The sequence below is a fragment of the Phaseolus vulgaris genome, chromosome 8 (assembly GCF_000499845.2).
Source record: "Phaseolus vulgaris cultivar G19833 chromosome 8, P. vulgaris v2.0, whole genome shotgun sequence".
In the NCBI taxonomy this organism is placed as follows: domain Eukaryota; kingdom Viridiplantae; phylum Streptophyta; class Magnoliopsida; order Fabales; family Fabaceae; genus Phaseolus; species Phaseolus vulgaris.
Genome location: NC_023752.2, coordinates 53,672,292 through 53,795,346, shown reverse-complemented (window position 1 = coordinate 53,795,346; position 123,055 = coordinate 53,672,292). Strand labels below are relative to the sequence as shown.

At 31.7% G+C, this 123,055-nt stretch overlaps 11 protein-coding genes and 1 non-coding gene across 12 annotated transcripts; 6 read left to right on the top strand and 6 right to left on the bottom strand.

Annotated features, from left to right (window-relative positions):
* Window positions 1–1,754: 1,754 nt before the first annotated feature.
* LOC137827011 (transcription factor JUNGBRUNNEN 1-like) lies at window positions 1,755–4,664 on the top strand. The gene is made up of 3 exons (XM_068633198.1): window positions 1,755–2,063; window positions 2,407–2,705; window positions 4,161–4,664. The coding sequence occupies exons 1-3, from the start codon at window positions 1,865–1,867 to the stop codon at window positions 4,533–4,535; spliced, it is 873 nt and encodes a 290-aa protein (XP_068489299.1). The 5' UTR covers window positions 1,755–1,864; the 3' UTR covers window positions 4,536–4,664.
* Window positions 4,665–10,807: 6,143 nt separating this feature from the next.
* On the bottom strand, window positions 10,808–15,342 carry LOC137823423 (uncharacterized). The gene is made up of 10 exons (XM_068628550.1): window positions 15,189–15,342; window positions 14,988–15,095; window positions 14,639–14,700; window positions 14,458–14,541; window positions 14,308–14,339; window positions 14,119–14,200; window positions 13,407–13,635; window positions 12,135–12,362; window positions 11,707–11,999; window positions 10,808–11,352 (listed from the first exon to the last, which is right to left on the bottom strand). Exons 1-10 carry the CDS (start codon window positions 15,198–15,200, stop codon window positions 11,010–11,012), a joined length of 1,473 nt encoding a protein of 490 aa, XP_068484651.1. The 5' UTR covers window positions 15,201–15,342; the 3' UTR covers window positions 10,808–11,009.
* A 7,309-nt stretch (window positions 15,343–22,651) lies between these two features.
* Window positions 22,652–36,122, top strand: LOC137823422 (anaphase-promoting complex subunit 5). The gene is made up of 20 exons (XM_068628548.1): window positions 22,652–23,116; window positions 23,767–23,929; window positions 24,098–24,219; window positions 24,642–24,891; window positions 25,104–25,281; window positions 25,393–25,471; window positions 25,563–25,648; window positions 26,601–26,727; window positions 26,899–26,931; window positions 27,107–27,355; window positions 29,111–29,188; window positions 29,278–29,540; window positions 31,765–31,824; window positions 31,952–32,019; window positions 32,343–32,448; window positions 32,543–32,684; window positions 33,014–33,112; window positions 34,030–34,294; window positions 35,117–35,184; window positions 35,666–36,122. Exons 1-20 carry the CDS (start codon window positions 22,940–22,942, stop codon window positions 35,831–35,833), a joined length of 2,781 nt encoding a protein of 926 aa, XP_068484649.1. The 5' UTR covers window positions 22,652–22,939; the 3' UTR covers window positions 35,834–36,122.
* A 3,459-nt stretch (window positions 36,123–39,581) lies between these two features.
* Window positions 39,582–41,242, top strand: LOC137825352 (uncharacterized). The gene is made up of 5 exons (XM_068631023.1): window positions 39,582–39,617; window positions 39,760–40,185; window positions 40,275–40,500; window positions 40,584–41,020; window positions 41,102–41,242. The coding sequence occupies exons 1-5, from the start codon at window positions 39,582–39,584 to the stop codon at window positions 41,240–41,242; spliced, it is 1,266 nt and encodes a 421-aa protein (XP_068487124.1).
* Window positions 41,243–52,737: 11,495 nt separating this feature from the next.
* On the top strand, window positions 52,738–54,836 carry LOC137825796 (4-hydroxyphenylpyruvate dioxygenase). Its single transcript, XM_068631586.1, has 2 exons — window positions 52,738–54,339; window positions 54,539–54,836. Exons 1-2 carry the CDS (start codon window positions 52,913–52,915, stop codon window positions 54,714–54,716), a joined length of 1,605 nt encoding a protein of 534 aa, XP_068487687.1. The 5' UTR covers window positions 52,738–52,912; the 3' UTR covers window positions 54,717–54,836.
* Window positions 54,837–55,797: 961 nt separating this feature from the next.
* TRNAE-UUC (transfer RNA glutamic acid (anticodon UUC)) lies at window positions 55,798–55,869 on the bottom strand. Its single transcript has one exon. It is a non-coding gene; the product is annotated as a tRNA-Glu (tRNA).
* Window positions 55,870–59,361: 3,492 nt separating this feature from the next.
* LOC137825351 (uncharacterized mitochondrial protein AtMg00810-like) lies at window positions 59,362–59,802 on the bottom strand. Its single transcript, XM_068631021.1, has one exon. It carries the CDS (start codon window positions 59,800–59,802, stop codon window positions 59,362–59,364), a length of 441 nt encoding a protein of 146 aa, XP_068487122.1.
* A 242-nt stretch (window positions 59,803–60,044) lies between these two features.
* Window positions 60,045–60,392, bottom strand: LOC137825350 (uncharacterized mitochondrial protein AtMg00820-like). Its single transcript, XM_068631020.1, has one exon. The coding sequence runs from the start codon at window positions 60,390–60,392 to the stop codon at window positions 60,045–60,047; it is 348 nt and encodes a 115-aa protein (XP_068487121.1).
* Window positions 60,393–82,652: 22,260 nt separating this feature from the next.
* On the top strand, window positions 82,653–84,367 carry LOC137826157 (uncharacterized). Its single transcript, XM_068632024.1, has 3 exons — window positions 82,653–83,202; window positions 83,279–83,446; window positions 83,525–84,367. The coding sequence occupies exons 1-3, from the start codon at window positions 83,024–83,026 to the stop codon at window positions 83,631–83,633; spliced, it is 456 nt and encodes a 151-aa protein (XP_068488125.1). The 5' UTR covers window positions 82,653–83,023; the 3' UTR covers window positions 83,634–84,367.
* A 5,303-nt stretch (window positions 84,368–89,670) lies between these two features.
* Window positions 89,671–90,276, bottom strand: LOC137825348 (uncharacterized). Its single transcript, XM_068631019.1, has one exon. The coding sequence runs from the start codon at window positions 90,274–90,276 to the stop codon at window positions 89,671–89,673; it is 606 nt and encodes a 201-aa protein (XP_068487120.1).
* Window positions 90,277–100,507: 10,231 nt separating this feature from the next.
* On the bottom strand, window positions 100,508–110,464 carry LOC137825568 (rRNA (cytosine-C(5))-methyltransferase NOP2C). The gene is made up of 12 exons (XM_068631263.1): window positions 110,129–110,464; window positions 109,635–109,950; window positions 109,405–109,552; window positions 108,951–109,088; window positions 107,805–107,867; window positions 106,939–107,060; window positions 106,449–106,653; window positions 103,967–104,178; window positions 103,168–103,268; window positions 101,635–101,716; window positions 101,303–101,364; window positions 100,508–101,107 (listed from the first exon to the last, which is right to left on the bottom strand). The coding sequence occupies exons 1-12, from the start codon at window positions 110,344–110,346 to the stop codon at window positions 100,993–100,995; spliced, it is 1,782 nt and encodes a 593-aa protein (XP_068487364.1). The 5' UTR covers window positions 110,347–110,464; the 3' UTR covers window positions 100,508–100,992.
* A 5,875-nt stretch (window positions 110,465–116,339) lies between these two features.
* On the top strand, window positions 116,340–117,266 carry LOC137825347 (B3 domain-containing protein At2g24670-like). The gene has a single exon (XM_068631018.1). It carries the CDS (start codon window positions 116,340–116,342, stop codon window positions 117,264–117,266), a length of 927 nt encoding a protein of 308 aa, XP_068487119.1.
* Window positions 117,267–123,055: the final 5,789 nt, after the last annotated feature.

Sequence of the window (123,055 nt, the reverse complement as noted above, 5' to 3'; positions counted from 1 at the left end):
ATATATAATTAATTTAAAAAAAATATTCACAAATCTTTTCAAACCACAAAAAAAGTTTGAAAGAATAAAAAAAACATTGTTTTTTGTGATTTCTAATATTTTTTTCCAACTTTTCCTTCAATGATTTCATTCACATTTTTTATTTGTCTTTCTTCTTCTAGAAACAAACGGGCTTAAGTTAGTGGAAAACGTGTCAAACTTCATTATTTTATCATGTCTAGTACTACACTATATAATTAACTGAATTGAACTTCAACACAATTATTAAAATAGTTCTCGGAAAAATTAATTAAACTAAAATGTTTTTAAATTTGGTGTTTAAAAAGTGAACTATATCTTAATAAACTCTTAAACTAAATTGAAGTTGTTTCAAATTGAAAAAAGAAATCTATGAAATCTCATTTATTCGTTTTACATTTTTTTACCTAGTCTCTTATTTTTGTTTTTCTTACTAATATATGGTTCTTTGTTTTTACTTTTCTTTGTTAGCAATGAAATGATTCTGGTTTCTGCAGCTGAGAAAACCTTGTTTGTTTGTTTGAGAAGCATCCCCAACCATGAAATCTTTGAGATTCCAAAAATGTTTGTTTTTTGTCACTTTCACATGCTTCTTTTCTTCTTTTTGGTAGGTTGTACTTTCAGGGACACAAAAACACAAAGTGGTGCCTTTCACTGAATTGTTTGCAACTTGCAAATCAATTTTTAACCATTTTCGAAATAAATAAACAAATATTCAATAAATAATTTATGGTAAAAAATACTAAGAAAATTTAAACATTTTTCAATCTCATAGAATGGTATATAAATCTTATAAAAGACGATGTTTGAATTGTGGATTCTATACAGCAAAAAAAAGTCTCATCGGTAAATTTTTTATATAGGTGTTTGATTTTTGATAAAGTTAGATAATGTTTGATTGTAGTTTATTAAATTACTTATTAAAATGCTATTAAAGTTATTTATAACATAAATTTAGTAAGAGTTTGTTAAATTTATGATGTTATTAGTATCGGGTCACCTACCAATACTCAACGTGTTTTGGAGATTTATATAATATATAAATCTTGGGTTTGTAAGATTAAGTTTAAAATTTATTTTTTAATATTGATATTATATTTTATATGAGTTTTCTTTTCCTAGTAAACATTATTTTAGGGTGGAATATAATTTAATTAATAATTCTCGGAAAATGAAAATGAGAAAACAAAACAAGAATAGCAGTAGTCCTTTGATTATTACATTTGAAGATATTTAGAAATTAGAAGTGAAGATTGATGTTGATGATCATAATTTCAGGCACCAATAATCTAATTGGTGAAGTTAGCTTTCGAAAATTCTCTACAGAAAAATAATGACTTTGAAATCTCTTTTGACCTTTTCCCTTCTTAATTGCAAGTACCTGTTCCATTCCAATAATCCACATGTGTACATCATAGTCAAACTTGTGCCCACTCTCATAGACTTTACTCTCTTGTTGCCCTCAAAGCTAACACTTCATTAACTTAATAATAATAGCAAACCATATCAAAATAATTAAGACATCATTTTAAATTCAAAGATTTAAGATAATCAATTTTTTAAAGAACCCTATTTTTCAAAACCTTAAACAGATTCATATGTATGTATGAGGTAAGCTTCAACTTTATTTTTAAGACATCCACACACTATTTAATGGAAATATTTGACTTGACTGCAGCTGCTGCTAATATTCAATTTAGAGGGAAGATATTTTGACAGAGTTTAGTTTTCCTTCAATTTACTCAATGAGGTGACAGAAATTAATATAAGTACATGAAAAGGAGGAACATAGCTTACACATTAGAAGAAGGTTCCCAAGTTTCAAGTTTTGCAGAGACCAACAACAATGGATGTGCCCAAGTTACACAACACTGATGATGAGGACAAGAAAGAAGATGAAGTTGTGCTTCCAGGGTTTAGATTCCACCCAACAGATGAAGAGCTTGTGGGGTTTTATCTCAGGCGAAAGGTGGAGAAAAAGCCTCTCAGAATTGAACTCATCAAACAGATTGACATCTACAAATATGATCCATGGGATCTTCCAAGTAAGTACTTTTTGCATCTGATACAGCAGATGAATTGCATCAGTTTGGTTACGATTCTGCATGATTCAAGAACTGAATGAAACAGCTTAATACTGATAATAATTAACATTTACCATGATTTTCATGTGAAGATCTAGAAACTCAAACTTGAATAACGTGTTATTATAAATTGAAAGGAAGACAAAGATTTGGTACATGTAGTTTGAATAGGGTAGTTAGTTAGGTGAGAAAGTAGCCACCACCCAATTTGATTTTTGTAATTTCTATAGGGAGAAAAGTTGATTTGTATTGAGTAATTGTTGATGGTTTGTAATCTGAAGTGGTGTTTTGTGTGGTGGTGAAGAAGCAAGTTCTGTGGGGGAGAAGGAATGGTACTTCTTCTGCATAAGAGGGAGAAAGTACAGGAACAGCATAAGGCCTAATAGAGTAACAGGATCTGGATTTTGGAAAGCCACAGGGATTGATAAACCTATATACTGTGTTAAAGAACCTCATGAATGCATTGGTCTGAAGAAATCATTGGTGTATTACCGTGGAAGTGCTGGAAAAGGCACCAAAACTGATTGGATGATGCATGAGTTTCGTCTCCCACCCAATGGAAAATCTACCAATACTCCACAACCTAATCACATTCAAGAAGCTGTAAGTCAATTATACTAATTAATATTTTACTTTCTTCATCCCACACTAATTCTAAGACTAAATTAGATTCACACTGCATTATATTTTATCAAAATTTTAAAACTCTACCCAATTTATCCCTTGTTTTAAAAACATTCAATTGCCACTTTTTTTTACATTGCATATTTGCTTTCTTAAGTCTTAAAAAGTATTTTTTAGATGTCTTGATGAGAGATCGTTGTAATAGTGAAAAAGTAAATTTGAAAGCAAATTCAGGAGATTATATTGTAATTTATTCTAATATAATTATGATTTTATACAAATTAAAAAAATAAACAAATATACTATTTTTACAAATATTAATTTTATTAAAATTGTCTAGTTGCTGTCCATAAATGCATATTTTGACTATGACAGATAGAACAAATTTTTTTTTTATTGAAATGTAAGAATATTTAGTCAAAATAAAATTTTTTGAGAACGTAAGATAATTATTACAAAATTTAATATTTTATAATTTTTACTTGAATAATATTTCCATTACCATTCCATTTTACACTTGACTAAAGTTTCCATATAAATATATATGTATATATTAGGAAATACAGTAAAAATTATAAATTTTATGAAAAAAATATTGTTTATCTCTTTAATTATTTACTCGTTTATTCCTAATATATGAAGTATTTATTCATTAAGGATAGTTGTAAAAAAGTATTTAAGATACCATTAGTTTTGTAAAACCAGTATTAATTAATTTGAAATAAAGTGGAATAGAGGAAGGGGTATAAAAGTCAATATACTATCTTCTCTGATCTTAGAAGACTGCGTGTGATGTTTCTTTTTTAAGTTGTATTGAAAAGAAGTATAAAAAAATGTTAAACTAATAAATCCATCTAGAACCCTACGTAAAGACAAATGTGAGATAACATAGTCAAAGGACCTCAAGTTTCTCAGATTCGGATTCCAAGCATGTTCATATTCAACAAGAAAAGTAACAGGATTTTTTACAAGTTAATTATTAAAATAGTCAAAATTTTAAAAAAATACTAAATTATGTCAAAAAGGATAATTACTAATAGATTAATACATACAAACAAATTTATTTATTAAATAATCACATCAAATACGTATCCATGCCAAATATTGTATAAATTGGTATTTTATAAACATTTTATACAGTAGTTTAAGTTGGAAATCTCGTAATAATATTGAGTAGAGATTAAAGTATTTCATAATATATAAATAGATGCAAATCTTATTTTATAAATTGATTTTATGAAGTTGAGTTAGGTTTAAAATTTACTTATCAAACTGATATTAGAGTCATTTTCAAGTCTATCATAATAAATATTTGTTAAACTTACCAGATCCCCTGTTATCAAGTCATTATCGAATTCATCCATTGAGTAGCTTAATTGTTATGTATTTGCATGGTATTGAAGAATTTGAGATTTTTTTGGGTGTGTTTTGCAGGAAGTGTGGACGCTGTGTCGAATATTGAAACGAGTCCCATCATACAAGAAGTATACACCAAATTTGAAAGACTCAGCCACAAACTCTTCAAGTTCCAAAACATGCAGTTTAGAATCTGACAACAGCAAGCCATACTTGACTTTCACAGACTCACCATCATCACTGCTCCTTCAACAGAATGAAATTAAGAAACCAGTTTTTGGACATGGTCATCTACCTCACCCTCCAACATCCTTCTCTTACTCAACTTTTTGGAATCATCATCAGAATCTGGAATTTGCTCATGAGAATTGGGATGATCTTACATCTGTGGTTCAGTTTGCTGTTGATCCAACCAGAGTTTCTCATCATTGTAAAGACTCTAATAAATTTTGATACCATTTTCATTTTCATGCTTACACCACTTATAGCATAGTAACATGCATACATATTTCCTAGATCTCTCTCACCATATTCTTTTCTTGTGTGAAAACTTGACGTAATATATTAACTTTTTCTTGTTCATCTTTCTTTCTTTATCCTGTTATCTTTTAATTGATGAAAGATATATATATATATATATATATATATATATATATGAGATGGAATATAATATTCCACCAAAAAAAAATAGGAGTTTCATTCAATTGTTTAGATATGTTTTGATAGAATGGAATTAGATTTTTTTACTTTTCCCTAATTAAATGAAAAGAATGTTTATCAGTTATGTTTTTAATTCTTTAATTTGAAACATATTCAGTTTTTATTTTAAGAAAATCATATTGACATCTCGAATTCAGAAAAAAAAAATGCATTTTTAGTTTTTAAACATTAATTTTTTAAAAATAAAATATTTTTTCTTCAGAACTGTTTTAGTGCATAAACTATAAAGATAATCAAAACTGGGTTTTTCAAATTTAAAAACTAAAATATTTTTTGAAAGTTTAAGGAATTAAAACTTATTTATCCTAAATTTTAAAGACTGGGAGCATAGGTCAATCTAGGAATATAAGAAAAATAATGAAATAGAGTATGATAAATTTTACTAATTTCATTTTTTTTTTTAACAAAATTCAAACAAAACAAACAAAAAAATCTTGTTCCATCATGTTCTACTCCAAAACTTAACTTCCACCCAATTGAACACTCTCAACAAGGCTCAGACATATTCAGATTGAGATGAGAAGTGATGTGAAGTTGTGAACAGTTAGCAGTCCCATCAGTTCAGGTCAATACTTCCTTAACACAAATAAACAACTTTAAATAAAATTTTCTTGACAAAAATATCAGTAGAAATGTTATTTTAATATCAATTTTATGAGTATGAGATTTCTAAAATTTAAGATTGGTTTTAATGAAAAATTGAACTTTATACTTGTGAGGGAACATTCCAAACATGACATTTAAAAAAAAAGGAAATTACAGAATATTTTAATTATTATTGTATAATATGAGCAGTAATGGTATTATTATTAACAATTCGACATGATCCAGCTGTTAAAGAATATTATAAATATATTATCATTATTAATTGATAAATTAATAAAGATATGAGAAAATAATGAATAATAAATATAATGTAAAAGAAAAATTAAGAAAAAAAAAGAATGTCATATTGAATATCCTAAATTAGGATCCCAATATATTCCTAGTATAATATTAAATTAATATTTTGATTAATAAAAAGTTTGGTAAGAAAGTTTTATGAAATTGGTGTGTTGTACTACTACGGCCAAAAACTAATTACTTTGAATTGACTATGTTTTGTTGTATTTAATTTCCAAGTAAGTGCTTAAACATGAGTTGTGTGTATACATCACGTTGTCTACCATTTCTGAGAATGAAAAGGTGGGAACTAGGAGAGGTAATATTTGGGCTAACTAAAAGTCAATTCAAGGTTCACTGGTTTATCTGTTATGTTCATTGGTTTATCTCCACAGTTATTGTAGGGTGGTTGGATATTTGTGGTTCTTTATTTTTCAAATGTTTAATCCCAAGTTCAAGTTTTGGGGTAATTATTAATCATTATTTTAGGTTATGTAATGGCCAGCCATTTGTTGCAGACTAGGATTTATTATTTTTCGGATTCTGAATTTGAAATGGTAGACCCATTTGAGGTCCTTTCATTTAATTTACAACCATATAACATTAATTGTGGTGGCTTTGGTAGTTAATTTTTCTTTAGTGGTGTGGATTTGAGAGACATGACAATGATGAATTTAAATTTAAGAAGAAAGAGAATAGAAAGTAGGTTTTATTTTTAATTCAAAGAAATTAAAGAAAAAATTGTGAATAATAGATTAATTAAAAAAATTAAATGATAAAATTGTAAAGATATAATTTTATTTTTGTTTTAAAAATTAATTTAAGATAAAATATGATTAGTCTATTTTTACCTAAAACTCTCCTGTAATTAAAATATTATTTTCGGATGAACTCGATAAAAAATAAATATGAATTTTCTGACATTGTGTATACATACAAAATTATTAAAAAATATATTTTGATAAAATTAAAAAAAAAATTGAATAGCAATAATTATAAAAGATTTAATTAAAATTGTAAATTGTATAAAACTTAACAAAATCAACTTTTAGTATAGAATAAATAATTATATTTTAGTATCTACATTGAATTAAAGTCTCAAAATAAAAGTTACGAATTAATTAACATTGTCAATATATATATAAAAATATATTAAAAAATTCATAAAATTAAATTAAAATTAAACTATTATTGTTAATATTATTGTTTTATAAGTTATTTTGACTGTTATTATTTTCATTATTTATGATTTTCTAATTATTATTTTATTTTCATTTTTTATTATTACTTCAAAAATTTATTTTGATTATTATTATTAAAAAATAATTTTATATATTATTAACAATTATTAATCTATACTTATATATAAAGGGGATTTTCCTCTTAACTGCTCTTATTTTTTTTTTTCCTATTTTATCCTTATATTAATATTTAATTTTATTATTGTATTATGGTCATTGTGTCATTTCTTATTCCCCTCTGAATTGCTCTTAATTTTTTTCTCATTTTATCCTTATATTATTATTTAATTTTATTATTGTATTATGATTATTGTGTCCTTTCTTATTTTTTCTACAATATTTGGTATACGTAGTGGGACGGTTTTGAATTGAAAAAAGAGGTGAAAAAGCGGTTTTGAATTGAAAGAAATGTGGAGGAACAATTATGAATTGAAAGAGATGTGCGGTTATGAATGGAAAGAGAAGTGGATGAGTGGTTATGAATTGAAAGATAATTTATTTTGAAAATTAATTGCATAATGAGAGAGTGTTTGTTGTATGAGAGAGAATTTAATAAAATATTTAAAATAAATGGAGCAACCGTTTGAATTGAAAGAGATAATTTATTTTGAAAATTAATTGCATAATGAGAAGGAGTGTTTGTTTTTATGAGAGAGAAATAAATATTATGAAATGTGAGTAGTGGTCAAACGTGAACAATTTGATTATTACTTAGCGGTTACCACTTTCTTTAGCAGTTTTCACCATCACCATTTACATCCACTCTCTTACGAAGGAGTAGTTTTCACCAGTTACATCTACTCCCTTATAAGAAGTAGTTGAACGGTTACCACTTTCTTCCACTTTCTTATAAGGAGTAGTTTTCACCAGTTGCATCCAAAGAAAAAAAATGTTCATAAATTTTGACACATTTTGAATCTTCTTCCTTCACGCTCCATATTCTTCTCCTAGTCTCACCCATCTTAGTTCCTCTTCTATCACCATTGTACAACAAAAACCACCATTGTTTCCTCCTTCTTGCACTTCCCAAAGCGTTCGAAGCGGAGACGTGTCTCATTGTTATAGGATTTGTACATTTTTGTTTCTATTGCTTTCTTAATTTTTTTTTATATTTTTGTATGAATCCTAAGTCCAGTTTGCGGGCAAAGTTTTTATGTCTACTGATGCTTTGATCTATTAGATATTACATAAGTTGGAAGTTTGGTAATTTGTATTTACTTTATTATTTTTATTTTTTCAACTTCTTTGCCATGGAAGATGTGGATTCAATTGATATGGTGATAGATTCTACCACTTCCAACATACATCCATTTGCATTATGTTTTGACATTGTTTGCTAGTCCATTTTTTTTAAACCTTAATTTTAATCTTGATAACCTTACAAAGTTCAAGATTACACCCAAGTTAAATCAAAATTTAATATTCAAAAACAATAAAATGAAAATATAAAAAAATTAACATAAAATCTTAATAAAACTATTATCAATGGTGCATTTAGATAATTTACATATCTTCTCATATAATTTAATATTTATTAAAATTATATAAATATATAAATAGTAAAAATGAAAAATGCGGATACACAGTCACGTGAGTGCATGTGTTCCTGCTATGTGTATAACATATAACATAATTAATGTATAATCTAATTCATTATGTTATACTAGCGGGAACACTGACACTCACGTGCCTGTGTATCCGCATTTTTTATTTTTACTATTTATATATTCATATAATTTTAATAAATATTAAATTATATGAGAAGATATGTAAATTATCTAAAGGCACCATTGATAATAGTTTTATTAAGATTTTATGTTAATTTTTTTATATTTTCATTTTATTGTTTTTGAATATTAAATTTTGATTTAACTTGGGTGTAATCTTGAACTTTGTAAGGTTATCAAGATTAAAATTAATGTTTAAAAAATATGGACCAGCAAACAATGTCAAATAATGCAAATGGTTGTATGTTGGAAGTGGTAGAATCTATCACCATATCAATTGAATCTACATCTTCCATGGCAAAGAAGTTGAAAAAAATAAAATAATAAAGTAAATACAAATTACCAAACTTCCAATTTATGTAATATCTAATAGATCAAAGTTTGCTCGCAAAGCTAGACTTAGGATTCATACAAAAATATAAAAAAAATAAATTAAGAAAGTAATAGAAACAAAAATGTACAAATCCTATAACAATGAGACACGTCTCTGCTTCGAACGCTTTGGAAAGTGCAAGAAGGAGAAAACAATGGTGGTTTTTGTTGTACAGTGGTGATAGAAGAGGGACTAAGATGGGTGAGAGTAGGAGAAGAATATGGAGCGTGAAGGAAGAGGATTCAAAATGTGTGTGAACATTTTTTTTCTTTGGATGCAACTGGTGAAAACTACTCCTTATAAAAAAGTGGTAACCGCTCAACTACTTCTTATAAGGGAGTGGAGGTAACTAGTGAAAACTACTCCTTCGTAAGAAAGTGGATGTAAATAAATTTATTTCTCTATCATACAACAGACACTCTCTCATCATTCAGTTAATTTTCAAAATAAATTATGTCTTTCAATTCATAATCACTCCTTCACCTCTCTTTCAATTAATAATTGTTCCTTCACATCTCTTTCAATTCAAAATCGTTTTTCCACCTCTCTTTCAATTCAAAACCGCCCCACTACGTATACCAAATATTGTAAAAAAAAAGTAAGAAATGGCACAATGACCATAATACAATAATAAAATTAAATATTAATATAAGGATAAAATGGAAAAAAAATTAAGAGCAGATAAGAAGGGAATAAAAAATGACATAATGACCATAATACAATAATAAAATTAAATATTAATATAAGGATAAAATAAGAAAAAAAATTAAAAGCAGTTTAGAGAGAATTCCCATATATATATATATGCATGTATAGATGTATAACATATGATATAATCATATTATCCCTTATATAATTAGGACCGTTAGAATTAACTTTTGTCATTTCATATACAATGAAACCACAAATCAAATAATGTGAAAGCTGAACATAAATAATGTAGTTATGGAAGAAAGTACAACGGGACCCACAGAAAAACGAGGCACAGTGCAGATGATTAAATTTGTAAAAAGTGATATGCAACTGGTTTCTGGTCTTTTTGGACTTTCCTCTTATATATACAAGGATGGTTAAAGTGAATCGTCCCATAAATCAGTCTTTCCTATTCAGCCTAAATTAGTGAAAACAAAAGTAAAGAATCTACTTCCCTCCACATGAACAGTACTTATGTGGAAACAAACACTGCACATGAAGGTTTCAATTACAGGAGTAACCTACAAAGGTTGCTCATTTGTTGTGAATATAAGTAAACTTAAAATTGTGTTGTAGACACTCATGAATTTGCTACACATTTTGCTCCCCTTGTTCATGAGACGAAGTCAGAAAAAAATATTTGCCCTTTCAATTATAACTTAAACATATTATAAAATTAATTTATAATAATAAAAGTAATTTAGTCATTTTATAATTTTTTTCTCCGCCACTTTCTATCCTTTTTTTCTTAAATAAGGTAAGATAACCTCACTTTTCATTTTCCTTTATCACTCTCAAATCTACTCTCAAATCCAAACACAGCATGTAAGCACTTACCTAAATGTGAAACAAAGACACGCTAAGTCTCTATCAGATATTATGGGTATACCGGGGATTGCCGAGAAGGAACACGCTGGAATAAGTCTTCAAATGATTGGCAATATATTTATGCCTTTGTACAACAATTAAGCCAATTTTTCAATGAGCGAGAATGTTCAATTGAGTTTAATAGTTTGTTTAGGGTGTTCTATTCATTGTGGATGAAAAAAGGGCTCTATCCGTTGATCAAATGTTACACATCACAGAAGATTCATCGGTCAGCTCGTGTTGTATTACATTACATTTACATCAGAAAAAAGGTATTCACTTTCAGGACAGGGTCACATATCACACGGCTTGATTAGGCAATGATAAAATGAAAACAATAAGGTGTACATGCTCATCCAACAAAATGATATAATTACATTGCCTAAATTGAAATTTGCTCTATGTTGTATACCTGTGAATAACATTAGGGCTGATGGAAAGAGTTAGCTCCTTGTTCATGGTGATGATTAGTACCTGGCTGGCTAACCACAGGAATATCCAAGCTGCTTCCATCAGTTTCAGGTGCTACTTCCCTTACATCAGCTATCCTCGCCTCTGTTGCTTGAATATCACTCCATTCATTGTCTCCAACAGGCTGAATGTTCACCTGATCTGTTGCCACGTGAACGACATTCTCTGCAGGGGCGGGCATAGCTCTAGAAACACTCAGGCACGCTTTATCCACATTCTCTTCTGTGGGGTCAACATGCTTTGTATCTGAGCATGACTCTGTCTTCTCAAAAACTTGAGTTGTATCAATGTGTTGCCTGTTAAAAAGAAAACTATCTGTTAAGCCAACATTGGTTTTATGATGAGCCACATTTCATAACTGATCACATATTCAACCTCATAAAATACAAATAAACCATCAAAAGTTTCCTTCTCTTTCCCAGTTTTGCTAGGTATTTATATCTTTTATGTTTTGGTGGGAAAAGAGAAAAAGAAAAACTAACATACCCCACTCCAGGCTATGTGAAGATACGGGGAAGGGTCTAACAGACTGTTTTTGGATTCAAACCCATCAACCAGTCACCAAAGCAAAAACACTTTACTGTTTGCCAAGTATTCAACAAATCTACTTTAACAAGATAGAATTTAAGGGCAAAAGAAAATAAGATTACCTCTGAAGTTGGGCTTTTAGTACATTCACATATGCAAGAAGCTCTTCCTTTTCTTTTGTTGCTGCAGATTCTCTATGAACAGCCTCCCTTATCCTAGCTTCAGCATTTGCTTCGGCGACCCTAACCTTTTCTTCTGCTCTAACTACAGCTGCTTCCAAGATAACATCATGTTCTCTAGCTTTTGCCAGCTCGGTGCGCCACATATTTGCTTCCTGAATAGCAGCATCTCTCTGCCTGGTTAATTGTTCTTTTTCTTTGCTTAGGCTCCCAATCTTTTCTTCAGACTCTTTTAGCTGCAAAAAAGAATAATAATAAAAGATGAGATGAATATTCAAGACCATTGCAAGTAATACCCATAGTATTAGCCAAGGGTTAATTGTCCCAAGCAGTTTACTGAGAATCAGCCCTAAACCAGCAAAATGGCATACCTTCTGCGTAAACAACTCTTGCTGCATCCCAGAATCTTTATTCAAACGCTCAATTTCTGCACATGCAATTCTCCTATGCTCATCCATAGTATAAGCAGCAGATGCTGCAGCCTCAGCAGCTTCAGCAGTCTCAGATAGTTTATCTGCTATATCTTTAATAGTTGAATCACGTGCCCGAAGGTCTCTAGACAAATTTTGTAGCTCCTCATCCTTCACTCTTAGTGTTTCCTGTAGAGTGGAGTAGCACCTTCAGAACCAAAAGTCCAAAGCAATAAAGAACCATAAAGGCGCAAGAGACAATAAATACCCACATACAAACAGTCCTTGTCTAATTAAAAAACAAATAATTTCTCTATTTATATCCGTTGTCCTCATTTCCTCTTTAAAATCTTGGCCATTACAACCCCTCCCTCCTATAATAGATAATACTATGAGAGAAATAAAGATATTCCCCAAGGTATTTTATCCTTTCATTTGTTTACTTCTTTTTGCTAAGCAAGTGAACATAAATCAAGAGTTTGAAAATGTGGGTTAGCCAAGTAAACAGTAATAAAAAAGGGAGACCTCTCCTAACTCCAAAATTAAAGGAGGAATTTAACCATCTTAAAACAATATTGCGACAAAAGAAAGGCATGTTACTACTGTTTAATACATGACAATGGCATACAAAGAAGCCTTATCATAATCCCATCTCAACCATATTGTGTATCCTCGCACAACCATTGTTTGATGCATTATAAAAGAAGTATGACAAATAATTCAAATCATAAACAATCAAAATTCATACAATTTCTTTATCAAATGTTCTAGCTAGAACTATCTAGTTAAGGGTGCATTTGGGTAAGGTTCGGTAAAAAAGTACTTTTCTATATCACTTATTTTCACCTTCTAAGAGTTGTACGAAAACAGTTATGAAGGTTTAGATAACTTTTTATCATTGTACATGACACTCCTTCCACAAAAACAAAAGTTTCCAAAAAAAAATATTCATTTAATCTTTGCTGTCACGTTGGGAATGTGTTAGGAACCATGAGTGGGCGAGCCAATGGATACTTGGATAGAATGGATGAAGGAATGAAATGAAGAGACTAGTTATTGATATATGAGTCTTTAAAGAAAGGGAGGAATTCTCCTTCCAAGGATTTCAATTTCACCTATATACAGAAGAACCAATGTCGTGTTCACAAATGCTAACAATTCAGAATGATCCCTCTACCCTTGCACATTTGACACAGAGAAAGAAAGACAGAATAAACCAGAACGAGATTATACCTTCATGATTGTTAAATCATCCATAGGACCATCAGTAGTCCTATTATTCATCATTCCCAAAGCATTTCGCAGTGAAATCTGCATTGCTGCTTCTATTTCTTTTGAACATTCCAAGGCTGTTGAATTGGCTGCAGCAACAACCGTTGCAACAGTTCCTAACTTTGTAGAACCATTCCCACTTAAGGAATTCACAGCTTCTTTATGGGCTTTTAAAACCAACTGAGTTGCACTAATGTCAGATGAGTAAACGGTTAAAACTAAGAATTATAATTATAATAAATAATAATAAGAGGAACATAAATATAAAAGCTGAACTATGACATAGAATTAGTATTCGGCAGGTCTCCCTTTCCAAGCAAATGTATATTTCCATGAACATAAAATTACACTGTTCAGAAGATTTAGAAAATCGTGAAGGACTGCAGTTATTACATGAATTTTAAAAATGACAGAAGTAAACAAAGTTTTGCAAGAAACTAACAAATTAATGGTAAAGCTCTACATGGTACATTTAGGTTCAGCCGAGCAGTAACTTGTTTGCAAGCTACACACCTCTTATAAATCTTGCAAACTGATGCTTTGTAATACAAAAAAAAAACATACATACTAATACATTCAACAACATAAAATAAAACAAATAAAAAAACGGCTAAGATTATATTCCATTTATTACAAACAAAGGAAGAAGAAAGTGTGGGATTGCAAAACTTACTGTAAAGTTGACACCCATGCTCTAGCTGCACCAGGAGTCTCGGCACAGAGGAAGTAATCCTTTTTCTGCGGTGTCCCAATATCTAAAGAGGGCAGTTAAGGTAAAAAGCAGAGTGATTTTCATTAATCTGTTAGCAGCTAGCAAATTCGCTGCAAGGACTAAAAGCCATAAAAATGACAAGAAGGATACAAAAGCAGCAACCGTCATACTTTGGAAGCCCCCTGTAACACGCAGAAGTAAATAAACAACCATGTCACGTATAAAAAATCCACCCAACAAAACTCGTATCATATCTGGAAACTAGGTTAACTACGCTTATGTTAGAAACACCGTTCTTACTGGAAATTCACAGGAGATACTGTGATCGTGCTATTAGCATCAAATAAAATCGTCCCTTTCACGGAAGGTTCGTTTCGTCTTATCCTAAAAAAGGGAAAACATCCAAAACAATACAGAACTTCAGTAATCAAAGTGATTTCCAATTCCTCACGCAAAGAAAAACCAGCATGCATAGACATACTTGTATTCCATTCTCCCCGTTGTCGGGTCCAAGATCACCCAACGCTCGTTCCATTTTCTCAGCTGTGAACACAAAAGCGGTTTTTGCATTTAGCTAGTTTTTTTTTTTCCTAAAAGAGACAATTAAGGCTGCAGAGATGGTTTTAAAAACAAAATTGGCTATCCAAACGATTACATAGCAAACAACAAAACAGAACGCATTGTAATTGTAATGTAACATGATCACAACATCGCGTGAGAAAGAAATAACAATTGGAATTAGGAAAAGAGAAGAGTAGAGGCGAAAATAAAGTGAAATTGAAGCGAGAAATGAGAAATTGGTATTGAGATAAAGGGAGTGCGTGAATTACGGTTTCAGATCTCTTGAGAAGTGGTCCCTGCAACAAGTTTCTACCGGAAGCGGATGCGAGTTGGCGCTTGATCTTCTCCAAGCTATTCTCTGTGGTTTCTGCAGCTCGCTGTCATTGCAATTCAGCTCAGAGTTATTAGCGGCGATTGAAAAACATGAACGCAACAAAAAGAGAGAGAGAATGCGTGGATTGATGAGTTACCGGAGAAGCCATGAGCGTAGATCAAGAGTTGAAAGAAGCTCAAACGCAAGGGTTTTGGGTGATATTCCCCAGATTTGCGTTTTGAGTGTTTTTAGAATATTGCAAGAGATTTTAATTTTTGAAAATTAAACTATTTATTAATGGAAAGGACCGGTAGGTTATTTGCACACTGACTTGCAGTTGTGTACTTTCTTAACTTATTTTTTGTAATATTCATTTAGAAGTAATTAATTTTTAACAAAAATTAATAATTAAAACATATGAGAGCAAATATCAATGAAATCTATATATAAATTTTTTCCAATTAAATAGTTAGCCCAAAATAAATTTTTAATTTTCTCAATTTTTTTTCTTTGTTTTATTCTGTTGTTTTTGTTTAATATCTCGAATTGTTTTTTGTCATCAATTATAACAAAAGGAATTATAAAAAATGAAAAACGAAGATAAAGATGACAAGTAGAATAAAGAGGGCCAAAAGTGAAAAAAAAAATATTATAAGAACTAAGCTATCATTTCATCCAAATTTACAAAAATTTAGCATAAATGCACTAATGGAAACACGTTGACAAGAACATCACCCATGATCAAGTAGGAATGTAAAGGTAACCTTTGGATCTTCCACCCACCTTCAATAAATTCATCAATAATCCTTATATTTATAAGTACTCACTTCAAAAATTGCAAAATATGTTCATTGTGCAAAAACTTATGGAAACACGAATATGAATACTACACGGATACGACACAAACACGAACATGGAGATACGGCTAAATTTAAAACTATAGCACACGGGATACATGACTATATATATTAAAATGTAGTAATATATTTTGTTATATGAAAAAATCAAGAGAAACATTTATAAAAAATAGTTTTAAAAAATTATGTACTTATGTAAACTATAGTGTTTGACTTTTACATTTGATCATCTTCATTAAAAAATACAACTTCTAATTTTGGTTCATCAAGAGATAAGCTAACAATATCAATAATTGTTATCCAATGAAAAGTCATCTTCTGCGATATCCTATAATTTAGTTTCCTCTTCTTTGTAATTTGTGGAGTTTATTGAGAGAAGACGAAGATTATTATGGACAAATACTATATCATCTGTCATTTTATTTCTTTCTTTTTAAATAATGTATAAAGGAGTATGTACTCCAATTCCTCCCATAACAAGAAGAAGAACATGATTGTCCAAGATGTAGTTTAAGAGTTATCTTAAGTGTTGGTGCATGAGCTCCATGAACAATCCACCATGATTTTGCATCCATTTTTCCTTTATCCTTAAAGAGTCAACATCAGCAAAATCTTCTCTTTCATCTGAAAAGTTTGCGAACTCTATATTTACCTATCTCCTTACATCTGCATCATCAAAGTACCTCTTTTAAAATATTTATTCCTTTCATGAGTAAATTCCTTATCTTGATGTGAGGCAAGTATTTGTGAATTTTCATTTAACCATTCATGACTATAATATCTACATAAAAAATATATAAACATAAATTAACATAATATTATGTGCTCAATAAAATATAATTATAAAATAATTTAACTATATTGTATTACCTTGGATTTAAATAATGAGTATGACAATAAAGATATGTGTTACTCTTAGTCCAATAATCAATTAATATTAAGTTTACTACCCAAAAACTTATGAATGTTCAACTTTTGTATTTCTTTCAAGTCAGTATATGACCTTTCTCACATTTTCAATCATTGAATCTCACATTTCGTTTACTAAATGAGCTCTTACACAAGTGTAGATCCATTGAATGAAAAATTACACCGACTATAATTGATCATATTATTTCCACCACAGGGAGTTTTTCTTAACTTTGAAACATATCTTCACGAAGATTTTGTTTCATCTTCTTATTCAGTAACTTGAATATTCATCTTAAACTCCTATAACAAAATAAATTAAATATAAAATAGAAATCAAATAAATTCATTTAATAGAAATCAAATCATAAATATAAAAAATAAAATATGTAAGAAATTAAAAATTAATTATAATGTAATATATTATATATTTTTAAAATAACTTTTAATTATTATATTTAAGGTTATTTTATCTTTTTAATTTCAACATGATTATTATTAAAAGTATTATCATCTTTGATATAATAAAATTAAATTTAAAATACAAAATTTACTAAATAAATATAAAAAATAAAACATATAATAAATTAAAGATTAATTATAATATATTTTATATTTATTAAAAAATATTCAATTATTATGTTATTTATTTAAGTTTATTTTTTGTTTTTTGTTTTAATATAATTATTATAAAATAAATTATCTTTAATATTTATTTTTTAAAGTAAAAAGTTTAATTTAACTTTATAAAATATTGTTTTTTAATAAAAATTTAAGTGAATATTTAAAATGTAAAAGAATTATTTTCATGTTAGTAATTTAAAAACAAAACAAAACATTTAAATTATATAAGAATACAAAATATTATATAATTGTATAATAGATTATATTTAAATTATTTAAAAGTATTAAATATTAAATAACAAAAAATTAAATTCAAAGTTCCTGGAAATGTAAACTTTACTTAGAATTACACTAACCATTGAATATTGAATAGAAAACAAAAAAATATTAACATTGGTCCCTGCATAATCAACGCAAAACAAACAAATATTAACACGTACATGTGATATTTAAAAAGAAAAAAAAACTACCTCTCTAGAAACTTTTAGTTTCTCTTACTTCTTCTTCTTATGCTTTCTTTCTTCTTTTTCTTTCGCGAACTTGCTACAACTCAGCAACCCTCACGACAACACCATAGTGCTACTTTACGTCGCGTTCCAACTCAGGTTTTAATAAAGTGTAACTATTTTGATTGTGTATGCATTCAATAGAAAAGAAAAAACATTAAGATCGTGCTCTGAGAACTGACAATGTATTCATTCAATGGAAAACAAAAAATCGTTAACACAGTACATAATCAACACAAAACAAAAAAGCATTAACACGTACATGTGATATTTAAAAAGAAAAAAAAAAACTACCTCTCTAGAGACTTTTAGTTTCTCTTATTTCTTCTTCTTCTTATGTCTTATTTCTTCTTCTTCTTTCGCGAACTTGCTACAACTCAGCAACCCTCACCACAACACCATAGTGCTACTTTACGTCGCGTTCCAACTTAGGTTTTAATAAAGTGTAACTATTTTGACTGTGTATGCATTCAATAGAAAAGAAAAAACATTAAGACCGTGCTCTGAGAACTGACAATGTATTCATTCAATGGAAAACAAAAAATCATTAACACAGTACATACTCAACACAAAACAAAAAAAGCATTAACACGTACATGTGATATTTAAAAAGAAAAAAAAAAACTACCTCTCTAAAGACTTTTAGTTTCTCTTATTTCTTCTTCTTCTTATGTCTTCTTTCTTCTTCTTCTTTTGCGAACTTGCTACAACTCAGCAACCCTCACCACCACACCATAGTGCTACTTTGCGTCGCGTTCCAACTCAGGTTTTAATAAAGTGTAACTATTTTGTTCTTTGTTTTTGTAATTTCTATATGATTTATAGTGTATTTTTTGGACTATAAATCTTTTTAAGGAAAAAATATATTATTTGTTCCTAATTTATGCTTTTCTTCCTCTAAATTAAAATGGATTTCCTTAACATTTTTCTATAATTTTTAGCATTTTTTATTAAAATAATTTGTTTGAGATTTTGTGTGAAGACGTGTCTAAGGAGTGGATCGTGTCGTCTCTGACGTGTCTAGAAACAAGGTCGTGTTTGGCCCATGAAAATGTGTCTAACATTGCGTTGTGTGCGCCTCCGTTGCATGTATGTGTCAGTGGTGTGTTGGAAACACAAAAACGAAACCTTTCCGTCGTGTCCAAGCTTCACAGGTCACCACTTACTTATACAAAGATCACCACTTTTGATGACAATTGTGACAATAAAATGACTGCAACATGGTTCAAACTAAGTCATTTCCTAACATATTTTGTATTATGTGAAAAAAGTAATACATGGATCACCATTTATTATGGGATGAAACTCACTGACCACCACATAACCCATGACCTTGGTGTCTTTCACTAATGTCATTTTACACACACCTCATGCACCAACCGACGCAACAACAACACAACTTAAAATTTATACAATTAGTTAATTGTGCATAAACTTGATATCAAGTCATCACCTATTCCTACATAGGTCACCACATAATGTGATTGTGATTAACTAACTACATTAACAGTGAGATTACATACCTTGACCTTCGTGTCCTTTAGTGGAGTGAATTCTCATGTACTGCACCACCCCACACAACAACACAAAGCTCAATTTTTTCTAAAATTATTTAATTGTGCTAAAAATTAGTTCAAAGTCACCACTTATTCCTACACATGTCATCACTTACGTCAGCTAGCTACATTCACAATGAGATTGAATAATTGAATCTTGGTGTCCTCCACTAAGGTCACTTTACACACACCTCATGACCATCAACCAACCTAATCCATGTAGTCTCATAATGACAATAACCCTCTTAAAATTGTCCTCCCATTTAATTCAACCATCCACATAATGACAATGACCATGTTAAAAATTTCAATATTATGTCTAGCGTCCAGTGCCAAAAAGTTGATGATGTCGTCACCATTTACTGATAAATAAATCATAAGTTATGTTTGGTATATGTACATACACGTTGTTACAATAAATCAACTGTATTTTGGACAATAAACCTATGGTCAAGAACACCCACCCACATAATTCATCCATCATGTAAAAAAAAGGTTTCCAAAATACATAAACCTCCCATTAAAATTTACTGCAACCATCATTTTACAATAATTGAAAACTAAGTACTACATTCCTCAACACGTAGTTGTACAATTAACATAGTAATGTCACAATAAAATTATAATTATAATTAAAATTACAGTTTTTATCAACTACCTCTGCAACATTTGTTACATGTAACTTTACAATTACGATTTTTTTTTAAAAAAAATGAAATATGAACCACTAATCACCAATCTTCACCATTCAAGTTGAAATCCTTTAAAACATTATTTCAATATAACAACGTTGTCAACATAAAAATATAGCTCCTCAAGTTATTCAACCTACACACATAAATACAATCATAATCCTTCACATTCACAACAAATTAAACACAATTATGAATTCATTAATTCTTAAACATAGTCCAACTATATATCATTGCTTTATCCAGGCCACTTTTTTTACTAAGGGAATCCAAAACATACAGTTTTACGCATGTTGATTTTTTTAGGTTTTCAACATATCATTTGGAAAGAATGATTTTTGTTAAAATATCATAAGAAAGTTTAATAAGTTTTTATGTAAAAATTATTGATTCAACTTTGCAATTTGTTTATAATATTAATTAATAATTACAAAATGGTTAGAATTTTGCTCTCCTCTTTTCCGTCACGGTACCAAACACCTAATATAAGTTTTTTTTCAAATTTAGTAATAATTTATATATTAATATAACTCAGTGACATAATGATCATATTGTTATGTTGAGTAGAGAATCTATTTTAACTTTTAAAAAGTAAGCAAAGAAAATAAATTTTTTTTAAGAGAAATATTACTTTGTGAATTTGATACCTAAGGACTAGAAATAAGGACATTTCATAATATATAAATGGATGCAAACCTCATCCCATTGAGCCGGTTTTATGGGGTTGAGTTAGGCTTAAAGTCCACTTTCTTAATATGATTCTCACTAAAATAAAATAAAGATAAGATGTTTGTGTTATAATATAGGTTTAAAAAATAAATTAAGTATTTTTTCTTAAATTGTAATTAGATTTGTATTGTACATCTTGATTTCTCATTTCTTCAAAAACATCTATTTACATATCAAATACAATCATAACATGTCTTTACATACATGAAAAATGAAAAATTAAAGATAAATTAACAACTTAAATAAAGACTTAATGACAGATGAACTGGTATATGGGTATTATCTAAACTTGTAAGAACTTTGTATTAACTGAGTATAATACGTATTTGTTTCTTCAGATTTTCGTCTATATTTTAAATATCTAAATTTTTATTAGTTTATTAAGTAATTTAATAAAGCTTATATCTGATCTTAGTTTGGTAACCTTTTTATAGAATATTTTTTTTTATATTTATTTAATCTTTATTTAATGCTATATTTATATATTTATAATATCCTTTTTCATATATGACCCTTGAAAACATTAAATTTTTATAATAAAATGCTTTTTTTTATAAAAGTTTATTTAATTAATATCTAAAATAACAACGAACGAGTTGTTGAAGATTAGGACATTAATAAAACAAATTTTCCATATCCATTAAATAAAGAATAAAAATAAAATAAACTTTTATTTTGAAAAAATAAAGAAGTAAAACCAAAACCATCTCACATCATTGTCATTCTATTTGCCTTTTAGTATGATATTTATTAAGTGAGTTATGCAGGTTTTACGTCACTTTCTATAACTATTTTCACTATTTTTCATAGTTGAATAAATGGATTCAAAATATATTTTGTCCACTTTGTATTCAATCATATTTCATAGTTAAATAAATGCAACAATAAAATAATTTGTTTTCACTTTGTATTCAATCATATTAATAGCTCAACAAATGGATTAAAATTATCTTTTTTTATTTTATTTTACTTGATTTTTAAAATTATGACCTATTTTAACATAATAATGTAATTAAAGAATATGCCTACACGGCTAAAATAATTTAAAAACAAGATTAAAAAAATAGAAAATGTAAAGTTGTGTAGTCAATTACAACTTCACATTAAATAAAAAAAAACTATAATGAAATTGTGATATCTAACCCAACTTCTATGTAATATGTAAGTAATAAAAAACACCTAAACTAATAATATTCGAAGCACATTTTTTCATAATTGGGTTTATTTTATAATCATTTCTTCTTCTCATCTTCCCCACATGTCTGTAAAACTTAGTATTTCGATAAAGTAGTATTTAAAAAATTAAAGAGATTTCGATATTTTTATTTGAAAATATCAATTCCACTTATAATATTAATCTATATTACTTCAATCCAATAAAATCGACTCATATTTTTTACTTAAATATTAATACTTAATTAAAATATTATTGAAATATTATATATGAAAGATATTTTATATTTAAATATCAAAATATTTTATTTATTTATTTCAAAACAATGAAAGAAAACTAAAATATGGTCAAAGGCATTTTTGGTAATTTATACGAAAATTAAAGTACTTTTGTGCAAAATGATATTTTGTGTGTTAAGCTTAACACTCATTTTTTTTATACAATTTACTTATAGTTTTAAAGTTGTAAAAACAAGAAAAATAAAACAAAGGGTTGAATTAGTAAGTTTTTTAATAAAATAATATAAAAAATCATTAGAGATATAAATTTGACACCTAATTTAATTTCATATTTGTGTTGTCTGTGAAAGTGGTGCATGCCATATATTACTTTTGAATTTAAATACAGTGTAGAGTTTTGAAGTTGGCGCTTTTCAAATTTACTTCCAATTTTACTAAGACAATCCAAACCCTAGACCAAAACATCCACGCACACTCACAGAGTGATCCAATCATGTGCAGCTTCTTCCTCCTTCACTTGATTTGCTGATTATGCATCTAAGTGAACACAACATCATCACTGTGCTCAAGTTGCAGAATCAGCTAAGCATTTTCTCAAACAGAAAGCAGGCGAAGACAATCAATGGGTGGGATATTGAAACAGCCGGGTGCATTTGCAATCACGCCGCACAAAGTCTCGCTCTGCATACTCCTTAAGATCTATGTTCCACCCACTCAATTATCGTTCCCCTACCCATATAATTTTTCTTCCGTTGCTCAGCACAATCGCCTGGGCATGTTCTTGTTAGCCCTCACCAAGGTCTCCGCCACCTTTTTCTTTTCTTCCTGCTGAAACAATTTCTTTTTCAATTAATTCTGTCATTTCCAGTATAGTTTGAATCTGAATTTATCGCAGTCTGGGATGATTAGTTAACTTTGTGCCTTGCCTGTTCTTTTTGAAGGTCTGATTAGTTATATCTTGTGTTAAAGTTTATCTCATGCCAGCTTCTCCAAAATTTGACTTTTAATTTATGCATAAATTAATTTGTTGAAACTCACTAATGTTAGCTTTTTCAGAATTTGATTTTCAACTTATAATTGAGCTGAAAGTTTATGGAGAAACTTTTTTTTTTACTCTCATATGAATGCTTATAAGTAAAGTTGTTTATCTAAACATGTCCTTTCCAAACAGAATTGTGCTTATTTTCTTATTGTGTAGCTTAGAATTAAACGTTCACCTTGTTGTCTTGTTGATGACTTGAATTAAAATGTTTTTTTTTTCAATATAATTGGTTCAACAAGTTATCTTAGGAGGTAATGTCGATGGAATGGGTATATAATTTTGTTTGTTTTTATAATTCCCATATTCTCTTGACTTTTTTTAATCCCGTGTTGGATCACATTTTCTTCATGCTGGTCAAAGATTTTATTTATGCCTGTGTTGTTTTGAAAATGTTGTTGATAATGCAGTCGTGCGATGATATCTTGGAGCCTAAATTGGATGAACTCGTACATCAATTGAGAGTGATGAGCCAAAACTGGGAGACTTCCTGGATTATTGATCAGTTGATGACTAGACTTTCGTCCCTGTCATCACCCGATGATTTGTTCAATTTTTTTAGTGATATAAGAGGTGAGTTTATCAACTTTAATATTGTTAGCCCTTAACCATTTTTTCTATGTTTTGTCTGTTTTGCCTCCCTCTTTTTAGTTTTTTTGACTCGCAAGTCTCAGCAAATTTTATCTTTGCTTATACATTAGATCAATTTTACATATTTGCTGATATTAAAATGTGGTTCAGGAATACTTGGGAGTTCTTATTCAGGTGCTGTTGAAGATGACCAGATTATTTTGGACATGAACAGTAACCTGGGGATATTTCTTCGGCGTTGTGTACTTGCTTTTAACTTGTTATCATTTGAGGTATGCGTTTTCCAGCATTCTTAAGATGATTTAAATTGATCTTTATCCATGTCAATAAAAAGTGGGACGAGGTGAAGTTGTTTTTCTTTGAAGCTCCATAATAATGCTTGGTACTTCTAACATAGTCTTTGTTGTCTAAATGTCGCGTTTGAATGAGTTTACATTGATATTACTAAAATTCATGGAATGGACTCATCACTTGATATCCTTTGTTTTCTTGATGATCAAGTAGCTATTAGGAGTTTAATATACAAGTTTGACTCTCTGATTATTATTTTTTAAAATTTAAACACAATTTAAAGTCTATAATGAAAATATTTATTGCTTAGTTTTCATATGCTTAGTTTATGTGTGTAATTTTCATATTTTTTCTTTAGAATGAAACTTATCCTCCTTATGTAACCTCTAATTTCAATGTCTAGGGTCTATCCCATCTCTTGACTAACCTCGGGATCTATTGTAAAGAAGAACTCTCAAATTGTCCGTCCTATGAAGAACATAGTTTAGATGATTGTAGTAGTAATCTGGAGACATATTCTGAATATGAGAACATGGACCTGGAGAACTTTGTCTATGAAAAGGTTTCAGAGGAAATTGAAGCAAGAAAGGATGCTAGTGGAGCTGTTCCGTTTCATCTTCATGCACCCAAGACTCTTCTGAGTTTAGTTGACGGTATAGTAACTTCATGAGGCTACTATTTTGGTGTTTTCTGTAGTTTGGGAAGCACTTGAAAAATATAGACCAGGAATTTACCAAATTACCAAATCCCACTTTTTTGTTTCTTCTGCACTTCTTTGAGTTTCTCTATTTATGCCTTTGCTTTTGAAAACAATGTTTGATACAATGAGACAACTTACTGATAATGGTGGAACTCACGTGCACAGATATTGATGTGCCTGCTGATTCAGTATCCAAACAGAGTGAGAAAGTTAGAGTAGTTAGTCCTTATGGGGACTCTTCAAGTAATATTCTGCGAGATGTTGATCAGAGTGGTGCAGTATTTTTGCGAACAAACTGGCAGGTACAAGGGTACTTACAGGAGCAAGCTGATACTATTGAAAAGTAAATAACTTGCAAACCTAGAACTTTCCTGATTTTTCTAATTTCAAAAGAACTTGTTGTAGCAGTGCATAGGAATTATATTAACTTTCAAGTCGTATTCATATCATTCAGGAATGGTAATGCTGTATCTTACAATGGACTTGAGATTATTCTACAGCAGCTACAAAAATTGGCACCTGAACTGCATCGGGTCAGTTAAGTTTATTAGAGTTTTTAGTACTATTCCCTGTCGATTTATTTCATTAATATTAGCCATGATTTTGAGTTTCACATCAATCCAGGTTCACTTTTTGAGCTACCTGAATGGTCTTTCTCATGATGATTATCTTTCTGCTTTGGAGAATCTTCATTGTTATTTTGATTACAGGTAATTGAACAGTTGTTTCTTTATTTCATCTCTCTGACAGCATTGATCTATATTTGGGATCATTTGTTGAGTAATTAGATATAAAGTAATCGGGAACATGGTATCATTGATTTTTTCTTGTTCATCATCAATGGATATTCATTGCAACCTCAGTAATTGCAATTGACTCCCACCCAACAAAATCATTGGCATCGTTATCCTATTGCTATTGTTTGTTGTGTACTTCTGTGTTACTAAAGAAGCAATACAAAAAGTCTTTAACAAGTAAATTGTTGGCAAGGTAGTAAATTAACTTGCTTTCAAATGGTAGTCTTCAATGTGGTTGGTAGGATTCCTCCTTTTATTAATACTCCTAATCTGGAATTTACTGCCATTGATATTTGTTGAATTTAGAATCTCAACATATGCAATTGTGTAAACCTTTTCATTTCCGTCATCTATAGCTTTTGTCGTTTGCTGTGAATTATACATTTATAACTATATTTGTCTATTATTGGAGATTCTACATCGACTAGAAATATGATTAAATTATAGTATGTAAGTAAGTGCAAACCTCATTGTTCAAACTAGTTTTTTAAGGTTGAGCTAGGCTTGAAGTTCACTTTTTAAAATATCAGAGCCCATCCTAACAAGGTTTATTGGAGTTATTGTGCCATTTGTTATCAAACCGTTATTGTGCCACCCGGAAATATCTAGTTATATGCTTGAGATGTTTGGTCTTTGGCGTGGAGCGGTGTAATCCCTCATCAGCTAGAAATGTGACTAATTTATAATATACATGAGTAGATGTAAATCTCACCTTACAAGGCAGTTTTGCAAGGTTGAATTAGACTTAAAAAGTCCATTTTCTAAAGCATAACCCCAAGTATTTGAGTGACTTATTAGCCAATAAAAAGGATTGAGGAGCTTTATCTCTTGCAACTGAACTTATCTTTTATTTGTTGGGCAAAAGTGCAGGGACTGAAGGATTTGATTTTGTTCCTTCAGTTGGTGGTAATGCCTTTGGAAGATATGAAATTGGTTTATTATGTTTGGGGATGATGCAGTTTCACTTTGGGCATCCAAAGCTGGCATTAGAGGTAATTTTTTGGGTATTTTGATCTGATACATGCTGCATTCCTACCTTTTTCTAGTCTTTAAGGCTTCTACTATTTTGTATTCTTTTGTACTCAGATAGCTATTAAGCCAATATAGTTGTTCTTCTATGCATTATCTTTTAGTGCCACCCTTATATTGGTTGTTATGTTTAGGTTTTGACAGAGGCAGTTCGTGTTTCTCAGCAGGTAATCATATTCAAATAAGTTTTATTTATTCAATAAAATTGGTAATCTGTATTCACCAATTATATGCAAAACCTAAGCAGTCAGCAAATTTTGCCTATGTATGCTATGCTACAAGGATCTTTCTTCCTGATATACTAGTCATATGTGTGAAGACTGACAATTTTCATTTGTGCAGCAAAGTAATGATACTTGTCTCGCATATACTTTAGCAGCTATTTCAAACTTGTTGTTTGAAAATGGTATCTCAAGTACAGCTGGGACACTGGGATCATCATACTCTCCTTTTACAAGTATAGGTGTTTCACTCTCTGTTCAACAACAATTGTTTGTACTCTTGAGAGGTTCTTTAAAGAGAGCAGAAAGTTTAAAGTTGAAGCGGTTGGTGGCTTCCAATCATCTGGCAATGGCCAAATTTGATCTAACGGTAATGAAATTTTCTGATTACGTCAAGTATTTATACTGCTAGTAGTTTGTTTTATTAAGTTGTACTTACATATAGCATATATTTCGAATGACTCCCAAACGATAATGTAAAATTTTATTGTGCCTTTAGTTTCTTAAAATATTCAAACCTCAAATAGTTTGATCTGTTTAGTATAAGAATATAGGAGAGACACAGAAGAATTGTGCAAATTACAGACAATCAAGTACACGAGTTACACTGTTGAAATAAGAAAGAGTTGTCAAGTGTTGATTGAGATGAGACCTGCATTTTCTGGTGTATGAGTTTATGCCAGGGAGGTCAACCTTAAAAGCTTTATGTCTACTGCAGGGTGTGATGTATCTATGAGAAGGAAACAAAATATTCCTGCATAGTCTTCATTGAGATAGATTAAGTATATGCTAGGATGGCACTAGAAGTCTTAAGGAGGGCTTTAGGGAAGGATTGACTTTGAGTCCATATAAATGTTAAATGGATTGATTGTATAATACAGTTTTGTATGTTATACTGGACTTTCCTTTAGATCAAAATTCACTTAGAATTTGGTTATGATACATATACTTCAAACTATAGCATCAATTTTGCACCCTACCTAGCAAAAAGGATTTGTTGAGATGGGAAAAGGTCTCTCCCTTAAAGAGTTGAGTCCCTAAATCTGTCATTGATCCATATCTTAGGTATGAACTTCCCATTTTATTCTCTCGAGTCTCAGAGACTGTTCTTGTTTCTATTGCTATTGTGTTTTGAATTTTTTTTTGAGAAACTGATAATTGGAACGAAAGAAAGTTTTCTGTCATTAATTTTTATTAAATCTCTAGCAGAAATATTGGAAGCAGTCTTTGTAACTGCCTTTAATAGAAAAGATGACTAGGATACAAACTATAGCTGGCATAACTAACTACTGCTAGAATAAGTAATTACGGCTGGCAAAACCAGTGTTTCAGCTTCTGTTGTTAGTTATGCCAACTGTAGTTAGTTATCCTAGCTGTCTTTTCTATTACAGGAAGATACAGAGACTACTTTACACTCTACTAGAAATAACTCTCTAATCAAGATATTAACAGAAAACTTTCTCCCCTTTCAGTTTCTCCCAATTCTTCATGTATTAAGTTTCTTTGAGCGATTTGGGTTGCAAACAACCACTTTATGAAATTGAACATTCCCAAATGTGCTATTTAAGTGTAGCAGGATACTCTTTTCATTATTACACAATCTTTTTACCTTGGTATTGGATGTTGTTACCAGGCACATTGAATAGTGGTGCCTTAGTTTATCCCTTTAACAGACAATACATGATAGATATGGTGGTTGTTGATTGATGAGTTGAGAGAAAGAATGAATTCTAAACTTGAGATAGAGAGAAGCTTTGGAATGCAAAGGTTTTTGAGTAAGTAGGAGTGAGACACAATATATGGAATACAAGTTTAATTCACTGAAACTCTAGTGAACAATTTCTTGAAGATGGAAATTGGGGATCAGATCATAACTGATGTTGCACAGTTTAGGTGTGTTTTGAAATATGACCTAATTCTAATAAATTTTAAGATCTCAATAATATTAATTATTGTTGAAGTTGAATCCGCAGTCCATGCATTTTAAAGTATACAATTAATATTTGTTTTTTTAAGTTATTTCGAGCTCTATACTAACTTAAAGTAGATCTTAAGTCCTGTTAGTGGGTACTGACACTTGAAAATTTACTGCACCATTTTACATCATGTAGTGTCTTCATTGCAGCATGTTCAGCGGCCCTTGCTATCATTTGGTCCAAAAACTAGCATGAAGCTCAGTACTTGCCCAGTTAATGTTTGCAAGGTTGTAAAAATCTTTGTGATTATTCTTTTGTTGGTGACAGTTGCAGAACATGAGAATCAAATTCTTAGTCTGTCTTGTATGTCTGGCAGGAAATTCGGTTGAGTTCTCAGCTGATTAGTGATTTTAGCTATGAGAGTTCTGCAATGACAATTGACGGTGCCTTTAGTACAGCTTGGCTTAGGAATTTACAAAAGCCAACAGGTTCTCCGGTTTTCTGTCAAGAGATTGGATCTGGCAGCAGCTCTAATGTTTCCCAATTCATCGCACAACCAACCTCAATTCCTGGATCTGTTTTGCAAGTTTTGGGTTCATCTTATATACTCCGTGCAACTGCCTGGGAGTTGTATGGCAGGTAAAGTTGCTCTTTGTTTTCAGATATGTTTATATAAACTAAGGTTGCACTAATTATGGTCTATCTTTTTTGGGGAAACTGTATACTGACAGGATATAATTGATTAAAGTTCCTTTGCTTTAAAGCTAACCTATTAATAAAAAAATTAACAAGCTGGCATTGCTTTTCTTCAATGTATTTTTTTTGTTCTAAAGCGATAGTCAAACTTTTACTGGATTTTAATCCATATATAAATCATCTATTATGGTGAAGCCTTCAATGTAAGGGATATGTGGCACCACAGACCACTCCTTCCATTTGTCAGATAGAAAAAGTTATAGGTGAAGACTTACTGGCTGTACTAGGCATAACAATTGTTGGGAAAGGTTATGTTAAGACTTAAGCACAAGAGAGGAGAGTCCAACTCAAGAGATTTGTTCATTAGGTAGGAGAAACTCAAGGCTTAAGTAGCTCATCCTACTCAATTTGGGACTCTTAACATTGTCATCCCCTTTTAATTTCTTCGTTTGCTTCTGCCGTTGACTTGTAGCAGTGGATGGAAATGAGAGGATTAGAGATGATGATGTTGGTTTACTTGAGCTAATTTGGAGTGATTTGTGAGAGGAAAGTATTGTGGGTCCCATTTCATATTGTTTCTGCGGTTTGGTTGTGGGAAATGTGGAGTAAATCACGTTGACTTGGTTTGTAGGTGAAGATGCAGGATAATCAATTATGTTGTTAAAATAAGTGTTTTTTGTACATGTAATCAATTATGGGGCACTCACAATCGATTACGAAAAACTGTAATCAATTATGGATTTTTTTTAGTTTTTTCTATAATTGTATTAAAAGATAATAAATAAAATTACTAATAACAAATAAAACTATCTTACCTTCCACTCTCTTCTAACTCATCTAAACAACCTTACTTCCCATTCTAATTTTCTTTCTTTGTTTCATTTTCCACTCCCTCGTTCTCTTTCACACCATCCAAATGAAGTGTAAGAGTTGACATCTAAGGCGGCTTCACTTTGTTGACACTAACTTGAGGTGGCCCTTTTCCTTTTGACAACTTCGCTCACCTACTAGTATTCAGTTTGCACCTTATTCCAGTTTATAAGTATCCATTTTTGTAACTCAACTCTCTATAAAGACACCAATTGTTAGAACTTAAGCACAAGAGGAAAACCCAATCCAAAATACTAGTCCATTAGGTGGGAGAACATCAAGGCTTAAGTATCTCATCAATTAGCTTATTTTACTTAATGTGGAGCTCCTAACAGAGTATTCATGGGTCACATTGGTTGAATGAAAAAATTGAAGTATTCATGGGTTTTCATAAAAGGTCCAAAACTCAATAAATTTCTACATTAAAGGAACTAATATAAAAATTGTAAAAATGACACACACACCCTCTGAAAAGAGAAGATAATTGTTTTTATGGGGCATTTATGTATGGGTTAGTACAACTGTACAGGTGTAGTAATGAATGCAAAAAATTAACAGCAATCATGGTCTGAATGGATTTTTGAAAAGATGGATATTGTCCTTGCAGTCTCCCTTCTCTTCAAATATTTTCTTAATCTTTGGTCCATTCTAAGTCCGATACACTGATGATTTTCTTTCTCAGTACCCACAAAAAATTTAATGGTATTATGTTAGCTTTTCATGTCAAGCTTGAGAAGTGACTGTTTTCCTTTGTATGAAGCCAAAGAGCAAAAGTGGAAAATTATTCACTTTAATTGAAGACAAAATACTCGACAGAGAGGGAGACAAAGCACATACAAACACATTATATTATATTCTGAAAAAAAATAGTACTGATTGCTATTCATTTTAAAAGTGAAATAGTTTAGTTGCTATCAAGGTCTTGCTTACCAAACACGCAGAAATAAATTATCACTCAATATTTTTTATTCTAGAATTTAATCCAGGTGAACTATGTTTTCAAACTCAGCTAGATAAATCAAAATGGGTACACTAACCTCCATCTTGACTAAAATTCCTTAAGCCCTTATTATATTGTAGCAGTTATGGTTATAAATAAAATAAAGCAGAAGAATGCATGGTTTGTCTTGGCAGTTTTTATATGTTTTGTTTTAATCCTTTTTCATCAGTTAGGATGATTAAAAAGATATAATTCTAGTTTCACAAGCATATAATGCTAATTTTTGTGCTTTGGTTATATATCGAAAGCTTGTTCTATGTATTTTACAATCTGATTATTTTTTTCAATTGTTCTTAGCGCACCGCTGTCTCGAATAAATGTGCTGGTACATGCAACTTGCTTTGCTGATGCATCAAGGTAGCTTCTGTGCTGAACATATTACAGAGATCACATTCCTAGTTGCTATTTTGTATGACCTTTGTTTATTATGAAAAACAACTGTATTATCTCCATTTTGTTTAATTATCTTTATTGGTTTTCCCAGCTCGTCAGATGCAGCATTAGCATATGTAAAGCTCATTCAACATTTGGCTGTATATAAAGGATACAAAGGTTAGATTGGTTGCATAAAATTGAATGGAATTCCACCATTTTTTTTCAAAATATTGTATGTGATTGTTAACACATTTGCATTTGTTTTTGTTCTTTTGCTAGTAGTTTGTAAGTTGCCAGTCTAACTTTTTATGAAAAATAACGTGATGAATTCAACTCAATGGAAATCATTTACAGTGCATATTGCCTTTTGTGTTAATACAGAGTGGTCTTTTTCTTTCTTCATCAGATGATAGAATGTTCACTATCACCCATTCGAGCTCCTTCTCTTTCCTTTTATCCTTATTGTTCCTGCTGACATCTTCCCTTGTCTCTGTCTGTAGATGCCTTTTCTGCCCTTAAAATAGCAGAAGAGAAGTTTCTGTCCGTCTCAAAATCACAAATCTTACTGCTAAAGTTGCAGCTGCTTCATGAGCATGCTTTACATCGGTAAGTGGCCTAGTTCATTAGTTGTATTAAGAATCTTTAAATATTAGCATCTGAGATTTCTGCACAGTTAATAACTTAATTGGGCATCATGTAGCGGAAAATTAAAGCTAGCCCAGAAACTGTGTGATGAACTTGGTGTTTTGGCATCACGAGTTACTGGTGTAGATATGGAGCTAAAAACAGAAGCAAGCCTTCGCCATGCTCGCACATTGCTTGCAGCAAAACAATTCAGAGAGGTTTTTCTATTATTCGATTTACTAAAATCTACCAAATACAGAAAATCTACCACATGTTATTCACAGTTTGGTTCGTGAATTTATACTGCATGTTACCATTGTTCTTTCTTAGGAAACATGGGATCATACCCTTAATAACTATATTCTGTTTTAAAACTGTCCTTGTACTATATCAAGTTTGCTGTATGCAATTTCATTACTGTGTGTATCAAACTAGAAAAAATGGGTGAACTCAATCAGTTAGCCAGTGTTAATAGGGGAACAATTAATAATTGTACTGTATTAACTCTGTACTGAACTGTTTTTAATTTTCATACAATGATATTTAGGCAGCTGTTGTGGCACACTCCCTCTTCTGCATGTGCTACAAATACAATCTTCAAGTAGAGAATGCTTCGGTCCTTCTTTTACTTGCTGAGATTCACAAGGTATGTTATCATATTGTCTGACAGACGTGTTAGTGCATGTAGTCTGTATACTATCAAGCACATTTTTTATTTAATAATAGTAAAAACTACGGATCAAGCCATCTTTCTTCTTGTTTGCTCTCATTTGGATAACTTGTTATGTGCTGAGTTCGGTTTGTAATTAATTCAGATTTGGAATTAATACTGATATGGTAATGTTGAAAATAAAATTAAGGAAAGAAATCAGAATGAAAAAAGATTTGATATATGCAAATCAATCAGAATTAATGTTTGGTCTGATTATGCTGTTAATGATAGGATTTGATGTAATTATAATCTGTCTATCCTTTTTAGCCACAGCAGTTTTAGCAATAATTTCCTGATTTTAGGTATATTAGTGTATGTACAGAGTTATTCTCGTCCTATTCTCATTGTATCAGTGAAATATATTCACTTTTCTAGATTATAGAATTACAAATTGCTGATGAGTTAGAATTTACTGCCAAGTGACATCTCTCCAATTCATCATCACACAGAAAATGAAAATTTTGATTATTAATCAGTAACATTACAGGCTAGGCCAGACTCTACAATATGATAAGTGAAGAGCAAAAAGTTGAAAATTAAAAAAGTACGATGGTTGTGAAAATTTAGTCAGCACTAAGCAAATACTAGTGTGGATAGTGTTTCTTGTACTTGTTTGTAAGCGCTCATCAGCATCACTCTATTATTCAAGGGAAGTCATGGCTCAATTTTCTTTATTTGTTTCATTCTGATTTAACTGTTTGATTAATTTCTTTTCTTTTCCTTTTAATGCATGGTCTATTGACTCATCCTAAATTACTAACAGTCTACTATAATGTCCCAACCCCAGCTTTCCCATTGTTGCGTTCTCTACTGTTTGTTTACTTTAAAGCCTTCATTATTTGTTTTACCAGAAATCAGGGAATGCAGTTCTCGGTCTTCCATATGCTTTAGCAAGTCTCTCATTCTGCCTCTCATTTAACTTGGATCTTCTGAAAGCCTCGGCTACTCTCACTCTAGCTGAGCTTTGGCTCTCTCTTGGATCAAGTCATGCCACAAGGGCTCTAAACCTTATCCATGGAGCTTTCCCTATGATTCTTGGTCATGGTGGTTTGGAACTCCGCTCACGTGCCTATATTGTTGAAGCCAAATGCTATTTGTGTGATTCAAACTTCAATGGTATGTAACTGTTTATCGTTGATGTTATAGACCATGCTTTTCACGTTTGTTGTCTACTTACAAGTAAACATATGCTGTTTTTGCGAGTATTTCAATACTAGTAATAGCCGAATTTCTGATTCTGTAAAAGATAGTAATCAAATAGGGGAAAATTGTTCAAGAACCTTTTAACATAGTTTGTCCAATGGATTGAGTGTTTTAACTTAGGTAAGACATTTTTGACAAACATCGAAGTTCTTTCTCTGTGGCTAAGTCATGGAAATTGGGTAAGGAAGAGTTTTGGCAATTTGAGGATGATGCTTGTTCTGAAGATATTTTATGTATTTAAGATATCTACAAATTTAAATTTAAAATAAAAGGGAGAAAGGATACAATTATGATATGGTTAGAGAGAATCAATTTGACTCTGTTTTGGCCAGTTAAGTGTGAACCGTAAACTCCAGTGGGACAGTTTTGGGAGAATCTGGTATCAAGAGTAGGGTTTCTATCACATTTGAAGTCGTCTCTGGTTGGTTTGGCAGATTGTTTTGTGTTGAATTCTCTTTACTCCCATTCATTTTTTTCAAACAGAAGATTGAATTTCTCCCCCTCTTTGTGATTTTCAAAATACCTATTTACAATGTTGCATACTCGGCTATAAAATTATGGAGTAATTTGTTTATGAAATTCTGGTTTTTTCTTTTCTTAAAAGGTTTTTTAAGTAGATGTTTGTGTTTGTGAATTTTTGGTTCTCATAGTTCCCACATTTTCGTTGGCTGCCGGAAAGTTTAATGGCTATTTCGAGGGGGGTGATCCCTTTTCTAATTTGAATTTCTTTTTCAGTCTTTGAAGATTATGAGATCGTGATAGATTCATTGAGACAAGCATCCGAAGAACTTCAACTTTTGGAGGTAAGCAAACTTTCTGCGCTTTAATCTTGTGTGTAAATCACCCTGAAGAGAGGGAGAAAAACGAGAGGCCATGTAAATGAATGTGTCTTGACTACAATAGACACCGTTTACACAATTATACAACTCATAATATCCCTAATTTACAATACTTCATTTACACAATATACTGCATATTTACTAGCTTCCTGACAGTTTCATTGGTCTTATTTCATTTGTAAACCTTTTTTTGCTGCATCTCTGCTTCTACATACTAGATAAATGTTTATTTAATTGATTTTATGGTGTCTTGGACACGCAAGATTTATGTTGTTTTGTGATGTTGAAAGCTCGCTAGTCACTTGTAAAATACCCCCTTAGTAAACTTGTCTCATTTAACCCATTATTTTCCTGTACCGTCCCATCTTAAACAACTTGCTTCTCAACATCCAAATGTCTTTAGATTGCATTTTGATTTAGGATATGATTTTCTTGTTCCCTGCAGTTTCATGAACTGGCAGCTGAAGCTTTCTATCTTAAGGCCATGGTATATGACAAACTGGGGAAATTAGAAGAAAGGGAGGAAGCAGCAGCTTCATTCCGCAAACATATTTTGGCTATGGGCAATCCTCAGGATGAGGATGATCCACTTGTGCGTTTTGATTCTTCTTGATACCCAATTTTATACAAAAGCTAATTAAATTATATACGATAGTGACCACTGATCTTCTGTAATTATCATTCAATGTTGTTTATAGCTGTAGTCATTTTGTTTCCAATTAGAGTCTCGGATGCTAAAGGTCAAAACAATCATAACCAATACCTACGGTGTCATCGACCTTAGAGATGTTGTCTTCTCTTCCCTTTACAGAGGTGATTCATGTAATCAACATACCAATGACAATTAGTTGTTACTTTAGTTTATATTAAAGTAAATTAGTAAAAGAGTAATATTTTCTTTATTTTCTTCTGATTTAAAATTTCCCCTAAATCAAACGAGACAATATTAATAGTGAAATAATAAAGTGGTTAATTAAATTTATATTTCTTTATAACTTAGAAATTCTCATTAATGTCAGGATAAATACTCTTTTAGGCATGCCGATGATTTTCTTAAAACTATTTCTGTTTAAAAACAATTTCTATTGGTCTGGAAGTGGTTGGCCATTATTTTAATATTAAGATCATTTTTTCAGAAAAATAAATAAATTATATGAAAATATTAACAATAAGGTTAAATTGAGTGTACTTTTCAATAACTTTCAATTACCGTACACTACCCTACAGACACTGCAACACTTGTAAATTCGGTACTTAAATTGTCCTAGACACTATCCATTTTATGTTTCGTTTTGAAAGGAACAGTCAGTGACATGTGACATGACATGACATGAAATCTCAGAATGTTTAATACACACTTTATTAAGCATCTCCAATGGACAGTTTTATACACACTTTAATACTATTAGCAAATCAAGTTAGGAATTTGTATCAGTCAAGAAAAGCTGTATAACACCCATTTATTTATTGGGCTTTTTCTGCTACCAACTTACTTTCTTAAATGATGATAACGTTTCATGGGCTGTTTCTTCCTGCACATAGCTTTTTTTGACACTCTCATACTTTTTAAAATATAAAAAATATTCTTTATTCTGGACTATAGAATTTTGAAAGTATTTTCAGATGGAAATACTTTTTAAAAAAGACACAATCCATAAGATATTTTTTGAATTTGAGAATACCTTCCTGTAATCTGAAATATATTTTTTCAAAGAAAAAATTTCAAATTATAAATAAAAAATATTTTCAAATTGTATAATTCAGAATGAAAGTGTCAAGAAAAACTATGGATGTAGAAGAATAATATAAAATTACAAAAAAATAATGATTTCCTCAAAAATAAATAAATTAATTTCCGTTTTCTTTTTTTAACATTATATTGAAGTTTTTATCCATTTCAATTTTACATATTTTCAGTATGCATTATTAATGTTGCATTGCAACATTGCTCTGCGAATATAAAATTATAATATTGTTTTAACGTTGTGTTCCGTCAAGATTTTTCTTTATCAGTTTTTTTTTTAATGTTGCTAACGGAATCACAAGCGTTAATGTTGCTCTATGAAATGATGTTATTAAAAATATAAAAAGAAATACAAAAAATTGCTTAATATATAGAGTAAATCCATTGATACACTAAGGCCCCGTTTGGATCCAGGGGTGGTACTGTTGTCGACGACGGAAGTCACAACACCACCCCGTTTGGATCCATGCATTGTTGCGGGTGAGCGTGGAAGGAAGGAGAAAGGTGAGTGAATTCTACTTCTGCTCAAAGATGAAGGGAAAGTTGCATTGTAGAGTGGGAGTGCCAAGTCATCCACAGAAACTTACAATGTTGCCCTTGCTTTTGTGCTGGAATCAAGAAGAAAAGTGGCCCTGCATGCATGCCACATGAAACCATGAGATTCCTGACTTGGCTCAGGAATCGTTTGACTGTGTGTGAAACTGTGAAAGGTGAGTGAATGCAGTGGGTGAGGTAGGTGGGTGTGGAATGAAGTTGGCTATATAACAACATGAAGGTGGTTCCTCCATTCACAGAAAAGCAAAGAAAGCGAGCCATCAGAGAGAGTGTAGTGTAGTGTGGTTGGAGAGATTCGTAAGCCATCATAGTTTGTGTTAGGATAGCTTGTTCATCTCACGTCCTGGGTTCATCTCTGTGATTCATCTGGGTTCATCTGTGGGTTCGTCTGAGGTGAGAGGGTTTCTTCGAATGGTGCATAATCGATTATGGCTGAATTAGAACTGGTAAGATAATCGATTATGGTGAAGATAATCGATTAAGCAAAGTTAGTAATCGATTATTTATAAAAATTTCAAGCCATAATCGATTATCTTAAGTGTGGAAAAAGGGCCATAATCGATTATTCATTGCCATAATCGATTATGCTTGATTTTTGCCTACTAACATAATCGATTATCCATATGTATATAACTGAATGCATAATCGATTATGTTCTAAATTTTTTGAAATTCTGTGTTTCTTATTTTTTTATGTGGTTTTCAGGTACTGGTGTTCTTCATCCTATCAGTCGTCCTATTGTGTTGTTCTTGCTTATCTTCAGGTTTTTAAATTTTTTATGTAAAGTTATTTTTTTTTATTTCTGTTTTATATTTATGTTTGGATGATTATGGTTTTGTAATATAATTTGTTTAGAATTTAGTTTAGTTAATTATGTTAAGGAGTTAGTAAATTAATGTTGGTTGTAATATAATTTTTTTAGAGTTTAGTTTAGTTAATTATGTTAAGGAGTTAGTAAATTAATTCCTTTATTTGATTTATTGTTTTAATTTTTGTAGATAGTTATAATTGTTGAAAAAATATTTATTTGTATGAAATGAATGATTTCCAGAATTGAAACAAAAATTTGTAAAGTTTAGGTTTTTTATTATAGTAAACATAAATTATTAATGTTATAATTAAATAAAATAAAAAAATGTTGTAGTGATTAAAGAAAACTGAAAAAGTTTAGTTAAATATTGTTTATAAGAGAATAGATTTATTTATTTAAAATGATTGGACAAAAATTATTAATATTATCATTAAAACTATTAAAAAAAATGTTTTAGTTATTTTTGTTATAAGATTTAATTTTTTATAAGAAAAAAATTAATGTTTTTAAAATGAATATTTTTACAATTGGAAATAGAAATTTGTAATTCTTAGGTTTTTTAAGAAGTAATTGATATTTTAAAAGTTGTATTTTTAATTGATATTTTAATAATAAATGTAGAAAGTTATTATTTATTTAAAAATGAATTGTTTATAAAAAATTATTTACAAAATTTAATTTAGACAGAATGAAATTCAAAATTTTAAAAATATTTTTATACGGTTTTCATTTTTTGTAGATTTAACATAATTTATTAATGTTATAATTAAAAACATTAAAAAAATGTTGTAGTAATTAAAAAAAACAGTCAAAGTTTTGAGTAAAAATATGATTTTGACTTAATTTTTTTTAATTTGTATTTCACATTAATTATTGGTGTTAGAATTAAATGTTATAAAAAAATGTTATAGTAATTTAAAAAGTCAGAAAAACTTTACATAAGAAATATGAATTTTTAATAATAATTTTAGATAGTTATTAGTGTTTCAAAATTAAATTGTTTATAAGAAATAATATTTTATTTGTAAATAATATTTTTACAGAATACAAATAAAATTTGTTGATGTTTAGTTAATATTTTTTGAGATTGTACATAAATTATTTGGTTTGTTTATATTTATTTGTTGTTTGATTAAATTATGTTATTGAATGATATAGTACTTTTTATGAATTTTTTTATTAAAATTAATTAAAAGTACGTTTTAGGGTAACTGTATTGGTGTACTTTTACATACGGTAACCGCATTCGGTATGAATTCAGAAAGAAATTATGACGAGGCAGAGATGGTACACTTTGAGGAAACAATTGCAATTTATGACGATCTTGTTGCGGCGAACATGAATTTAATTTCACAAATCAAAGAACAAATAAAAAAAAAATAATGAAGGTGCATCAATCATGATTCTTTGTATGATTGCTTTTGGATAGAAATTGTTACGCACAGTGCCTACTACAAGCAACTGTATCAGTGAGTCTCAACCACAAAAAGAGCGTCACAGACAAGAATTGATGGAGTACTTGGTTCACACTGAACAATCTCGTCACATTATTCGCATGGGACCGAAAGCTTTCATTAAATTATGTGAACGAATACGGGGAACTGGACTTGTTAAAGATGCATATCGATCAACCGTGGAAGAACAAGTAGCGAAATTTCTGCACATTATTGGGCATAATGTGAAGAATCGAAGTGTGTCATTCTTTTTCCATCGGTCTGGAGAAACAGTTTCCCGTCACTTTCATAATGTTTTGAGTGCAATTTTAAGGTTGGAGGGGGAATTCTTAATTCAACCAAATGGAACGGTTGTAGAACCACACATCCTTAACAACAGTCGATTTTTCCCCTACTTTAAGGTTTGTTGATAAAAACATTACTTGAAATTATGTGTAATGTCTTCTTTAGTTTGTGGTTAATTAAAGTTATGAATTTTTGTTTACATTAGGATTGTTTAGGGGCCATAGATGGGAGTCATGTACGTGCTAAGGTTGCACGTGCTGATGCGCCTCGTTTTCGAGGGAGAAAAGATTGGCCAACCCAAAACATATTTGCAGCCTGTGACTTTGACATGAAGTTCACATATGTCTTAGCCGGTTGGGAAGGAACTGCCTCCGATTCAAGGATATTAAAAGATGCTTTGGTACGAGACGATCCTTTGGTTATTCCAGAAGGTTAGTTATAGGGGATTGGGTGTGCAGAAGAATTAAAAGGTTGTAGTAATATATACTAACCCAGCTTTCCACAATCTTTGTAGGAAAATACTATCTTGGTGATGCAGGTTTTATGTTAAAACGAAATATAATAACACCTTATCGCGGGGTCAGATACCATTTGAAAGAATATTCGCGAAGAGGGCCACAAAATGCAAAAGAGTTGTTTAATCATCGTCATTCATCACTTAGGAACGTAATTGAGAGAACCTTTGGGGTGCTTAAAAAACGTTTTCCAATTATAGCCAGTGGGACTGAGCCACATTATGATGTGGATACTATGACAAAAATTGTTTTAGCTTGTTGTATTCTGCATAACTTTCTACGCGGGATCGACAATTATGAGTCTCTGCTTGAAGAAGTAGATAATGAATTGTTAGAACAAGATGTCCAACCAAGCACCACCCATGCTCGTGAACATGATTACAGGATACGGTGTGATATTAGGGACGCTATAGCAAACGAAATGTGGCAAGATTATGTAAACAATTAATTTCATGAAATAATATATTTTCTACCATTTTTCAATGTTTGTCATCCTAACTTTATTTAAGTTAATTAGATGGATCGCGGAAAAAATGTGGCTTCAAATTCATCAGGTTCTTATCGAGAGTTCACCAAGAGGACGACGGAGATGGACCTAATTTTGCTCAATGCAATGATTGACGAGGTACGAAAAGGGTGTAGAATTGATGGTAGCTAGACCACTCAAGGATACACTAACATAGTTATGGCTTTAAATGAGGCTGGTTTATCGGGTCTTAAGAAAAATAATGTGAAGAACCGACAGAAAAGCCTGAAGAACAAGTGGAGGGAAATCCATGATTTGTTTGGTGGATTGAGTGGTTTCGCATGGAACCAGAACACCAAACTTTTTGAAGCCGAGGACGAAGTTTGGAGTGAGCTGATTAAGGTACAATGATAAGTACTTTTTTACGTAACAATTACATTTAACTTCACATTTCACATCATATACTAATATGTCAAATGTATGTAGGCCAAACCATCTGCGTCAAAATGGCGTTTCAATCACAAAATCTTCTGAATTGGCAAGGTTTACAACCTTTCCTTGGAATTAATCTTCCGTATTATGAGGATTTGGTAAGAGTATTTTATACAAATGCAAAATTCACACCTGCTGGTCACCTTGCCATTGAGATTTGCGGAAAAATGATACACATTAAAGAAATAGATTGGATGACCATTGCTCATCTACAGTATGACGGTCTTAAGTTAACCCCTGGGACGATACCTGAGGAACTGAATTTTGATCGAGGTCTAGCATTATCGTCCATGATTCGTGAAGATGTTGAAGGTGAAAATCTGAAAAATGTCGGTAGTCTGAAAATGAATGACCGAACTGTTGCATTACACATGGGTGCATATCTTGTGCCCTCGAGGAAGCAACTATGCACAACTACTGAATGAAGATATTTTCATGATGTGGTTAATCAAGAATAATGTACGCATTAATTGGCCTCATTACATCATGCAACACATCATCAAATGCCGAGATAACAAGATGCCTCTCCCATATGCAAATTTGATAACGAGGATCTTGCAGGTGTACGACTTTGACTTGTCGAATGAACAAACAATAATGCTAGGCTGGAATCATTACTTTGGCAAAAAAAGTATGACAAAATTAAATATATTCCAGGTCAATGGCATATGGCAACTTGGTAGGCCCCACCATGCAAACGAAGAAGATGATGAAGAGGATGAATTGCCAGCACAAGATGTTGAAGGTGGTCAACCTGAGGAGGCAAACCCCACTCAAAGGGAATTGTTAAATCAAATTTTGTCCGGCATACAAAACATGAATACCCGAATGGACAGAATGGAGGTTACTCTGGCTGACATTCGACGTCATCAAGGCCATTGAGTGTGTTATTATTATGTTATTGTCATTGTTATTTTTATTTCTAATTTTCATGTTGAACATTAATGAATTGTGTTTGTTATTTTTGACGTTGACATTGTTATTGTTAAGGTTTTATGCTACTTTTCATGCTACTTATTTACATAATCATATTGTTTTTAATGCAACTTTTTTACCATCTTATTACTTCGACAACATTGGTTAAGTGTCATTAATGTCTACGTATCACAACACGTCGTCATCTAGTTGTACTGGTTGTAGTGTGCAAAAACGTGGTACTTTTACCCATGCTACTGGGAGCACAAGTGCCTTCGTTGATCCTATTTGTGATTGTGGACAATTTGCTGTTTTGAGAATAGCGACAACACAAAAAAATGTTGGAAAATTTTTTTGGGGTTGTCCCAACTACAAGGTAAAATTTATTCAATTAGGTTTGAAACAAACTTAAGAATGTTATTTTAAACTTATTCATTGTTCAATTTTATTGTTTTCTTCAAAACAGATTAGAAGTGGCATGGTTCTAGGCTGTAATTTTTTCAAATGGTGCATTGAAGACGTTGCCGATGAAAAAGATGAAATTATTATCATACAACGAGATAAGATATGTCTTCTAGAAAACTGTTTGAAGGTCTCCACAAGAAGGATTCAAATGTTATTACTGGGAATGTCTTTTCTTTTTCTAATTAACATTATTATGTTCTTCATGTAATGACTTTATATTATATATTTTGACACCTACTTAATATTCATGTTATATTCTAAATTTCTATTTTCTTTTTAAAATAAATTTATTTTGCTATTCATAATAATGAAAATTATTATTAAAATTAATTTTATATATATTTGTATATATATAACATAACATAATTTATAACATCATTTATAATATTAAAATTATGTAAATAAATTAACTTAAATAAAAAATAATTCTTAATTAATAAAATGTTAAATAATATAATTATACTTTAATTTTAAATTATAATTAACTAAAATATGAAATAGGATTAATCATTATTTATTCTTTTTTTATATTCAAGGGTAAAATTGTAATCTCACAAACTTTACTATTCAAAATAATTTATAATATTCTTACAACTATCACATCACTCACAATTTTCAATAAACTTTCCTCACACATCTACTCTAACATACTCCAATCCAAACAACCTCAACTTTCTTCACACTTTCTTCACACTTCCACTCCCACTCACCCTTAACTTTCCACTCCCCCACACCCTCTAATCCAAGCATAAGGGTGTGTTTGGATTAGAGGGTGTGGGGGAGTGGAAAGTTGAGGGTGAGTGGGAGTAGAAGTGTGAAGAAAGTGTGAAGAAAGTTGAGGTTGTTTGGATTGGGATAGAGTGGATATGTGAAGAAAGTTTATTGGAAATTGTGAATGATGTGATAGTTGTGAGAGTATTTTAATATATTTTGAATAGTAAAATTTGTAAGATTACAATTTTACCCTTTATATAAAAAAAGAATAAAGAATGATTAATCCTATTTCATATTTTAGTTAATTATAATTTAAAATTAAAGTATAATTATATTATTTAACATTTTATTAATTAAGAATTATTTTTTATTTAAGTTAATTTATTTACATAATTTTAATATTATAAATGATTTTATAAATTATGTTATGTTATATATATACAAATATATATAAAATTAATTTTAATAATAATTTCCATTATTATGAATAGCAAAATGAATATATTTTAAAAAGAAAATAGAAATTTAGAATATAACATGAATATTAAGTAGGTGTCAAAATATATAATATAAAGTCATTACATGAAGAACATAATAATGTTAATTAGAAAAATAAAAGACATTCCCAGTAATAACATTTGAATCCTTCTTGTGGAGACCTTCAAACAGTTTTCTAGAAGACATATCTTATTCCGTTGTATGATAATAATCAAAATTATTATATCATTTTAATTAATTTTAATAAAAAAAATTAATCAAAATTACTATATCATTCAATAACATAATTTAATCTAACAACAAATAAATATAAACAAATAAAATAAAATAAAACATAAAATTTCTATTTCTACTTCTAAAAATATTCATTTTAAATACATATATTTTTATTTGGATTCTGTAAACTTATTTATCTTTGTAATAATTTATTATCAATCTAAAATAAACTTTTTTTGACTTTTTAAATTACTATAACATTTTTTATTAACATTTAATTCTAACACCAATAATGTATGTGAAATACAAATTAAAAAAAAACTCAAAATGATATTTCTACTTTAAAGTTGTACTGTTATTTTTAATTAATACAACATTTTTATAATGTTTTTTATTATAACATTAATAAATTATGTTTAATTTACAAAAATGAAAACCCTATCAAAATATTTTTAAATCTGTTTCATAAACAATTTATTTTGAAATAAATAATTACTTTCTACATTTATAATTAAAATATCAATTAAAAATAGCACTTCTAAAATATCAATTACTTTTTAAAAAACCTACAAATTACAAATTTCTATTTCCACTTGTAAAAATATTCATTTTAAATACATATATTTTTTTCTTATAACAATTAAATCTTATAACAAAAATTACAAAAATATTTTTTTAAATCTTTTCAACTAATAACATTAATAATTTATGTCCAATTTAAAAAAATATTAACCATACAGAATACAAATATTCAATTTAAAAAAAATTCAGAAACATAGAATTCCAAAAAAATATAGAACATAATCGATTATGCTCTCAGTTATGCACAGAGGATAATCGATTATCCAGGGATAATCGATTTTGTGTGTAGGCAAAAATACACCATAATCGATTATGACACACAATAATCGATTATGGCCCATTTTCAACACACCAGATAATCGATTATGCCTGTAAACTTTTACAGATAATCGATTATGTGTGTAGGCAAAAATACACCATAATCGATTATGGAACACAATAATCGATTATGGCCCATTTTCAACACACCAGATAATCGATTATGCCTGTAAACTTTTACAGATAATCGATTATGTTCGTTGAAAAATCGATTATCTGCCCCATAATCGATTATCTGACTTGTTATAATTGAGGCATAATCGATTATGCACCATTCCAGACTTTAGCTCTCACCTCAGACGAACCCAGATCAACCCAGATTAACGCAGATGAATCACAAGAACAACCCCAGGACGTGAGATGAACAAGGTATACTAACAGAAACGAAGATGGCTTATAGGAATCTCTCCAACCACACTACAATGCACTCTCAGATGGCTCGGTTGCTTTCGTTTTCTGTGAATGGAGGAATGAACTTCATGCTGTTATATAGCCACGCCCACCTACCTCACCCACTCACCCACCACTGCATTCACTCTCCATTCACTCTCCTTTCACAGATTCACGCAGAGTCAAACGATTCTTGAGCCAAGTCAGGAATCTCATGGCTTCATGTGGCATGCATGCGCAGGGGCACTGTTTCTTGATTCCAGCAAAAGCAAGGGTAACTTTGTAACTTGCTTCGGATGACTTGGCACTCCCCATCTACAGTGCAACTTTCTCTTCTTCTTTGCGCAGATAAACAATTCGCTCAACTTTCTGCTCCCCTCCACACTCACCCGCAACCATGCATGGATCCAAACGGGGTGCTGTTGTGACCTCCGTCGTCGCCAACAGTGGCACCCCTGGATCCAAACGAAGCCTAAAAGTTGAAATGGAAAATAGAAAAAAGGAGAGAAAGAAATAAAGGAAGAAAAGAGTGTATTATAACGGAAGAAGAGGGACAGATATAAAAAAGAAAAATGAAGTAAAGATCGAAATAAGTATTTTTTTATGTGATTATAAATAATTGTTGTTATTTGAAATGTTTAGGATGAAATATTAAGTTACATAATAATGCCTAAAATAACTTTTATTTAAAAAAAAACAGAATATCATAAAAGAAAACTCTCATCCGTTGAAGATAAAAAAAAAAAGAAGAATAAAGTGTGTGGTTACTTTATAGAAGATAAAAAAATAGAGTTGAAGAACTTTTTCCAATTGTTGAAGAATACAATATTTCTATATTAAAAGATAACATAGAAAAACAATTTTTATATAAAAGGATGTCCAATTATAGATACATTATAAAAATAATAATAATAAAATAGTGTATAAACTATGCATTTGTTAACATTTTTACACAACAATCCTGTAAAAAAAAAAAATCTATTTTATCTACTTCTTTTCTCATTTCATGTTATATTTCCTTTCTTTTTATACACAATTAAATACCACATATGTCATATCTGTTTCGTTTGAATTGCAAAAAAAAAAAAAAAGTAACAAAGACATAAAAAAAGTATAATAAAGAAGTAATCAAAATGGATACCGAATGCGCAGCTTCCCATCTCCACATCACCATCACAATACCTTCCACGTTCAATGCCCCACTATCATACCAACTTTTTTCACCTTCATTATCTATACAGAAAAATATTATTCTCAATTATACAATTTAAAATATAAATTAATGAGTTTAATGTATTTCCAATTCTAAATTTATAACATTACACAATTTATAATATAAATTTTGTATTTCAAATTTTACTATATAAAATATAAAAATTTATATTTTAAATTTTGAAATACAAAATTTACATTTTAAATTGTAAAACAATTTTGAAAATATGGAAGGTTTTTTAAGTAAGTACGGAATTGTTGGAAGAATTTGACAAGTGAACGACGAAGAGAAAAAATACAAGAAATAAAAATAATATGTTACTATGATTCATAATATTAGTTAGTGTGCCTCTGAATTGAGTTGGACAGAGTTAACTTTCTTTTTTATTTAATTTATTTAGGTTGAATTGAGTTTAATTTTTTTTATTTAGCAATCTAATTCAACTCAACCTAATTATAATAGTTATTGGGTCAAGTAATTTAAATATATATATATAATCTCATAAAAGAAGTTTTCTTACCATTTTTTGTAAGTTTGAATCAGTTGTGATTTTTATTTGAATCAATTTAGATTTTAACAGTAATCGATAATATTACTTAACACAAATTTTGTCAATGTTGAGAAAACAAATTACTTTTAAACATAAAAGAAGTTTGGTTATTGCAAAATTTCTAGTTCTAAAAAAATATGAAACGTGGAAAATATATTCTGTACGTTTGGTTTATATTTTAAAAATAAAATTTTAAAGAAACAATATTTGGGGAATAGTTGGTGTCTATTATCCCACTAAAATATTCTGACGGGAGACAGGAGAGTCTATTTTTTAAGATTAAATAATTTTTAATTAAAAAATATCATATTATTTTGATTAAATGAATTAATGTAATAATAAATTAAATAATTTGATAAAAAATAATACATTACTCTTTGATGTGTAGAAAATTATACAAATAACTTTAGCAATATTTTTGAACTATTGAACATAATTAATATCTTCTAAAAAATTATAACTATCAGTTTTATAATTTAAAAAAAAAAATCATACTTTTCGTATAAAAATTCCTGAACACCAAGTTGTCCAAGATAGGGGGGCCTTGGTAATTTTATTAACTCCATCATCTAGATTTAGGACATTAAAAAGATAATTTCAACTTTCTTACCAAGATTAAGGACATTCCGTAAACAATAACTATTATATTTAAATCCAATTAATGATTAATTACCTTGGGGTAAGGAGATAATATTAATTTTCTTGCCTAAATTAAGGACATCAAATTGTCCTTGCTAATTTATCATTTATTTTTTACGAATATTGTGAGACGTAAATATAATTAATATAACATTTTTTTATTTAATTCGAAGGCGGCGTTCTATGAATATTTTGTTTTTTCCAAAGTTTACCAATATCTCACTAATATGTTAAGTCTTAAATTTGTAATACTTTTTGTTAGGAGAATTGAGTAATTTTCTCACTAAAATCAACAACTAGTAAAATGAACCAGTTCAAAACAAATGAACCTAACAAAACACTAACAGAGTTATCCGACAAATATATTGAATACTATACTTTAACAAAAAAAAAAGCAACAAAATACCAATAAATAGAGCGAAAAAATAAAAGAGATAAAGAGGAAAGAACACACCCGAAATTTTTTATTGGAATTCGGTCAATTTAGCCTAATGTCCTAACACAACTGAAACAATCCACTTTTCTTATTGTGAGTGAAGATATTACAAATTATGATATTTTACGGTGAAAATAAATCATGATTAACTTATAGGTAAAAAAATAGTTTATGTATAAATTAATGTTGAATTATAGAGAGATTCATTTTAACTATTTTTAAAATTAATCATGAACAAACTTATTTGGATCTATTTTAAGGATGTGTTTGGTGATAAGAAAGTTTTTAGTTATCTGATAATAGAAGAAAGTTGGGAAAAAAGGTTTCTCACATTTGATTTACTTTTAAAAGAAATAACGTTGCCAAGAAACCATGTTTATTGAATGATTTTTAGTTAACTTGAAAAGGTGAAAATCTCGAGTTAAAATAAATAATTTATTGGAAAAGTGCAATGTTACCCTTATTAAATAATTAAATATGAAAAATATTATTTTCTTTTGTGAGAAAAATTAATACATAATTGGATTTTAAGTATAGTTGATGTAGATGTTGAAATTATATTGTTGAAAGAATTACAATCAGAGAGTATGTCCACTCAAGTCTAGATTTAACGAAAAAAATAATAATAATTTGATTTATGTAATTATCTCGTTTAAATAATAATGATATTTTTTAATTATACAAGTTGATAACTGTTCTTATTGAAATTGAGTTGAAATTGTTTGAGATGGATAAAGGAATTGTTTAGATAAGTTTATCTCTTAATTGAAGGACTGTCGAGTTTTGCATATGAAATAATGGCGGGTAATCTAGGGTTTAGGGTTTAAAAAGAAATAATATTTAAATGAATATGCGAGATTTAGTGAGTAAAAATTAGGTTGAGTTGCATTTCCTAGAAAATAAAATTATACGCTTTTGGACCTTGTCAAATATTTAATAAGGTGGTTACCAAATATTGGTGTGAGTACTCTATTATCAAATATTGAGTTAATTTATGTAGCAACACAAAGGCAAATTCTCCTTGCACCTCCAAACAATCTTCCTACATTTTCATACTTTTTTTAATTCCAACAATCCCTTATGAGTATGTTGAAGAGTGTGATGCCTTCCTTTTCATTTTCAAGTGGTTGCTTATGGTGATTGGTGCTGAACGTTGGTGGTTAAGGTAAGTTTTGTGGTATTTTTACCGGTGGTGGTTATGTTTTCATTTGCTTGTTTTTATTTTTATTTTTTGGAAGTCACAAAACCTAGAAAAAAAAACTAGCAAGGTGCAAAAATGGAGTACAAAACTAAAAAAAATAAATTATCTTTGCACTGGGAAACGTCAAATACAATGAATCTTCTCGCCAACCCCTTCACATATGCTCAAATGATGGAACCACTCTCTCAAACGCAACAAATAGAGAATAATGGAGGTTTTACTACTAGAAGGGAGACATGAAGGTGTATTGAACTGAGATTATTTGGAAATGTGAGGTTGTATTTTATTTAGGGTTATTTAAATTTTTCAAAAAGGTTAAAACTAACCTTTTACAATTAAGATAAAGGTGCTCGGGGAAAGTATGAAGGTGGAGGGAGAATTTGCCTAACATAAATCAGTTTTTAAGCCAATCCAAGTTGATTTGTAGGTGGTTTGGCCCAACTATTTCAAACAGATATTATATTCTCAATATTTTCAGTACTGGGTACAAGAACAATTATATTAATATATAATTTATATGATTAATTAATTATATATCTATATTATGATAATATATAATTTATATGATTAATTAATATTATATATATATATATATATATATATTAAGATATATGATTGATAACTTATATGAAGATGTGATGAGTGTTGAGAATGTGGTACTAGGTACTATATGAGATGTAAGTATATACATGATGCTGGTATTTTCAAGAGATGTGGCCTATGTAGGTGGTCTTTAAGGTGTGATCATATATATATATATATATAATAATAATAATAGTTTTATGATTGTGACTCTTTATAGGTGTATGCTTTCTAATGCCCCAATATGGTATCATATATTAAGTGGGGTGTTAAACATGTCAGCTTTTCATTAAGTTAAAGAAATATGTAATGTGATATGGTCATATAAATTAACATATCGAGGTACTAAGAAGCTAAATTATATTTATGTATCAAATTTAGAGAATTATGACATCTTGTGATACTATTTTAGTTAAGAATGATCATTGAAGACGTTGTGAGAAAAATTTATTAAAATAGTAATATATATATATATATATATATATATATTAAAATTGCGTAAATGTAGAGGATAAGAAAAACGAGAAGAGAAATCATCATAAAATAGAAATTGATTTTTTTCAACCTAAACTGGATTTACTATGCGAGATATTAAGTACACAATTAATTTTTGATCTGTCATAATAAATATTTAAGTTCAATTAGAATCCTCGTAATAAATATTTAAATATTATTTTACATGAAATATTTTTATTATGAATTAATATCATCTTATTTTCTATTACATTCTAGTTTCCATAATCTTTACTAAATGAACAAACTGAAAATAATCTCTTATCATGAAAACATTGAAAATGACTACTCACATTGATAATTTTGGTAAGCAATTATTTTTTAAACATATTTTTTAAGATTTTTTTCTAGGTGGTTCAGTTCAAAAGAATATTTCTCACACACATATATATATATATATATATACTTGGATTATTGTAAGTCATGAATATATTTTTCTTTTATTTTTTTAAAAAATCCATCAATTAATAAAAAAAAAATCTTCGTTTAGGTTTCACCAGTACATTAGGTGGGGTGGGTGGTTTTAAGCATTTTCTTTAAAAGTACATAATTAATTAGTTAGATCATATAGAAGAAAGTTATTTATAAAGGCTCAGTAATGTCAGAATAATATATTCTTTCTATAATGAATGCACATAACATTTTTTAAAGATATTTATTTTTATTTAATTGTCATTTTAATATTTAAGAAAATATTAATTACTTTTTTTTGGCTATTTATACCTTTATTTTTCATTGTAGAAATGAAAAAAAAGTAAAATATAAAATCTTACAAATATTTGTTAAAGTAAAAAAAAATATTGTATTTCTTAATTTATAAAAAGGCTTAAACAAATACCTAAAAAAGGAAGGAATATAATTTTTTCTAAAACAATTTTACTGAAATAATCTCATTCTCCCAATAAACACCAAGAATAATTAATTAGAAAAATTAATGGTTACAAAACATCAATCAAGTTTAAACTTTTTGGGTGGCTAAAAGTTACGGTGTAGAGAAAAGAGTATTTACTTAAGGAATTTACAATCTTCAAACAGATTTATGAAACATATATATTTGGAATTTTTAGATGATAAAATAGTATTTCATTTTATTACATTGTTATTTATTTCTAACCTTTTATAATAAATAATAAATAATAAATAATAAATATGTTGTAATTTTAAACAGTTTCAGATTTTACATTTATAATTATTTTGAAATTATATTACAAGGAAAACAATTCTTTGTTGAATAAAAAAACATAAATAAACTTGTTAATATTAGGACCATATGTAATAGAGGTAGGAAATGAAATTAATATTCACTTTTAACAATTTTACCATTAAAGTGAATCTTTGAATAAAAGTATACTTTTACTTCTGTTGGGAGATATTTAAATACATATGCAACATCGTAAAAACTATAAAATTGAAGTTCACGTGTTTCTATTTTCGCTGCATTTATTTATGTGGTGTTTGATAAAATAAATAAATAAACCAGATAAAAATAAACAAAATTAATTAAAAATAGGCGAAAAAATAATATAATATATTTTTTTTTATTTTAAAATTATCTTTTTCTTTTAATCCCCACCAAACAACTATCGAAATTAAATTCTAACATCAAACCACCAACATGTTTCTGAAAACATCTGCATCAACAATCAGGACTAACTTCATTAAATATGAAAATACTTTAAAATAAATAAAATTTAAGTTTATCTACTAATTTCTTATATATATATTAAATACTATAACTAATACAGATATTATAATTAATATTAAAACTGGATCTTATAATTATAATTAATATAGTAATTATAAATATTAATTAATATTTATCATATTTATACGTTCATGTTTTAATATAAATAAAAAATAGTAAGTAGTATATATTTTATAATTATTTAAAACTTTTTATATAAAAATAAATAAAAAAATGAGTTTAGTCTCAGTGGACAATGACTAGTTGGCTTGAGTATTATAATATTTCATTTGTCCCAAAAAATTGAACGCCCTTGTGAAGGCTTTGAAATAAGACAATGGTGTAATAAAAGAGGATTAGGATCCTCTTCACGAGAATGTTCCTCCAGTCAAATTAGTGTCAGATCTCAGCCCTTTGTTAAGTGTGATTTGTTAGAAATAAAAAGTTTTAGAAAATGTATAATAATATGCTAAATGAAGCGTGTCGTCATCGTAACCATACAGTGCATCAGCACCATCCTTCCACGTTGATTCAACGAACGTATCTATCTTCATTTCATCTTCATCTCATCCTCCTCCTCATGGACCTATCTCTACCATACGCAATCTCTCTCTATATAATGTGGTTACAATCTCCTACTACACCCTTCTCCTCTCTCCACCTCCTCCTCCAATACCATTCCACCACGTGTCACTCTCTTCCAACTTCCTCCCCTACCACAACTGCCATCACACAGGAACCAATTTCGAACACCATGGGTAACCAAACTGAACTTCAATCACCTTTCAAGCTCGTTGGATTCAAAAACTTCGTCAGAACCAACTCTGAATCGGATCGCTTCCAGGTCAATCGTTTCCACCACATCGAGTTCTGGTGCACTGATGCCACCAACGCCGCCTCCCGCTTCTCGTGGGGACTCGGAATGCCAATCGTCGCAAAATCGGACTTGTCCACCGGAAACCTAATCCACGCCTCCTATCTCCTCCGCTCCGGCGACCTCTCTTTTCTATTCTCCGCTCCTTACGCTCCATCCATCTCCGCCGGCGCCGCCTCCACCGCCGCCATTCCATCCTTCGACGCCGCCGCCTGCCTCTCCTTCGCCGCCAAGCACGGTTTCGGCGTGCGCGCCATCGCCTTGGAAGTCGCCGACGCGGAAGCCGCTTTCCGTGCCAGCGTCGCGCATGGCGCCGAGCCCGTGTCTCCGCCGGCGCTCCTCGACGGCCGCACCGGATTCGCCGAGGTGCGCCTCTACGGGGACGTCGTGCTGCGCTACGTCAGCTACAAGGACGCGTCGCACGCGTCCGAGGCTAATCCCTCGCGGTGGTTCCTGCCGGGATTTGAGGCTTCCGCAGAGGCTTTCCGGGAGCTGGACTACGGGATCCGGCGGCTGGACCACGCCGTTGGGAACGTGCCGGAGCTGGCGCCGGCAGTGAACTACTTGAAAAGCTTCACCGGATTCCATGAGTTCGCGGAGTTCACCGCGGAGGACGTTGGAACGAGCGAGAGCGGGTTGAACTCGGTGGTTATGGCGAACAACTCGGAGACGGTGCTGCTGCCACTGAACGAACCGGTTTACGGAACAAAAAGGAGGAGCCAGATTGAAACGTATCTGGAACACAACGAAGGTGCTGGTGTGCAGCACCTTGCTCTTGTTTCTAACGATATTTTCACAACTCTGAGGGAAATGAGAAACCGAAGTTTCATTGGTGGCTTTGAGTTCATGCCTTCTCCTCCTCCAACCTATTATGCCAACCTTCACAAGCGTGCCGGTGACGTCTTGACCGTTGACCAGATTAAGCAGTGTGAGGAGCTTGGGATTCTTGTTGACAGAGACGATCAGGGCACTCTGCTTCAGATTTTCACTAGGCCCGTTGGGGACAGGTTCGTCATTTTCTTCTTTTTTCTTTATTTTTCTTCTTGTTTTTTGTGCCTATTTTATATTAAAGATGTCTAACGATATTCTATCTACCATTACCTTTTCTTGATCTGATGAAATCTAAAAATAATGAAATTTAGGAAATAAAAAATAGAGAAAAAAGTGAGCATTTGTATGATGATTGGTTGTTGTGTTAAATGGCAGACCAACTCTATTTATAGAGATAATTGAGAGGGTTGGATGCATGGTGGAGGATGAGGAAGGGAAGGTGTACCAGAAGGGCGCGTGTGGGGGTTTTGGAAAAGGCAACTTTTCTGAGCTTTTCAAATCCATTGAAGAATATGAGAAGACTTTGTTAGAAGGCAGAACAACATCCTCATAGTATCTATATTTAGCATCTTTATACAAAGAAACTAGTAACACACCCTTTCAAAATTTCTCCTTCTCTTCCATGTATGGATAAATTTCACTCAAAAAATATTTATCTTTTTACTTTTAACAATGGTTACACCATATCAGAACTCTTACACTTGATAAAAGCTAATAAAAGTTTCTTAGATGTAAAAAATTAAACCGTTTTAAGATGTGCTAAATGTCGGGTTCACACGTTTTTCTACAATTAGAGATAGAAGAATGAAAAAAGGTGATAAATTTAGGAAGAATGATTAGCGTATCATCACTCTTGTTTACTTGTCTGCATGTGAAGGCCACTTTTGGGCTCCCACAAGTAACAAATATCGAATCTTCATGTTCGATAGCATACCACTTTTCGCAACATCAAAACCGGGTGAAGGAAGAGAGTCAGAAAAAAAATTACGAGTGTAATGGATAATGTCATAGAAAATGATGAAAAATAAGTGAAAGCAAATAACAATATAACAACATAAAAAAAATTGCGTATATTGCGTAGGAACATGGACAAACTGAAGTTTAATTGCATCAAGCGACATTCCTAGCTTAACTTTCTAGATGTAGTGGGTTTTATGGTATCAAAAGTTTTTCTGGCAATGATAAGTAGTCTGGTTTCTAATATGTTTATGTAATCGAAATTAAACTTCTCATCCGAATAGAAACTAAAGATATAATAATGATCCAATGAAACTAAGATTTCCCATTTGAATTACAATGCCATTTTATTTGTTCCTTCCCACAAACATGAAAATATTCAACATGGTACTCTCCAATGATAAGAAACCACAAAATCACAAAATTCCTTGCGCAAAACTTCACCAAGTCGACTGAGAAAATCCTCACTTGAAGCGGCATTGTCTAGCTCAGTTGCTGCAGAGGCTTATAATACTCAAAAAGCAGTGGCAAGATCTGATACAATATATAAGCTGGATCCAAAGAACTGCAATGTTTACAGGAAAAGAAAACCCTTGTGAATATTTGAACCAAGTGTTTATTTAGTTTTCACATTTTACTTCAAAGTTCATAAAATTTGTTGAAAATTTATAAAAAAGTTCCGTTGCCGGGAATCGAACCCGGGTCTCCTGGGTGAAAGCCAGATATCCTAACCGCTGGACGACAACGGATTTTTGTTTATAAGAGTGAATATAAACTAAATATTAGTGTTTTAAATCAGGAAATCTTCTTTTTATTATTTTCCATCTTCACAGTCATTCATTTTAATTATTTTAAGATTTTAACTGCTTCTTTTAAATAATATTGCAAGCCAAAATAAATTATATTTTATTCACATTTAAGGTCGTAAACTCACTCTTTACGAACACTGATGAATAACGCAGTAACACACAAGTCTATTTATTTTTCTTTTTCAGCTATTCCTTTTAATCTTTTTTCTTTATTGATTTGAATGATGAAAATATTTTCATAAATATAGAATTTTATTATTATTTTTTCAATTGATTTTAAAATATTATATTTAATTGCAATATTGCTCCTACATTATATGATAAAATTTACATATAACTCAAATCTTATGGATTTGTTGTGAATATAATTCATTCATAACTACTTTTAGGATGAACTAAAATATATATTTTTTTTTTAACCTCTACTTAATATTATTATTATATTTATGTTTACTATTATTAGAGTGTGTTCCTACATAAGTACAAGCTCAAGAAACAACACATTTGATGAATTTTTTTATAATAGGATAAATCCATAAAACATTTTGAATATGAGCCATAATTATGTTTTTATTTATAGTTTAAAATAATTTTTTTAAGAATTATAAGGTCTACGATCCTTTATAATCTTTAAAAAGGACTATCAATGAAGGCAGAAAAATATTTGCTAATCCTAATTTTAGTATTAGAAATAACAAAAATCTAACAGATCACCATTTATATGTGAATCTTTCTTTACTCAGTTTTATCTATATCCTTTTAAAAATATAGGTGCATTGGTAAAATATAAAAGTTTAAAAATATTGGACCCTAACTCTCATAACAACAAGGACTAATATGTCATTACTCGTGACATTAACAATTAACACTTATAGAATTAACTCAATTAAACAATAGGTACTTAAATATGATGTTGAATTCAATTAATGAAAAAAAAAATTAAACATGTTTGAAGATTAAACAAGTGCATATTTAAATCGGAAAACCAAACTGTAATAATAAATTGTTTTTGTTATCTACCCAAAAATATATAGAATCAAGTTAACACTCTACCATTTTCTTTTAAGAAAATTAGCACTCATGACTCTACCAAATATAGTATTTTGTATGTCTTATCATTTTTTTCAATAAGACTAAGAGCGTAAAACAAAAAGGAAAAAAAAGAAGAAGCTAATAAAACATCATCTAACAAAGAATTTGTATACTAGTATATAGGAGAAGAATGAAATGAAGGAAGATCTTCGTTAATCACAAAGGTGCTTTTAATTATCATATAAATTTGTAACGTGACTTGTTTGTGAGAATATATATAATCACATGTAATTTGGCCTATTGTCAAGAACAAAATTGACAATGTTATAGCAGGATTCTTATTGCTTGGTTTATTTATAGAAATAAAGTAGAGGAAGAGTGTTTTTTTCTTTTTTTAGTAAAGATAAAATAAAATAAAATAATATATTTAAGGAATGTCCTAATCCTTATTAAAAAAAATATGATTTAACCTGAAATTCACTGTATATGACATGGAAAATTCCTTATGGATCACCTTTTATATTATGGACAAGTTTACAAACATTATGGATCAACTTCTATATTAGGAAAATTCAACTTTTTTTTACATGTCCAAAATTTTGGTAAACCAAATGGATTTGAACCCAAAAGCTCGATGTTTGCTATCTAGTTTCTTTGGACACAATCTAAGTATGATCAGAATGTTATAAAGCCTTGATTTGAAAAAAAAAAAAAATTCAATTTAGCACAATAAATCATAAACAAATCCATATAAAACATTAATACACCATTTTTTTTTTACTTTAAATTCCCTTAAAACAATATATTTATAAATTTGTTTTTATTTATTTATATTCTCTCAACTTACTTATTTCTTCTAATTAATGCTTACTTTAATCTCTTAAAAATATGTTCTTTTGATTTTTCAAAACTTCAAATCATAAATTCTTTATTAACTATCATTTAAATCTTTTTTACCTATCATTTAATTTTTTTAACTATCATTTAAAAATCTTGCAATCACGCCTTATCCATATTTAATTACTACTAGCCTTATTTTTGTGGCTCATTAATTTTATTAGGTATAATTCAATGTTTTCTTCACGCCTTATCCATATTAGATCACTACTAGCTTTGCTTTTTTGGTTCATTAATTTTATTAGGTATAATTCAATGTTTTCTTCATTTTCCATCCTTCATACAAGCTCATGGAGATTATGTACTAGGGCATTATGTGTTGTTTTATCACTACATTATTTTTTTTATCAGTAAAAAAAACAAATTAATAGATACATTTAAGAAATGTTCTAAATCGTTTACAAAAATCGAAAGAGACTTAAAAACCTCAAAAAAACATTTTCAACTTGTAAGACCAACCCCTAAACATTAATATTCCTAAACTCCATGCACTCCATGCAGTCCATGAAATTCTAAGACAAAAAAACTTGTAAGTCTACTAACAAAAAGATAAATCCCTACAATTTGTTACAACAGGATACCTCTGCAGGAATTTGCTTTTAATCAATTCTCCAAACTTGCCTCTGTTATACATATATGCATACTCCACACCGTCTTAAACAGTCTCATCCCTTAAAATTGCTAACATCGACAACCACTTTGCTTACAGTCACCATCCATCATTTAGTAGATCTATTGTATATGACCTTTGGTTTGAGCCTACATGATGTGAGTTGATTTTAGATGGTTCCATTTTAAAGGTGACACTTTACTCATGATTTATATTGTTAGTTTCAGAACAAATAATGTTTGGTTGATCAACTGAAATAATTTATTAAAGCTGGAAAACTATGTATTTATACACAGAATGAACAAAGATTGTTCTAAAAAACAGGAAAGAAATCTAGTAACAAACCAGTAGTTAAAATAGAACTAATTAATTTCCTAATAATGTGGAGACTTATTCAATAACAAAAATGCTAACTTGTAGGATGTTAAACACATGATCCTAACACTCCTTGTTTAAATGCTGCAAACTCCCAGTTTAGCTGTGAAATCTTCGAACTTGCTGACTGGTAGAGGCTTGGTAAAAACGTCTGCAGTTTGATTATCAGATTTGCAATAACAAAGAATTATGTCACCATTTTTCTGGACTTCTCGAACAAAGAAAAGCTTGATGTTGAAATGCTTTGTCTTTCCATGAAAGACTGGATTATTTGAGATTGCGATTGCAGCTTGATTATCAACATGTATTTCAGTGCTTTGCTTTTGTTCCAGATTTAGATCAAAGAGAATCTTTCTTAACCATAAAGCCTGATTAACAACAGTTGTTGTAGCAATAAATTCTGCTTCAACAGTGGATTGAGCAACAATTTCTTGCTTCTTTGAGCTCCAAGAGAACATGCCTGATCCAAGGGAGAAACAGTAACCAGATGTGCTCTTCATGTCATCAATTGATCCACCTCAGTCACTGTCAGAGAAACCAATCATCTTCATTTCTTTTTGCTTCAGAAACTTCACACCAAAATTCCAAGTTCCTTTGATGTATCTGATAACTCTTTTTGCAGCTTTCATATGTGTTTCGTTTGGACAATGCATGAACCTTGAAAGAATACTCACATCATTTAGGATGTTAGGTCTGGTTGTTGTTAAGTACATCAGACAACCTATCAAACTTCTAAACTCAGATTCATTAACCTTGTCAGAACCATCATCTTTGATTAACTTCTCCTTTTGATTCATGGGAGTGTTCACAGCTTTGCAATTTTCCATCAGAAATTTCTTGAGTATCTCCTTTGCATATTTTCTTTGACTTAAGGAAACTTCATCTTGATTCTGTTTGATCTCAATGCCAAGAAAATATGACATCAGACCAAGATCTGTCATTTCGAAGACCTTTTCCATTTCCAGTTTGAACCAATTGATTTCTTCAACATTGCTTCATGTAACTAACATGTCATCCACATAAATAGAAATGACCAAAATATTTGTACCTTGATGTTTGACATACAATGTGAGTTCAGATTGGCTTTTCTGAAAGCCAAGGTGTACCAGATGATCAACCTTGTTGTACCAGGCTCGTGGAGCCTGCTTTAATCCATATAAAACCTTTTTCAGAAAGTAGACTTTATTTTCATTGCCCTCATTCACAAAGCCTTCAGGTATTCAACAAAAATTTCTTCTTGCAAATCTCCATTTAAGAATGCAAATTTAACATCCAAATGGTATACTTTCCAGCTCCTTTGAGCAGCAAGAGCAAACAACAATCTTACAGTGTCAAGCCTGACAACAGGTACAAATGTCTCTGAATAATCAACACCAAAAACTTGTGCATATCCTTTCACAACAAGTCTTGCTTTGAATTTGATGATAGAACCACCAAGACTTAGCTTGGTTCTGAAAACCCATCTCACTCCAATTATTTTTCTGTTTGGAGGTCGATCAACCAATTCCCAGGTTTTATTTTTCTCAATCATAGAAAGCTCCTCCTGCATTGCCTCGTGCTCACAAACAGCTACATTGCACCTTTGATAGATGTTAGACTACAATCTTGTTCCTCTGACAAATGCATCATCAACTGCAGCATCTTGTCCATCATCTTCAAATTCTTCTGTCATGCTCCCAAGGGTTGAACTGTTTGGAGCATTTGGACTTTGATTCACCTTAGTTGAACTTTCCCAATCCCATTGCTCATTTTCAACAAAATGAACATCTTTGCTTACAATCACACGACCAGTTTGTGGCTGAAAAATTTTGTAAGCTTTGGATACAGTGCTATATCCAACAAAGATGCCTGTTTCTGCTTTTTTATCAAGCTTATCATGCTTGACCTGTGGAATATATGTGAAGCAAAGACAACCAAATATTCTGAGAAATTTTAAAGAAGGTTTGTAGGCATACCAAGCTTCATATGGTGTCAGATCTTTCAAGGCTTTTGTAGAAATTCGATTTTATAGGAATACAACAGTGTTTGCTGCCTCCCCCCAAAACCCTTTTGGAAGATTCTTTTCATGGAGCATACACCTTGTCATCTCCATAATGAATTTGTTCTTCCTTTCACTGACTCCATTCTGTTGAGGAGTATATGGTGTTGTTAATTGATGTTGAATTCCAGCTTCTTCACAAAATTTGTTGAAAGCATCAGAGGTGTATTCCTTGCCATTGTTAGACTTTATAATCTGAATTGAGCATCCACTTTCATTTTCAACTCTGGCTTTGAATTTCCAGAATATATTGGGAACCTCTGACTTTTGTTTCAACATGAAAATCCAACACATTCTTGTTAGATCATCAATAAAAATAATGTAGTAGAGGTTACAATTTAATGAAGGTGTTCTCTGAGGACCACAAAGATCAGTGTGCACCTGCTGTAGCTGTAGCTTTTTCGAGGCTCTCCAAGCTTGATTAGGGAAAGGTTGCTTGTGTTGCTTCCCAAAATTGCAGGCATGACAAAGAGGAATATTATCATCAATGTCTGCGAGTCCTTCATCCAACTTCTGTGATTGCATCTGAAACAATCCTTGATGATGAAAGTGCCCAAGTCTTTTGTGCCAAATCTCAGTGGCACTAGCTCTGGACTTGAAGGCCATTTGTTCTTTCTCCATTGGATTTAAAGCAAAGTTTTTTCCTTTCATTTTGACAACGAACAAGTCTTTGCCACTAGCATGTCTAATCAAGCATTGTTTATTCTCAAACAACACTTTATAGCTTTTATCGAGTAGCTGGCCAACACTTAAAAGATTTTGATCAATTTTAGGTACACATAAAACATCTGAAATGAATTTTGTACCTTCATAGCTTGCTATAGCTACTGTGCCTTTTCCCTTGACTTCCAAGAGTTCACCATTTCCAATTCTCACTCTCTTAACTTCAGTGTTTTTCAATTCTTCGAAAAGCTTCTTGTCATATGTCATATGATTTGTGCACCCACTATCAATCAACCAACTCTCACTCGATTCTCTACTTGAGAAACAAGTGACCACGAACAAGTGATCTTCTTCTTGACCAATAACCTGTGCATCTACTTCTTGCACCTGACCTTTGACTTTGCAGATCACAACTTCATGTCCAAGTTGATTGCATTTGGAGCATTTGGCATCGAGTCTTCTCCAACACTTGTATGGTGGATGACCTTTTTTTCTCATAGTGGCAACAAGGTGGGTAGGATTTTTTGGAACCTCCTTCCTTTTTGAAGTTTTTCTTCTTTTTGTACCTGTTGTTGTCTTGATGCTTGACAAGTAAAGCTCCTTCAATCACCCCTTCTTGCCTCACAGACCTTCTTTGCTCTTGTGCTTGTAAAGCATTCAAGAGCTCTGTAAGAGATATTTTTGACAGGTCTTTGGTGTTCTCCAGAGTAGTAATGGTGGCTTCAAACTTCTCGGGAACAGTGAGCAGCAGCTTTTCAACAATCCTAGAGTCATTAAACACAGAACCAAGTAATCTCACCTTATTGGCAATGCTGAGAAGTCTGTCAGAGTACTCCTTCACTGACTCAGATTCCTTCATCTTCTGCAACTCGAAATCCCGAATCAAATTCAGGGCTTTCATTCCACGAATCCTCTCATCTCCTGCAAATTCACCCTTGAGATAATCCCAAATTGCCTTTGTTGTTTTGAGGGACATTATTCGTGTGAAGATCATTTGAGATACAACTGCAAATAGGCAAGCTTTTGCCTTTGATTTTCTAGTTTTTTTCTCCTTCTAGGCTTTGATTTGTGCAACAGTAGGATTTGCTGGAAGTGGAGGGACTTCGTACTCCTCTTCTACTGCTTCCCAAAGATCCAAAGCCTCCAGATAAGTCTCCATACGAACTGCCCACATTTGATAATTGTCTCCATCGAAGACTGGTGGTGCAACAGTTGAAAAACTTGATTCTCCTTCCATTTTGACCTCACAGATCCCTTAAGAAGAGTGCTCTTGATACCAATTTGTTAGTTTCAGAACAAATAATGTTTGATTGATCAACTGAGATAATTTATTAAAGCTGGAAAACTATGTATTTATACATATAATGAACAAAGATTGTTCTAAAAAATAGGAAAGAAATTTGGTAACAAACCATTAGTTAAAACAAAACTAATTAATTTCCTAATAACGTGGAGACTTATTCAATAACAAAAATGCTAACTTGTAGGATGTTAAACACATGATCCTAACAATATTTTAGCAAATAAATAGTGAGACCTAGGGAAGATCCTCATTGGACACAAACTTAACCAAGTGGTTAAGTAAGTGTGAATGTTCAGTTCCAAAGGCAAAGAGGAAAATCACATAATAAGGTGAACATGATGTATGGTGCATAATGTAAAATACATGAAAGGAAACACAAGATATGGAAGGAAACTGAAATGGAAATGAAACAAAACAAGAATACTAACACAAAGATAAAAGTGTAACGAAAAATGGAAGAAAGGATGAAGGGAAGAAAGTTTATGGTGATGGAAATGAGAGTGGACACGCCACTTGGAGCATGGTTTCCTCCAAGATGAGTTTAGAGGGCCGCTACTTGAGAGCTCTCAACTCACTCAAGATAAGACCTAATGCTTAGAGATAACAAGCATCACACAATTTGTGCAGAGTTTTCATTCTTCTATAAAATTCAGCATGAAAATACACGGAGTAAGGCACCCTATTTATAGGAGATGATGCCTTGGTAAACAAGAAGCAATGGTGGGATGGGAAACACTAAAAAAGAGGCAGCCTTAGGGTTTGACTAAGTCAAAACCGCACCCTAGGCTTGTCCTTCTAGAAACTAGGTCAAATTTCCTTCCTAAAGGGCTAGACACAAGCTAAAATGATAATTACACCTCCTATTATGCTATAGGCACCTATTCTAGCCTATCTTGCTATTTTGGACCCCCGAAGTGAGCTCAATTTATTTATATAACTTTTCTCTTGTGGAAAAGACTAGAAGGAAGAACTTCTGATATTCTGGTTTATAGCTTATTCTTCTTCTGCAAATGTTTTCTTGAGGTTTGGTGGCCCAACTTTGTATATTGAGATGACTGAACTTTTTGTGAAGTGCTTGATGTGTCCTTAGTGATCTGCTGTGTGCTTTGGTTTGTATCACTACTAATTAGCACCAACTTTATGATGCTGCTAACATAATGTTTCTTTGTTGCTTTGCTAACTTGTAAGGCTACTGAGAACTTCTCCATCATGCTTGTAAGCAGCTCAACATAGTTAACAGTCAAAGAGATAACAAACAAAATCTTACCCCTTACCCTTGCATAAGAGAATAAACATATCCCAAGAGACTTGGAAAGATGTTAACATGACACAAATATTATTAAAAGGAAACACTCGTCTAGACCAAAACACTGTTAAAAAACTCCCAGGTTTTTTTTTTTGTAGGAAAACTACTCGAAACATGTCTTCTTGATTTGCCTACTTCCCTCTCCTCACCATATACTCTTCCCCTCCTTTATGCCATTCTTTTATGAGACCCTCCACCTAACTACAAACAAAAAACATATATAGTAGCTTCATAATAAAGTCATAAGGTTTTAAGACGATTAAATGGCTTATGCACTAGTCAGAATAAGAAAATTTTGTTTGGTTATGAGTAATCAATCATTGTTTCACTACATCATGGTTGTCTGCTTGTACTCAACACAATTGAAACATATATATCGAATAAAGTTATTCATGCTTGAATTTGATTCAAGACATTAGTATGTGATATTATCTTTTCTCTAGATGAATTGACAAACCTCTGAACATGATAATTAATTTTGTTAGTGGAAATAAAGAAAATAAGTTTTTATAATAGTATGATCCACTACACTATTTTTATTTATTTATTTCTATTAATCTTTTTATCATTTTCTACTTATTATTAAATCAATTATAGAATACAACTTTCAAAATAATTTCTCTTTATTTGTTTCTACTATTTTAAATAACTGTATACATTCAATTTTATTTTTTCTCTTATTTTCCTTCTTGATGTGAGTTGATTTTTAGATGATTTCATTTTATGGTGACACTTTACTTAGAGTTGGGAGTTTAGCAATTTATGGTGAAACCTATGGAAGATTCCCACTGGACACGAACTTAACCAAATGGTTAAGTAAGTGTGAAGGTGCACTTCACAAAGCCAAAGATGAAAAATCAATATAAAGTGATAGATGAGATGCAATGTGGAATGGAAATGGAAAGAAGGTAAACATGAATGGTTGTCATGGCTGAAACAAATGATGAACCATAAGCATATAACAAAAGCAAAACCAAGAGCAACAAGACAAAGACATATATGAAATGGAAATGAATTAACAAGGGATGAGGAAGAGAAGCTTATGGAGTGGTTGTGAGAGTGGTTCATGCCACTTGGGGTGTGGTAGCCACCAAGATGAGTGAAGGGCCGCCACTTGGGGTGTGGTAGCTACCAGGACGAGTTAATGGTCGCCACTTGAGAGTCTCACACTCCTCAAGATAAAACCTAGCCAAGAGGATTCAAACCTCATAAACTTCTCACACAATTTGTGCATAATAACTTTTCTATATGTAATACATGGAGTAAGACACCTTATTTATAGGAATGGGTGTCTTGATGGCCAAGAAGGGCAAGAGTAGGATGAGAAATAAAGGAGGGGCGGCCTACGAGGGTTGACTAAGGTCAAAAACCCTAATTCTAGGTTGTCTTGAAAAAGTGGACTTGGATCAAACCCATTTCAGTACGAGCACTCCTATTTATGCTAAAGGCACCTATTCTATCTTATATTACTATTTGGACCCCTAAGGAGAGCCCAATTTATTTGCAACTTATTTTATTCTTAAGAAGACCAACAAGAAGAACATTAGATGCTCTAGTTTTTGTCCATTTCTCCCTCTGGTGAGGTCTGTTAAATCCTTGGTGAGGTCCTCACTTGAATGTTGAGATGACTTCTTATAGAGTGAATGGTAATGTGCATCCTTAGTCATCTCCTTGTTGACTTGGTTTGTATCACTTCTCAAACTATTTTTTGTCTCCATTTTCATTTTTTTAATTTCATTCTCCATAATCAAATAGGAGCTAATTAAGATAGAATATTTCTACTATTGAATTATAAATAATTGTACTACTTTGTTAATTGCAATCTAATTTTCTTTGTATCCTACTTGGATGCACATAACTACCCGTTATTTTGTACCTTATAAATAGATTTCACATATCTTGTTTTAATTAAAGAATGAATATAAATATCAATTCATATCTTTCCATCTTTGTATCAAATTCAATAATTTTTAATTTTTAATTTTTAATTATTTGAGACGTCACAAATGTAGGGAATGAAATTTGAATAATATAAAATTAATTAAATCAATTATTATTGTTTCTTAATTTGAAAGAATTTTTCTCACTGAGTCCAACTATGATATTAAATTAGTCATATTTGATGAAAATGCATATGATTGAAATCACATGCAAAATTAGAAAATTTATATAAAAATTTGTTACCATTGATATTTTTTTTATCAACAAAAAGATACAATTAATAAAAAACACAAAAGGTAAAAATAGTATGCAATTAAAGTATAACACTTGTCCTTTAAAAAAAAACAAAAAAGTATCCCTAATTACAAGTTCCCCACCTCGATTCTTAAGTTAACAAATTATCAAAAAAACTATAAAACATCAATTTATATATTACATGGACCTAGCTCGTCAAAGACTATATATTTGAGGATCTGTGACATTGTAGGAGTTGTGAAGAAGGATTTTGATGAAGAAATGACATGAATAACTAGTAAAAAAACACCTCGTGATCTTGCACGATACATCATTGCCATACTGAATTTGTTCATCCAATTCTTTTTTCCTATGAACATGAAGAATTTAGTCCTATATCCACAATTCCAACATTTTTCTTGAGAGTCCTAAACCCACTACCATTGATATTTGGAGTGTTATGTCAAAGTACTATATGATGACAATGATTAGATGCAAGTGTTTGCATTGAATTAAAAAACCTCCTATGCAAAATGAGGTGAAAAATCCATGCCAAGATACATGGAGATGTCACAGAGATATTTTGATAATTAGATCATCAAGATAAAGTGATTATTAAGGACCTTGAAAATATTAATACATACTAGAAGTTGATTCAATAATTAATAAATAATATATTGTTAGATTGTATGTTATTTTTTATAGGTTCATGGAGAGATTCTACTCAAGGAATTGATTCCAAATTTACAAGAATGTTACCTAATATGTCATGCAACTCTAGATATAAAGTTTGGAAATGTAGTAGTAGAAATGATGACTAGAAATTGTTGAGAGACAATTAATAATATTGACAAATCTATCTATAAATATATCCATTACAATCAAATTGAACTCATCAAAAATCATTATTTTGAATTATTTGAATATCTAAAATGATTGAATCATAGTCTTACTCCTAAAATGAAGAACAATTAGAATATGTCAACATCTACTATTGCTACAACCACTATTGCTAAAACAAATACAATACTAATATTGTTCAAACAACATCTTGGCTACCAATAACTACAAAAGATCATGGTAAGGTTTTTAATACTTTTAATGATACATAGATAAGTGATTATGGGATAGAAATCATATGACATTTGATTCTAAATAGCTTACCTATATTAAACCATTTTCTAGGTAAAATGTTTCTACTAACAATGAAAACTAGGTCCAATAATTGGGAGAGATATTTTAATCTTACAATATTTTAAATCTTGATTCAGTTTGTTGTTCTTTCCTAAAGTCATGTGGTAATTTTTCTATCAAACTTCTATTTTTAAGGATATTGAGACAAAGCAAACAATTGATTTGAAGATACTAAGAGATGAATGTATTATCTAAATCTGGTGTAAATAAATCTAAAGAGTTATAACAAGTTTTGATTGTGCATAACTCTTTTTTTTCTTCAGCAAAAAATGAATTAAATTAAAGTTGGGGTATTGCAGGGATGCTCCAACCTTTATACAATATCCACAAAATCAGTAAAAGTTACCCAAGAAGCTAACTTGGAAACAATACCACAACTTAACCAGACATATTATTTTGACAAAAAGATAAAGTAATGACTTATTAATTGCTAGTAACCTTTTGTTTTACTCTGCTGCCAATTGGATTCTGCATAGTCCAACAATCACATTTTCTCTTCATGCCCTTTACAATTGATTTTAGTATTGCTTCCATCTCAACTGTCCTATGAATCCAAATGGTTTTCATCAACTAACTAAAACATTAAGATATGTTTCAGAATGGGCTGCATAATTGTAGTTTTGCACTCAAACTTCAATTCCTTGAACAGTCACGAGACCTCCTATCTCACTGCAATTATGCATATTAGCTCTTAAACTGCACTTTTTGTATCGTTTCCAGGCACTCCTTCTTTTGCCACTGCTTCCCAACATAACCAAACTGCATTCCCAATATTTATTCCTCTGCAACCTCCTTTGTCATAGCTTATGCACTACACCACTATAGCTTAAATTGCGCCAAAAAAGCTCTACCTTCCACACCTCTCAGCTAGTTCAAAGATACAAAGCATACCCATAACGTTTGACAACAATAACACATTCAACAATTTATTACTTCAATACCAACAACACCAAACAGTGAATAATGAAATATGGAACAAGTAAAGCTTTTATGCGATTATTTTGTTGCCATGTTAATGCAAATTTTCTTTATTAAAGCATATATAGGAAAACTGTTCAAAATGATTAATCAACTCATTGTGATTCACCGAGTTAATCCCAATCCAGTTAAAGCGCATATTCCAAACTTTAATTGATACCTTACTTGAAATAAGAATCTGTGAAGTGGACTCCTCCTCCCTCCCACATAAGACACATAATGTATCCCCCAACGCCACACCCCTTTTATGCAGATTCTACTTAGTTGGTATCCTATCTGATAAAGCCCTCCACACATAAAACTGAGCTGAGGGTATAACCTTTAGATTCCAAAGATATTCAAACACCGTGAATACCCCCCAGGTCAAAGATTTGCTAACTTTTTATAAGCAAATTTTACTGAGAAAGTGTATGAAGGAGGGTCATTCCATAAGCATAAATTCTTTTTAGCTAGTTGTGATATACTTGTCATAAAATCTTCCACCATAGGTTTTTCCACTCAAACCATTCTCTTCCCCAACAAAATGCCCACTCCCACTCCTCACTAGACCACCTTCCGAAACTACCAATAGGTTTGTCTTTAAGCACAAAGTTATTATATATTCTGGAGTATCTCTCTTTAGTTGAGAATTGGCTAGCCACTCATCTTCCCAAAATTTAAAATTTTCCCCAAATCCAACTTGCCAAACCATATTAGAATTAAACCATTTGTTTCCCTGGTCTAAGAGACTAACTTTGTATAAATCATTCCACCATCTAGATTTATACTCATTTCGAACCGGTGTAATTAAGTTTGTTATCCTCCACAAACTGTACTTCGATTCTAGGAAATCCTTCCAAAGGTCTGTCTCAGGGGAACCCATTCTCCATAACCATTTAGCCAAGAGTGAATTATTAAACATATCAATGCTCCTAATACCAAGGCCACCCTCCTCTTTCAATTTACAAATGTTCCCCTAGCTAGTCCAAGCGATTTTTCTCCCTTCCGCACCCCATCCCCACAGGAGCTTTCTTTGTAATTTTGTGATTTCCTTGCATACTCCTATCGGGGCTTTAAAAAAAAGATAGAAAGAACAAAGGTATAACATTAATTAAAATTTTTTATAAGGTAAACTCTTCTCGTGAAGGATAAGTTCCTTCCATTCCACATTGAAAGTTTATTTCTTATCTTCGATAACATCGACTCACAAAAAGAACACCTAGATGAGTTACCACCAACAAGTAGGCCTAAGTAGGTGAAGGGTAATTCCATTAGGCTACAAATATTCTAAATATAAATTTTGACCATGACATTAAAGTCTTTATAATGCCTTATTTAGATATTTCATTGCCTATAAAAAAAATCTTATTTAGATATTTTTAGAAAAATCTTGATTTATTTAGAAATCATATTTTTTTTTAGTTTTGGATGTAATGTTTATGATTTTACAAAGAGTGATAAAAATTCATTTCCATCAATTTTGAGTGAAAGCCAATATTATTGCAATAGAAAAATTTGAATATGCTTAAAGGAGTCAAAAAGTGATATAAATTTATTATTTCAAAATTTTCATGAAGGAAAGAACTCAATGTAATGCTCATTTTCAAGTTTTGTATAGTGATAATGGTGGAGCATATAAAAAAAAAAATTCAAACTTAACAAAATTATTAATCAAACTATTTATTCTAACACAGTGCACCAAAATAGGGCTTGTGAGAGAGAATTGACATTTGTTATAAGTTGTTCAAACTATTAAAAAAAAGGTCATTACATTTTGTCAACTATTGTCATACTTTTTGTGCTTTGGAATTACTATGATAAAGCTTGCTCTGTGCTATCTGGCTGGAAAAGGATTGTGAGTATATGTTTTGCAGAACTATGAACATGCTGTGTAGAACACCTTTAAAACCCCAACATGTGTTGATGATGTAGCTTGAGGGTTTTTTTGTTGTGATGCTACCAAGAATATGCTGCAAAATTTACTCATGCATTCTTACTCTACATATGGTTGCATGACTACACTGGATTTGGGAACAGCTAGATGGAGGTGGAGAAAAGTCATGAGAAGAGTTCAGTTAGGACAATCACAATAGGGTATCAAAGAGTGGATGCATATACAATGATCTAATCAAATCTGTGAGCATAATTGAGCCTGGAGATTCATGCTATGGATGGGCCATGTGGATGCAAAGAAAGGACCATAGGTCACAATATATGTTACAAGTCTTGTTTATTTGACATTTCTTTTGTAATAGGGTTATAATACCTCTCAAAATATTTATATTTTTTTATTCTTTTATTGATAAAAAGAAATTATTATTTTCACATCATATTTAATAAACCAAAACTTGCTCAGGTTCTATTGAGTTTGGGATCCTTTCAAAATTCTCACTGATTAAACTGTCGCTCTGATAATTCCCAATTTACCCCCTTTGTGTTTTTACATTTGTTTATTTTCAAAAGCATCAATACAACACGTTGAACCTCGGGGCATCCACTTTTTTAAGTCTAGTTTTTTTCTTAAAATGTTAAAGTTATAGATACATAATTTTTAATTATTTTTTAAAATGTATAACTTTTTTCATAAAATTATTGGCTTAAAATTTTGTTGACATTTATCTTATTGATTTTGCCTATATCGTTCTTCATTCACTGGTTTTATATGGGGAGAAAATTTGCTAACATAAATAGTATTGTAAAAGACTACTTAGATCTCAGCTTTTATTTTATTTCTCTACATTGTTTTCAAAGCAGTATTGGATCCAGGCATGCCAATGGATGAGAATTTTTGCTACATAGAATTATTTGTCTCCTCTGAAGAATCAGGTTACCCGATTTGCCTTCTTTATTATTTATTTTTCCTTAGTTTAAGGGCATATACCTACTCCTGCAAGGTGAGGTCATCAATTCTTCTTTTAAAACTGTGTTAGTATATATATAATATATCTTAACTCTTACAATTTTAGATCAACTCTTTCATGTAGGAAAAAAAATGTGTAGTTGTTAAAATGCAAGGGTTTGCTTTGCATTAATTCAATAGTATATAATATTTTCATTTTACAGTAAAACTAACAAAAAATTATTCTTTTACTTTTTATTTATTTTAACTTTGCATATGGGTTGGAACATCACTGCTTCATTTTCTTTTAATTTATTTCAGTTTAGTTTTCTATGCGCAGCATGCATGCAGCCCCAGATATAGTTAGGAAGTTCATATATTGATAAATTTAATGCACAATGGCAAATCAATTTAAGTGAGAATATATCTGTCAATATCTTAATGATTGTGACAAAGGACCATAAAACACCATTTGTTTTTATCATATATGCATGACTTCATAATTAAAATAATTGGTAGATTACAAAACAAATCTAACCTTGGTTGATTTGAATTCCAGGTGTCTGTTTCACGTTATATTATAGAATTGTATTGCGTCTATAGGTAGGATATTTTGAGAAACACTAGTAGAAAATAGTAAGACTAAATTTAAAAATATGTTTGACCACATTTATAATATTTTTATAAAAGTTATAAATTTAAAAGTAATGAAGAATTAAAAAATAAGAATAGAAAGAGGAGTTATAATTAGATTAGAAAATACAAACAAACTTTTCTGAACATATACCATCACGAAAATATAACTTTTCCATATCTTAATACAATAGGAATAAAATAAAATAATACAGTATTACATGCTTGAACACGATAACATTTAAATATTATATATATATATATATATATATATATATATATATATATAACTAGCATGCAAGTATATATTAATTATAAGTTATATTCACAAAGAATAATTGTTTAAATATTAAAACAAAGTGTGTATTATAAATTGTATGCATTTTTTTTTATCTGAAACATTTCAAGATGCTTCAATCTTATTGAAGTCTATATGCATGTTATGATTTCTGTATAATTTCAAACAATAAGTAAATTTTTTTTTTCAAATTATAATCAATAAATTTTTAATTGTCAACAAAAAGTGATAAAAAAAAAAGAAACCAATAGCAAATGTCAAATATTGTGTTTACAATGAAGATTTTTAAGTCACTAAAAATTATTAAAATAATAATAATAAGTTAGCGTCTAAAATGAGGACATAAAGTAGATGTAATAAAAAAAATTAAGTGACAGAATAATATTGAGTCTAGAATGAAGACACAAAGTGTATGCAAGTTAAAAGTTATTAAAATAATAATAATAAGTTAGCGTCTAGAATGGGGACAAAAAAGTAGATGCAAAGAAAAAATTAAGTGACATCATAATATCGAGTCTAGAATGGGGACACAAAGTGAATGCAAATTAATTTTCTATTACATATAACGTAGGTCTAGGCGACACTAATATTTGTTTCCTGGGTAGTGCCTTAATGACGACAATTTACTCAAATTTATTTTTTCACGTAGTGTCCCCAACGACGACGCTAAGTTTAATTATTGGTAGAGATCTCACATTGACTAAAGATTAGGACATTTCGTAGTATATAAATGGGTGCAAACCTTTCCTTATAAGCTGGTTTTATGAGGTTGAGTTAGACTTAAAATTTACTTTTTAATATGGTATCAGAGCCATTTCGAGTATATCTTAACGATTGTTTGTTGGGCTTATTAGGCTAATTGTTATCGATCCGTTATCGGACTACCCATAATATATAGTTCACTTCTTAATAATTATTTAATTTTATATCAATTTTAATGTCTCCCAAACATACGCTATCGTTAAATAATACTTTTTAATGTAAGCTTAGCCAACATTACTTTGTAAATTTGTGTCCCATTGGAGGCTGTCTCTAAAGTATAGCCACCAAAATATTAGTTATCATTTCTATTGAGACGCTAAGCCCGCATTAACCCCATGTAACATTTGCTCTTTGTGTTGCTCTTTTGGGACTCTAACATCATTATTTTTTTGTAGTGTATTGAACCTAGTAGCCAACTAAAAGAACTTCAAATATAGATGACCTTGTCAAGAAAAAAAAAAGAAAAGAAATTGTGTGCATTATTCAAACTATAAAGGTTTTGTGACATGTAGGTGTTGTGTATAACATGTAGGTAAATCAAGGCACAGCTGCAGATTTTGTCTAACATATAAGTGAATCAAGGCAAGGCTACCTCAAATGCTTTTCTATTTATATATAAATTCTAACATCTCTTAAATACTCTAATTTAATTTAATTATTTTATTTTTTATTAGTAAAAAAAAATATCTATGTTACATTGGTAAGTGAAATTTGACAAGTCTCTTTAGAATCAAATATTATCTCTCAAGGGAAAGTTTTGGATTTAAAGTTTATAGATAAATTTGTGATTAGAAGTCAATCAAATATTTTTAATAGTGTAAATAAATATTTAATGCAATTAATTGGTAAATAATAAAAATAATTAATATTTTTATTATTTATAAGAAAAAAACAGACATCTTAATTACTTTTTTTTGTGCATTTTTATATCTGCACTTGATGAACATTAAATTGTGACTGGGGCATGCCTCAGAAGATGCCAATTGCATGCCACAGAAGATGCCAATTGCATGCCTATTTGTTAATTAGTTTAATTTCAGCAACACAAATATCAACATCAAAGTGAAGAGAGACTTGTATAAATACAAGGTGTGGGAGTGAATTGGAGAGTAGAACAGGGAACAAAATGGAAGAAGGTAGGAAAGGGTATGTTCCAGTGCTTGTGGGCAAAGGGGGAAACACCATGCAGAAGATATGGGTACCCATCAAAGTCATTCAGCATCGCACCATTGTTGAGATGCTGAATAAGTCTGCAGATGAATTCGGATACCAGCATCAGCAAGGTCTTCTCAGAATCATTTATGATGCTGACAGCTTCAAAGCCTTGATTCATGAGTTATCCAAGAACTGTATCTAGTTAGCAACTTATGTGTATCTGGTTTTTTATGTAGACCCTTTCTCATATATGTAAATACAAAAGCAATAACAATAATTACTTGTTTCTGTGCATTAACCTATTCTTCACTGACAACAACTAGAATCAAGGGTTCCATGTTTTCTCTTTCTCCTTTTCTTCTCTTGCCCAGTAATTCTTTTTTCTGTGTGTGTGGGTGAGGTCTGAAAGGATTCTACATGTACCATTAAAAATTTATCTTTTTTATTCCTTAATCATGTCAAACATATATGCAACCTCTCTGTGTATTTATGTACAGACAAAGCCATGAAATCTCCAACTGTGGGAGACATTTTTTTTCCTGTTTAATTTTATTTTTCTCTCCTTTTCCCTTTTCTAGTTCTGGTCTCCAACGGCAAGACCATATTATGTTGTGGACACATTTCCAGAACATTGAGGTTGTCTCAATCCAAAAAAACCATTACCGAATCTCTTGCTTTTGTCAAGAAAAAACGTGAGCAGAGTGAAATCTGCAACACGGTGGTGACATGACATATTGAAGCGCGTGAAAGAAAACTTGATTGCCTTGCGTATTGATGACATTAATGAGTTGAGTGTAATCGTGATTAACAAGGCGACAACGTGCAACAGGTGGTGATAGCAATGGTTTGCGACATGTGGAAGCACCATGCAAAGACTTAGTAGTATTGTCACTCTGAAAGTTGAAGAGAGAGAAAGAAGAAGGGAAAAACTGGGAAATAAATAATCTGAATTGTTTGTTTTAACATGAAAAAAAAAGTGTGATGTGACTTTAACTTTGGCAATTAATGTAGTATTTAATGTAATATTTATATAAATATATAATATATAATAAATAGATTTTTATATTTAAGTCATTATTACTATATTTATTAATTATGTTGTATAATGGTTTTAGCAATTTCATTAAAAATTACATTTATAATTTTTTGTTAGATTTAATAAATATATTAAAAGTTTTTAATTCTCATATAATATATATAATAAAAACATGCTAGAATTAAATTGAGTGAAGAGTTTTTTTTAATATAGTATTAATGTTGCATTAATTATATACAATATATTTATTAGATTTAATAAATATTTAACATTAGTATATATATATATATATATATATATATATATGACTTTTAATGTAAATATATGCACACAAACATAAACTAAATAAAGTTAATTACATAAATATTAATAAAATTAATAATATGCTATTAAATAAATAATAATTATCTAAAATTTAATATTGAAGCTTATCTTATTTAAATTCTTTGATATTAAATATTTTATATATGTTGATGATTATATTTCTATTCACCTGTTTAGATCCTTGAAAATATTATTCAAGTAATTTTTTTTTTTTTAATATTCCTAAAAATCGTGTTTTGTTTAATTACAATTAATGTGAAAATCTTAATTAAATTTGAACAAAATATAGTAGAAAGAAAAACGAGAAAGAGATAAGAAATTGATTGGAAAAAATATTTGTTGAATAACTTGAATCAAAGAAAGAAAATACTTGATTATCTTAATATCTCAAGATAAATTTTGAATTTGAATTTGTGCAAAAGATTTAAGAAGAAGAATATGAGCATAGACCTAGATTTTTTTTTTTAATTTTATCTTTCTTGTGAAAAGTTAAATTTGTTTGGTTGATTTTTCGTGTAATTTTTCATTGAATTCTAAGATTTTATTCAATAAACTTTTGTTTTTCAATTTTCTATAATAGTTTGTTTTAATTTTCTGCTTGTTGAATTTGAGTTCTATCAAATAAATTGTTTTTAATGTTTGTTGAGAATTTTAATTCTTTTATTTAATTATAATTCTTGATTAGTTCCCTTAGTTTTAATAAATCTCTTATTTTCTTATTTCAAGAGTAAAAGAAAAATATTTCATGAGTAGACACTCAAAGACGAGTGAGATACTCAATACATCAATAGACATTTGTTTTATTGATAAGGTTCAATTGAATTTGATTGACACAATTGTTTGATTAAGTTTAACATCTATGTGAGTATTGAAGGATGATAATTTTTGGATAACTAATGAAAAATTTATTATGAATAATCTTGATAGTAAATCTAGTTTATCTACTATTTTTTATTGTTATTTTTCCTAGTGAATAATCACAAATTTCTTTTTACTTTATTGTTATTACTAACTTTCATTGTTTCTAGATAAATTTTGAACTTTGTTTCATTGAATTCGTTGGAAGATGACTGGAAATCATTTGACCACTTCATTTATCTCATTTTTCTAGTGTTAGATGATTTTTTTTATCAGCAAAAAATTAATTAAATTTATGGGACACTTCAGGGGTGTCCCAACCCTTATACAAGAACCAACACTCCTTCCCTCACTAGTACAAAATTTGAAAACAACGACCATTTATTTAGTGCGGCTTTGCGTTTAAACGCATTTGTAAAAAACGCGGTGGCATTTTTGTAATTAAATTGATTTACAAATGCGGTTCTAGGGTAAGACCGCATTTGTAAATCAATTAAAATGAATTACAAATGCGGTCATAGTAAAGACCGCATTTGTAATTCATTCTGAATTGATTTACAAATGCGGTCTTACCCTAGAACCGCATTTGTAAATCAATTTTACCCTAAAAATAGAAGCGCGCCACTGGTTTTCACTTTCACTTTCGTCTTCTCCGCTCTTCGTTTCAACGTTCTCAGCTCTCTCCGCTTTGCATTGTAAGTTTCAGCTCTCTCTGCTTCAACGTTTGTTTTCGTTTTCGTTTTTGTCATTGTTATTATTCACTTCCTTGGCATTGTCATTTCGTTTCCTTACTCGTTTTCTGCATATAGGTGGTTACTGTTCTATTGGTTCGCTGGTTTTTTCTGCTCCGCCACCGCCACTGCTTCCGCCACCGCCTTCGCCTACGCCTTCGTCTTCGTCTCCGATCACCATCAACCTAAAGGTTGGTGTTGTATTTATTTAATATTTTGAATTTATATTTAAAATTTTGAATTCATATTTAATATTTTGAATTTTTATTTTTCTGTATTATAATATATATTTAATTAATAACTAATACAACTTGGAATGTATAACTAATAACTAATAATTTATATATTTGTGTGTATTTTGAATTTTTGTATTATATAATTTCTATTTTCTTAAATTTATATTATATATAAATTCTAATTTTGTAATTATTTTTATTTTTTGCACTTTCTCTTTGCATATCTTTCTTTTTTTCCCTGGCATCATTTATTTTTTATAATTGTCACTTTAAACTACTTTTACTTAAATAAAAATGAATATGATATTAATCTTTATGGAATTATAATTCTATAGTGTATTAAACTTTGTTCTAGAATTTTAATTTTAGAAGTGACATATTTAGTTAGTTGTTAATTACATTTTAATAAAAGTTTTATGTTATGTTAGTTATTGTTACTTTTAGAATAGAAATATCGTGTTTGGATTGAGTCCGGGGGTGTTCGACCCTCGGCAAATGTGTGAGATTGAAGAGAATACTAATTATTAGAAAATCCTAACTATATTCCAGAATATATAATGGATCGAAGTTGGATTAATGTTGTTCGTATAAGTGATGAGTACGAAAGGGGAGTAGAGGAATTTATACAATTTGCGCAGCGTAACGCGATTATTAGTGGTCATGATGGAGCAAAGATCAGGTGTCCGTGCGTTAACTGTTTGAATGGAAGGATACTGGATGTGAATATCATGAGGGAACACCTGCTATGTGATGGGTTTCTTCGATCTTATACAACTTGGACATGACATAGTGAATTATTAAATTTACCACGTGTTTCCGTAACTGAAGAATATGTGGGTTCTACCATGGATGAAGCAGTACACGATGATGGAGATGATGATCGATTGGAGGACATGATTCGTGATGTGGGAGCTGAGTGTTTTGCAAAAGCGCATGGATATGAAAGTATGTCAAAAGATGCAGAGACTCCTTTGTATCCTGGATCAACTAACTTCACACGGTTGTCGGCGGTGTTAAGATTGATGAATTTGAAGGCAATAAACGGATGGACTGATAAAAGCTTCACGGAATTGCTCCAGCTGTTGAAGGATATGCTTCCAGAGGGAAATAGTCTACCTAATCGTAATTACGAGGCAAAAAAGATTCTTTGTCCAATGGGTATGGAGTACAAAAAGATACATGCATGTCCTAATGATTGTATATTATACCGGAAAGATTTTGAATTGTTGAAAAGTTGTCCGAGGTGTGGGTTATCACGTTATAAGTTGAAACAAAAAGATGATGATTCTATTGATGACATGGAAAAGCATGGACCCCCAATGAAGGTTATGTGGTATCTTCCCATCATTCCAAGGATGAAGCGTTTGTTTGCAAACCCAGACGATGCTAAGAATCTTAGATGGCATGCAGATGAGAGGAAATGCGATGGCATGTACCGACATCTAGCTGATTCTATTCAATGGAAGAAATTTGATGATGACTTTCCAGAATTTGGTAAAGAATCAAGAAATATCCGACTTGGTTTAGCTACAGACGGAATGAATCCGTTTGGTAATATGAGTACAAATCACAGTTCATGGCCTGTATTACTAGTTATTTACAACTTACCTCTTGGATTGTGCATGAAGCGAAAATACATGATGTTGTCTATGATGATATCCGGTCCGAAACAACCAGGGAATGATATTGATGTTTATCTAAGTTCCCTAATTGAAGATTTGAAGTTAATGTGGGACCAGGGTGTCGAAGTATTTGACGGATTTGCTAATGAAACTTTCAAGCTTCATGCCATGTTATTTTGCACCATCAATGACTTTCCGGCATATGGTAACTTATCAGGTTATAGTATTAAGGGTCACAAAGCGTGTCCAATATGCGAAGAAGACACTGCTTCTCAACAATTGAAACATGGAAGGAAAACAGTATATCTTCGGCATCGGAGGTTTCTTAGAAGTCATCATCCTTACCGGAGGTTGAAAAAAGCCTTTAATGGACACCAAGAGGGTAGTGGTCCACCAACTCCATTAACCGGTGTTGAGGTTTACGAAAAGGTAAATAACATAGACCACACCTTCGGCAAGTCCAAAAAAAAGTCATCTGTGACAAATATTTGGAAGAAGAAATCAATCTTCTTTGATCTTCCGTACTGGTCGAGGTTAGAAGTTAGACATTGTATAGATGTAATGCATGTTGAGAAGAATGTGTGTGATAGCTTAATTGGTACACTTCTTAACATTAACGGGAAGACGAAGGATGGTCTAAATGCTCGTTTAGATTTGATTGAGATGAACATACGCGGCGAGTTGGCACCCATACAAATGGGTAAGCGTACATATTTGCCCCCAGCCTGTTACACAATGTCAAAAGATGAAAAAATTAGTTTTTGTCAATGTCTAAAGGGTGTGAAAGTGCCACAAGGACATTCCTCAAATGTGAAGAGTCTAGTGTCAATGCAAGATTTGAAGTTAATTGGGTTGAAGTCTCATGATTGTCACATCTTGATACAACAATTGTTGCCGGTAGCTATCCGTGGGATCTTACCAAAAAATGTTAGACACACCATAACCCGTTTGTGCTCATTCTTCTCTTCCATCTGTTGTAAAGTCATTGATCCCTCAAAACTAGATGAACTTCAAAATGAAATTGTTGTTATCTTGTGTGAATTGGAAATGTTTTTTCCTCCGTCTTTTTTTGACATCATGGTTCATCTAGTGGTGCATCTGGTAAGAGAGGTTAGATTGTGTGGACCAGTGTACTTAAGATGGATGTATCCTGTTGAGCGGTATATGAAAATTTTGAAAGGTTATGTGAAAAATCATTATCGTCCAGAGGCTTCAATGATTGAAAGGTACATAGCTGAAGAAAGTATTGAATTTTGTTCAGAGTACATGACAAAAGCAAATCCAATAGGTGTTCCAGCTAATTCATGGCACCACAGGCGTTCTACAAGTAAATGTTTACGTGGTGTGAATATTGTAAGCAAATCTCGATCAGAAGTCTTGCAAGCACATTTGTACATATTGAATAACACAGATGAAGTTGTACCTTACATAGAAGCTCATAAAGCCATTGTGAAGGCAAATAACCCAAGACAAGCAGAGAAATGGGTCTTGATGGAACATAATAGAACTTTCATGCCTTGGTTTAAAGATGAGGTGTTCAAGGATTCAACGGCATCAGAGACCTTGACTTGGTTGGCTGCTGGATTGAAGTTTGATGTCATTTCATGTACAGCGTACGAAGTGAATAATTGTATATTTTACACGAAGTCCCTGGATGAAAAGAGTACAGTTCAAAATTCTGGTGTTACTCTTGAAGCCGAGTCAATGCAGTTTTCGACTTCGAAAGATACAAATCCAGTACTTGGATCAATGGCATACTATGGGTTTATAGAAGAGATATGGGAGATTGACTACACTAAGTTTTTCGTTCCAGTTTTCAAGTGTAAATGGGTTGATAATAAAAGTGGGGTTAAAATTGATGAATCAGGATTCACACTAGTGGACTTTCGAAAGATAGGGTATCGAGATGAGCCATTTATAATGGTTCAACAAGCATCTCAGGTTTTCTATGTGAAAGATCCTACGTCAGAACATTGGTATGTCGTTTTACACGGGAAAAAACAAGGGGAAGCCATAGATGATATTGAATATGGCGAAACTCGTTCATTCACACCAATGATAACTAATAAAGATGACGATGTACTTGATGATGTACATGCAACCCGTAAAGACCACAGTGAAGGAATTTACATATAAACATTCAACCCACATGCAACATGTAAATAAACATTTAGAATTTTATGTATTATTTTTATATGATTTTAATTCGATGCACATTAACTAATGTTTGTTACCTAATTTTTTTAACAGAGACATGGATGACGACCAGACTCCAGTCAGACCTCGATCTGGGCGAGGTAGTAGAGGACCTACTAGATTGAAGCGTCTTGCATTGAGACGTGCTGCTGGTGAGAAGACACATGTTGACATTGACGTCAACACTGGAGTGGCTTTTGGTCCTAAGGCAGATGAGTTTATGAGCTATCTTGGAGTTGTTTCTCGTGAGAGGCTCTCCATTTTGATTAATTCATGGGATGAGGTTTCAGAGGTTGATCGGAACATGCTATGGGAGGATGTTCTGGTCAGCTTTACATTATTATTGTTATCATATAATGCTTTTTAATATTGATTAATTAATTTTAATTTGATGATGTTATTTTCCAGGCAAACTTTGACATTCCTGATGTGGAACCGCTTCGATCAAAGATATTATCCAATATCGCACTTAAATTTCGTACCTTTAAGTCAAGACTGACATCGAGATACATTTTTGGCGACCTTAAAGACGAAAATCCATGTTTAAAGTACCAACATATTGATGAAGAGACATGGCGTCTTTTTAGAGAAAGCCGTGAAAATGAGGCTTGGATGGTAAGTGAAGTAACTTTTTTGTTTATATAACATTAATAAGTTTATCTTATTTACTTCAGTTTGTTTATTTCAATTATGACAGGATCGTCGGAAGAAAGCTCAAGAGATAGCTTTGAAGAATCTTACCCCGCACGTTATGTCTCGTTCGGGGTATAGAAAACTTGAGCAAACACTGATGGTGGAAAAGGAGAAATCTCAACAGGGGACGTATTCTGAGAATGTGGAAACAGGGGTCACTTCTCCTCCACCACCTTTTCGCCATGAAAAATGGAAGAGGGCCCGAATTAAAAAGTCCGGTGCACCAAGTTCCGAGCAATCCGGGGTTATAATCGAAAAAATTGTAAGTTATTTTTGTTATTTTCAATTTTTTTAAAGCATTAATTATATTAATGATTGAAAATATGATTTTTGTGTACTCTTGCAGGATTCCTTGGAATCCGACGGTACATTTGTTGCTGAAGGTCGTCACGATATCCTGGTTGAAGCAATTGGACGACCTGAACACTCTGGTCGTGTTCGTGCCGCTGGACAAGGGGTCGGAATTAAACTTTATTTTGGAGTTTCAGAACGACAACCATCCTCCTCCTCCAAGAAGGAAACTCAAATGAAGACTAAGTTACGTGAAGAAATAATGGAGGAGACTGATTTGATGTGGCTGGAGATGAAAAAGGAGAATGATCGAATGCGACAAGAGTTTCTATCGCAACAAGTTTGTGCTGAGCCGATTGAACCCCTTGTTAGTCCCACTCCCAAGAGCACAAAGGGGAGTTGTGCGGCTCCTCCAATATCAGGGGATGATATCAATGGGCAGTCAGAGAATTGTGAGCTACTGGTAGTGGGCGGCAAGAGAATTGTGAGCTACTGGTAGTGGGCGGCAAACTTCCTCGGGTGGTGGCACTTGGAAAAGTCTATAAAAACGCCACCACCTTACATAACGTTCCTCTCTCCCCTGATGTGGCGAAGGTAACAGTTGAAAAAGTACGATTTCCTGATGCTCGTGTTCCACTACCTTCAGATGAGGTAACCACTGTGGCCGATGCATTTCAGACATTCGTTGCCTGGCCCAGAGAGCTCATTCGATCTATGCCCAAACCTCATGTAATAATTTCGTTTCATTATATTATTTTTTATTTATATTTATATATTACATATAATTTAATACAAATGTTGTTTATCTTGTAGGAACCTTTTCAGCCACCAAGTCCGAAAAAGAAGCGTGAGGTTCCAGTTGACGATCCTATGGCTTCCCTACGTCTCATTGCTAGTCAGATTGGCAATGATCCTTTTCCAGTTCCGTGGGATAATACATTTTTTCAAATCAACACTGAACTGCCACTGATGATTTACAACACAGATTTATCAGAATTTATATCTGGGAACCAGGAGCTCAATATAAGTATAATTCAATTTTTTATGATGTAAGTATCTTTACCTATTATTCAATTTACTTTATGTTAAATTATTATTGATTATGCTTTAACTAAAAACTTGTAGGTTTTTGCATAGAGTCTGTATCACTGAGGGGAAGGAAAATATGTATGGATTCGTAGATCCTGCATATACTAATCCCGTTGGACCAAACTCAACTGAGACTCAAGCATACATCACTAACATCCTGGAAAAAGAGGGAAAACAAATTTATTTATGCCCTTACATTAATGAGTAAGTTTAATTATATGTCATCAATTATTATTATTTCATGTTTTAAATATTTACTAACTCTTTTCAATGATCATATAGGCATCATTGGCAGTTACTTGTCTTATCAATGGTTGATAAGACTGCTGTGTGGTTCTGTTCCCTACACAAGAAGATGCCCACAAAATTTAAGGATATCATTGATACGTAAGTATAGTATAAACTTAACTTTGTATATGTTACTAATTAACCATCTACTAACGAGGTTTTTTGTATTAACCAGTTCATGGCGTGGATATAACATCCTAAAAGGTCGATCCAGTTCAAATAATTTGAACTACATAAGAGTAAAGGTTTGTAATTTTTTTCTTTCTCTATTATCATTGTTTATCAATATACTAACATATTACTTTTTATTGAATTATATAGTGTAATAAACAACCAGGAAGCTATGAGTGTGGCTATTACATTATGCAATGGATGATTACCATTATAAGACTAGGTGTTAAAACTGGTTGGAAGGAGGTATATGTTAAATCATTTTTATAATTCTTGAACATATATATATCTAGAAACTAATTTATGTCAACTTTGCAATGCAGTTATTCACAGAAGAAACACCAATGAGTGAGGAAGGCATTTCATATGTTAGAGATTCTTGGTCCACATACTTCATTAATTTTTATAACTCTAGCATAAGTAAACAATATTAGTGGTTTTATTATATGTAATTTGATCACTTGTAAATGTACATTTTGATGATTTCAATTGGTTACTACATTTTTGTATTTGTCTGGCTGGGTTTAATCATTATGCAGGTTATTTAAATATATGGTTTCTGCACAAAACAGGATGTACCAAAAAAAAAAAAGCACTATTTACAAATGCGGTCTTAAAGACCGCATTTGTAAATAGTGAATTCGCATTTACAAATGCGGTCTTAGTAAATGACCGCATTTGTAAATAGTGATTTATGAATGTTGTTTTTACCAAGACCGCATTCATAAATCCTAAACCCCAAACCCACTCCCTAATTCAGAATAATATACAAATGCGGTTACCTAAAATGACCGCATTTGTAAATGTGATTTATGAATGCGGTCATAGGACCGCATTTGTAAATTCCAGATTTACAAATGCGTGTTGATCAAATGCGGTTCTATGACCGCATTTGTAAATTTAAAATAGCCGCATTTGTTTAACTTATCTGCACTAGTGCCTCATGCTTACAAATCAAAACCAGAATTAATAAATATATCATGATACAAGGAGATTGCAAAACAAGGATTTGTTTTCCTATTCCTAGTTAGACATGAGCTTGAAAGCTGAGAATGCCTCACAAGGATAGTAACAAAACTACACCTTCAAGTCAGGCACACCATCTGCTCTTCAAAACTGTGATATAGTAGAAAAAACATCCTAGCCTACACCTGCAAAAAAATGGGTGCATCACACCAAACAACATCACAACATCCCAATTGGACTAGACACCTCACCAACAATGCATCCTACCATAGGAGACACGAGCTTGCTACACTTGATTGCCTCATGTTGGAAGCACCCACCAACAACCTTTTCCCAGCCCAACTTTGGCATCACAACAGATGCACCATTCGGGATTCCATGCATAGGCCATTTGTCCTCTGCATTTGCTTAAATCTGCCCTGCATCTAACGCACCTATTAACAAAAAATATACCCCTTGAATAATGCTTAGCAGGCCAAGCTACAATTTCAACAACATAGATTACTCCTCCTACAATTGATGGCCCCTTACAGTAGACCAATGAGCTTCCTTTGCACCCGGCCAACAACTCCAACACACGAGCTACACCGGCACACCACCAAACCAGCCAACAACTTCAACATAAACTAGCAGACCAATACTGGCAGCACATCAGAAGTGGGAAGTGAGGCTCCATACAACTTCCTTTACTACCCCAAAACTGGCCTAAACCAGAATAAACTAGCACCCTCATACTAGCTAAGCCTACTGGTTCCCATTACCTTGAAAGTTTTAATCAAAATATTGTCCTTCTCATCACCACTACACCTTCCATAGATAGCAACACCACCACTAGATTTTACTCCTGTAGCATACCAACTACCTTCATACACTCCAGGCCTAGCACCAAATTTTCTAAAACACCAAACAACCCCTGATTTACTTAACCAAAACTTTGATTCTACTCACCGATTCCAGACCAGGCATTACACAACTTGAAATAAGCACCACCTAAATTCCACCTTTTCCACGATTTATACTACCTTTCTTTAAAGTGGTTCTGCAGAACCTCACATCTGGTTTTGCTAGCAACACCTCTACCTCTGACCACTCCTTTCAACCCTTACCAGCTCATCAGGATTACCACTGCTTATATTTCCAGTGCTTCCAATCAGTATACTCAGCTCACCTCCAGCCTTTGAGTAATTACTCTTCTAGTGGTGCAACATAAGACCCCACTCCGAACCTAGAAGAAGAAAACCCAGAAAAGAGTTGTTCACTGCTCCTTTGACAACTTCCAATACACCAGCAGATCTTTCCAACCACAGGTATTCATGAATGCACCAATCAACATCCAATTACTTAAAGCTTCTAATACAGATTAATGGGTTGAGAACCCAATCAGCAAGATAGTAGTTAAAAGGTTGTCCCCTGTACTTTAACCATTGTCATGACTTGAGTTGAGCCGTTAGGAAAATCTCTTCCACATCTACTACACTTTGTTTAAACACAATAGAGTTCATATGCTCCCATATACACCTCACTATAGTTGATATGATTCCAATATCTCAATATGAATGATTCTTGACATTCTTAGGAATCAACTTGAGTTGGATATGAGGTAGGCACTTTTTGATAGAATTGGATCAAGGTTCTATGTTCAAGAACTCACCAAGACTAGTACCAAAACCCAAACTCACATGGAAGATCTATGTATTGTCAATTGAATCAAAACAGCAACTAGAAATGAAGAAGAAGCAAAGAGGAACAACAAATGTAAAAGGAACCGAAGCAAAACAACAAAGGAAACTAGAATACCGAACTGAAAATGCAAAGAACACAAGCTAAGACATGAACATAAAAGGAGAAGGAAGGAAGGAGAAGAGAAAGCTCATGAAGATGGAGGGATTGGTTGGATAATCACGCCACTTAGAGGATGAAGACTCCAAGATGAGTGTGCTATGCCGCCACTTGAGGTAACTAAGAACTCTCAAGATAAGACTAAGTGAGGAAGGCACAAAGCTCTCCAATTCTCTCTCAAATTGAGTAGAGTTTCTCTAATTCAAAATTCAAATCTGAAAAATACAAAGGAAACACCTTAATTTATAGGCTAAGAGGTGCTGAAAAGTGAAGCTAAAACAAATGCAAATTCCCCCTAAATGACATGAAAGTTGGCGCCAACTATAACATGAGGAAGGTGTGACTTCCTCTCTTAGTTTGGCACCTCCCTATTACGTCTACACCTCTCTACTAAACGCACACCCCCCTAAGTTTCCTAAACTAAAGACCTAAAGATGCTTTTACAAAAGAGGTTTCTTATGTTTCCCTTTAAGCACCTTCAAACAAAGAAATTACAAAAAGAGAAAACAAACGTCCATTAGCTCCTAAAGCCTTGAACATGCTCCTTGTAAGCCTTTGAGGTGGGCTATTAACTCCATGAGCGTCCTCCATTTGAGCCTCAACCTCTTCTTGTTCTTGATGATTGGCCTCCATATCCACTTGAGCTTGATCTCCATCATACTCCCCGAGTTGGAGAGAATTCGACCACGAATTCTGGAGACCTACAGAAAAAGGAGTTAGATCACTGATATTAAAAGTATGACTACCTAAGAATGTATCAGGCATATCTAACTCATAAGCATTGTCATTAATTCTCTTTAGGACTTGGAAAGGTCCATCCCCACGAGGCATTAGTTTGGACTTCCTTTGAGTAGGAAAACGATCCTTCCTCAAATGAAGCCAAACCCAATCACCCTCCTCAAACAACAATGCTTTCCTCCTTTTATTGGCAAGTTTAGCATACTTGCCAACCTTCTTCTCAATTCTCTTTTTGATGTCTTTATGCAAAATTTTCACTATAGTTGTCCATACTCCTTTCCACATGAAATTTTGTTTACTGCTCACTTGTGGCAAGCAGAAGTTTTCAAAGAGCGCCGATAGAACATTGTGCTGAACAAACAATACACCTATCCATTTAAAGCATAATGTCCACACACTCTGAGCAAAAGGACATTCTATGAAAATATGTTGACATGATTCCTCCTTCGTTTGGCATAAGGCACATAAGATTGAGTTTATCATCACCCCTCTCCTCCTCAAGCACACTCTAGTTGGGATTCTGCCTAGGCGGACCCTCCAAGCTTTGGTTATGACATTGGGGAATGCTTTGATTTTCCACAAGGACTTAAACACTTCCTGTTGTGGATAACTGGCCTACTTTGTTAAGAATTCATATGCTGTATAGACAGAAAAGGTCCCCGAATCTTCACTCCCCCACGTCTGAACATATTTTTGTTCCCTTGTTAGGCTTACTCGGGATATGTGTTGGATAAAATTGGCTTCCAACAAAGTTTCTCACTCAAATCTATCCCTCATCCACCTCAAATTCCACCTTCATACTGCATCTACCCACTCCCCAACCTCACTCACCTTTAGACCCTGGTTTAAGGACAGAGAGAATAGAGTTTTGAGATTATTATTACCAATCCACACATCCTCCCAGAATTTCACTTTGTCTCCACTTCCTAACCTCCATGCTAGTTGATGTTGGAACCAACCTACTCCTTCTCCCTTTGTACATACTTTCTGCAGATCTCTCCACCATTATGACTGTATTTTCACTAGAATTTGTGGACAGTCCAAATCCATTCCATACTTTGATACCATTAAGTCCTTCCACTTCCCTTTCTCTTCCGACACAAACTGCCATCTCCATTTAGCTAGGAGCGCATAGTTGAATTTCTGAATATCTCTGATCCCCAAACCACCATCCTCTTTTAGTTTACATACGTCTTCCTAGCTAACCCATGATATCGATCTCTTCTCCTTCCCCCACCCCCACATAAACCTCCGTCGAACCCGATTATGCTTTGGTAGATAGAGCCTGGCGCTTTGAAAATGGAGAGATAGAACAGCAGAACCGTTGTGATAACTGATTTAATTAGGCATATTCTCCATGCCATAGACAAAAATCTTCCTTTCCAGACATTGAATCTAGCTTTTAGTTTAGTTAGCATTGGTTCCCAAAACTTGACCTTCATTGGGTTCCCTCCCACTTCTAAGCCCATATATTTAAACAAGACTCCCATCTCGGCACAATTCAAAATCTTAGCATAGCTTGCCAAAGCATTTCCCTCAACATTTACTCCTGCAATCTTAGACTTGTGAAAATTCATCTTTAGGTCTGAGGCTAGCTCAAACCCCCTTAGAATCGCCTTCATGGTTACCACATTACTACGAGACTCCTCATATAGGAAAAGGGTATCATCTGCGAATTGCAAGATATTAAGCTCCACCTTTTCTCTACCAGTCTTAACTCCTGACAATAGGTTGGCCTTATTAGCTTGCCTTACTAACCCAGCTAAACCTTCAACTACCACAATGAAAAGAAAAGGGGCAAGCAGATCACCTTGCCTCAAGCCTCTTGTTGGTTTGAATTCCTCCGTTGGGCTCCCATTGACTAACACAGAAACAGTAGCCGATTCCATACACCCTCGCATCCACTTAACCCACTTGCTGTGAAAACCCATCTTATGGAGCATATCATATAGAAAATCCGACCTAACCGAGTCGTACGCTTTTCCAAAATCCACCTTCAAGCATAAACCACTCCTCCCGCTCCTTCTAAGATCCTCTATGACCTCATTAGCCATGAGTACGCTATCCAATAACCCTTTACCCTTTAGAAAAGCATATTGGCTTTTGTTAACAGAGTTTAACACTTTCTTAATTCTACCAGCCAACACCTTTGCAATGACTTTATATATAGCCCCCACTAAAGAGATGGGTCGATATTGCTCCAACTTAGAGGGGTCCTTAACTTTTGGTACCAGAGTTATAAAGGATGCATTACACCCTTTTGGTATAGCACTTGTATCATGAAACGAGGCCATGGCACTGACGAACTCGTCTTTTATATACCCCCAACTTTTCCTAATAAAGTTGAAATTGAACCCGTCGGGTCCAGGACTCTTTAATCCTTTGCATTGCCACACTGCTTACTTGATTTCCTCCTCTTTAAAAGCCTATATAAGGTTCATATTATCTTTTGGGGTGAGCACTTTAAACTCTACTGCATCAAGCCTTACCCCAAAATCTCTTGTTGCTTTAAACCTATTCTCAAACACCTTCTTCGCTTCTATTCGAACCGTACATGGTTCCTCACACCACTGACCGCCAACCTCTACACCCTTCACTTCATTCCTAAGTCTTCTCCATCTCAAAGACGAATGGTAGAATTTGGTGCACGAATCCCCATACTTGAACCAACTTACTCTTTCTTTTTGGAACATAAGAGGGTTAATCTTTCTATCCACTTCCCTTAACCAATTCGTTAATTCCATTCTTTCCAACCTCCCACTTCTCACTGAACCTCCATCCAAATCAAGACTATCAAGCGATTCAATTTCACTCAAAATACTCATCTTGATGGTGTGCAGGTTACCATACACATCTCTGTTCCAGATTTTTAGATCCCCCTTAAGCAACTTCAGCTTATCCTTAAGTTTCAAGATTTCATTCCCCTGAACTGTATAAGACTGCCACTTTTCCTTCACCATCCCATTAAAACCCTCCTCCATAAGCCAGACATCAATGGTTCGAAATGGTTTGGGACCCCAGTTCTTATCCATGGTCTTCACCACCAAAGCACAATGATCAGACACTTCCCTCCGCTGGACATACTGTTTTCACTTCGGCCATATATTCATCCACTCTTCAAAGACAAGAACTCTATCAAGCCTACTCTTAGCCGTTCCATTTGCTTTAAATCACACATATTTTTTGCCTACTATAGGTAGATTCAATAACAGATTGGATTTTATAAACCAATTGAACCCATTAATCTCACTTGTGTGGCCACTTGATGTATGTCCCCTATCACTAGTACCTTTCCTTTCCCTTCTACTTCTTATGGCGTTAAAATCCCCACAAAGACACCACACCAATTCCTGAGATGCCACTTTAATGTTTGTGAGATCATCCCAAAGAAGCTTTTTATCTCTTAATATGCAAGCATAGTAGATGTTTACTATAACACACCTTCGTGCAAAACTTAGGCGTATGCCTCACACAGCAATAAAACCCTTCCCTATCACATGACTTTCATAACAGAAAGCTTCTTTGTGCCATATGGACAACAGGCTTCCTCCTCCATTATCGCCTTCATTTATGAATCCATCCAATTCTATTGTCCCCCACAAAGCAAAACATCTGGTATTTGTGATCACCGTTGTTTTCATTTCTTGCATACTAGTCACAGATGATTTAAGTGTTATCATATGATCTTTACACTATAATTTTTTTTTTTAATTTAATCGACATACAATTTATAAAATATATAAAATAAAATAAAAATATTAATATTAACATGACATAAATTTCAAATATAAATGTTTATATATTAATTTTTAAAAATAAAAAAGGTTCATTTTAATTTTTTTTGTATCCACTTCTCTAGAATCAATGATTTTACATCTTGTCAAAACATTTGAACAAATTAACCAATTAATGCTCAAACTTTTTTATAGTTAATCACCACTATATTTCTCAGTCTCTCTTGTCCTAAATTTTTCATATAGATATGAAATTAACAACATTAATGTAATAATATACAGGAAATAAACAGCTTGATTACTTCAATAAATAATATATATATATATATATATATATATCAAATGAAATAAAAACCTTTATGAATTGATTCTTTACAGAAGTTAAAAATGGAGCTGATTGAGAGGATCTCAAATATCTTATAATTACCCAAAATGCAAATCTCAAACCAACCTAAAACATCACACCTTGATTTTATTACAGGTTCCACTTAATAGCCACTACGTTCACTTTTTGTTGGCTGGTTTAGGTAATAGGTTAGGTTAGCAACCTTTTTTTTATAAGAGCGCTTACATATTTTATATTAATTTAAATCATTTTATTCTGTTAATGTAATTCATTTTTTTATAAAAAAAAGTTTTTATATCTATTTTAAACAATACACTATCCAATTATTCACAAACATTCCTAGGAACAAATTATAAAGACAAAAGTTTAGTAGAATGTTCCAAAACCAGCAAACTCGGGTTTCAAACACTTCTTCTTTTAGTATTAAATCACAATTTAGACAAACTATAACCTCTAACGTCTCAACCTATTCCTATGTGTCACATGCACACAAACACACTGAGAGACGCACACAAATACAAAGATACGTAAAATCTCTAAAATATATGATACGGAGACACAAATCTATATATTATATAATTATGAATTATATAAATTTACAATAAAGATTTATGTACATAACTATGTTTCAATTTTTTTATCAGAAAAACATTTTTCATGATTAGTTTAAAAGGATTTGTTCCTTATTTATCATACTAAAATTCATACAATAAATTTGAATTTTTAGAAAATTAATGTGTTTTTTTTTTTAAATTGTGTTATAATCGTGTTAGAATTTTCAGAAATCCAACAAATATTTTTTGAATCAGACACTTCACCCATAAGTGTCCTACGAGTGTCTTTTGAGTGTCGGTATCCAATCCGTGTATTCGACACACAAAGATGAGTGTTAGAGCATATTCTCTATCTCTGTATCCTAATTCTAAATCCTAAAAATTCACTATTCCTATATCCTAACCCTAAATCCTAAAAATAAAAAAATCTTAATTCTGAGTACAAACCCTAATACAAACGAAAAACACAGTTGAAACAAATAACTAAATGGCCAATCCTTGTAAAGTAGCATCTTGATTCTCACAAATCACAGTATTTAAACTCAGAGCTTCAAGTTGAGATCAATGTCATTTTTTCCTGCTTCAAATGTCTCAGGATCTGTGACCTCCTCCGAGTCCTCCACTCCTAAGAAGTTATAGAAAGATATAGGACGTTGTCCACCTGATTCTGAATGTTGGTATGAGTTTATTTTATCCTACAAACAGAAAGAAATATTTTCATATACAACTAAAACAAAAGAGTAAAAATACTGAACCTTTCAGAATGGCTTGCAACTTACATGAGGAACGTGGCTATGGTGCACATCCCCATTGCCGGAAAACAAATGTGTACTAGATGGAGGAAAATTTGTATGAGTATGCATGAGAATGTCAGAATTGTAACTTGAGTGGTGGAACAAAGTACTTGTACCCCATTCGACTTTGCTGAGAAAGACAAGGAGAATTGTCATACAACAAGAAACTAAAACTGGAGATGGCAAAGTATATATCTTGGTGCTGCTGATAATACATACATACATATATATATATCTTGGTGGTGATGTCTAAAGGGATTCTTACCAGTAGCTCTGGCCAGTGCAATTGAAACCATGAGGGTTATTTATGGATGGTGGAAGAACTTGAAAGTTTGATGAAGAAATCAGAGAGTTTTGCAAGGTTGCAGAGAATTGATTTCCATCCATTAGGTCTGAATTTCCCTTTACCCTTTCTTGTCTCATCATCCTTTCAAGTTCAGCCACTCCAGGTCCTCTTTTCTGAACTCTTGGACCCTTTTGCTTTCTTGAACCATCACCACTATTCCCACCACTCTTCAAACTATCGTTACTTTTCATAATTTACTGCTATGGAATATTGTACACTGTCTACTGCTGCATCAAGATGTTATCTCCAATGCAATCAAATACATTTAAATACCATTTTGAGACTAAGAATTTAAAAAGATCCCATCTTAATGGAAATATCTCACAATATATGATTTTAAATTACTACACATAAAATTAATTGTAATCCATGTAAAGGATTTTTCATAATTAACTTAATGCTTTTGCATAATGTCAAATATTGGGACAAAATCTAACCATAACTTAATTTGGGTAAGAGTTAATAATTTTTCCACAGCATCTAACCCTATAATTAAATCACGAATATAGAATATAATAATACTTTGGTGTAATGTCAGATATTGGAACAAAATCTAATCATAACTTAATTTTAGTAAGGTAAATCTTTTTTTCTATACTCACTTTTTGATCAAATCAAAGTCAAAAGATTAAAGATGACATAATACTTGTTAATTTAGATCTACTGCAGTATTTATAACCTTGCTTTTGACTGATCAATAAGATTTTTTTTTTAACTTTTGATGATCCATTAGAATATTCTATTAGATGAGATATTATTAGCTACATAAAGAAACCAATCTATATGCACCAAAACTAATTAAGGCATGTTATTTTGGTTTTTATTTAATTTTTTTTAATTTAGACATGTTCTATACTTTAATTCATTCATTTATTTTAATTTAGGCATGTTAATATGTATTTTTATATTAATTTTATCATTTTTTTTATAAAAAAAATGAATTTAAATAAAATATTATAAATGTCCCAACTCTTTTATATAATATTCTCGAACCATTGTATATTGTGTGGGGTGTAGTTCTTTCTTCAAAATAAAGAGAGATAAGAGACCATATTTATAATTTTAAAATAAAAAAAAAATGTATTTTAAAATGCAAATAAATTAAATTTTTATAACTTTTGAACAGATCAATCATTTTAATCAATTTTTTATTTTTAATTATTATTCCTATTTTTATTATGCTAACTAATGTAATGGTTAAAAAAATAGTGTAAAATAAAAATAATAATGCATAAGCATTAATATTTTCATGTTCAATATAAAAGAAGTTTTGCAAATAATTTAACAATTAAAATAAATATGTTAGATAAAAATATCAGAAAACTAATACAATTATAAAATTTAATACATATAAGATTATGAATATCTTATGTAATTAAAAAGAAAAGAAAAGAAAAGATTGTCGTATCGTTACAAAAAATAATTGAAAATCAATTCAATAGTTTAATTTAAAATACACAAATCCTAATAATAGTGATCTTATACATGACGCATGTTGTAATACAGTATTTCGTAAATATTGATTTGGATACAAATCACATCTATTATTTTGTTACATTAATGAGTTTTAAATAGAAATTACTCAAATCTTTTTAGCCCAAATTTATGATAATAATATTTTGGTATAAATTATATATATATATATATATATATTAAGTTTATAAATATAATTTTGATATTTGCTATAAACTTCTCATTACAAAATTTAAAGTAATTTGTAAATATAAATCTTTATGAAACATTTATGATATAATTAGATGTGATGTGATATTTTTCATTTTCTGCCAAAGATAAATATACTTTAAGTCTTACTAAGATGCTATTAATTTTTTAAACCTCATTTATTTAGCTAAATTTTTTTATACTAATTAAAATGTTTATCTGACTTTATTATTATTTTTAGTGAAGAATTTTATTAATAGCTCGTAACACACATTCTAAAGCAATAGCCACTAGCATTAAACTTCTAGTTTTTTTCATTTCTATACATTTTATCCTTCAAAAGTTTATTATCATTTTTAATTATGCACACTATTCATTTTATTTTATTTTATGTGACTTTGTTTATATATACTTTTAAATTTTAGTATATTAATATATACTCAATTGTTTTATTCATAAATGTTTTTAAAAGAAATATATTTTAGAATCTGTATTTCAAATCCAAAAATACATTTCAGCGTATATTTTTTTTAAGGATATTCTTTTCATTTCACTCCGTCATGAGTGTGTGCGGTTTAAAATTATAGGGTGGAGAATGCAAACTTCAAACCAAAATTAGAAAAGGAAAGCTAGACACACAACTCAGCATAAAATGAGGTTAATTAAATAAAAAAGAAGGCAAATTCTTCTTACACCTCTTGTTCTCAAAAAAATACCAAAATCACACTTTTCTGTTCTTTAAGTCTTGTGGAATCTAAAGACTAGAATTCTCTATTAAAATTGTTGGCAAAAAAGCAAGACGAGTGAACTATTTTTAAAAGATTATCATCAAAATAAAAATTAATTTGAAAAACTTTGTAATATTAATTGATTGATTTTTCAGTTCAAATGATTATAGAGTGCTTAACAGAAAAGAAAACAATCAGTTATATATTTATTAAGCCAATTGAAATGATGAGAAACAAGGTTATTTTTAACCAAGCAAAGATAGACGTCGAGGAAATTGTTACTTTGGCACAAGTCCAGTCATGGGCATGGATGAAACATAAAGTAAAGAATGTCAAATTCTCTTTTTCTGATTGGATTTTATCTCCCTTAACTTGTATTAACATGGCAACAAAATAATAGCATAAAAGTCCTATTTGCTCCATATTTCGTTACTCTTTGCTTGTGTTCTTATTGTCAAATGTTATAGGTTGGTATTATATTTTTGAGCTAGCTGAGAGGTGTGGAAGGTTGAGTTTTTTTGTGCAGGTTTTTTTTATAGTGGTACAATGCATAAGAAGTTGTAGAGACTAAGTCTTGGGAATGTTTGTTGGTTAAGTGGGAAGCAAAGGCAAAAGAAGGAGCACCCTGATTGGCTTATTTGAGGAAGGATGGAGGAAATTATGGAGAAAGGAAGAGAGGATTTTATGAGGTGTTGGAGATCCCACATCGACTAGAGATTAGAGCTTTCATTGTATATAAGTGGGTGCAAACCTCAACCTCATGAGCCGGTTTTATGGGGTTGAGTTAGGCTTAAAGTCCACTTCGTAATATGGTGTGTTGGAGATCTCACATCGACTAGAGATTAGAGCCTTTCATTGTATATAAGTGGGTGCAAACCTCAATCTCATGAGCCGGTTTTATGGGATTGAGTTAGGCTTAAAGTCCACTTCGTAATATGGTGTGTTGGAGATCTCACATCGACTAGAGATTAGAGCCTTTCATTGTATATAAGTGGGTGCAAACCTCAACCTCATGAGCCGGTTTTATGGGGTTGAGTTAGGCTTAAAGTCCACTTCGTAATATGGTATCAGAGCCATTTTGAGCCTATCCTAGCGAGTATTTGTTGGGCTTATCAGGTCACCCGCTATCGGGCCGCTATCGGACCACCCATAATATATAGTCCCACGCACGAGTTGGTAGTCTCGGCGTGAGGGGGGTGTTGGAGATCCCACATCGACTAGAGATTAGAGCCTTTCATTGTATATAAGTGGGTGCAAACCTTAACCTCATGAGCCGGTTTTATGGGGTTGAGTTAGGCTTAAAGTCCACTTCGTAATATGGGGTTGAGTTAGGCTTAAAGTCCACTTCGTAACATGAGGAGTGCTACTCTGCAATGTTAGTTGTTGTTAGCAATAAGTATGGTGTAGATTTGGAATATTAAGATTGGTGGAGGAGATGATGATCGAGGTAGCAATCAAATGTGCTTGGCAAGTATGTCCCTTGAAAGGGGAGCTGATAGATGAAGATTTGAAAATCTGTAATCAGGGGAAGGTATTGGAGTTATGCAACAATCAATGTTACCTCTTCACACTCCTCTTTTTTTTTGGCTTTGCTGTCAAGTTTTCCTTTGCTTTTATGTAACTCTTGGATCTTGTATAAGGGTTGGGACACCCCTAAAGTACCCCTATTAATTTATTTTATTCTTTGCGAAAAAAAAAATATAAAACTATAAAGAAAAGGATAAAGAGAATCACACCAATCTTTTATTTTTGTTCATTTTTACTACATCCAGTCCTCAACCACACTAGCTGAGAATTCACTAAAAACACAAGATTACGAAGTTATACAATCAATAAACAAGTTCTTGAACCCTACAAGAATATTTTCACACACAAAAAAAATATAACCCACTACAAAAAAATAGAAACTCTATTTAAATATGTCCAGCACACTACAAAATTTTTTATAAAGGGATTGAGAACACCTAAGAGAACACACTATAACCTCACGTGCACCTCCTTCCCCAGCACAAAAATGATCCAAGAACACAAATGAGTTTCTCCAAGATTTCAAAAACAAGTCTCTATCTTTGTTTTTTTTTAATTCGTTAAATTTGTGAAGTTACAAAGAAAAAATTATAAGAATTCTATAAAAAAAGATAAGATTTTTTAACTGTTGAAAGCAATTCTGATATAAAAACAAAAAAAAAACAGTTAAAATTTAACACACAAAATAACAAGTTGATTTCACTTACCAGTAAAAATAAAACATTTTAAACAAATTGACTTCTCGAAATAATAAATTAATTTTTCTAAAAAAAACAACAACTTTAAAAAAAAATCAAAAGAAGAATATTTTGAAAAACATAAAGTTTATTTTAACAAAACAAAATAGACTATATGATCAAAATAGTAGAAAAGTTTAAGTAGTTTTAACCTGTTGTTGCGATAAATGAATTAGTTAAAAATACCTACTATAGTCCAAAGGACTTCAGTAAAGACAATTTTTAACAAATTAATATCCTAAACAACTAATTGAAAAACTCACCAAATTTTAAAAAAATATTTAAAAAAATAATAATCTTGGAGCATACTTGGATAATAATACATAGTTAAGAAGAGATAACCAAAATACATAAAAATCTACCTGACACACACATGCACACAATTTGTGTCATCCAATCTTCAGTGTAGGATTTGGAAACATCAAATAAAGATGTGACTTTATCTTCAAGGTTTACATTCCCGGATTACAAAATCCATAAGTTAATATTTGTGATTTTTTACATTTTGGATTGCATAATTCGGAATACAAATTTTACATTTCAGAATGTGTAATGAATGTGTAATCTGGAATGCAAAATTCTTATTTTGGATATGCAATCCAAAACCCAAAGAATAAATCGTTGTATATTATTTAGAATGTGTTACTTTATTGACTTCATGATTTATTACTGTAAAAAATGTTGTCATATATTCTCTATTTTTTATGTACATTTATACACATTGAAGATAAACACCATTTGAAAACAAAAACAAGCTTGAGCAAAATATGAAAGATTACACGGTGTCGAATTAAACTAAAATATTTCATAAAAAGACCTGCAATTAATCCATAAATTCAAAGTTTGAATATAAATAATACAAAATATAAAAATCTAAGTAATATGTCATTGATGTTTGTTGCATACAATATGAGAACATCTAATATAAATAGTCTCATCATCTGTCTTGTCACCGACTAACTGGAGTGAAATGTGTGTTTCCACCCATGCTGGACTGCCTTCAGGAATGCGAGCACAGTCAATCATCCTTTACAAGATGTTGGTGATCCGCCTGATTATACTCTGCATTCATTGAAATGACATTTGTTAATAACTATGTTAAAACAAATTCATAGTAAATAATAAACAATGCATATATTGAACAACATAAAGTGCATCCATCACATCACCAACACTAGGATGACAAAATTGTTGGCAATCTTCTCTACAAACTAATGTCACAAGTCTCTACCTCTTGTGTTAACCATAACTTTGTCTGCAACATAATTCTGACATTAATAAAAACCAAAATTGAATAAAAGTTAAAAAAAATATTCATAACAACCAACGATAAATAAACTCTAAATTTCACAATTTGGAACATATTATGTTTTTAAAATACACTTTGAATTGTGTAATCGAGAACGTATTTTTGGATCGAGAAATACCTTGCAGATTGTGCAATCTAAAGCGTATTTGAAAAAAAATAACATTTTGGATTGTACAATCTAGAATGTATTTCTAGATCCAAATATACCTTCCAGAATGCATAATTCAGAATATGTTTTTTTTTCAAATACACTTCGAATTGCATAATCTGAAAGGTACTTCCAAATCTTTGCACAATCCAAAGTGTATCTTAAAAACATAGTTTGTTCAAGATTGTGTAGTCTAAAAAAGTTTTGGATTACCCAATCCAAATTACAACGATACATAATCAAAATATGTTTTACCAAGCTCTGAAATTAACACAACAAGGCAATGATTGTCCAAGGAAGATCCAATCTCCGACAAAGGTGTGCAAAAATGCTCTCCAACACAAAAATGAAGCACGAGCAAAGGAGAGGAGTGCAGTTACTGCTACAAAGGGGTTACGACTGAAAAGACAAGGAAGACGAAACGGGGGTGCTGCTATGGAAATGATTTATTTATTTTTTTCTCATTAAGAGTAAAAGGGTATTTTCATCACCCACATCTGGTGCAAGATGAAAACATCGGGGTACAAGAAGAATTTTCCCTAAAAGGAAAAGAAAAGTATGATCCATAGCCCAAAATGAGACTATGGTATCAAAATCCAATAAGAAGAAGACAATTACTTATTGCACCTGATCAAATTTGAACATGTACTCAATTTACATGTGAAATAACATAAATGTCTTTAAATGAAATAGTGGGTGCAGATCAAAAATACTATCAGATGTTTTCAGATTTAATTTTTCGGAACAATTTTCTTAATTTCATAAATTCTTTTCCATAATACATTTACAGATTTTGTTTCCTAATTTTTTTTTTTTGGAATGAGATTTTGATTTTTCAAATTCTATTCCAAAATTTCATTTATAGAATATAATAATTTCTTCCAAAATTTGCTTTTCTAAAAAATATTTTATAAATTCTGAATTTTCAAATCCAATATGGGTAATTTTGGAAATTTCAAAAGAGGATCATTGATAAGGTGCATCAAGAATTTGCGTAATAGAAAGTAAGACTCATAGCTTGAAATGAGAGATTAGCAAGCCAAATCTTATAAGGAAAGGAAACTATGACTAATAGCCCAAATGAGATTTATGACAGCTAAAACAAACAAATGTATGTGAACTCCTCGTAAAAGGTGAAGGAAATGTGAAACAATCTTTTTACCTAGGATGAGTTGAGAATGAATTAACAAAAAGGCGGAAGAAATATAAAGAGATGTAAATTTTGAAAGAGAAATGATGGTTACATACTTTTTTTATTATTATAATTCTTTATTATTTATGAAGAATTACAAAACTTTAACGAGTTTTGTTCTCGATTTCTCTCGAATTTACATACATTACACGAAACTAAGATGTGAAAGAAAGACACATAACACCATTTCTAGTAAATGTGGCAAGATCTCAACCACGCACTCTAAACCTGCACTTTTAGGTATATTTGTACGCGTCGTAGGACTATGTTCATGTAGTCGCATCATTCGTAGTTACCTATTAAAGAGCAAAATGTTATGCTCAATGAGGTTCAAATAGGAGTTACAACAAGTTGACAATACAAGCTTATAGAACCAACACTTTGGAAGCAGACTCACTTCTAACCAGAAGGATCTTTTAAGAACTTCCCTTTCATATGTTAAACGGCGAAGTTACAAGAAAACTGCAAATTTAACAAAATATGCCTTCCATCAAGATTGCAACTTTCAAATAAAGCAGTCATGCTCATTCTTTCTTAATTCATTTTTCAAATGGACATCTGTGAAGCTCCCAAACGGTTGTCAGAGGTCAATCATAAAAAAATCTGATGGCTTCCTTCAGTGGCAATAATAAAGAAAACATAGATCCACTCCAACATTTCATGAATAGCTGTCATGTATCTTTAGATCCGACGAGAAACTTGGCAATGAAAAACCCAATTGTATCAAGGGGAGATGATGGATCAAACCTCTGAACAAGCTCTTCCTCCCCAGGTCGTAACCACTCCCTGTACAGACATCATGATGTGAAACCGAAAATTGACACTCAATTTTTCTTTATTTTATTTAGGGTAAAAAAATGAAAGGTGTATCCTCCAACCAACACTGCTAAACAGCATTACAAATGAGTGTGTAAAAGCGTGTGTTTGTAAGGGACAGAGATAAGAGATGCACATTCTTGGACAAAAGGATGAAGGGCTTACTCTACATATCCATCCGGAAATTCGCAGCTACCAACTAGACCAGGTCCCCCAATTCTTGGATGCTGGAATAAATCAAATAGAAAATACGAATAACTCACCCGAGTGTACAAATAATTCATTGCAGACAAACTAAACATCGAAATTTGTTTCATTGTTTATAATCAACACTTTACCGTCTTAGTTAAAAAAAGTAAGACCGTATAGGCATCCTTCAGTTAACTAAATATATTATCCAATTTTTAAAAATAATAATTCAGCCATAGAATTATATAAACCTGATCAATTGAAGAAAAACAAAAGGAAGTTGATATTGCAAAGAATCAGTATCAAACCTGCGGTGCCAATGACAGATATTTGTATTTATCCAAAGCATGTCGAACTAATGCTTCATTCTCACCAGGATTAATCGTACAACTATTTCAAGACAATAGCCAACAAATCAGTTTTACAGTAACGTCTCACAAATAAAAAGAGTTCATCCTGGAAGCAGATTCCAAAGATGCGCTATAGAGACTTGATGAAATATACTTCAGACCATTACAAAAACAATGCAATTAGAATTTAGCTGTTAGATATACACAGAAAATCAAAACTACTAACGGTATGCTAGATTTAAGAATGTAAGAGAGAATAGATGATTTTGTTGGGAATTAAGCACGAGAGGTAAGCCCAAAAAAATAGTCCATTAGGTAGGAAAACCTCATGACTTAAATACCACACCAAGTAGTTTGTCCTGCTAAAAGAGAGACTCCTAACATTGTTACCCACTTTATGGACCGATGTCCACAGTATCAACACTGACCCAATAGTAACCTTTTTACACTGAGATGACTTCACTCGCCCATCAGTGTTTGGTTTACACCTTAATTCAATCTATAGGTGGCCTTTAGATCAAATCTCAACGAAAACACCTTCTGTCAGGACTTAAACACAAGGAGAGAGTTCAACACAAAATACTAGTCCATTAAATGGGAGAGTCTCAAGGTTTATGTACCACATCAAGTAACTTATCCTACTCAATGTAAAGCTCCTAAAGTTGTCACCCCTTTAAGAGTTTTGGTTTGCACCTTAATCCGATCTATAGCAAACCCTTTACGTAGGCCAACTCTCAATGAAAGCATCAATTGTTAGGGCTTAAGCACAAGAGGAAAGCTCAACCCAAAACACTAGTTCAGTAGGTGGGAAAATCTCAAGACATAAATACCACATCAAGTAGCTTATCCTACTAACTGAGAATCCTACCATTTTTAGGTTGTTTAATAATAAAGTGAAAGGAAAGGAAAGGGAAAAAAATGTTTATAAAATGACACTATACCCTAAATAAAAAAGTAATATGCTCGATAAGGATATTTTTATATTTGGATATAAAGTGACTTTTTCCGTTTCAAATTTCGAAGGGGAAGCATCTAACAATGAGATCCCGATATATGCTTTCTTCCCTTCCTTTATTAAACCATTCCAAACAGCAAAAAATCCAAATTTTACATGGTTTTCCATCCTTCCTAATTAAATCATTCCTTCCCTTTTTCACTTAACAAACATGCCCTCAATGTAAATATGCTCAGAAAGATTATGCAAATGACAATGACATGAGATTTTACATTTAAGCAATCCTTTTACACCTACTGATAAGAAATTCAGACAAGAACAAATGCAAACTCTGATAACATGAAGAGGGCATGAGAAGTAGATATTGTATGATTACTTTTCTTATAAAGATAAATTATAATTTAGAAACCAAACCAAACCAAAGTACAAGGAAGGAATCTAATATAGACAATAGGGAAGAAACATGATCACATATCATGACAGAAAACATGCAAGTATGCACAGAGAGATGTGATCAACACAAAGTACATCCTTACGTGGAGTAGACAATTACTCCTCCTGGTCGAACTAATTGAACAGCCTGGTCAAACATCCTTCTCTGGTACTTTGCATGGTGTCTTAAAGATTCAATTGTTTCCTGCCAAAAACAAATGCATTGCATGGTTACTACTATTTTCTTTAAAAACCAATTATTGTGTTTAAATTTCCTTTCATATTTTGATAAAAAAAAACTAACTTAGCCATTCACACAGAGATGATGACCAATCTGTAAGTCATGTGAGTGAACAAGTTCACCAAATACACTTTCTGGTCAAGAAGGGTGATACCATAGAATAATTTTATTTTCCAATCACATTGCAATAACCAATTAGTTCTATACATTCCCATATTTTAGTAAAGGTTAAGAAACACATAATTGAACACGTTGCAGAAGTAGAAAATTAACAATGGTATACACCAAGAAATAAATGAGGACAAAATTCCACTTTAAGATAAGCCAGTACTCCCCATATCCTTCCTATACATTATAGGCAAGGAAGGGTGAATTTACCATAGAATAATTTTATTTCCCAATCGCATTGAAATAAAAAGTGCTTCTACAGATTCCCGTACTTCATGCAAAGGTTAAGAAACAAATTCGAGCATGATGTAGAAGTACAACATTAACAGTGGCATAAATCAAGAAAAAATATGAGGACATAATTCCACTTTAAGATAATCCACTACTCCCCACATCCTATTTACATTTGCACCAATAAATATAGATAGTTTTAAGCATGTGTATGTAAATTCAATAAATGCAGGAGATATTTCAATAAACAGATCCACTTCTACCTCTCCAGCAAATAATCGAGGCCTTAAACCAAGGGCAGAACAGGGAGCATCAAGAAGAACCCTATCAAAACTGCCAGGAGGAAAACCTTTCGATCGATCAACCCTACCACCAACACACTGATTTCTTCCAGGGCCATTTCGCGCTCTTCGCATGTTCTTCCGGGCATCAGCTTTGCTAACATAAACTCTTCCATTTGTCATTTCGTCTTTACCTTTAAATTATTCAAAAATGAATTTGTAAATTGTTGACAAAAGAATACTTCTCATGTGTGTAACAAATATAAAACAGGAAAGAAGTGAAAAACCATAGCACAGAAGAAATGAACCAACAGAAATTCAATAAATACAATCACAAAATGCTCAAGTCTATTAATTATTGTTAGACTTGAAGATGCTCAAGTCCCAAAGAGATGGTGTTTTGATTATGAAGAATGAAGATGAGATGTGTCTAGAATGTTTTAGCTTTATGTGTAATTGTTTTCTAAATCTCTCACACAAAAGGTATTTATAAGATCAACACACAGTTAAGTTAAAATGAGTTAAAATGTTTTTTTGAAAAGAGAAAAATTGTTTTAAAAGATTTTTAGAACAAAATAATCGATTATATTTAATTTAATCGATTAAACTGATCTTGATGAGGATCAGAACAGGATAATCTCACTAATAATCGGTTAAAACAGAGAACCATGTCACCTTTTCAATGTTCCCAGTGAAATAATCAATTACATCTTTTCATAATCAATTAAATACGCTCCACTATCAATTGTTAAATTGATTTAATTGATTAACACTCTTTTTAATCAATTAAAACAAAAAGTGGTTTTCAACAGATTTACATATAATAATCGATTAACACTTAATACAATCGATTAAATGAGTCAGAAGTTGTTTCAATCATTGATTTTCAAATCTATGAATAGAGCACTTGACTCTATGTTTTATAAACGAATTATCAAGCATTCAAAGCAATCTTTTCTGAGAATTCTAAGTTTTTCTTATACTCATTCTTGTGCTACAAAGATTTGAATCAGGGTTGTGTTTCGAGCTGATCTTGAAAGTGCTTCTGCTATGAGAAAGTTTGGTAAAATCTTTCTTTGTTTTCTTTGATACTATAACTGGATTGTTTCTAGTGTTATTGCTGTACTTGGTGATCAAGAGTTCATAAACTATGTATCCTCTTAGGTGAGATGAGGGCTAATATCCTCTTTGTATCAAGGGTGTTGTATATCCTCTTGAAACTGTTCAGGAGTTGATTCTTTGTATAACTTTGTAAAAGGTAGTGGAACCAACAATTCTAAGGTTGAATTGTTGAGACTTGATGTAGGATCAGAATATCTGAACCAATATACATCTCCTTGTGCTTTCTTTTCTTACTTATATTGTTTTAGTTTTGGTGCACCCAATTCTTGAATCAATTTTGATATTACTTATAATTGCATTCTCCGTATAAGTCGTAAGAGAATCTAAAGAAAGTAAGTTCTTCAGAAAAAGTTTTAAAACCAAATTCAACCCCCCCTCCTTAGTTTAATCAAGTCATTCTCTTTTCTAACAATTATGTCTAAGCAAACATAATATTTAACATCATTATTCACTACCTGGACCATCTTTTAACACTAAATGATCCTTTGATTATGATGATGATGATGAGGCTAACCTCAAGAAACCAACAATAGATGTTCAAGAAAAAGAACCATGGGTAAAACAAACATGCAACTGAGACACGGATGTTTCACAGTTCTGTCTATTAGCTGATGCTTTTCTCTTTCATCTTTAAAATGTAAGAATAAGTATCTCTGATGTTCACGTTTAGCAACTAATAAGCATTTCAGCAAATAAGGAACTCACCATCAAAAGCTAGCTATTGAGGGGAGATAATCAAGTACTTAAATACTTCATCAAACAACTCATACTACTCAATGTAGGACTTAAACACTCCATAACACCCAAGTCCCTATCGTATACCGTGACTAAGAGTTGACATCTTGATGAGTTTCACTCGGTGACACTTCACTCAACTTCCTTATTAGTTAGAACCCTTTGTAAGTAGCCATTTTTGAGACACTTACACCTAGCTCTAATACCTATTGATAAATACACGGGGAACCAACCCTCTAAAGCTAAGTACTGGGGGGAGGGGAAAATAAATCACTTAAATGCTCTACTGAACGTCTCATACTACTTGATATGGGACTTAGGCACGCCATAGTATCTAATTCCCAATCAGAAGACAATACCATCAATGAAAAAAGAATGTTAGACAATAAGAATGGTTCAATGTATAATAATTCTGGAAGTTAGTGTGATTCAATTTCAATGCATAACTCCAATACATTTAATAGAAAAGGTTTAGCATTGAACTGAATTGAATACCTATTACCTATATAGAACCCAATAAGAATTTTCTATCATGTGTTTATGAACTAGTCAAAAAGTATCAATTAAAGGCAAATATATAAATTTCCTCCAGAGTATGAGTTTAAACCTTCTGTAACGGGTGACACTATTTCAACTTCCAAATTTGGGGAATCAAAAACTTGATTTGTCACATCATTTTTGGCATTACCACAGCATGGATCAGTAAAAGTATCAATATCATCTCTTCGACAAACAGATTTAAGAGCATCTAATTTATATGTCTTTATACAACTCAAGCCCATTTCAGCAGCCAATTTCTGAATATGCAGCACCTAGACAATCATCAAAATTGATATGTTAACAAACCATTAATTTATTAAAATTCTACAAGACTCATACCATTCACAATCATAACAAACGAAACCAATATTCTGTGTATCAAAAACAGGGTACAGAAGGCTGGCAACCAATGAAAATTTGAAATAAACAGAAAACAGAACAATATATCAGTAAAAGAAAGCTATGCTTCTACCATGACATCCCCTTATTGCAGTATACTTGAGTTCAAGTAAGCAAGTAGTATTGGTAAGCCTTTTACTAGAGTTCAGAATCCTCACCTTATTATGAGATCTATCTGTTGCAATGATCTCTCCCTCATCCTTCATGAGTATTGCAATTGCAGTTGTTTTCCCTCCAGGTGCAGCACACATATCTAGTATTCGTTCACCCCTTTGTGGATCTGAAAATATAAAAAAAAAAAATCTATATAAAGAAATCTATATAGGACAAACTAGCAAGATAACAAGGTAGAGAGTCCTTAAAATATGAACAAAACATAAAAAAGCATTGGAAAGGGGAGGGGGGGAATCTATAGTGCAAAGTGAAACAATTACTATCATAAAACAAGTACGAGACAGTAGCAAGACCTAACCCCCAAGGATTATTGATAAATGTCCATGATATAAAAGATGAAATACATTTTCAAACTTAAGACAAATTACAAAGGCACCAAAAAATAAAAGCAGAAATTAAACTATAGTAAAAGGTCAACGTTCCAACTATAAATGATCTAGCAAAGAAAATACTGAAAGGAAAGGAATCGATAGGACATAGGATTATCTATTTGGTGAAGAAAGATTTTTCAGATTGACTCGTTATTGAATATAAACATGATGAGATAAAAAGCATACGAAAAGTACAACTTTTCACTTGATAAAGGCATATAGTAAAAAACTATACAAAAGAAAAACATATTGGTCTACAAGATCTTTCTAATCCTCTTGCAGTTCTGACATAGAACCCTCCCCCCTCCTTTCCCCCATTAAAAGGGCATTTGCTAAGGCCTACGTGGTTGCTAGAGAAGTATTATCCTATGAGGGTTCAAATCCAACATCTCCCAGTGGTGTTTAAATCAGAAGTGAAAAAAAATGGGCAGCAATACCCCAAAGTCAAAACATAAAAAATGATACTCAAATTTATGTACCTAAAGCATGAGCAGCAATAATGCTAGGCAGATTTTGAAGAAATATTTCTCCCTCGAACAAATCTGAAAAACCGAAAAAGAAACATTAATACATCAGCTACACTCACATTCAAAGCCTCAAATATTTCACAAAAATTGCAAATATATAGAGCAAAGAAAAATGCCAATTAGGATATGAGAAAACCCTGGAAAAATATATATGAATGGCACGCCAGACTCTATCTCACACCTATAATTACAAATCTGTAGGCTTCATACAGGCTAGGAAAGTCTAGTCCAGGCTCTCCCCCTCCCTCCACTTACCAAACAAGAAACCATGTAAAATCTAATTTCTTGAAGCTAATAACCTCATATAAGCATAACAGATGCAAATTCTTATATTTGCCTTGAGCACTGGCAAAATGATCCAACCATAAACACATGCTAAAACTCTTAAAGAACCAATCATCGTAACAATATTTAATGCTCTTCACTAACATTACCAACAGCAAATTATAAAGACAAGAGTTTAGAATAGGATTCTGAAAGGAGTGGAGTGAGAAACAGATTTCAACACTCATTCAAATCTAATCTTCGCTTCTCAAATTCTTTTATCAATTCCGTACTAGAGCAACAATATTTATTAGCACCAACTAATGAGATCATGGTAAATCTTAAACTAATCATGTATTGAAATCCATTAAATCAAACTAAAAAAGTCTTCCTAGCACAAATTCATTGGGGTAAAAAATTAAGTTAGCCTTGTTAAGCCCCCACTATATCATAACAGTAACAAGTAACAGAAAGATTTCATAAGCTTCAAGGTTCAAGTCAATTCAACTGCAGCCAAAAAAATACAAAAAAAAGTAACCCAAACAAGCTTCAACATCTTACTCAATTAGGCAAAATAAAGCATTTGAAGTGGGGAACAACAAATTAGGAATATTTGTTAAAATAAATAATGATGCATATATTATAAAGAAAAAAGAAAAAAATATACAACTACAAGAGCGTCAATTGAACATGAAATTGCTGCAGCATTAAAAAAATGCTTAAACACAAAAACATATATTATGAAGTGATAAAAGCAAGAATAAAATAATCAATAATGCAAAAAAGACAAGAATACAGTATGGCGTATGATTATGAGTAGGAGACGAAATTTACTATGAAAAGAATGAAGATCGTATACTCTATCCTTCATATCCACACCAACTCCTTCAGAAGCACGGAACATTCCAGCCCTTGACAACATAGCTGTTCCTTGCCCAATATAAAGCCCATTCCGTTCAAGATAATACGTATCTGCGAAACAAGGAAAATACAAATTACTATCAGCCCTGTTCCAAAAGTTTACTTCAACAGAAACAAACATTTGTCTTCACAAAACATCCTTAACATAATTTGGACAAAGAATAAACCACTTATGTCTTATTGTTCAAAACTTGATTATGAAAAAAACATTAGCATGACTGTTTGAAAATACAACTTTATCTCCCTGATATATATATCCAATTTCCCACCTATGGTTTTTCAGGTTATGCAATTTAGGATTTTAGTGCCAAGATAAAAAAGTCAGGTCTACAAACATATCACCCGAACATGAATACACACTTGCTACCTGTCTCTGATCCTTGGAGAACAGTGCCACGTGTCATAGGAATTCCCCATCCCCCATCAGCACCCTGCTGCTCCACAGCAACCGAAACCGCAACTGTATCTCCTTTCTCAACATGAGCACTGCAAGCCATCACACCAGGAACATATACCTAAAGTCAAAACTAACATTAGTAACAACCAATCAAACTCTTCGAAACACATAATTTGGCAATTGGCAAATAAATTACCAACCTGAGCACCTCGAAGAACTGCCTCAGCACACTTCCTACTAACAATGACCTCCTTGGGAGGCGCCTCGCCATAATCGATACGGTGCGGTCCCGAACCCCAAACAAACACCACATAATCAAGTCCGGGAATCTTGCATTTGGAAAAAGGAGCAGGTGCATCTTCCAAACACTCCTTCAAGGGATTTGACTCGCCATCTTCGAATTCGGATTGCACCGCCACCGACACATTAGAGACGAGCGGGCGCAGCTTCTCAACGACGTCGTCAACGGCGGACCTGAGCGTGTTAACTCGAATGCACGAGTAGCGAGAAGGTCGGCTGCGAATTGGAAAACTCAACGAAAATCAAACAGTTGCAACTAAAATAGGTTCAGGAGCTGAATCAGATATTGTAATAACGTGTTCATCTCTAGAGGAATTAGTCTCGAAGTACATGCTATTACGATATACGATTGCTTCAAATGAAACGTATCGGAAAATGAAAAAGAAGAGCGTACGTTAGCGCGGCGGAGATGCGAGAGAAGTGGTCAGCGCCGTAGGCATGGAGGAAGTATTGGTGAAGCTGAGGGTTCCAGTGTAGAGAGGGGGAGTAAGAGTATCGGTTTGGAGGATCGGAATGCGACATGGTTTGGTGAAGGTGTGTTGGAGAAAATGGAATGGTGTTTCGGTGAAGCCTTCTGTAACTGCCAACAAATAATTCCCTCCCTTTCTTCATTCAAACACAAGGTGGATGTCAAATACCAGACACGAGCGCCTTAGCACCCCCACCAGGAGCCACTACGGCTAGGGCTTCAAGGCTTTTCATTTCATCTATATTTGCAAAATGTGAATGTAAAAATAAAATCTCAATACTTTATTTTCTTATTATGTGTTTCAAATGTTTTTTTTTATCTTTTAAAGATTAAAAAATTGTAACTGTTGACAGTTGTTATAAGTGTTTAAAATATTTTTAAATTTATATAATCATTTTTTATTACAACATAATTTATAATATTGGGTGTAATAAATAATATATTTTTTTTATATAATAAAAAATCGTGTAAAATTAAAAAATATTTTTGTTCGAACACATTGTATTTTCTTTTTACTAGTTATATTTAGGTTTTTTATGCTGAAAAAATAAAAAAATTTGTGTAGCAATATTAATTATAAAAATCATTCTAAATTAAATATAATCTCAAGTTGCACTCCACATCCCATATTTTTTTGTTCTTGTCAAATTGGAGGTCGGAAGTTTGGAGGTGGTCTTCAATCCATTTATAATTGTAGCCTCTGAATATCCGAAGATCAATCACGATGAGGGAACCCTACTTGTTGACAATACTTCGATGATCAAGTCAGTTGTAGTTAATTAGGTGTTTGATATTCTCAATACTTTTCTACTTCATAGCTTTTCAAGTGCCACTTGAATTGAGAGAACCAACCTTGGCTTTTATTCTTTCATTTGTTATTTGATTCTTTTCATGTTGTTGTAAATAGTAACCATATTAATGAATAACATCAACTTACAATCATTTGTGTGGACATGCTCCTTTACTGTTCTACCGTGCAATGTGCTCCTCCCTTTCCCGAGCTTGCCAATTTAGATAGTAGGTCTGCTAGAGAATTCTAATCTCTCGGAACATGCACGAGGTCAAAAGCAGAAAATATTTCTACTAAAGTTTTAATATATCTAAGATACGAAGTTAACTGAGGATCATTCGCCTGGTAATCTTTAGATACATGTCCTGTTTTGAGTAGCGAGTCACACTTTGCCAACAATCGATGTATTCCTAGTTTCTTCGCCACTAGCATTCCAACAATAAGAACCTCATACTCAACTTGATTGTTGTTAGCCTTTGCAAACTTGAGAGATTGCTCAAGAAGTACCCCATCAGGCCTTTCAAGGATGATGTCTGACCCATTTCCCATGAGGTTAGATGATCCATCTACAGAAAGAATCCACCTTAAGTCTTCCCTTTCTCTTCAGACTCCTTTAGAGAAAGTTCGACCACGAAATCGGCATACACATGCCCTTTGATAGGACAACGCGGTTCATATTGAATGTCAAACTTTGATAGCTCGATGGCCCACTTGACCATTCGTCCTGCTACATTCAAATTCTGAAAGACTTGCTTGAAGGAGAGATCGATCATAATGATCATGGTGAAACTGTGAAAATAATGTCGTAATCATCGGGCTATGAAAACGACCGTCAAGGCAACTTTTTCAATGGTTTGGTATTATGACTTAGTGTCTTCCAACACCTTGCTGACAAAGTATATGGGCTTTTGGCTTTTCCCTTCATCTTGCACAATGACGAGCTGATTGCTCGATCGGTTACCAAGAAATACAATCGGATAGGAACCTTTGGGGATGGCTTGCTGAGCACATGTGGGTTAGCTAAATACTTTTTAAGCTTTATGAAGGTCTACTTACACTCGGTCGACCAGAGGAAACAATCATTCTTCCAAAGACACTGAAAATAGGGATACCCCTTATCTCCATTGGCCAACAGAAATTGTGATAAGGCAGTCATCCTATCGATTAACCGTTGTACCTCCTTTACATTATTGGGACTTCTCCTGCCAACTATCACGACACACTTGTTGGTATTTTCTATTATCCCCCTCTCTATTAGAAGAGATCTAGGGAACTTTCCAGCTTGAACACCAAAAACACATTTTTCTAGGTTAAGCTTTAGTCGATTACTGATCATCTTCAACAATTCTTCTAAGTCGATGACATGAGTTTCTAACTTTTCAGAGGTTACTACCATATGATCAACACATGCTTGAACATTTTGCCCCAACATGGATTGAAAAATCCTTTCCATCAAATGTTGGTATGTTGCCCTTGCATTCTTCAGTCTCAAAGGTATAACTTTATAACAATAGTTAGCCGCCTCGACAATTTTTTCTTGATCTCTAGGATGCATTCGGATTTGGTTATACCACGAGAAGGCATCCATGAATCTAAGAAAACCACGCCCTGATGCGCTATCAATTAAAGAATCTATGTTAAACAAATGGTATGAATCTTTGGGACAAACTTTGTTGAGATTAGTGAAGTCCACACATTTCCATGTGATTTTTTCACCATCACCATATTCATCAACTATTTAGGGTATTGGATTTCCTTGATATGGTTGGCTTCCACTAACTTGCGATTTCTTCCTTTATACTAAGGCGTTTCTCCTCTAAATTTTTTTTACATCTTTGGACAACAGGCTTCACCCCTACGTCAATGGTTAAATGATGACACAGGAAATCAAGATCGATATAGACATATCAGCAACTAACCGTGCGAAAGCATCCATGTTCCTTGACAAAATTTCTTTGATCCTTTCTTCTAATTCGCCGTGTAATGATGCGTCGAGCTTGAACTTCTTTCCATTTATTTCTACTTCGCCTACCGGCTCGGGATGCCTTTCCACCAGAGAATGTTGGTAATCTATCTCAATGTTCGAACTTCCCATGTAGGTTGTAATAGTGTACGTGCCTCTCTTGTTTCTCAAACTGTTTTCATAACATTTTCGGGCTACTTTCTGATTATGGTGATCTCCTTGTCGTCAAGTGAAGGTAGTTTAACTTTAGGTGTCACGTTGAAACCACTACCCCCAATTTGTTCAATGATGGACGTCCCAGAAGCAAATTGTAAGACGAATGAGCGTTGACTACTATGCACTTGATCATTATAGTATTCGTTGCCTCTCCATTGGAAAAGGTTGTACGCAACTCGATCTAACCTCGAATTTTCACCTACTCTTCTGTGAAACCAACAAGACAACCATCAAATGGCTTGAGCTGATTGGACGAAATTTGATTAACACCATGACTTGTTGTTGTCGAAGATTCTAATAGTTGTAGGAGTCTTTGCACTTGATCAATAGTAAAGAAATTTTTTCCAGTTTATTCTTGACTACTATTTTGTATAGTCACTTTTTACATTCAAATTACATGTTCTATCTTGATTAGTGTTGAACTGCTCATTCTTCTGTTTATACCATGGAGGATACCCATGTTTAGAGTAACACTCACCCACTATATGATTTGTTTTATGACGTTAAGAGCACTGTTTTAATTGATTGTTTGATCTTCCTCTTCCTCTTCCTTGGCCACGCCATGCATTTCCCATTCCCTGAGTCTTCCAAAAAATCTGATTTTGATTCTAGGGTTTCCAAAAACCATGTTCTTGTTGTTTCCAGTTGACATATTTTTCATTGGTATTCAAGAGAACCTTTATATCTATGGTGACACTTGTAAGTTGTTTTTCCTCTTGGAGAACTAGAGAAAATACTATGTTTATATTGGGGAATGACCCGCTGGTAAAAAACGCGGGGCGGGCTCACCTTTTCAACCCACTAACCCACGGCCCGTGTGGGCCAGCAGTGGGGCGGGCTGGCCTGCAAGCCCACAAACAAACACAAAATTAACTTTGGCAGCAGTGGAGTAAATGTTCTGTTTTTCTTTCTTTTTCATTTTGGGGTAGAAAATTACAAGGGTCATTGGAGTTATAATTTTCTTGAGACTCCTTTTTGATTTAGTTTTGGGGATGAAAATACAGGATGTTTGATATGATATTTTTCATGTAATTTGGAATAAATAATAGTAGATATGTTAGGTAGTGGGTAAGTCAAGAATATTGGAAGGTTGATACTTGAATTATGTAACATTCAATTAATGTTAATGTTGTATTAATCCTAATGCCTTTGTTTTTTATGACAATTTGTCAAGAGAAAAAGTAAAAAAAAAAAAATCATTGGATTTCTAAAAAAAATTGAATGCTGGCTGGGCCACAAAACCCCGGGCCAACCCTTATGCGGGACGAGACAAAAAATCTAGTCCACACTCACTTTGTGGGACGGGCTAACCTGACCTACATTTGTAGAACAAATGCAGGACGGGCCTATGTGAAACGAGCTGGCCCACTTTGTCATCCTTAATTTTATTGTCTAATAAAAAGTCTAGTTCATACTCAAAATTGGAAAAGCTATTGAAGTAAGTTATTTGGGATGAAGAATTTGTTGACAACCTTTTTATTTAATTTTTTCTGAAAATCTTTATAAAAAAATCATGTATCAAATGATAAGAAACATTGGTATAGAGTTGACACATCAACCTACCGTACAGATCAATCTAAGAAAACATATTCTCTTCACATTAATAAATCAATAAAAAGGATATACAATCTCAAATTAATAAAATAAATCTAGAGTCATAAATTCAATCAATTAGAATTCACAGTTAGACACTCAAAAACTAATTGACATTAGCCATTGCATAATTGCGAATAAAAAAAATAGCAATTAAACACTACATTACCAATTTTTAAAGAATAAAAAATATCACAAAATTTCAAATATTTTAAAGTAACAAAAAAAATTACCAAGACTAAGACTAAATAATATTTTATGTTTCTCCTCCATCTTCGTCTTTTTTTTCTTTATTAAAATTTTCGAAAAGATCATCGCCTCTTTAAGATTATAATTGTTTTAATTTTTTTATGACTTGTAATTAATTTTTTCTTTCTTTCTTTCATACCTCTTCAATAATTTTATGAATATGTTTGCCTGTTGTTTTAGGAAAGACACAAACTCAATCCTTATTTTTGAAGTTTAATCATCTTCTTCCCAACCTTATTAACCTCATTATTTCTTTCTTGTTTTACTCAAATTGTTCTATTCCATAACAATTTAGTGTAATAAGAAAAAAAAAGTTTAGAGTAGAAATAAACGACCTTCAATGATAAATATTATGTCCGATAATTTTTTTCTTATAACAAAGAGAAAACACTTTTTTTTTCTTTTTGCACATGACCATTTTTCAATGAAAATGACTGAAAGGGTCACAAAGAATATATTTAAGTATTTTTATTTTCTGAAAATATTTATAAGAAAAAAACCTGGATAACAAAAGAAGGATAAGAAACATTACTATAGTTCACTCATCAACAAACCATATACTAGGATCAATCTATGAGAACATTCTCTTCATATTAATAAATCAATAAACATGGTATACAATATCAAATTAATAAAATAAAACCAGCGTCATAAATTCAATTATTATGAATTCAATAGAAATATAATTATTTTATCAACCGTTATTGATAAATCTACACATCATATAAAATAAAAATATAATTAATGAAAAATATAAATTAAATTTACACAAGATTGAGATGTAGTTATCTTATATATACAGTTGTTGCAAAATCTACAGAGTATATCATATAAAATCTAAATATACTTAGATGAAAAATATCAATTAAATTTACACACACAAAAAAAAGCAAAACTGATCTGATCTAAAAAAGATTGAAGAGTGAAAACCTATACAATATCCACAATCAAGAATATATTAAATCTACAAAATATTACGTAAAATAAAAAATATCAATTAAATTTACAGAAGATAGAGTATAACCTTCATTACTAAATTTACACAATATCACATAAACTAAAATTAGTTAAATTTACACAAATATTACCTTATTAACTCAAAAATATATATTGATATTACCTTATTAAATAAAAATATTGATCTTATTAATTAACATTTAATCTGATATGGTACTATTAGAAAATAAGTGTTTTATCTTTTTTTTCTTGCATTATATTTTTTTTTATCAGCCTTGCATTATATGTATGTATAGCTAGGAGTCAATAGGAAAAAAGAAGAGATGCAAAGAGAGAAACAAAACTGGTCTAAGGTGAAAGGTATAGCAATGGAAGAGAAAAAATTTAGAGGAGACGGAAAGAAACAAGTTGGGAATGGAGATGCTTGGGCTTCAATGAGGAAGACTGTGTTAGCCAGAGAAGAAAACCATTTTCTTTATGAAGACTTGTCCATGGAAATGCGTGAAAGGAGTCTCAAAAGGAATGGGAAAGAAGTACAAAGTGATTATAAACCATCAAAGAAAATCAAGAGTGCAGAAGGATGTAGCAGAAGCAACAATGATGATGTACTGAGATTATGTTTAACGAAAAGATTTGGTGTTTTCCAACATTATGATAAAGAAGAAGAACAAGAAGAAGAAGAAACAAATCAAAATCCACATAAGAGAATCAAGAGCAAGGAGGGATATAGTAATAGTAAATCAATATTTGAATATTTGTTGGAGGCAGTGTCCTTATTTAGTGAATACGAAGAGGAACAAAATTCACTTAAAAACATGCATGAGTTGAGAAACAATGCAACGGTGGATGATGAGGAAGAAGAAAATCATGAATCGGGTGAGTTGCTGCCAAGGCAATTTCAAGAAAAGATACAAGAACTTAATGGATCTGAGGTAAAGTTTGTGACCGAAAAGAAACTTTTTAGCACAGATTTGAACCCAAAGCATGCTCGATTGTCTATTCCACCCACCAAGATTGCCAACAGATTTCTTTCAGAAACCGAGGAGTCGTCATTGAATGAATGTATCAAAGAAAACGGAAGGCTTGCTGGCTTGTCAGTGACTGTGTTGGATCCTTCTTTGAACGAGTGCAAGATGTGCTTGAAGAAGTGGAAAATGGAGAGAAGCTACATCTATAACTTGACCAAGGGATGGAACCAGATTGTGCGTCACAATCATCTCCAACTCCATCATACGCTGCACCTTTGGTCCTTCAGAGTCTCCTCTCATCTGTGTTTCGCACTTGTCAGAATCTGAACTCATCAACACTATCATTTCATCACTCATACCCTATACTTTTATATATGAATGCTTTAATCCACACATGTAATATGCATGCTTTATATTGCTGATAATTAGAAAATCATGTAATATGTTTCTTTCATGTGGTAGTTGGATGCTAGTAACACAATCAGGTTATAGAATCATCGAGTTTCTGGTTTTATTTAGTGTGCCACCAAGCACCTATAATGATATCCTCGTTATGTGAAAAAACATGAAGTACTAGGTTTATGAAAACATTGGGGTGTTGAAGTTTATTTTATTTATTCAAATTCCATTGCCTGTCAAAGAAACATCACAGTAAAATTTGTTAAATGGTAAGCAACAGCAGCAAAGGTTTCGTTTCAAGTGTAATGTATTTTGCGACATACATTGTGCGGATTGCTAACTCGGTTCAATTTTATTACTCTGATGTTATAAGAAATTCTGATCCAAGGAAAAAAATAAAACCTTTGCATGCATGATGTAAATAATATACATAAACCAACGTTGGTCACAACTAATACAATTGTTGAGATGAATCTCTGATATGATGAATAACCATATGAGAAAAAACTAAACAATACATAGAATGAGGTGATTAATTCTAAGATGTTATTTCTCAAACTTAAGTTTAGAAGAGAAAGCAAACTTTAAAGTTGCAAATGTAAATGCAGAAGAGACCAAAATTTAACAGTAAATAACTTATAAGATTAAATTGTAAAAATTAACTCCAAAGTAAAATTAAAAGTTTGAAAATGTAAGCTTTTGCTTTAACTAAAAATTCAGTAATATTTGGGAATGAGGAATAGAATGAATTAAAAAGTTATGTATTAGTAGTATATATACTGGTTTTGTTGTGTATGGAAGGTGTATAAAGTACTTTCAAATTTCATTTACTACCATGACGCAACTTCTTTATTATTTATTTTACTTCACAATTGACAATTGGCATTTTTCATTATATTAAAATATTTAATGTTTGTGTAGTTTTTTAATTTTACTTCTAAGTTTGTTTGTGTTCAGAAGGGTAAAGTTACCCTATCCACATTTAGTTTAGTCATATTTGTTGTTTGTTCTATCATTAATGGTTTCACTGTTCTTCTATTTAACCTTTTGTTGTAAAATTATAAATTGTGTAAAATCTGAATGAGAAATTAGAATATCGAGATTTTGTTCATCTTTTCTATTTTTTATGCTTTGTTATGTTTTTTAATATGGTATAATAACTCAAACGATATTTACGGTCATGTGAGAAGAGAAAAACCAAAGTCTTTTGGGGAGAAAAAACCCAAAACAGAGATAGAAAAAAAAAAGGGTAAGAAAACCACACACAAAAAGCTTTAAATTGTAAAAATGGCTTCCAACATAATTCTTCTCCACACCTTCTATATTTGCAAGTGGAAACTATTATTTGGGATAGAAAAATGAGAATTTATCTTTGAGCTAAAAGTTGAACAAACAATGAAGATTTTTTTTTTCTCATATAACACTATTTTCACTTTTATTTTCTTTTAACATTTTTTATTTATTTTCCTATTAATCACCCTTTAATTTTTTATTTTCCTATCTAACACCATTAAATGGTTTCATTTTGTATTTTTCAAAAAAAAAAATCCTCTTAGAATTTGATTTTTGGGATTTTGTTTTTAGAATTCTTTTATTGCTATATCTAGAATGAATGGAAAAGAAAAAAAAATATAAAATATAATAAAAATAAATTTAAGAACCAATATTTTTTTGTTTGTTAAAAAGATATCAAAATAAGTAATAGTAAAAATTAAATAAAATTGTTTGGATATTTTATAAAAATAAATACTAACTAAATGGTTTAAAAAATTATAAATAAAAATTAAGTTATTCATTGATGATATTATTGTTGTTGTTTTTATTTTTTATTTTTTTCTTCTCATTTTTAAGCATTAAGTGTAGTATTTGTATTAGTTTTTTTTTAGGATTTTGCATTTAGGGTTGACACTTTGGTTGCTACTTTTGATTTTATTTTATTTTTAAATTAAAAGTAATTCAGGGAAGACTCTGACTAGGAAAAACTTGATTTTTAAGTTTGTCCACATGTGACTCATCTTTCTCTCCTAGAGAGTTTACATGGAATGGTACAAGGTCAATTCAATATATTTATTGTGAGTGACACAATTACTAAATGATCCACGCATAAAACAAAAGCTACCATCGGAGCCCACATTCCAGCTGCAACTAATTACAACAATGAACAACATGATCCTTATCAACATTCACTTTGTACAACAGATTATTATCAGCCACAACAAGAACCTTGTCGACATTTGTTATTAATAAACAACTCAAATTTCTCATTTCAATATTATATCTCTGTCCATTACTAATTAATACTATTTGACTTTGTTTTTTTTTTTATAATTATGTACTGTATTTTTTACTTGAAATTAAATGATTACATCCTTAATAATAATAAAAATAAATACTAATTTATGTTTATAGATTCAACTTTATGTTGTTGTAGGGTTTAATTTTTTATTTTCTTCATTCTTACAAAAAAATAAATTTTAAACTAAATATTTTTAATTTTTATTTTGTAAAAACTCATTTCTTTCTTCAATAATTATATTTCTAACTATTTTAAACATTAAAAATATTTATTTTCTTATAACCAATATATATTTTTTTGTACAGTTAAAGTCATCGATGGCTTGTATCTTGTCACTACCTTGCCTGCTTCTAGTCGTTCTAAACTGCATTGTTTTGCTCCTTTTTTTAATTGTAATATCATGGACAGAACACTGTGACATTATAGACTAGGACACCCTTCACTTGAAAGATTACATGTCTTAAGCAAACAACACTATTTTATTACTGTTGATACTCATCATGTATGTGATACTTGTAGTCGTGCAAAACAGAGAAAACTTCCTTTCACTTTAAGTAAAACTGTTTATGCCACATACTCTGGTTTAGTACGTTTTTCTGATAAGTTTTATTTGTCTGATGTGTTATATGTGCCTCATTTTCAATTAAACTTAATATATGTTTCTAAACTTACACACCAACTTAAATGCACTTTGACTTTCACTTCAACCCACTGCATTATACAGGAAGCACCTCACCCCAATTTCCAAGAAGATCAGCTCGTCCTCACCGACAACCTGCCTATCTTGCGGATTTTCAATTGGTGAATTTGTAGCCAGGAGGAAACCCATGCTTTTTATAACAGGTGTCGACAGTGTGACCAAGACGATTACAAAAAGTGCAAACTTTTCTAGTAGAAGAAAACTTTGAGGTTTTAACATTACCAGAAGGAAAACCCACTTTGCGAAAACAAACAGCCTCAGTATGACCATATTTACCACAAAAATTGCATGTAATAGTGTGACTACTATTAAGACTATGAAGACTAGGGTTTTTATTAAACATTGTCTAAGAGATTTTTAAACCCAATCAAGATTTTGAAAGAGAACAAAAAAGATAACCAAGAACAACAAAGGGGGAAATAAACATAAGAGAGAAGCGCAGCAGAGCTCTTCATTCGAAGAGTTCTGATACCATATTAAGAAGTGGACTTTAAGCCTAACTCAACTCCATAAATCTGGCTCATAAGGTTGAGGTTTGCACCCAATTATATACAATGAAAGGCTCTAATCTCTAGTCGATGTGGGATCTCCAACACACCCCCTCACGCCGAGAGTGATAGCAGCTCGTGCGTGGGATAACATATTATGGGTGATGGCCTGATAAACCCAACAAATACTCGTTAGGATAGGCTAAAAAATGGCTCTGATACCATATTACCGTTAATGAAGATGAATATTCCTTGTCTGATGTGGTGCATCAAATGGAGCGCACGAAATCGCAATGGAGAAAGAGAGGTTCTGATGAACCCTAATTGCAAATGAAAAAGAGACAATGACTTAAGCATAAAAGAGGGAAAAGCAGAGAAAAAAAGATACAAAAGAATTTCTTATTTACTCATATATTAGAGAGTAAAATACATGGTGGTTAACAAACAAAGGAAACAGAAAAGGAAAGTTGGGCCAAACAAACAATGCCTAATAACTTAAAACAGAAAAACTAAATATGTTAACAATCAAATTTATTTTAATTTATTAATTTATTTTACTTTTTATTTTATTAGTTCTTAAATTTATTTTAATTCTATTTTATATTTGTTCCTGCTAGGGAGATGGGACCTAGAGAACTATTGAAGTCTTCGTCTTCCTCCTTCGGTCGGGCAGGTTGTTGGGTGTTTGACTGGGGTCATTCTCGTCTTCGTGCTTCTCCTTCGGCTCTCGGTCTCGGGCGAACACCGAATGGGGGGTACCTGTGGAGGGCACTTCGACGCTCAAGTTAGTAAAGCGAGTGATCAGTATGCGGGTAGATGCACAGTAATAAATGACGTACCTTTCTCCTTGGGATGTGTGCTATTTATATTATTTTAATGGGCTTACCTTATTGGGTCTGATATGTGGAATGTATCGCACTTATGGACGTATTACCTAATCCTTAATGACAGGTTAGCTTCACTGACCTTGGTTAGAGCGTTAATGGATGTATGGGTCTGTGGCAATTTCCCTTGTCTCGACCAAGTTTTTGTGGTCTTGGCCAAGTTCTCGCATTCTCAGCCAAATTTCCTCGGTCTTGGTCAGCAAGTCCGAGTCTCGATCAGGGTGACCGGATCTTCGGTCTCGTCCATACCAGTACAATATTTCTATAATTCTTGAATTAAATATAATATGAAACCATGGGAACCAACTCTGCTAAGAAGCCATTTAAGACTAATATCAATAAAACCCACCAATATATCAAATGAAAAGAAGTAAGAAAAGAAGAAAAAATCTTTGTCATCAAATGTATGTATGTGTTTGTATTCCAAATATGAAGAGGGAATGAGGGAGTGAGTCTTTCCAAATATGAAAGGGGAAGTCTAACTCAACATCTTTTTGGATATGAGATCTTCAACCCACACTCAATTAAAATAAACTTTAAATAGTAAGGTCAATAAAACTTTTATTATGATAGATTGATCGGATACCATTTTGAAAAATAAACTCTAAGTCTAACTTAACCTTACCAAACTGACTCATAATATTTATATATATTTATATACTATAAAATATTCTTATCCTTAATTTATATGGTATGAAAAAAAAAAGCTGCAAAACATTAATATTAAGATTATAAATAAAAAAATAGTAATCACGTAAAAGTGTATCGGATGTATTTGAATTTTCACGTATGTTGAACCTTCTTTCTTTCATTTTTTCTTTTCTTTTATCGGCAGTGTAATCCTTCTTTATTACAACTTAACCTTTTTATGACGGACTCGAGGGATAAGATCTTTTTTCACAATTTTTTTTTTATAATTTTGACAGAATATAAAACAAGAGATTGATACTGTAAAACACAAGCCTTGAAGAAAGTATGGGAAAGTTTATAGAAATGTTTGGGTTTCCTTAAAGTTATGAGTTGAAATATGAAGGGAAGATGCATGGAACTGAGTTTCCACCTTATACCCCGCTGATTTTGTTGACCAGACACAGTGACGAGTTCTTCACCTTGCCTTATTGGATTTCTTTTTCCTCCAAATAGTGCTAACTGTTAATACATTACTTTCCAACACAAAATCTGAAGTTGATGTTCAAGAAGTGGATTCGCAGGGTCTTTGTGCCGTATAAGAAGGAGAGTTATGAGTTGAAACCTATAGTCTCTGATTGAAAGAAATGGAATCAAACAAGTATTGATAAGGACCATATATAATTTTGCATTTACTTCTATAATAAAAATTAATAATCAAT

What these genes read in the sequence shown, in the direction of transcription:
- LOC137825350 (XM_068631020.1), bottom strand. Translation starts at nt 60,392, where the DNA reads ATGCAGGAGGAGCTTTCTATGATTGAGAAAAATAAAACCTGGGAATTG.
- LOC137827011 (XM_068633198.1), top strand. Translation starts at nt 1,865, where the DNA reads ATGGATGTGCCCAAGTTACACAACACTGATGATGAGGACAAGAAAGAA. An exon ending in TGATCCATGGGATCTTCCAA is followed by an intron (nt 2,064 to 2,406) that starts GTAAGTACTTTT and finishes GTGGTGGTGAAG; the next exon opens with AAGCAAGTTCTGTGGGGGAG. An exon ending in CTAATCACATTCAAGAAGCT is followed by an intron (nt 2,706 to 4,160) that starts GTAAGTCAATTA and finishes TGTGTTTTGCAG; the next exon opens with GAAGTGTGGACGCTGTGTCG.
- LOC137825352 (XM_068631023.1), top strand. Translation starts at nt 39,582, where the DNA reads ATGAATTCAGAAAGAAATTATGACGAGGCAGAGATG. An exon ending in GATTTTTCCCCTACTTTAAG is followed by an intron (nt 40,186 to 40,274) that starts GTTTGTTGATAA and finishes TGTTTACATTAG; the next exon opens with GATTGTTTAGGGGCCATAGA. An exon ending in ACGAAATGTGGCAAGATTAT is followed by an intron (nt 41,021 to 41,101) that starts GTAAACAATTAA and finishes TAAGTTAATTAG; the next exon opens with ATGGATCGCGGAAAAAATGT.
- LOC137825568 (XM_068631263.1), bottom strand. Translation starts at nt 110,346, where the DNA reads ATGAAGAAAGGGAGGGAATTATTTGTTGGCAGTTACAGAAGGCTTCAC. An exon ending in TATTGCTGCTCATGCTTTAG is followed by an intron (nt 107,061 to 107,804) that starts GTACATAAATTT and finishes TTATATTTTCAG; the next exon opens with ATCCACAAAGGGGTGAACGA. An exon ending in AGTGTCACCCGTTACAGAAG is followed by an intron (nt 104,179 to 106,448) that starts GTTTAAACTCAT and finishes AATAATTTAAAG; the next exon opens with GTAAAGACGAAATGACAAAT.
- LOC137826157 (XM_068632024.1), top strand. Translation starts at nt 83,024, where the DNA reads ATGGCTTCCCTACGTCTCATTGCTAGTCAGATTGGCAATGATCCTTTT. An exon ending in ATAATTCAATTTTTTATGAT is followed by an intron (nt 83,203 to 83,278) that starts GTAAGTATCTTT and finishes AAAAACTTGTAG; the next exon opens with GTTTTTGCATAGAGTCTGTA. An exon ending in TTATGCCCTTACATTAATGA is followed by an intron (nt 83,447 to 83,524) that starts GTAAGTTTAATT and finishes ATGATCATATAG; the next exon opens with GCATCATTGGCAGTTACTTG.
- LOC137823422 (XM_068628548.1), top strand. Translation starts at nt 22,940, where the DNA reads ATGGGTGGGATATTGAAACAGCCGGGTGCATTTGCAATCACGCCGCAC. An exon ending in CAAGCTGATACTATTGAAAA is followed by an intron (nt 25,282 to 25,392) that starts GTAAATAACTTG and finishes CATATCATTCAG; the next exon opens with GAATGGTAATGCTGTATCTT. An exon ending in GCCTGGGAGTTGTATGGCAG is followed by an intron (nt 29,541 to 31,764) that starts GTAAAGTTGCTC and finishes AATTGTTCTTAG; the next exon opens with CGCACCGCTGTCTCGAATAA.
- LOC137823423 (XM_068628550.1), bottom strand. An exon ending in ACGGGGAGAATGGAATACAA is followed by an intron (nt 14,542 to 14,638) that starts GTATGTCTATGC and finishes TCCCTTTTTTAG; the next exon opens with GATAAGACGAAACGAACCTT. An exon ending in AAGAGTTGTTTACGCAGAAG is followed by an intron (nt 12,000 to 12,134) that starts GTATGCCATTTT and finishes TCTTTTTTGCAG; the next exon opens with CTAAAAGAGTCTGAAGAAAA.
- LOC137825348 (XM_068631019.1), bottom strand. Translation starts at nt 90,276, where the DNA reads ATGGATAAGAACTGGGGTCCCAAACCATTTCGAACCATTGATGTCTGG.
- LOC137825347 (XM_068631018.1), top strand. Translation starts at nt 116,340, where the DNA reads ATGGAAGAGAAAAAATTTAGAGGAGACGGAAAGAAACAAGTTGGGAAT.
- LOC137825351 (XM_068631021.1), bottom strand. Translation starts at nt 59,802, where the DNA reads ATGGAAAAGGTCTTCGAAATGACAGATCTTGGTCTGATGTCATATTTT.
- LOC137825796 (XM_068631586.1), top strand. Translation starts at nt 52,913, where the DNA reads ATGTATAATAATATGCTAAATGAAGCGTGTCGTCATCGTAACCATACA. An exon ending in ACTAGGCCCGTTGGGGACAG is followed by an intron (nt 54,340 to 54,538) that starts GTTCGTCATTTT and finishes GTTAAATGGCAG; the next exon opens with ACCAACTCTATTTATAGAGA.